The sequence below is a fragment of the Delphinus delphis genome, chromosome 1 (genome assembly GCF_949987515.2).
Source record: "Delphinus delphis chromosome 1, mDelDel1.2, whole genome shotgun sequence".
In the NCBI taxonomy this organism is placed as follows: domain Eukaryota; kingdom Metazoa; phylum Chordata; class Mammalia; order Artiodactyla; family Delphinidae; genus Delphinus; species Delphinus delphis.
In genome coordinates this window covers 161,113,700-161,257,126 of record NC_082683.1, presented here as the reverse complement: position 1 = coordinate 161,257,126, position 143,427 = coordinate 161,113,700, and the positions used below count along the sequence as shown (strand labels likewise).

The following is a 143,427-nucleotide window of genomic DNA, read 5'->3' as shown; positions in this document are numbered from 1 at the left end:
GGCAAGCGGTTATCATCATTCCTGGCCAAGATGGTGGTTTTGGTCAAAGGTTCCCTAACAACTTTGTGCTTTAAAGAAAGGTTGAAGCAGTCTTATCTGGGAAGGGTGAGGCAGGAATCGGGAGATGGAGAGGTGAGGCTCTGGGGGCCTTGGGGCTGTTTTTGGACAGCTTTTTAGAATGATGTTACTCTTACTTCCTCCCTCCCCTGTGCTCATCCCATCTCCCAGTGGGCAGCAGAATCCCAGCCCAGGCCTGGAGGACCTACCCACGCCACAGGCTCCCTGAACCTTTCATTTGATAAACCGTTCTATGTAAAACTCTCAGACCCTCTTCTGCCCCAGTCATATTACCTCACCTTTTCCTCCTTTCTCTTTCTCTTGGGTTTGGACAAGCTTTAAGAGTAGGACTAAATAAAGCATGTGAGTTAACTAATTAGGGATCTGGTGGGGGTGGGGGGGCGGGGTCATTGATCCACCTACACTGGTTCAGAGTCTAATCAAATAACTGTTAAAGGAAATGAGTTTACTGTGCTCTGCCCCAGGATACCAAACAAACATGCCTGTCTTTCCAGATAATCCTCAAATGAGAGAATGTTTCAGCTAGGTTGCCTATGGCCACAGGTAATAAAAGACAAAGCTCAACTCACTTCAACAATAAGGACAGCTATTGTCTTGCATACTCAAGCCCTAGTGCGGGGGGCCAATGTCAGGGTGGACACCTTCCAGAGCCTCTGGCTCTGTTTCTCTGTGAGCTTCTCACTCAGCCCTCCTCTGGGTGCTGGATTCTTCTTCAGGCTGGTGCAAGATGGCAGCCCAAATTCAGCCTCGTGGTCAAATAGGAGAATTTTCACAGGAGGAACGTGAGGCTAACTTCCCAGAAGCCGTCACCTCATTGGCTTAAATTAGGTCACATGCCCTTGCTGGACCCACTCACTTCAAGGGACATGTGAGTACCTGGAGACTCATCAGACCAGCTCCTAAAGCTAGTGATAGTTTAACTTCCCCTGAAGCTCGTGGGCTGCATGGGATGAGCATGATACTGGAATTCAGAACTCCGAACTTGGAGTTCTTTTAGGAGGGAGGGGTGGGCAACCAGAGATGGTTCTAGATCCTTCCCATTCTTGGTTACCTTCTTCTGAGTCTTTTGTTGAAATTGACCTTGAATGATGAGAACAACTTGAATACACAGAGAGGAAGGGGGAGAAGGGAACTGTTATGTGAACATGGAAGGATTTCTTAGGAAGTCAGTGGCTCTGTCCTTTGGAGGGGGTGGGCTGATTTGTGGAAATGACCCTCTGACAACTGGACAAGAATGAGTCATCTGGTTATTCCACTCTGAGAAACATAAACAACGTGACTATCCAAGACCATTAGTCTCATTTCATATTTACTCAATGGCCTCCTTAATTCAGTTTCTCAAGTAGATTTTCTTACCAAGAAGACAATGTTCACAGTGGACAGCGTAGTTTCTCCGATCTTGTCAATTAAATGTTAAATGTCATGTTCCTCATTCTAAATTAGTAAATAGTCATTCTGGTTCCTCAAGTCATTTCTTTGGAACTTCAGTTAAATCAATTTGCTAAGGCCTGATCACCCCTGGTGAATTGAGGACATTTGAGCCTCCTGAACTGAATAACCAGACCATATGTTAAAATACCTAGAAAAGTGTAGGTGTGTTAGGCTTCCCTGGTGGCATAGTGGTTGGGAGTCCGCCTGCTGATGCAGGGGACACGGGTTCGTGCCCCGGTCCGGGAGGATCCCACATGCCGCGGAGCGGCTGGACCCGTGAGCCATGGCCGCTGAGCCTGCGCGTCCGGAGCCTGTGCTCCGCAACGGGAGAGGCCTCGACAGTGGGGGGCCCGTGTACCGCAAAAAAAAAAAAAAAAAAAAGAAAAAGAAAAGAAAAGTGTAGGTGTGGAATATTATCATGATCGTGATTGTGTCTGCTGGTATTAGGTTCTGGGTGATCATAAAAGAGGGACAACGAGATGAGCGGACCCATCCTAATAATAATTTCCTGTTTTTAATCTGACTACACAGACCTGGTTGGCCAAGGTGGCAAACGATAAGTTTATAGGTAATAAGACTGTCCAGGAGACATTTGGACATTTTCTGTACACGTTTCAAAAGATCAGGATGGGAGCTTCGGTAACCTACAGTCAGTCCATGGAACTCTGTCCTGTGTCCTGGCCCCAGAGGGATTAGCTTAGCTGCCTTGGAGGGCAACCATGGTTGTAGAAAAACTTTAGTTATTGTATACACCCTTAATTAGTAAGTCAGTGAACACTTATAAATGTTATGTGGACACCATGAGGAGGTATGAAAATAATAGCATGAATAGACAACCATTCCATTATCAGAAATACTGGGTTTGACAGAAAAAACAAACTTTCTTGAAAATAGAAATTCTATTTGCTGATATAACAGGGTTGCTGTCACTTTAGGCACAAGTAGATCCAGTTGCTCTAACAAAGTTCTCGGGGACACTTTCTGTTTCCATCTGGCCTAGCTTACCCCTGCTTGTGCTACTTCATCGCAGGCACCATGACTGGTGGTTCCCCTGGACTCATGTCCTCCTGGCTTGGCGACTCCAGATGAAGGAGAGTCTCTCCCAGTGCTCATAAATTCATCTCAGGGAAGCCTATGTTTGGCTCTAATTAGGTCAGATGTCCCTTTCCAAACCAACTGCTATGGCAGGAGGATAAGGTACAATGATTGGCCCATTCTGGGTCGGCTCTACCAGTCCATACGGGCTTCTGGTAGGGGATGTGTTTTGCCATTACCATTCGAGATCCTTCTGCAGCCCTGTGCAGTTGTTTGCAGGGGATATCATGCTAGGGATGTAGGAAGCCTGACAGTGTAGGAGACTGCATTCCAGATATTTACAAGCTCTGTCCTTGGCTGGGGGGAGGGGAGAACTGATTAGCATCCGGTTTCATTTCCCACTCATTGAGGAACTTGCTGGGAAGGGGCAGCTTGAGAAGAACTAATGGGACTGACCTTAGCATTTTGGTTCTGTGCTAAGGGAGACTAAAGCCCATTTGTGTAGAGTGTATGAATTATGACTCAGTACCAGCTCATGAGGTCTGCCAGCATCCTAATATGCAGGCCATCTTATCCTATTTACATTAATATATTTGGTTGCCTAATTTGCAGGTACATAAAACCTACAACCAGCTTGGGGTAGGGGATGACCCGCCGTCCCGGACACCCACCTAGAAGTTAAGGTACGTGTGGCCTTTTACCCCAACTCCAAAGAAAGGTGTCTGTTTTACATAAAAAGAGTTTAGATAATTTTATACTGGGTAATCTTTGTTGAGTTGAATAATCCTGTAACAAATATAAGTAATTTGAAAAGCTGCCTCTGGTTGGTTTCCACTAATTACATCAAAGCTGGTGACTGTAACGGGGTTCCTATAGGCTGGCCTACGCCAGGCTCACCCCGTTTTGCCTCAGGTTGGGGCCCACATTACAACCACTTGGCCCCTTGAGGGAGTGCAGAGGAGGAGAAACGTCCCCTCAGCAGGGCTGGAGTTCATCCCCAGCACTGCTGGTGCCCACGCTCCCCTCCCAGGAGGCCCAGCTGCACAAAGGCCAGGATTGTCTCTCTGGTTTTCCTGGAGGCTGAGGGCAAAGCTCCTCCCACACCTGCTTCCATACAACTGGCTGAGGACAGTCTGTAATTCTAACAGTTTTTTATTTCTCTGCAGTTGTTGCTCAGAAGAGTGGGAGGCATTTAGAACACCTGCCCCGTTTGGCTTCAAGGCAGTCCTTAAAGGAGGGTGGAAGGGCTGTCATTTCAGATCTGAGACACTGAGGGCGGGGACAGAGCCACCGTCCCACAGGCAGGTCCGGGCTGCGGCTGCACTGGATTCCTGAGCCATCCCAGGCTCGTTACCGCCCAACCACCAGGGCGGAGAAGTCCCACCTGCAGCAGACAGCCTTTTGCAGAAGGATCTTAGCTGAGAGAAGTTTTTGAAAAGTAGAAAGTAGCCTCCGGGCCTTGGCTTTGGCGCGCGCACCGCTCAGCATAGGGGCCCAGGCAGGGGGTCTCCTTGAGATGACTAGGATCACTTCTGGCGCTGGACCCCATTAGCTCGTCCTAAAGAGTGCGAATAGCAGCTGGTGAATTGCAGAGGGCCAGAGACGTTTCAGCTCCGAGGATCCCTTTTTCTGTTTTCAGTACTGTTAGGACTTCCAGAAGAGGGCAGCACACTTTAGGGCTTATTGCATCAGCTATTTTTGCTTCTCCCTTGCTAGCTTTTAGGCCTGCAGAGCATTTACCTGAATAATAGTCATAATAATCCTAATACCAGCAGTTTGCCTGTGCGAGGGGCCTGGCTCACATCCATCATCTTGTTTGAACAATCCTGGTGATCCTCTCTGAAGGGTCTCCAGGGCATCTGGAGCCAGCACTTCTGAGACCCTTTGAGCCCCAGGAACCTGGGGGTGAGGTGGGGAGCGGGTGTGTAATTTGACGAGGGTAGAATCTTCCCTGGAACTCTCAACCCCAGTCCCCAGTGCAGGGCCTTCTGGCTGACTGATGGCAGCGTAACAGGCCAAGATGTATCTTTCTTCTTAGGCCCTGCAATCCTTCAGAGCAGGGGTTGTGCGGTTTCTGCTCCACATTTTGTTAGATGATGTATCTGCTCTGGGGGCTGGGTGCTATCAGCATGGAAGGCTGGCTGTGCAGCGCCTACTGGGACAGTGTCGGCAAGGACTCGGGGCTGGTGGGGAAGAGAAGGCAAGGGGTCAGGGCTGCCCACCCACCTGCCTACTGTCACTCTGCACTGCAGACTGGGCAACACTGGAGATGGGTGGAATACTCTTTTTTGGGGGCTGTGCCACGTGGCTTGTAGGATCTCAGTTCCCCAACCAGAGATTGAACCCAAGGCCAGGGCAGTGAAAGCCCGGAATCCTAACCACTAGGCCGCCATGGAGCTCCCAAATTGGAATACTGTTGAGCCAGGCCTGGGCCAGGCCCTGACTCTGGGGCCACCAGGCTCTTAAAGATAAGTCAAATAAACAAGTTCAATTAGAAGGAGTAGAGGAAATTGGTGGAAAAATTCTTTAAGTGCATTTTTAAAAAGCAGGTGAGTGTAGGTGGTTAGGCAGGCGAGTGAGCAGGAAACAGTGACATGTTCAAATAAGGTGGCACTCCCCCCAGTGACAGTTGGAATTCATGCTTAGGAATCACAAAAAGAGGCTGTCAGGCAGTGGGGACAAAGGCAGGCTTTTCCTGGGAGGGGAAGGGCAAGATTCCACGGTGGGTGGGGAAGAAATACAAGTGATTCTCAAAGCCTGTGCAGAGATACCCCCGTTGTATGCAACCAGTGCAAATGAACTTGAGACCTTGTTTCCCACCTGTCCTGGACCCTGTGGAAAGTCCTAGAGGTAATCAGGAGCTTCTTTGGAGCAGAGCATGGCTGGGAGGGGGAGTAACTTTTAAGGAGTGTGTGTGGGGGTAACCCTGTGTCTGTCCAGGGGCCAGTAGCAGCTCATGCAACCTGTCAGTGTAAACTGAGCAGTCAGCTGGGCTGAGAAGTTTTCCCACAAAATTTCTCTGCTGGGCCAGCCAGGGCCCCATCCAGGTTCTGTTCTGGTTTCCCATTTGACAGAACAGCCCCCGCAGGTGGAGAGGCAGATGACCATAGGCCTGGTTTACTAACAGTTACACCCCTGTATCTACAGCTCTGGTGCCCCCGTCATCAGCTCATCAGGCACAGCTGAATGGCGCCAGGAGCGCTCACTTAGGAGTCCAACCACGTGGGCTGAAGCCTCAACCCCACCACTCCCGAGGCTGGTCCCTCCTCTCTGGGCCTTGGCGGTTCAGGTAGAGCTAGAGAACAGTGAGTCATCCCTCCCTCTCTCTGCAGCACCTTTAAGGGAGATGGACTAAAATTGTCTCCCTGCCCAACTCCCTTTCCGGCATTAGAGCTTTGGGAAAGGCGTAAAATACTTGAAGTTTCTTGGACAAGCTGTTATTACCTTTCCTTCATCAAGTTCAGGCCTGTAAAGCATGTGAAATTAAAGACAGCAGTAACAACGTGCACTGAGAGAGGTTTTTTGCTTTCAGGGCACCCCTATTATTTCATGTGAAACAGTCACGTGATTCCACAGGTATTTATGGGGGAGGGAGTAGGCAGCTCTGGAGCTTTACTCGGTCCCAGGCAATTGTGCTGGTGCCTCACCTGTGTTCTCGTTGCATCTTTGCAGCCTCACACCTGGTCACCTGGACCCTAGCATCAGGAGCCCAATTTGTTAGATGAAGAAAATGAGATTCAGGGAGATTAAATGAACTTGCCTGCTTCACCTCTGGTCCTTTTTTCTGCTGCTTTTGTTGCAAAGAGGCAGATAGAAATGAATCAATGCTAAATTAAGGCCATCTGCCCATGGCAACCCTGTAGACTCCTTGACCCCTGCCATTCTGACCTGAAGCACGTGCGAAGAATCACAACAACAGGCTGTAAATAATGTAAGAGGATTGCACCCTGTACTCAAATCTCCTGAAGGGCGTTGAGGAGGGGCCAATTTGTAATTCCCAGCTGTACCTCTAGTGACTCCTTTCTTGGTTCCCTAATTCCATCCCAGGTTCTCCTGGGCTCCACCTTCAACACCCGCTCCCGGCCCTCTACTCTCACCCAGCCCAGCTGGCTTTTTCTCCCCTCTTCTCTTCTCTGTTTTGTACTCTTCTTATCACTTAGACTTTTAAATTTTATACTCGCTGAAAGAGGTCTTTCAGATTTAGATTTATGGCCTGTGTAACTGTGCATATATAAAAAGGAATGAAAAAAATGTATTAAGGTATGTTCCAGGCATTGGGACTCCCCTGGCGGTCTAGTGGTTAAGACTCTGTGCTTCCACTGCAAGGGGCACGGGTTCGATCCCTGGTTGGAGAACTGAGATCCCCATGCTTCACGGCACAGCTGAAAAATTAAAATTTGAAAAAGAAAAAAGATATGTTCCAGGCACTGACAACTATGTCATCATTGCCATCTGCTGACAGCAATTGTAAGACATTCTCATGTCAAAGTTACACCCCTGTGACCCACCACCTTGCTGAAGAAACAGAATCATTCCCAACACTATTGGAGGCCTCTGGGCCCACCTCCGTGACCACGCCTCTGTCCTTTCCACCCCAGAGGCAGCCATTCTCCTGGATTTTGTGTTTATCATCCCCTTGTTTTCCCTCCCTACAGTTTTACCAAATATGTAACCTACACAATACATTGTTTGGTCTTGTTTTTGATGTGCTTCATAAATGGAATCATATCATATATATTCTTCTGTGACTTGCTTTTTCATTTTATTTTATTTTTAAAATATTTGTTTGTTTTGGCTGCGCCGGGTCTTAGTTGCGTCACGCGGGATCTTCCTTGTGGCATCTTTAGTTGTGGCATGTGGAGGTCTTTTAGTTGCGGCATGTTGACTTCTTAGTTGCGGCATGCAGACTCTTAGTTGCAGCATGCATGTGGGATCTAGTTCCCTGACCAGGGATTGAACCCAGGCCCCCTGCATCGGGAGCGTGGAGTTTTACCCACTGGACCACCAGGGAAGTCCCTTCATTTTATTTTAAGACAGCCATATTGAGATATAATTCACATACCATATACACAATTCACCCATTTAAAGTATACATTTTAATGGTTTTAGTGTATTCACAGATATATGCATCCATCACCACAGTCAATTTTAGAGCATTTTCATCACCCCAAAAATAAACTCTAGTTATCACTCTCCTTTCTCCCCAGCCCCAGCCCCAGTCTCAGTTCTAAGCAACCACTAATCTACTTCCTGTCTCTAGGACAGAAAAAATAGGACTTGCCTATTCTGGCCTTTCATAATATGTGGTCTCTTGTGACTGGCTTCTTTTGCTTAGTGTGATGATTTCAAGGTTCAGCCATATCACAGCATGTATCAGTACTTCATTCCTTTTTATCACGAAATAATATTTCATGGTATGGATATGCCACATTTTGTTTATCTATTTGTCCGTTGATGGAGACTTGCTTTTTTTTTTTAATAAATTTATTTATTTTTACTTTCGGCTGTGTTGGGTCTTCATTGCTGCACACAGGCTTTCTCTAGTTGCGGTGAGCGGAGGCTTCTCTTCATTGCCGTGCGCGGGCTTCTCATTGTGGTGGCTTCTCTTGTTGCGGAGCATGGGCTCTAGGTGCGTGGGCTCAGTAGTTGTGGCGCACGGGCTTAGTTGCTCCGTGGCACGTGGGATCATCCTGGACCAGGGCTCGAACCCGTGTCCCCTGCATTGGCAGGCGGATTCTTAACCACTGCGCCACCAGGGAAGGCTGACTTGCTCTTTTATTTTATTATTTATTTATTTTATAAGTTTATTTATTTTTGGCTGCGTCGTTGGGTCTTTGTTCCCGCGCACAGGCTTTCTCTAGTTGCGGCGAGCGGGGGCTACTCTTCGTTGCGGTGCGCGGGCTTCTCATCGCGGTGGCTTTTCTTTTTTGCGGAGCACAGGCTCTAGGCACGCAGGCTTCAGGAGTTGTGGCTCACGGGGTCTAGAGCGCAGGCTCAGTAGTTGTGGCACACGGGCTTAGTCGTTCCATGGCATGTGGAATCCTCCCGGACCAGGAATCGAACCTGCGTGCCCTGCGTTGGCAGGTGGACTCTTAACCACTGCGCCACCAGGGAAATCCCTGACTTTCTTTTTTAAATTGAACATTATGTGAGATTTATCCACACAGATGTGTAAAGATGTTATTAATTTCCATTGTAGTCCATATAGTCTGTGCATAAGATGAACACTGAAGCTGTTTCTAGTGTTTTGCTGTTATAGATTATTTTGCTATAAAGATTCCTGTGGTTTCTCCTGGAACACATATGTGAAGGTTTCTCTAGGGTATAACCCTAGGAGTGGAATTGCTGGCTGATAGAACCTTCTATGATGATGGAAATGTTCAATTCTGTGTTCTGCACTGTCCAGCTCAGTGACTAGTAGCCACATGTGGCTCCTTGAACACTTGAAATGTGGCTCATGTAGCTGAGGGGTTGAATTTTAAACTTTTTAAACTCATTTAAATTTAAGTAGCCATTTATGGCTCGTTACTGCTGTATTGGAGGAGCAGCTGTCTAGATAGACTTTCTTATTCTATTGCCAGCAAAGGCTGCTGGTCTTTCCTTCCTACCCTGAATATACTGAGGGAATGAACATGAGTTTTGTTCTTGCTAATCTGTGGACTGGACTGAATATCTAGGTTCAGGGACATTCAAGGGGAAGGAAAGGAGGAGGAGGGAGGGGAGGGGTTGTGGTGGCAGTCCCTAACCTTCAGACTGCGACTTCAGCCCTAGCCCTGGGGAGCCAAAGCCAGAAAGCAGTTGAGGCCGGGGACACTCACGTGGTTCTGCCGAGCGGGGGTGTGAGGTGGGCTCCGCTTCACTGGACATTGGGGTCTCAGACACGGCTGACGTCACAGAATCCACTCCAAGGTCATACTAGGCTGTGGAGCATGGGATTTCAAACAGAAGACAGCATCCCACTCTGAGACTGCAGGCTTCTCTTGTTATTTAGTTAAGCTGGGATGACAGAGCTGGAAAGTGTTCTTTAGGGACAAATGCTTGAGACCTGATCCCCTTTGCAGCTTCCTGTTCTGGCATCAGAGGTCACTGTGTCCTTGGTCTCAGATGTCACAGTACCGAGATCTCCAGCCCTCGTCACTGTGTCTCCCTGACTGTATCTGGGTTGCTCTTTCCACCACCTTAGACATGATGTCACCTCTGTATCACGTGCTGGGGACACTGTTTGGCTTTGAAGTTCCTAAGAAAGAGCCAACCCTGATGGATCTCTCTTTTTAAAAAAATTTTTATTGGCGTATAGTTGATTTACAATGTTGTGTTAGTTTCTTCTGTACAGCAAAGTGAATCAATTATACATATACATATATCCACTCTTCTTTAGATTCTTTTCCCATACAGGTCATTACAGAGTATTGAGTAGACTTCCCTGTTGGTGGGAGTGTAAATTGGTGCAGCCACTATGGAGAACAGTAAGGAAATTCCTTAAAAAACTAAAAATAGAACTACCGTATGGTCCAGCAATCTCACTACTGGGCATATATCCTGAGAAAACCATAATTCGAAAGGGTACATGCACCCCAATGTTCATTGCAGCACTATCTACAATAGCCAGGACATGGAAGCAACCTGCTGGGTCTCCTTCTTGCAGAACTTGAGCGAACTGTAGACAGTCTCCTTGTGATTGTGTAACGTCCCAGATGCCTCTGGGGAGGGACCACGGTGGCTGCTTTCTTGAGGGGGTGGCTGTGTTCTCTGTCTCCTGGGCTGCTCCAGCCTTTTTTCTTTTTGTGACCTTGAGTGGGTCCACCCCACTGGCTAAGGGCTGGAGGGAAGATGATTTGGGGGTTGACTTGTCCCTCTCCTACTCCCTCTTTTATCTATCTACCTATTTATTTATATTGAAGTATAGTTGATTTACAATGTTGTGTTAGTTTCAGGTGTACAGAAAAGTGACTCAGTTACATATATATATATATATATTTTTTTCTTTTTTGTATTCTTTTCTATTATGGTTTATTACAGGATACCGAATATAGTTCCCTGTGCTGAACTCCCCTTCTCCCTTTCACATCACCTGCCCTGTCCTGGGGATGGCAGGTGCGCCTCCTCCTGGGGGTTCTGTCCTTCCCGCTTCTTTCCCTTCTTTCCTTCCAAGCCTGTGGCTGTGAGGAGTGGCCTGTGGTCGCCATACAGACACGGTTATCCACATGTCATATCAACTTAGAGTGGCCCTCAAACACAGGTGTCCTTGATAATCGCCCTCTGACATTGTGGTCGCTGCGTCTTCCTGGACATACTGGTCATGCCCACTACACGACCACGTTCATCCTCTGTGGCCCTCGGAGACCTGCTGTGATACACATTCCTTATCCCTCAGCCCCCAACAGCTGCTGTCCAGGGCAGGGCACGGATCCCCCCCACAAGGCCTCCACTGCAGGGAACAGGCCAACCCTTGGAGGGCAAATGGGTATTTTTCCTTCTCTTTCTGCAGGTTGACTTGATCTCTCTCTTCCCATCTGCCCCATCTCCCAGGGCCTCTCTGGGCTGTCTTTCTGGCCCCTTTTCAGATTCCTTCTACAGCGTAGAAAGCCTAGGAGTCAGTCTTGAGTCAGACCCTTCAGAGAGGATGATGATTTCAATTAGCAACCCCAAGGCTCTCTCTGGAGCTTGGGGAGGGTCTCTGTGAAGACTCCCATCAATTTCAGTGGAAATTTATTCACACCCAGGTGACTCTGACCTAAAACTGAAGGTCTCCTCATTGCCCTCACTGTCCCTGTACTTATGGAGCCCTGCAGTATGCTCAGGGCCAGGCTGAGAGGGAAGAAAGGGAGAGGGAGCTTGAGGGAAAAAAAGATCGTTTCTGATCTTGAGAACTTTCCATCCAGCTGGGGACCCTAGACTAACACACAGTAAAAGAATATGAATAAGAATAACCTCCTCTGTTTGCTAGCGCTTAGTGGTTTGCTGAGTGTATTCACATGATTCAGCTCGTCTCCGCCATTCCCCAGGACGTGCCCCTAATGGCCCAAGCGCAGGATGGCAGAGGGTGGGGGTTTGTTCTCAGGGGTCTGTGGTGTAGCCCCGTGTGGCTTGTGTGCAGCTTTAAAATCTGAAGTCTGGTGTCCTCTTAAATCATCATCAGGATTTCTCATTCTACTCCATACGAAGTCCGTGTTGACACAAATGTAAAAACAACACGCTAAGTGATTGTTCTCGGAGTAAAACAGAGGCATCTGTTGATGCTGCAGTCAGAGAGACAGGGACGCCTCCAACTAACCTCAGCCCAGCCCGGGAGGGATACTTACTACTGTTGAGATGCCAGGGAGATAGTGCAAGTGATCCCTAGGGGCTCCCTGGGTGGAGTACGATCCCTCTCCTGTGAACAGTGAGGAGGGACCAGCCTAGTTCCCTGGCTCCGGAGTGGTAGGGCTGCCGCTTCATTCCAGCTCTTTGGACTCTCCTGATCCAAGGCTTGTGCAACCGGCCTGACCAGCAGGGAGCCAGGGGTACAAAACAGGAACACTCTTCCTCTTTCTGCCCAGCCTTGGGAGTACCGCAGGGAGGTTTTTTTGCCGAGACATGGGCAGTAAGTGGCTTTTTCTTCCATGGTTAGAGCACGTTGCAAAGACAAAGAACAAACCCTCAGTAATTTAGTTTTGATCATCTTGGAAGTTGCCAGTGGACTTCTGGAGCCTGAGTGACAGCTGCAGAAGGGCACCCTGCCCCACTTCCCTCCCACCAGCTCTGGTCTCCTGATTTTATCCATTTTAGTTAACCCTCAGCCTCCGAAACACCTTGGGAGAGCTTTCCGTGGGGCCTGCAGGTCCTGATGCCCCAGCTACACCGGCTTGGACCCAGGACTTCTTCAAGTATGCTCTCAAGCCAAGGATCTGTAGAGGCCCTCTTACCATCCTCTGCTTAGCCCACTCACCTAACTTCACCTTCACTCCCCGTGCCCTCCATAAAACATTTTCGACCAGGGATCGAACCTGCACCCCCTGCAGTGGTCTTAACCACTGGCCCACCAGGGAAGCCTCATGCCCTCTGTAAAGTGTAACCATCCAGAACCCACCAGAACCCTGCACACTTTTGCCTCCATACCTGACATGTTTTTTTGTGTTTTAAAAAAACATTTATTTATTTATTTGGCTGCATCAGGTCTTAGCTGTGCACGCAGGATCTTCGTTGCGACATGCGGGATCTTTCGTTGTGGTGCGTGGGCTTCTCTCCAGCTGTGGCATGAGGGATCAGTAGTTGTGACACGTGGGCTCTAGAGCACGCGGGCTTAGCTGCCCCGCGGCATGTGGGATCTTAGTTCCCCGATCAGGGATCAAACCCTTGTCCCCTGCATTGGAAGGAGGATTCTTAACCACTGGACCACCAGGGAAGTCCCGACCTGTATTTTTTACCCAGAATCAGTTGTTCCCAACCCTGATTGTGATTTGTTATTGCACTTAACGTAATTTAATTAATATCATGTAAACTGGTAAAATCTGAGTGCAAAAGGTTTTTTTGGAAAATTAACCTAAATGCTTTGGAAAGATTTAATAAAGGCAAATCATACAAAAATATTTTTAGATGTAGATGAGAGGAAAAGATAGGGGGAAAGATACTGAAGAGCCAGGATTCTGAACTCAGATTGCCTCACAAGCGTCTTTACCACTTCCCCTCACTTTAAAGAAATGGAGACTGGAAATCCTCAGGGATAAATTATGGACACGCTTCCTGTGAGAAGAGGACTCGTAACTACCAATGGCAGATCTACAAGCACAGCCTTGACTCCACAGTAAAGGAATGGAGGAATATTTATGTGATTTACATAAAAAGAAAATGTTTAAGGGACACTTCATTTTAAGTGATTTCACTCTGTTTTGATTAACACAATGGCTTCCAGGTTTGAAAGTGTTGGATAAGAGGGCTCTGACACACTGCATTATGGGAGGATGGCGGGGTGCCGCCTTGCCAGACTGCTGGAATTCAGACAATGAGGCCCATGGGAGCCTGTGGAATCAGTGGTACTTGGACTAAGTCTTAAAGGAAGGTCAGCTCTGGGGCCACCATTTTCATAGAGCCACGTTCCTTTTCTTACTGGTCCTCATTGTGCAGGGTCTACTCCTCCCATTCAGGCATGAACAACATCAAAGCAGGGACTAGATGTGGTTTTGCCCCCCATTGTGTCTCCATAGCGCCTGGCACACAGGCTCTCAGCTAACATCGACCCATGAATGAATCAATGAAAGGGTCTCATGAACACCAGAGAGGTTCAGTGCCCGGCACACAGGCTCTCAGCTAACATCGGCCCATGAATGAATAAATGAAAGGGTCTCATGGACACCAGAGAGGTTCCTAGGTCACCTGTGTGTGTTTTAAGAGGGACTTAATTTTTTTTTTAGAGCAGTCAGGTTCACAGCAAAATTGAGAGGAAGGTACGGAGAGTTCCCACATACACCTGCCACCACACAGGCTTAGCTTCCCCATTACCTACATCCCCAGCAGAGTGATACATGTGTCACAACTGATGAACCTCTATCGACACATCATCATCACCCAAAGTCCATAGTTTGCATCAGGGTTCATTCCTGATGTTGTATATTCTATGGGTTTGGACAAATGTATAATGACGTGTATCCACCTGTATAGTATCACACAGAGTGTTTTCACTGCCTTAAACATTCTCTGTGCTCTGCCTATTTATCCCTCCTTCCCCCAACTCCTGACCACCAGTGATCTTTTTACTGTCTCCATAGTTTTGCCTTTCCCAGAATGTCATAGAGTTCGAATCACACAGTATGCAGCCTCTTCAGATTGTCTTTAAGTTAGTCATATACAGTTAAGATTCCTCCATGTCCTTTCATAGCTTGATAGCTCCTTTGTTTTTTTTAAGCGTTGAATAATATTCCATTGTCTAGATGTACTACAGTTTAGTTATCCATTCACCTACTGAAGTTTTGATGCTTCCAAGTTTTGACAATTATAAATAAACATCTTTACAGTGCTATCAACAGTGTACAGGTTTTTGTGTGGACGTAAGTTTTCAACTCATTTGTGTAAATACCAAGGAGCGCGATTGCTGGATCATATGGTAAGAGTATGTTTAGTTTTGTAAGAAACTACCAAGCTGTCTTCCAAAGTGGCTGTACCACTTTGCGTTCCCACCAGCAGTGAATGAGAGAGTTCCTGTTATTTTTACATTCTCGCCAGCATTTGATGTTGTCAGTGTTCCAGGTATTGGCCATTCTAATAGGTATGTAGTACTGTCTCATTATTGCTTTAATTTACACTTCCCCGATGGCATGTGATGTAGAGCATCTTTTCACATGCCTGTTTGCCATCTGTATATCTTCTTTGGTGAGGTGTGGTTACCTGTGTTTTAATGAGTCCAAATCTTAATCTTCTGAAGGTAGAACAAGAAGGAATGTTCTGAGAACTCTCCCTTGGAGCTACCTGGAAACTGCCTGATGAAGTGGCATCGTCACTGATGTTTACGTGTCCTGTTTCACTTGTCACATCGGGCACCCACACTGCCCCCGACTTAGCATGCAGAGCATAGGAGCTAATATAGACCAAAGTCCCTTGGTCAATATGAAGTGTTAAACAAAAAGGTAGAACAGATATTAGGTATTAGTATATTATAGTACCAGTGGAGTCCCTGACTTTAAAAAAACCTCATTAAAATGTCAGCGTCGGGCTTCCCTGGTGGCGCAGTGGTTGAGAGTCCACCTGCCGATGCAGGGGACACAGGTTCGTGCCCCGGTCCGGGAAGATCCCACATGCCACGGAGCGGCTGGGCCCGTGAGCCATGGCCGCTGAGCCTGCGCGTCCGGAGCCTGTGCTCCGCAACGGGAGGGGCCACAACAGTGAGAGGCCCGCGTACCGCAAAAAAAAAAAAAAAAAAAAAAAAAAGTCAGCGTTAAGGTACAGCTAGACTAGGGAGCAGTTATTTGCATTATAAGAACGTCTTCACTTTGCAGATAAAGCCTACAGAGGTGGGTTAAAAAGTAGTCTTCTCTAGCAACTTTAAAACCGCAGTGTAATTTACAGTTAGAAAAATATTTTCTGAATTTAGAAGTAATTATCGTAAGGCCAAATCTGTCGGATCAATCTACGTTTGTGTGTGCTTGTATGTGTGTGGTGAGTGTGGGGTTGTTCCTGAACAGGCTTTTGGTTCCTCTGATAGGGGTCATAGACTTGGCCATACACATCCAGAGCTCAGATCATGTCCCTCAGAGCCGGGTATATCTGTAAAATAGGCCTAATAAAACTGTGAGCAGCGTTGGGAAGATATATGTGAAGTGGGCTGAATAATGGCCTCCAAAGATATTAGACCATAATCCCTGGAACCTGTAAATTTAAAATTATTTGGAAAAAGGATCTTTGCAGTTATGATTAAGCGAAAGATCTTGGGCTGGGGAGACTATTTTGAATTACCTGAGAGAGCTCTAACTATGATCACATGTGTCCTTATTAGAGGGAGACAGAGGGAGATTTGACCACACACAAAGGAGAAGGTGATGTGAAGATGGAGGAAAGAGATTCGAAGATGCTGGCCTTGAAGATTGGAATGATGTGGCCACAAGCCAAGGAATGCTGACCTAGAGCCTCTGGAAGGAGTGTGGCCCTGCTGACACCTTGATTTTGGCCCAGGGACATTTCAGATGTCTGGTCTCCAGAACGCTGAGAGAATACATTTCTGTTGATTTAAGCCACCAAGTTTGTGTAGTTTTTGATAGTAGCCATAGGAAACTTTATACAATATATAAATCAAATAGCACAGTGCCTGGATGCAGAAAGTGTTTAGGAATCCAACAGACCTTGGTTTGAATTATCTCCTCATCCACTTGCTATGTAACTTTGGAGAAATTATTTAATCTCAGTCTAAACCTTAGTTTTTTCACCTGTAAAATGGGAATAACAGCAACTGTTTCACAGGATTATTATGATGATTAAAGCAAACAATGTACAGTGTTTAGGATAGAGCAGAATTTCCCAGCCTTGGCACTATTTTGGGCTGGATAATTCTGTGTTGTGCTGGGCATTGTAGGAAGTTTAGCAGCATCCCTCTCCTTTACACACTCAGTGCCACGGTACACCTCACCACAGTGGTGATACTCAAAACTGTTCCCAGACATCGCCACATATTCCCTGGGGGGCAAAATTGCCCTAGTTGAGAGCCGCTGGTGTGGAGCCTGACTCATAGAAAGTGCTCAACAGACAGTAAGTATTATTATTTGCTGAATGAGTGGGTCTTTTAGGAGGGAAGTGGAGCGTGGTGCTTAAGAGCATGGGCTCTGGTCTCAGACTGTCCGGGTTCTGATCCCAGCTGTACCACTTACCAGCTCTGTGACCTCGGGCACATTATTTAACATCTCTATGCCTCTGTTTCTCAACTGTAAAAAGGGAAAAGAATATCTACTTCATAGGGCTACTGGAAGGATTCGATGAGATGATCCAGATACAGCATTTAGAATGGAGTCTGTCATATTGTAAACGTCAATAATAATAATAATAATTGCTACCGTTATTTGCTATCTCTGAACAAGCAGTTGGGAATCAGAATGTGAGCACAGTTTGGGTTGGTCTTGCCCAAGAATGAGGCAGCCCTTCCTAACTTTACCCTCAATCCCAGCTCTGCAGTAAGTCTGTGCAGGTTGCCTCCTGTCCCAGCAGCTTCTTGGGGGCCTGGTCATAGCAATTAATTGATCACTGCATTTAGAAGGAGTCCGTGTCATGGGCAGAATTTGCCCATACTACTGTTTTCATACTGGCCTGGTCAGACCTCTGCAGAGGTAGTGCGTGGGCAGAGGGCAGTCCTGTCCTCCAGGCTTCTCATATAGAGGTGGCTCTGAGGATGCTTGAGGCCAGACACATGGCCAAGGGGGCCAGGATTCCATGTTTAATAGTAAAGATAGAGACACTAACGTACCTTGTGGGGTACTGACCCAGGCGCTATATGTGTGCTGGGAACTTAAATTCCTGCTGTCTGGTACCTCAGAGCCAAATAGGAATACAGACAAAAAAACATGGACAAGTGCTCGCAGGACCGTGATCTAAATACGCTGATGGCGGAGGCACAGGTGCCTGGCATGCATCTAGGGCAGTAGGTAACCCCATTCTGGGGTGCTGGATTAATCAGGGTCTGGCTCAGCTGCATAAAACAATAATATACAAAATAACAGAGGCTAAGAAAATTTATTTCTCTCTTACTGCAAAAGCAGTCTTGAGTTAGGCAGCCCAGGGTGATAGGATGCGCCATCAGCTGTTAAGCCCTAGTCCACACCTTAACCTTCCTTAACCCCAGGCATTGTTTAAAAACTAAACATTTTTTTATTGGTAACTATATTCTTTTTTTGTTGTTCTTTTCTTTTTTTTGAATTTTATTTATTTATTTATTTTATACAGCAGGTTCTTATTAGTTATCAATTTTATACATATTGGTGTATATATGTCCATCCCAATCTCCCAATTCATCCTAAAAACTAAACTTAATTTTAACTGACTTGATCCCTATCCTAAACTTAACCCTAACTCTAACCCTAACTTCAACCCAACCCTAATCCTAACCCTACTCTAACCTGATTCCTAACCTTACCCTTCATGCTAACCCTACCCCTACCTCAAACTCAACCTGAATGCCAACTCTAGCCCCGAACTCCCTCGAATCTTAACCTTAACTGTAACACTGCCCTAATGTTAACCTTAACTTTAACCCTAAATCCAGTCACAAGTCCAACCTTGTATTAGTCAGGTTCTCCAGAGAAACAGAACCAATTAGATGTGTATATATAAAGAAAGATGTATTTTCAGGAATTGGCTTACATGATTATGGAGGATGGCAAGTCCAACATCTGCAGGAAGAGCTGGTGTTGCAGGTCAAGTCCAAAGGTTGTCTGCTGGCAGAATTCCCTCTTGCTCAGGAAAGGTCAGTCTTATTCTATTCAGACTGTCAACTGATTGGATGAGGCCCACCCACAGTATGGAGGGCAATCTGTTTCACTCAAAGTCACTGCTTTAAACATTAATCTCATGCGAAAACACCCTCACTGGGACTTCCCTCGTGGCACAGTGGTTAAGAATCTGCCTGCCAATGCAGGGGGCACGGGTTGCATTCCTGGTCCAGGAAGATCCCACATGCCACGGAGCAACTAAGCCTGTGCGCCACGACTACTGAGTCTGTGCTCTAGAGCCCACGAGCCACAACAACTGAGCCTACATGCTGCAACTACTGAAGCCCACATGATCTAAGGCCCATGTGCTGCAACTATTGAAGCCTGCACTCCTAGAGCCTGTGCTCCACAACAAGAGAAACCACCACAATGAGAAGCCCATGCACCACAATGAAGAGTAGCCCCTGCTCGACGCAACTAGAGAAAGTCTGCACACAGCAACGAAGACCCAATGCAGTCAAAAATAAATAAATAAAACAAATAAAAAATTATATAAAAAAACAAAAACACCCTTACAGACACAGACACATTCAGAGTAATGTTTAATCACATATCTGGCCCACCATGGCCCAGCCAAGTTGACACATAAAATTAACCTTCACAAACCTCAACCCAAATCCCAGCCCTAATCCTAATCTTCTCCACAAAGAGTTCATTCTCCCTACCAAGCTGATACCTCTGCAGATAGGCTGGTTGACATGATGAAAGAGGTCCACTTGGTGGGTGAAGTGGGTGTGGACACAATGGGTCTCATGAAGCCAGCCTACCTTGGCACAGGGGGTTAACAGCCGGCGGGGAGGGGAGTGCAGAACCACAGCAGGAATGTTATGTTCTCAGACCCCGGCCCACCAGGCAGCATGAACACTGGTGGTATTGCTGTATAAAGTGGTGTAACTTCAGAATGCTATGTTACCATTTGGCCTTCATGTTGAGTTTAAGTACAATTGTAGCAAACTCTGCTGATTTTTATTTCACAGGCTTAGATTTAATGGCTTTTGAATTCCTCTTCTCAACCTATGTAAATTATCTACTGTGGCCTCAAATCCAGCAATTTTTATAAGAGGACTGTGGTGTTTTTTGTTTTTTTTTTCTTTTGAGGACTGTAATTTTTGTAGGAGGATTTTATACCAGCTTCTGTTAGCACTGGCTCACTGGGCATGGACCCAATAGAAGATTCAAATGAAGAATGAAAGAGCATTAGTGAAATTCATAGGAACAAGGAACACTTTTTAGAGAGCAGAAGAAAAGCAATAGATGGCCCTGTTTTGGTACAATTCAACAAATGTTTTTTTGGATACATGCAAAGAACTGAGATTGGCACTGCTAGAAATCAAATACAAGAGAAATGGTTACCAGGCATGGGGATGGGGAAACTGGAGAGGAGGTGGCAGGATCAACACACAAATCACTTCCCACACCCTCATTCTGTGCTTCAGTGTTACAGTATCAGAAAGGCCTTCCTGTGCACTCTACGGAAAAAGACAACCCTCCTGTATGAGTCCGGGTCCCACGGGAAACAGAAGGTACATTCCACAAGGATTTTGAAGAGCATTAATGAAGAGCTGGGAGTAGGGAAAGGAAACTAGGGATAGTGAGGCACCCAGGGACCAGCTTCACTGAGAGGCTCTTCCCAATCCCAGACCTGAAGAGGTAGGAGGAGGGAATGGGAGTCTCAGCATCTCGTTAGAGCTGGAGTGGCCTAAGAGGCACTGTTGTCTAGAGCTGCAGTCCTGAAGGGATGCAGCCCCTGCCGGGACCGAGGACAAGAGGAAGCTGAGAAGACATTCCCTCTCCTCCCACCAATGGTGTGTTGAAACTGGCTTATCCTGGTTCATCAGGGCCCACGGTAAGCATCTCTTTCCAACTCCGACATCAAGATGGCTGTTTGAAATCTCTCAAGGTGGAGTATTTACACCACAGAAATGGGCAAATGCTACAAATCAGGTTGCTTTTCCTTGGAGAGCTGGTTGATAAACACTTACTGCCACACCACTGCCCCCCATTCCCTCATCTCCTCTTTCTGCCTAAGCCAATAGGAAGGCAGAGGGTGAGGGAGCTTGGGTGAAAGAAGCCTTGTAGGCCAGTCCCTGGGGCATGGAACAGGGCTGAGAGGGAGGACGATGGGTGAATTGTATGGGAGGGAGGGACAGTAAGCAGAGAATAGCCAGCACAGCCCACTGTCACTTTTGATCCCTTTACCCTGTTCTAATTGTTTTAAGGAACTCATCACCACCAGCCATATTGCAGGTTCATGGTTGACCACCTGGCTCTCTCCCTAGAGGGGAAGCTCTTGGAGAAAAGGGACTTTGTTTTCTTTTCTAACATGTCTTTAGTACTTCCAACAGCAACAGATTCTCAGTAACTTTTTTTTTTTTTAAGTTTCAGATTATTTATTAATCAGTGTAAACCCCAACACAATACACCAACATGATCACGCATTGAGAGGGGAACTATTTCCTGGTCAAGTGCAAAATTGTGCAGATGGCTTCTGGAAGACCTTCATTCTAAGCAGCTTTATAGTGAAACGTTTCATTTAGAAGTCTGGACCTTCTTTCTTCACTTTGCTGTAATCTACATTCACTGGGTAGAACTTGTATTAATCATTGGGGCCCACTTTGTTCCAGGGTTCTGGGTTATTCTTTCTGTCCCAACTGACATCTGGGTTGAACAATGCCAGGCTCCAGACATACAGTGCTCCTCCAGTACCTCCTGCTCCAATAAATACGAAGAGGGGGATCAAGCTAGGATGATTTTTGGCCTGACCAATGATCTGGTGGAGCACGGTTGTGACACAGGCCTCGAGTAAATAATTTTGTTGAATGAAAGAGTATAAGGCAGAATTTAAGTGGCTTAAGAGGAGTGCTGGGTTATGCAGAGGAGAGATTCCATCTAGCATGGAGTGTGAGGCACCCGTGCAACACCCAGGGAGAAAGGTCTAGCAGGCAGGTGGAGAAACAGAGGTTAGGGTTGAAGATACAACCTGATTGAGGGTTGTGTCAGATTGAGGGCCTGATCATGGAGGATACCAGTCTGCTGGATATCACTGGAAGAACGTCAAAGGAGAGGACAAAGGCCAAAGACAAGCCAAAGGAGAGGGGAAGGGAGAACCAAGGAAGCAGACAGAGAAGGTCCAGACAGAGAAACAGGCAAATGAGCATGAGGTGTGGAATTTAAGGAAGGAGCATGTCAGAGAGAAGGAAGTGAGTGATGCCAGTAAAAATTGACATTTAGTGAACACTCAACCCGTATTTGTGCTGAATGAGGTTGAAATGAAGCCTGAGATATGGGAGTAGGGAAAGGAAAGCCTTACAGCCTTACAGTCTTACATTATACAGTCCACTAGACTGTATAATGAGGAAATTACTTGTGACCTACATGAGTCATTTTAATAAAGAGGTGGATTCAGAAGCCAGATTCCAGTGAGTAGAGAAGTGAATGGATCACTTTAAAAATTAAGTATAATGCTACAACACAGATGAAACTTGAAAACACGCTAAGTAAGAAAAGCCAGTCACAAAAGACCATGTATTGTGTGATTGCATAACTCTGTGAAGATACTAAAAACCATTGAATTGTATACTTTAAATGGGTGAATGTATTGTATGTGAATTATATGTCAATAGAACTGTTATTTAAAAATTTGTTATGCTTATACAACTCAATATCAAAAACCAGACAACCCAATCAAAAAATGGGCAGAAGACCTAAATAGACATTTCTCCAAAGAAGACATACAGTTGGTCAGTAGGCATATGAAAAGATGCTCAACATCACTATTAGAGAAATGCAAATCAAAACTACAATGATGCATCACTTCACACTGGTCAGAATGGCCATCATCAAAATGCCTACAAATAATAAATGCTGGAGAGGGTGTGGAGAAAAGGGAACCCTCCTACACTCTTGGTGGGAATGTAAATTGGTGCAGCCAGTATGGAAAACAGTATGGAGGTTCCTTAAAAAACTTAAAATAGAGTTACCATATGATCCAGCATTTTCACTTCTGGGCATATACCTGGAGAAAACTCTAATTCGAAAAGATCCATGCATCCCAATGTTCATAGCAGCACTATTTACAATAGCCAAGACGTGGAAGCAACCCAAGTGTCCATCAATAGATGAACGGATAAAGAAGATGTGATATAGCTATACACATCTATCTATCTACCTATCTATCTAAATCAGCCATAAAAAAGAATGAAATGGACTTCCCTGGTGGTCCAGTGGTTAAGAATCTGCTTGCCAATGCAGAGGACACGGGTTCAATCCCTGGTACGGGAAGACCCCACATGCCGTGGGGCAACTAAGCCAATGTGCCACAACTACTGAGTCTGTGTGCCACAACTACTGAGCCCGTGCTCTAGAGCCCATAAGCCGCAACTACTGAGCTCGCGTGCTGCAGCTACTGAAGCCCACGTGCCTAGAGCCTGTGCTCTGCAACAAGAGAAGCCACCGCAATGAGAAGCCCGCGCGCCGCAATAAAGAGTAGCCTCTGCTCGCCACAACTAGAGAAAGCCCACACACAGCAATGAAGACCCAGTGCAGCCAAAAAAAAAAAAAAAAGAAACAATGCCAAATGCAGCAACATGGATGGACCTAGAGATTATGATACTAAGTGAAGTCAGACAGAAAAACACAAATATCGTCTGATATCACTTACATGTAGAATTTAAAATATGATATAAATGATGAATCTATTTACAAAATAGAAACATACTCTCAGAGATTGACTTATGGTTACCAAATGGGAAAGGGGGCAGGGAGTGATAAATTAGGAGTTTGGGATTAGCAGATAAAAACTACTATATATAAAATAAACAACAAGGTCCTACTGTATAGTATACGGAACTATATTCAGTATCTTGTAATAAACTATAATGGAAAAGAATATGAAAAAGAATCACTGAATCACTTTGTTGTACACCTGAAACTAACACGACATTGTAAATCAACTATACTTCAATAAAAATAAATAAAAATTGATTATGAAATATTTTTACTTACAAATACATACCCTGTATTTCATCTGCTCTTAGACACCATCAATTGTCAGAAGCATCTTTTTTTTTTTTTTTGGCCATGCTGCTTGGCATGCAGGATCTTAGTTCCCTGACCAGGGATCGAACCCGCGCCCCCTGCAGTGGAAGCACGGAGTCTTAACCACTGGACACTTCCCTTAACTACAGGGAAGTCTCAGAAGCAGCATTGTTTTATGTACCACAGAGAAAGATAATAGCCTACCACCTAAACTATGGCACAAGGCCATTCTTACCACATTGGTTGTGAGATGCATCCCAATTTCAGAGAGATTACATTTTTAACATGTGAGCTTTAGAATCCATGAAATAAGGTGCATAGCATACCTGTGTGGTTGCAGAGGGGGCAGGTGTGGCTGGATATAGGCAATGTACTAAACAAGTATAAGAGTCTGAGTACCTGAGGACTCACCCTCGGTACAGTTGTAGCCCTTTCTTTTTCCCCCTCCCTCCCGCTGCAGTGACCACCATCTTGGTTTTTTGATTTTGTTTTTTTTAATGTGGTACAATATATATAACATAACACTTGCCATTCTAATAATTTTTAAGTGTACAGTTCAGTGGCATTAAGAACATTCACATTGTTGTGCAACTATTACCAGTATCCACCTCCAGAACTTTTTCATCATCCCAAACTAAAGTTAAATAAACTGAGTTAAACAAAACCTCCTCATTCCTCCCTTCCCCAGACCTCGTAACCACTGTTTTTACCTTCTTCCTCTATGAATTTGGCTACTCTAGGTACTTCATGTAAGTAGATAAGGGCAATATTCGTCCTTTGGTGATTGGCTTATTTTACTCACCATAATGTTTTCCAGGTCCATTCATGTTGTAGCCTGTGTCCGAATTTTCTTCCTTTTAAAGGCTGAATAATATTCTACTGTATGTATGTATATACCACATCTTACTTATCCATTCATCTGTTGATGGACATTTGGGTTGTTTCCACCTTTTGGCTATTGTGAATAGTGCTACTACGAACACTGGTGCACAGATAGCTGAGTCCCAGCTTTCTTTTGTGTATATACCCAGAAGTGGGAATTGCTGGGTCAAATGTAATTCTATGTTGAATATTTTGAGGAATTGCCAGATTGTTTTCCACAGTGGCTGCACCATTTTACATTTTCACCAGCAATGTACAAGGGTCTCAATTTCTCCACAGCCAGCATTTGTTTTTCTGTGTGTGTGTGTGTGTGTGTGTGTGTGTGTGTGTGTGTGTGTGTGTTTAAATAGCTATCCTAATGGGTATGACTTCATCCTTATCTTGAGCGTGTAATTCTTTTGCTTTTCTTTATAGTTTTACTAAATATATATACCTCTAAATAATGCATCGTTCACTCTTGCAAGTATTAAAACCTTATTTCAAGAAATCACGTACTCACTGAGCATTTGTTGGGTGCAGGCACTGTGCTGGGTGCTGCAGAAACCACAGTGATGGACTGGGGAGCTCCTGCCACGTGGCGCTGGCAGCCTAATGGGCATGATGCTTTTCCAACAGGGAATCACAGGTAGGATGCGCGTCCCCAAAGGCACTCATTGGAGAGGATTGTTAGGGAGGTCAACCTAGTTCCTTTGGAAGGCTGAATAATATTCTACTGTATGTATATACGTACAGTTCCAGGGGGTGGGGAGGTCTTCGGAGGAGATAATTTAGGAAGTTTGGTAACGTGAAGGGGAAGCAGAATCAAGAGAAGGATTTTGATTTGGGTAAAGGAAGTCTGCCCCAAAGAAGGTGCAAGGCGAGAGGGGCAGATTGAAGATGCCAGGCCCGGGCCATGCGAAGTCCCAGAAGAGGCAGGTGGGGTGGGATGTGAATCATTGAACACAGGCCCCAGCGACAGTGATTCCTGCCCTTCTGCAGGGCACTTGGAGACGTGGTGTCAGGAAACACGAGGGAGGAGCTTGCTCTCGGGATTCGCAGGTGCGGCCCTGAGGCCCTGGTGCTCATCCGCCCGGCGGCCTCGCTCCCAGAGGCCTTTGCAGGATCTCCGGGAACCCGGAAAAGGCGGATTGTGACGGAAGAAGCTCAGCTGCAGTGGGCTGAAGGGATGGAGGAGAAGGGAAGTGCCGGTGCCCGCAGTCGGGAATCTCTCACCACCGCCGAACACGACAGAGGAGCCGCTCCACCCACCCGTGCCATCTGCCGCGTGGTCACCCTTCTGCCTCGTTCTATTGATAGGCTCGGGGAGCGTGTTCCACCTCAGCTCAAAACAAGTTGACTCCAGTAAAAATCTTCTTCTGCAAACAGGTGGGGGGGTGCTGTGGGCAGAAGGGGTTCAAGCCTCCAGGTGCTCGGGCCCCTTTCTTCTGACCTCCTCCCCTCCACGGGCAATGTGCCCAGAGTGTCACGGTCGCGGGAGGAGGTGGGACCAAGGCGGCCAGGCCGGTCCGCTGTGCTCCCGGGCCCGTGGGGTGGAGCTAGGAGGGAAGGTCAAAGGCATCCCGCTGCTGAGCAGCCCGGGACACCCGGGATGGCCAGGTGCTCAGAGGGAACACTGCACACGCAGTATAGCTCAGTGCAGGGAGACAAGTTCATCTCCTGAATGTTACACTTCCCTGCTGTGTGACCTGTGGGAGGTTTTCTTAACGTTTCTGAGCCTTGCTTGTCTCAACTGTAAAGTGAAGATTACTGTTCTTATTTGCGGATCAGTTTGAGGACTGAAAAAGATAATGTATGTGAATTCACTAGTAGAGTTCCTGGCATATAGGAAGTACTTAATACAAAGTAATTATATATATATATATATATATAAAGTAATTATGTTCATATAATGGAATGCCACTCAGTAACAAAAAGGAATGAACTACTGATACAAGCAGCAATGCAGCAACGTGGATGGATCTCAGAACAGTTATGCTGAGTGAAAGAAGCCAGACAGAAAAAGAATACATACTGTAAGATTCCATTTATATAAAACTCCAGAAAACGCAAACTAATCTCTGGTGACAGAAAGATCAGTGGTTGCCTGTGGATGAAGGGAGGGGAGGGGAGGGATGACAAAGGACACCAAGGAAACTTCGGGGTATGTTCACTATCTTGATTGTGTTGAACGTTTCATGGGTGTGTACATGTGTCAAAACTTACCAAATTGAATACTTTAACTATGTATTGTATGTCAGTAATACCTCAATAAAGCTGTTAAAAGCAACAAAAATGTAACTATGATGATGATGGTATTGAGTTGTTTCCCATCCCCACCCTTCCCATTCCTAGATGATCACCTTTCTCAAAAACAGGAGAAATTCTGCAAAGAGGGGCTGACGGGATATCCCCTTACATGAAAGCATCAATAGAACTCCTCCAGGGTCTTGCAGAGAAGAGCTTTGGAGGGAAAGGACCCCAGAGAAGGTTCTAGAGGCTGCTCTGATGCACCCCCTCTTGCTGAGAACTATGGACAAAGGGAGCTGAGGGAAAGGACAACCACAGCTCCTGGGCGACGGTCCCCCCCAGCCCGCCCACAGTTCAGGGACAGGCTACCCGGCACCACGGGGCGTCACTCCACCCTTTTGGTTTGGCGGTTACGGGCAGACCACAGCTTTGGGAGTTCTCTGGTCTTCTTTACAGCCGTGCTTCGCTTTCTTTGTTTATGCTCTGACATATCTGTTGTGACAGCGGCCACCCCACATTCATAGTGGCAGCCACTGCAGTCACAACTCTAAGGCAGGAGGGCATCAGAGAAGGTGGGCAGCAGAAGGGACCTAATCCAACTCAAGCCCATTTTTGCTCAGGGGAGATGTTCTCAGCGCTCAGGAAGCGGGGAACCTCTCATGGTCTGTGGCTGGTTCCTTCTGCTCCCTCAGCCAAGCAGCGGCTGAGCTGCCCAGTGCTGTGGGCCGTGCGGGGACCCTGGGCTTCTTCCTTGAAGAGGGCTGCGTGAGCCCTTCTCTTCCCGGCTGGCCACCGTTCTCCCTTCGCCGCTCTCCTTGCCAGGCTGGAAGCGCAGCTGGCTCCTTGCCAGGCTCAAGGGCTCAGCTGGGGATGCAACGTCCCTGGAGTGCTTCTGGGGTGTGTGTGTGTGTGTGTGTGTGTGTGTGTGTGTGTGTGTGTGTGTGTGTGTGTGTGTGTGTGTGTGTAGGAGTGTGGGACACAAGGAGGCTTGGAAGACTGTCACAGCCACGTCCCTAATCCCCAGAGATTGTGGGATCCTGGGCACAGAGCTGCTGCCGCAGGCTCCAGGACTGAGCATACAGGCCTGAGGGTGGCCCACAGGCTGATTTCGTCTGGTCCACACAGGCACTGGTTTTTGTTCTAATTGCATTAGTCGCCAAATGGAAAAATGGAGAGATTTTAAACAAAAATCCAGATTCCCAGCTTCTTTGACGTATTGGGAAATCTGGCATCACTACATCCACCTTGCTGAAGGACAATAGTTGTGTCTGGGGTTGAGCCACAGCTGCTTCTCTAATAATAGTGATAATAATGATGATGATGATGATAATAGCAACTGATAATAACAATGAACACTTAGGGAGTTCTGACATGTGCCAGGCATACTTTACATGCAATTCATTTATCACTTCCCCCAGGACCAACTTCCCCTATTTAGGGGCTTGGCCTGGTGGCTGCAGGCTTCAGTTTGCAAGACCTGCTCCAGAAAAGAAGGAAGAGCCTGTAGGGAGGACCTTGGGCCCCAGCGCATCTTTCAGGCTGCTGCCCCACACTGATGGAAGGCCACATCTCCTCACCACTGCGCCAGCCACTTTTCGAATCCATTTTAATCTCACTTCTGCCACCTGGCAGCCGTTGTCACACTTCACCCTCTACCTCCTCCCACTGCCCGCTATCACTTCCAAACACCACCAGTCTTTTTGATCTTGCTTTCAGGAGGTCAGAGGAGCGCCTCGATCAGGGCCAGGCCAGATATAACAGCACAGGAAGACTTGGGGAGGGTTGGGGGAGCTTGTTGGGTGTTGGTTTATTACTTCAGGGAGCCTTGGGAGGTAAAGTCTTGATGAAATTTCATGTTGGAATGTAGACTTGACTTCAGCAAAACGTTTGATGAAATGCCTCAAGTCCTTGCAGCCAAGCTGAAGAAATGTGGGCCCGTTGATGGTGGAATAAGTGGATTTTTAAAAAAATTTTATTGGAGTATAGTTGATTTACACATTGTGTTAGTTTCAGGTGTACAGCAAAGTGAATCAGTTATGCATATACATATATCCACTCTTTTTAGATTCTTTTCCCATACAGGTCATTACAGAGTATTGAGTTCCCTTGTGCTATATGGTAGGTCCTTATTAGTTATCTATTTTATATATAGTGGTGTGTATATGTCAGTCCCAATCTCCCAATTTATCCCTTTCCCCCTGGTAACCATAAGTTTGTTTTCTGGATTAAGTGGATTTTTAACTGATGGAAAACTGCACCCACACAGTCATGATTATTGGGTTGATGTCAGTGTGGGTCATTGATGAAGCCAATGCTCACTAGAAAGGAAACAGAAAATATGTTTGCCACATGTGTAGAGGATGAAGCCCACAACACTGAGATTAAGAGCCTTGGTTCTGGAAACAAGCAGATACAGGTTTAGATACCAGCTCTGCCACTTTTAGCTGTGTGACCGCAGGCAGATTAGTTACATCTCCCAGAGATGTAACTAATTTTGTTCCCTCATTTATAAAGCAGGGATCATAGCAATACCGTCTTGTGCAGTTGCTGTGAGGATGAAATGGTCTGATGCCCAGGAGACTGCTCAGTAACTGTCACTCTGATGGAGATCAAGTTCATCACAGTGCATTGCTATGGGAAATGAGGCACGAAGGCCTAATTTTCTCCCCAGTTAAAACAGTGTGTACCCACCTCACTGGGCAAATGCTAGACTCCGTTGTCCACTGGGTCAAAGGGAGATGGCAGGGGTAGGGTCACAGGGTCTCGGCCCCCCTTGGACACTGAGGGACACAGCTGAAGCCAAGGATAATGAGTAGAGGAGGAGAAGAAAAGGAGAAGCACTTGTAAGGAAGGAAACCAAATTGGAGTTACAGGAGGAAGGGGGCAGAGAAAGATGAGGGGGAGGGAAGGAGGGAGACACAGAGGGAGGGTCTCTCTAGTCCTGCCCTTTTATGGGGGAGAGTCTTACAATGTGACAAATGGGGACCTCGAGGGGGCTGGCAGTGTTCCAGAAGCTACTGCTGGGGCTGCAGAGGAAGGAGTGGATGACTGCAGTAAGGGAAGCTGCCCCTCAGATCCACTGGAGAGCAGAACGTTAACACCAAACAATTCCCAAACTCCCCACCTTGGAGGTAGCCACTGCTTGTGCACTTCCTGCACCCTGGAGGGGGCTCTGGCTCCAGCTGGGGCCGCTGGAAGCCCATTTCTCTCCCGAGAGCCCAGGAGAGCTGTGTGCATGTTTGCTCTCGTATATTACAAGGGATATTACAAAGTAGAATCTTTGGCCTGAAGTGAGAAGTATAATTTTTCTCTGAAGCTCCAGTCTCCAAGTTCCTGACACACAGCAGATGCCCAATAAATGCTGAGAAAGGAAAAGAATAAAGCCTGAGTGGGAGTGGGCGGCTAGCAGCTCAGAGGAGCTTGGAAGTCTGTTCTGATGGTGGCGAGGATGAGAGAGGTTCCCCATGTAGCCAGCCTCACCCCCTGAACAGATCACACAGCCCTCTTACAATTATCAAAGTAATATGTGTGCATGGTTAAAAAAAACAATCAAGTGCACAAGGCTTATAATGAAAGCAGTAGATCCCTGCCCTTTCCTGTCCCACTCCCCAGAGGCAACACCATTAGTAAAATGATCTCCCCTCAGAGATACTTATTGAAGCGTTAGAAGTATCTAACTTCACAATAGAAAAGGGTTGGAAATGACCTAACTGTCCATCAAATGGTCAATGAATGCTAGACCACGGCAGAAAAACAGTGAAGAATCTCTTTATGTACCAATTTTAAATCATCTCAGGATATATGAAGTGCAAATAGTGAGATGCTTATGTGTTTACATAACATGGTACCAGTTATGCAAAAAAGGGGAAAAATATGTATGTAGCATCATGTTTATAGAGGGCTCAGTTAAGGCCTGGCACATTTGAGCAGAGAGCTAAGGGAGCGAGGAGTAACATGTGTATGTCCACATGTATTATATAGACAGAATCATTTGTTAAGTTACGAGAGAAACTGGTTATATTTGTTGCCTCCCAGGGAAGAGAACGTGTTGGCTAGGAAATGGGTGGGAGGGATCCATGAATACTCTTTTATGTATTTTGCATGACTTCTTTATGAAAAAACATTTAAGAACCTCTTTGTGGTGGATAGAATTTAGGGTGATCTCAGTGGTCCCAGCCTCTTGGCGTTCACATCTCCCATCTCCCCTCCCATGGCAAGGTGATGGGATATTACTGCTATGATTATGCTGTGTTATATAAGACTTTCTTCATAGCAAACTGGAGCCAGAGGCTCTCCCTGTGGGCTTGATAAAGTCAGTGGCCATGTTGGAGAAGCTTCCATGGCAAGGAACCGTGAGTGGCTTCTAGGGACTTCAGGAGGTCTATAGTCCTGAGGGTGGCCGCCAGCTAACAGCCAGTAAAAAGCTGGGGCTTTCAGTCATACAACCACAAGGAAATTAATCCTGCCAGTGACCTGAATGAGTTTGGAAGATGATTTTTCTCAGTTAAGCTTTCAGATGAGAACACAGTCCCAGCTGATGCCTTGATTTCAACCCTCTGTAGAAGATCCATGCCCAGACTCCCGACCCAGGGAAACCATGAGAAAATAAAGGTGTTGTTTTAAACTGTTAAGTTTATGGTGATGCGGCAATAGAAAACAAGCACATTCTTTGAGCTGTTTCTTCTAGTATTTATCTCTATATTTCTAAGTAATGTGCTTATATTTCTTTCCTTGATTTACCAAATTTATAATTCATCTGTTGAGGTCCTGATATGGCAGACAAGGATTTGTCCTCTCCCCATTCCCTTCCCTTCTCTTACCCTCCCAGGATAATGGCTCCGATACTTTTAGTTAATATAAGCAGTTGGTGTATAATTATTGTAACTGTGTGAATATTATTTATGGTAGAGCAAGTAATATGCAGTGATTATATTTCCTACCTTCCTTTGTTTATCCTGGGATTAATAATTATCTCATTTAAAAATTCACCTAGTGCTTTTTTTTGTTTTTTGTTTTTTTGCGGTACGTGGGCCTCTCACGGTTGTGGCCTCTCCCGTTGCGGAGCACAGTCTCTGGACGCGCAGGCTCAGCGGCCATGGCTCACGGGCCCAGCCGCTCCGTGGCACGTGGGATCCTCCCGGACCGGGGCACGAACCCGTGTCCCCTGCATCGGCAGGCGGACTCTCAACCACTGCACCACCAGGGAAGACCACACCTAGTGCTTTTTTGATGGTGTGCCTGCTCTGAGCACTACAGCCAGAAGTGTCTAGGCTCGGCTGCCTTAGGGGCCCAGGGCTGTGGCCCTGACTGCTCTGTGGGCTGCTTGGAGGCAAGAAACTACTTTTAATCAATGGTCATTCATCATGGCTTAGAAAGATGGGATGTTTTCAGGCCATTCTTATTGGAAAATGGCAGTGAACCTTTAGAGTCAAGAGAATAAGACAACAGTTTCAGGAGGTACTGCAGCTCTCTTTTTTTCCCAAATGTGATTTGACAAAGCAAGGTTGTTAAAGAAATTTAAAAGTATGTTTTTAAACAGAAGAACAGCAAAAATGTGTAACCCTAACTCAGGAAAACCCTGTTTCCTGTCACTGGCCTGCCCTGCTGCACTTGGCTATAGTTAGCCCCCGAATATAGCTGCATCCTGCCAGCCCAACTGCTGCCATTGGGATCAATTGAGATTTATCCCTGGGATGCTAGGAGCATTTAACATACATAAATTAACCAATGTGACACACCATGTTAACAAATTGAAGAATAAAAATCTTATGAACATATCAAGAGATGTATCATTAGCTTTTGATAAAATCAACATCTATTTATGATAAAAATTCTCAACAAAATGCATTAGATGGAACATACTTCAACATAATAAAGCCCATATAAGACAAGCCCACATCAACCATCATACTCAATGGTGAACAGCTGAAAGCATTTTCTCTAAGATCAGGAACAAGAAAGGCACAGATGCCTGGGCTCACCACTTTTATTTAACATAGTAGTGGAAGTCCTAGCCATAGCAATCAGACAAGAAAAAGAAATAAAAGGAATCCAAAGTGGAAGGGAAGAAGTAGAACTGTCACTGTTTGTAGGTGTCATGATACTATATAAAGAAAATCCTAAAGATACCACCAAAAAACTACTAGGACTCCTCAATGAATTTGGTAAAGTTGCAGGATACAAAATTAATATACAGAAATGTGTCATAGTTTTACACACTAACAATGAACTATCAGAAAGAGAAATTAAGAAAACAATCCCATTTATAATCATAAAGTACCATACTTTTAAAATTATTTTATTTTTATAATATATTTTGAAATCAAGGAGTGTGATGCCTCCTGCTATCTTCTTCTTTCTGAATATCACATTGTCTATTCTGGGTCTTTTGTGGTCTCAAATGAATTTTAGCATTCATTTTTAAATTTCTGTAAAAAATGCCAGTGGGATTTTGATGGAGATAGCGTTGAATCACTTTGAGGAGTATGGACATTTTAACAACATGGAGTTTTTCAATTCATGAACACAGAATGTCTTTCCATTTATTTCTGTCTCTTTACATTGCAGGGCAGGTTGAAGCTATAATTCTAAGGAAAAAAAATCTGGACGTTGAGGTGACATAAGTCTTACTTCAATCCCCACTCCACCAACTAGCATTTGTCAGAGCTTGGGCAATTACTTCTCCTCTTAGCCTCAATTCTCTATTTGTAAAATGAGGATAATGATAATAAGGATTTTGAGGAATAAATTGAGATAATGCATGCAAAACAGTGTAGTGCTTGGCATACAGCAGGCACTAGATAAATGGCAAATATTATTATCATAGCTCAACAGATGTTTTCATTGCCATTTATCTCTGTATAAATACTTGCTACTCAAAGTATGACGCACAGACCAGCAACATCCACCTGGAGACTTGTTTGTAATACAGTATCTCAGGTCCCACTCCAGAACTACTGAATCAGAGGCTACATCTTATGCTGTGTTTCATAGGCATATTAGACTTTGATAAGCACTAGTCTAAACGATCTTAGATTACAAACGGGGTTCATGTTTGTACGTTTATCTTTTACTTAAAAAAAATGTCCATTTACATTACTTCTTCCTCCCATTCTGGAAATGTAAATGGTTAGGACAATATTATTGGGTAAAAATGTTCATTTTGGTGAAGAAGCATTTGCCATGGCTATGAAGAAACTTGAACCAGTGGAATGAAATTGGATGGAAAATGTATAAATTGAGTGCAAATTAGCTGCCTGCCCCTATTAAAATATACCTGCTTTATTGCCAAAAAGAAAAAAAGAAAAAAAAAAGAACTCACCTAGTTTTCTATGTAACTTGCTCCTTCGGTTCTGGCAAAGGCCTAACAGTATAATTTCTGAATGGTGAGACCTATCATTTAATGTATCTATCCCATTTTCCCCCAGTGGTCTCCCTCCTGGAGCAGCTCTCCCTCCTTCTCCAAACCATAAGCTTGCTCTCTAGGCCTGCTGCACATCTGTTATCCAGGGACTTGCATTCACTGCTCTGTCCAATCCCAGCTCTGCTGTTTCCTCAGGCCCATATCTTCTTTCTTGATTTACAGCCTAGTTTTGGTGGAGCACATCCTTCAGCAGTTTTTTAAGACCGGGTACATGGTTGGTCAATTTGGTTGAGTCTGTTTACATGGAAAAACTGTCTTTTTCTACCCTCACGCTCACTGAGAGTGGCTGAATATAGAATCCAGTTTGAAAATAACATTTTCCCCCTGAGGATGCTGAAGGCATTGTTTCCTCATCTCCTGGCTTCCAGTGTTGCTGCTGAGAAATTGGTACCAGTTTGATTCCTGCTTCTCTTATTGTGCCCGGTTTCAGCTTTCAGACCCAAGCTTTTTGGATCTTCTCTTTATCTTTGGTGTTTTGACATTTCAAAATTGGTGTAGGTATTTTTTTTTCATCTGTAATGATAGACTCTCAATTGGCCCTTTCAATATGGAAATTCACACCCTTCTATTCCAGGAATATTTATCTAAATATTTAAAAATTATTTCCTCCCACCTGTTTTCTCTTTGATTCTTGAAATTTTTAAAAAATTTCATCTGTCCTGTTTTCCCTCTTTGTGTTTTAATTTTCTTTTCTGGCAGGTTTCCCTTTATTGAATTTTAATTTCAACTGTTATGTATATTTTTTATCTCCAAGAGTCCTTTCTTGTTTTCTGATTATTTCCTTTCCCATAAAGGGCAATGTCTGCTCTTGATTCTCAGAATTTTCACTAGAATTCGTTTTGAAACTGTCCTCTGCTCCTTGCCCTGTCTCTGGGATGCTAGGTGCTCTGACACCCACTCCAGAGCTGCCTTTTTTAGGTCTCTTTTTCACGTTGGAGTCTTTCCTCAAATATCTGTTAATCCTTGACTATCTGATCACATTTCCAAGAGGCTCTATAAAGCGATTGAAAGTTCTGAATGCTTGGGTGGAGCGTGAAGACAGGTGGGGCTTTTTACATTGGAAATTGTCAAATGCCAGTATTTAGAGATCTTTTTCTCTGGGGTAGTTCAGCTACTCAAGAGAAGAATCCTCTAATCTCTTGCTTGGGGGCAGGATGCCTGTAGCAGGACCAGAAAATGGGACTCAGAAACCCACTGTGCAGTTTTTTGTTTTATTTATTTATTTATTTTTAATTTTATTATTTATTTATTTATTTTTTGCGGTAAGCGGGCCTCTCACTGCTGTGGCCTCTCCCGTTGAGGAGCACAGGTTCCAGATGCGCAGGCTCAGCGGCCATGGCTCACAGGCCCACCCGCTCCGCGTCATGTGGGATCCTCCAGGACCGGGGCACGAACCCGCGTCCCCTGCATCGGCAGGCGGACTCTCAACCACTGCGCCACCAGGGAAGCCCCACTGTGCAGTTTTTAGAATGCAGTCCTGAGCCTTACCCCTCACTTTGCCTGGTATCCCCAAATTTGGAGCTTTCTCTCTGCTTCACCAGAGAACAAGCCTTGGGCATCTTGCCCAGGTGGGGGTGGAGGAAGCATGTGAGCGGCCCAGTTGTGCAGGGCAAAGGGGGAATCTGGGGGGTGGGGTGTCACTCAGTGTGGATGCCCACACAAACCTCCTTTTCCCAGCCCCACTCCTGCCCGCAACTTTCTGTACCTGTTGCTTCTATGTCCTGAGCATCCCAGGTTTTCTGCCGGGCAAATGGGTTCGCTTCTCATCTGGAACCTCCTTTGCAGGCATTTCAGCTTATATCTTCCTCTGCTAATTTTCCTCCTCCATCTGCTTTTCATCTTCTAAACTTTGTCAAAATCTCTTATCTATAATTGTCTCCTCTCCTAGAGGAGAAATTCTCCTAGTCTTTGGGCTTATACTTTCAAAAATGCCTTTGCTTTCATTTCAGTGAGGTTTTTGGAGAAACACAGGATAAAAACCTGTAGTAATGTTTGGGAAGGGAAGCGCATTTCTTGTCCTTCAGCCTGGGTACTAGGGTCTCTTCCCCATTTCCTGATGGCTCTGAGCAGCTGTCACAGGGAGGCGGAGGTCCCAGATAGCAGGCATTTGGCACTCAGAGTCAGGTACGTATGGTGGCAGGCGGAGCCAGTAGGCTGGGCTGACAGCCAGTTGTCCCCGGGGAGGTCCAGCCTCTGGGAGCTGGGTTTAGCTGGAGTACTGAGGTTAGATTTGGGGGAAGGTGGGATGCCTGCTCCCAGGGGATGGCTCAAGGCATGGATGTTGAGGCAGATAGTGGTAATACAGGGGACAGTTCTTGAGGCTGAAGTATAGGAGGGGGAGGGACAAGGGGAAAAGGCAAGTGTCCTGGAATCTGAGTCGAAATAACAGCAAATAAGTCCGGCCTCCCGTGACAGCCTTGGGACAGATCATTCCCAAGCACGGGTCAGCCATGACCCGGGGTGGGGGTGGGGGTGGGGGGATGACGTCAGGTGGGTACAAGGCGTGGAAGCCGGTAATTACAGAGGAGTCTTATACACCAGCAGGACCTGGGTGCAAGCGAATTTGCTCCTTGCAGAGGACCTTTCCCCAGGTGGGATCTGACTTTGACCTCTCACTAGCTCCGCAGCAGAGTGAACAGGAGGGAGATGCACCGTCCTCTGCTGGGATCTGATATATTTGCTGGCAACTCTCCCAGTCTTGATCTGGAATAAGGGGAGAGAATGAGCTTCTGTTGAAAAGGCACTTTACAGCCCTATTTAATCTTCTTATCAGCCCTTGGACATGGTCTTGTCACCCCATTATGCAGACGAGGAACCAAGGGTCAGAGAGGTCGAGCTGGCTGACTAGGGTCACACAGCTAGTGAGTGGCAGACCCAGGACTCAACTCGGGTCTGCATGAAGCCAAACACAACGTCCCCCGACTCCCTTTGCTGCCACCAGAGAGGTGATTCCTATTCCTTCAAGGCATGTGTGGAGTCGCAAGGTTTGATTTTAGGACGTCCTGTGGAAAGCCCCAAAGCTGCTGTTGAAATTGATCGAGGCCTGGAATCAGCTGATGGGGTTACTTCTCTGGTAATGCAGCAACCCTGAAACCCTGGTGTGCCCGAGCAGCTAAGCAGAAGCCCTGAGTCTGCCTCTCCCCGGCACACGTGTGTATGTGAAGGGAGCAGCTCCCTTTGGAGCCAATAACAGGATTTAATTTGCAAGCCTGTTCTGACCTCTCCTAAGCTGGCCAAGTTAATTAGGTTGGGGGCATCTGTGGGCTGTGATGAAGCATCTATGTAATCTAGGAAGGGCTGGTCCTGCCGGTCTCGTTAGTATTTGTCCAAATGTTCACAAACCCAAACCTCCTCCAGCTGCTGCTGGAGTGTCAGAGCTCAGAGCTCAGGCTCTGAGGGAGACCTAGAGAGAGGGAAACAATATGGAGGTAGAGACATTGGGATCTAGAGGTAGAAATAGAAATGGATGTAGTTATATAGCTGTAGGTAAGATAGATGGATGGATACATATAGATACATAGATATCACCAAAGACAGTCAGGGCAAAGGCACACATTTGGAAGAAAAAAGCTACCACTTCCTGAGTTCATTTAATCCTCATAGCAACCTGTGAGGCAGGAATTTTTATCCCCATTTTACGAATGAGAAACAAGGGCTCCTGGAGGTTGAGTGACTGCCTGGGTCTCAGTGATGGAGAACCGGACCACGTCTTGTTCCTGGGGCCTGAGTCCCATCACGGTGAGCGGCCCAGGCTGGGGGTCCCTGGATTTGGTCCTTCCTTGCTCCTGGCAGACTCCACACCCCTGGGACTGGAGTCCTGCTGGCCCCTGGAAGCCCTCCTTGCCCTGGCCTCCATCCCCTTACCTGCTCTGCCTTGTCTTGGAAACTTCCTAACACCTACAGGTAAGGTCTGACTCAAGTCCTTTATTTTTTAATGTTGTTGAGCCATTTCTACAGGCCGGACACTTCAACGGGCACTGGGGAGAAAGTGGAGAATAAAACGAGATGGCCCAGGCCCAGGGGGAGCTCATAGGCGGCAAGGCAGAAAGATACTGAACATAACATGGTAATGGTGGTCAGCGCCATGGAGACCCTAAGGGCTGTGGAGTGTTTCATAGGGGAGGCTGAGCTGGTCTGAAGGGGTCAGGGAGGGCTTCCCTGAGGAAGTGACGTGTGAAGGTTCTGAGGCAAGAAGATGCCTGGGGGAACCTCTGAGTGTTGAGCACAGCGGATGAGAGGGAGAAGGGGCACATAGAGGCTGGCAATGCGGGTAGGGGCTTTCTAAACCGGCGGTTGCCTGTCAGTCCCCTGAGCAGGCCTAATCAGGCCTCCCCCGGGGTGGGCCTGAGCCCTGCCCCTTCCCATTGCACCTTCCAGGGAGGTCCCATCCAGGTCCTGCCACCCGCCAGCTGCCCCAGTTACAGGGCCATGCCCAGCTGGGTTCCAAGATCTCACACGTCGTCTTCCCCTCCTCATATAACCTTTCCTGTTGCCATGTGAGTCCTGGAAACAGCCAAGACTACAGGACCCCAAGCCAGAATTTATGATCCCTTTCAGCAGGGTTTGCTGCCCATAGAACCTCAGAGCAAGAGAAAAGTGAAAGGATAATTCCCTTCAGCAATACTTTGATGCTGTCATGGAGGCCCTGGGTTTGATCTTTCCTGAGCTCGTGGTGGCCCTGAGAGCCTGGCCCTGGTCCCACCCACTGAGTCTCCTACCTGTAGGGGGTGGGTGACCTCTGAAGCCCCCTCATGGGCACAAGCTGGGGGAGGAAGCCTCAAAAGGAAAGTCTGAGAGAGGGACATCGTCACCAGGCCCTGCTGGGTGCTTCAGGACATCCTGCATTCCTAGAACCAGGCCGACTCTGTTATTTCCTTTGATTAAACTTCTGTTTTCCCTAAGCCCACTGGATCCATCTTTCAATTATTTAACTCCAGCTGTAATAAAAAAAATCTATTGAACTGCGCACAAACACAATATGAGGCTGTGAAGCAAACAGCAGGCCTGGGAGGGGGGAATTGAGCAGAGAGGAATCCACAGGGCTTTGTTGTTTTTATGTGCTCTGGTACATAAAGTCTGATCACATTTGGACTCAGAACGTGGGGATGGGAGACGCACTAAGTACAAGCTGGGGGCTTGGGGCAGGGGCAGGAGGAGGGACCTGTGCTGTCCTTGCTGATAGCAAAATGTTGTCCTTTTCCTCAGTCACAGCTCCCCTTCTTACAGCTTTTCATGCGTCCAGGTCCTGGGCCTCCACCCAGCCAGTCTTAAGAGACTGCAGGCCACGTACCAGCACCACGTGAAACAGGCCTCAAGCCGCCTTATGGTATTCGCATCTTTAGGCTGAAATCACATGCTCTGACCCACCTCCAAAGCCTCTAACCAAATTGTCCTTGCTCTTCCAGCTTCTGTCTTTGAGGCTCATTTCTTTCTCTGGCTTTGCCCCACCCCACAGATCCACACTAACAGTTGATTATCCAGCTTTGACTTCCTGAACATTTAGTCCCTTCTGGGCCACCGCAGACCCCCTCCCTGGACCATTCTTCCAGCCCTCCTGGCTCACCAGGGTCCCGCAATTGGTTCAGGCGTGCTTGGGAGTTGCCCATTCTGGTTATGGGGGGCTCTGAAGGAGAGATGGCTGCCCTGGCCAATTCCCTGCCTTGGGGACCACCCCTCTGTGCTGGCGGAGCCTGACCCCCCAGATGCAGCTTCCCTAGGGGGTCGGGTAAGGAGGACTATTTCATCCCTGGGCCCCAGGAGCTGCTGGAGATGCCCTTTCAGACCAGCAGTTCCCATGAGAGGGTGGGACCCGAAGGAGAATTTCAAAATTATGAAAAAGTGGTCTGCACAGGAACGGACCCAGCATTGACTAAGCCCCAGCCCTCCCCTGGAGCAGGGGCCTGGAGGTTCCATGCAGGGCCAGGCATTAACCCTTGAGGTATGGGATCAGGGGAAGCTCCAGGGTTCCTATGGGGGCTCCTGAGCCATCAGGGTGATGGGGTCCAGGAGGAAGACATTAGGACAGCAGCTGTTTGTCAATGTGCATGAATGTATTTCAAAGTTTTACCAACAGGTACAACTGTACCGGTGCACACCAACTGGTTAGCAGTCCTGGTGGCTCTGCTGAATGACAGTCGGGTGGAAAAACAAGCCTCAATTATAGGGTTCCTCTGTGGAGGCAGCTGCTTTGTCTGAAGGCTCCATTGAAGCCACATTCCCTCAAGGCTTCCCCAGGGGGTGGTCAGGTTACTGACCTCAGATTCCTGGTCCTGCCCTCATTTGCTTTTTCTGAGAGGAGGGGAGGGGAGGGAAGGGGAGAAGTACATAGTGGTCAAAAACACAGGCTCTGGGGCCAGACTATCCCGGGTTTGACAGCTATGTCATAAGCTGTGTGACCTTGGGAAAGTTGCTTAACCTCTCTGAGCCTCAGTTTTCTCATCTGAAACATGAGGCTCATAACATCTTGCTCCCTGGGAGGCCATAAATGTTCATTATGTTAAAAGTCAGTAGGGCTTCCCTGGTGGCACAGTGGTTGAGAGTCCGCCTGCCGATGCAGGGGACGCGGGTTCGTGCCCCGGTCCGGGAAGATCCCACGTGCCGCAGAGCGGCTGGGCCTATGAGCCATGGCCGCTGAGCCTGCGCGTCCGGAGCCTGTGCTCCGCAACGGGAGAAGCCACAACAGTGAGAGGCCCGCATACCGCAAAAAAAAAAAAAAAAAAAAAAAGTCAGTAAAGTACCTGGCATAGAGTAAGCTTAATAAATGGTAACTAATATTGTTGTAATTGATTTGACTCTGATGGATCAAGCTGACCATCTTCCCTTTGCCAACCTGACTATGCCTATATTCGGCCCCAGCAACTCCTGGGAGCTTGCCACGTGCCACACACTCTGCTAGACCTTGGGCTTCAGAGAAGAACACCACAAACTACATACTAAGTGCTATGTAGAGCTTAAGTAAATGAACGAGGTACTGGCCGTTCACCACTTCCCTCCCCTTACACCAACCCCTCCGCTATCTTGCGTGGAGACACCCCTACCTATAATGGTCTATGGTCCTGAGTTCCCACAGAGAGGTCAAGAGGGAGGAGGACCCATGTCACACAGGGCCAGTGCCTACACAAAGGCAAGGGGCTGTTGACACAGAGGGGCCTTTGACCCTCCTTGAAACTGATCAGTCCTCGGGGAAGAGAGCTCTTCATGGCTGATGCAGCAGGTGGTACAGCAGGGTCCTGAGCACAGGCCAAGGACAGGCCTCTAGTGTTCAGGGCAGGGTGGGGACCAGCCTGGGGAGGGGGGCGGGACAGGTTCTCTCCACCCTGAGGACAAGATGCTTGTGGTTCTTTCCGGGGGAGAGCCAGACATTCACTGCCTGGAACGAGGTCTGTTTCAAATGGGCACTTAACATTAGAGTTGATGTGTTTCTTTTAAGAGTTTTTCAAATGTGGGTACTTAAATAGGCTATCTAATCTGTCTTCTCATCTACCTACCTATCTAGGGTTCAATTAGGGATCACAGCTCAGATCTGATCTCCCTGCTAAAACTGAAAGGGTACAATCTGCCATGCCTGGAAGAATAGAAACCATATTCCTGGCAGATTGCAGATCTATTGGCAATATTTATTGCACTTATAAACTCGATGCTGCTGGTAATAATAGCTATGAGAAGAGTTCTCGTACCTTTGAAATGGAGATAATTGCTTGATTTTCTAATATGGATAATTTGAAAACAATATTTGTACCCATTGCCTGAGGCAGATGCCACCAGTCGACTGCATCCTTTTAAAGATACCCTCATCACGGCCTGCACATCCACCTGTGTCCTTGGCATGACGTACCTACAGGAAGGCAAGAAAGATGGCCCAGATGTACACAGAGCCCATGTGCTTCTCACACGAGGAACGTAGAGGTGAGGCTGCATTTCCTACTTGTCAAGCACTAAAGCTTAATTGGGCCAGAAATACTCCCTGGTTCCTGCTTCTGGAAGACAGATCTCAGCTGTCACTAAGCATCTGTGGTACCCAGAAGGGACGAGTGGAGTTCTGTGGGTTGGAGACTTTGAGAAGATTTTTTTTCCCTCTGTGCCAATTACGTGCATGGTATTTGGTTTTCTTTGTCTAAGCCATCACGTCGGAACCTCTGGCCCTGGGGCTGACATTCTGAGCCCGGCTTAGTCCCCAGCACTGCTTACTGCCGTGACCCTCAGGGAAGCCTGGTACTGTAGGCATTAGAGCAAAGGGGGCCTCAGACTGGAGAGGCTTTCAGAGGCAGGTGAGGGGAGACATGAGGTGGTGACGATCTTGGATCTTGGAGGGAGGTGGCGGGGAACAGCGGAGCTGTGGGCGCAAAGGCACGGAGTTATTTGTTGAGGACTCACCGTGTGTTGCAGCGATCACGGCGGACCCTGTTCCTGCCATCGAGGACGGGAGAAAGGCGACGAGCAAACTCATAGATTTGATGGTATCTGGTGGTGAAGTGGGCTTTGAAGAAAAATGAAACAAGGTAAAGGGAGAGAGAAGGAGTAGGGGGCTGGTTGGGAGGGGGCAGAAGGAGCAGAAGGTATGAAGGGGGCTGCCAGACCAGCAAGGTGTTTGGAGGACTGGGGAGGGGCGTGGCTAGGGTGGGTGGCACGCCACTGGGCATGTGATGTAGCCTGGAGAGTTTTGTTGGGCCTGACGGGCAGTGTGGGGTCCTTAGTGACGTTACCCACAGGGCCAGGGAGGGGGACTGCCAGGTGTTTGGGCTGAGCCCTCTACTCTGTGAAGGAAGTGTCACCTTATTCCACCCGAGCCCTCCAAGCCAGCCCAGAGGTGTCCGTATATGAGAGTATCCAATGAGCCCACCCCCATTAATGGAGGAGGGAACTGAGCCCAGAGAAGGGAAGTGACTCACCCAAGGCCACTGGCCCACACAGCTGCCTCGGAAAGGCTGTGTTGGCCCAGCTCATCTTCTGAGGAAGGTGGAGAGTAAGGGGAACAGCTATCCCGGGGCCTCGGGCCAGTTTTGGGGAAGTATGGCTAGGCATTGCTGCGGTGAGCTTCCCTCATTTGACCAGAGGACCTTCCCTGGTTCCCTACCCCCTGCCCTTTGCCTTCCTCAATTCTTGCCCTTTCCTCTTCTCTCTAAAGCTCCTTCCTGCATTTCCTACCCAGGGGCTGTGGTGTGGTGTGTCCAAGACCCGACTGGATTCCTTTAGCACCTCTGTGCAGAAACCCCCAGATGCTGTGACTTCCGAGGGAGAATCTGCCTGCAAACGCCAGCCTCACCCTGGGCCAAGGAGGAGCCTGTGCCTGGCCAGTCTGCAGACCCTGTGCGCGTGGTGCAGAGTTCCAGGGCTGTGTATATTCCAGATGGGTGTGGGATCTGACCTTTTCTGTTTATTAACTCCCATGGGGGCCACTGAGCAAAGGACCGCCTCTGGTAGAAATTGCCCGTGTCTTGAAGGGCCTATTAATGCTGTCACGGGCCAAAGGCAGGCCGTCACTGGCATTTTAGCTGCCACTGGACTGATCCTTCAATCCACATGAAGGTCTCAAAGCCTCTCCTTCGAGACATTCATTAGCCCCCAGTTAATGTAAGACAGAAGCTCACCCTGGAGAGAGAGCTGGATTCACTTCAGCTCCAGAGTCTGTCCCTCATTTGTCCGCAAATGGCCCAGCAAATCATGATGATTTAGTCCTTTCTTATCAAAACAGCTAAGTGAGAAAATTAAAGGGCCTTTGGAGGTTCATTTATTTCTTGGGCCTGTCATTGAAGAGTCCCCCAGTGCGGGCCCAGCCATGCCTCCAGCTTTTTTTTTTTTTTTTTTTTTTTGCAGTACGCGGCCTCTCACTGTTGTGGCCTCTTCCGTTGCGGAGCACAGGCTCCGGACATGCAGACTCAGCGGCCATGGCTCACAGGCCCAGCCGCTCCGTGGCATGTGGGATCTTCTTGGACTGGGGCACGAACCCGTGTCCCCTCCATCGGCAGGCGGACTCTCAATCACTGCGCCACCAGGGAAGCCCCATGCCTCTAGCTTTATCTCCCGCTTCTCACTGTGGCCTCAGCCCAGCGCACAGAGAACCCTTGTACGCAGCAGCTTGGGCCTTTAATTAGCAACTCTGGAACGAATTAGTATCTCCATGGAATGGAAATGCCAGGGTTTCTCTAAGAATTATCCTTAGCGGGTTGCATAGGGGTTTCTGAGGCGAGTGGCGCTGTCACGGTGACCCCTCTGTCCCCAAGAAGAGGACTTTGCTGTCCAGTGCAGGCAGCTGGGGTGTGAGTCGGGGGAGAGAAACCAGGATGTGGTTCCTAAGTGGGCTTTTGTTCACACTCCAGGCAGCTCTCGGGCACCCACACTACTGCCTGAGCGCTTAGGGGAAAAAGCAATGAATAAAGTCGCAGCTGAGGAGGGCAGTCAGCCCTGCTCACAAAAAAAAAAAAACGACATAAGGGAAGGCGGAGCCCGATGGCAGAGGCTCAGGCCACATCTGCTCTGGGAAGACAGTTTGAAGTCGGCCAGCTCACTCAGTCCTTCTTTATCTCCCAGGACTGTCTCTCACGACACCAGTCTCCCAGAGCGCAGGGAAGAGGGAGCGGGAGGCCGAGAGGCCGTCTTCATCGTGGGCGGAGGTGCAACTGACATTCTCTTTCCCACCCACTCCTGCCCAAGCAACCCAGACCCGGAAGAGGCTTTGGGGCGGGGACAGGGGCAGGGCCTCTTAATATATTGAAAGGCATGGAAGTGGGGATGGGAAAAAAGAAAAGGTCAGGACGTTGAAAAGACAGGGTGTGCGTGAGACCAACATCCTTTCTCTCCCGACTCTCACCAGCATTCCACCACGTGCACGCACACACCTGTGCATACACACGTGTGCACACACACACACTCAGATGCAAAGAGGGGGGAAGGGAGGAGTGTGAGAAAAGAGAGAGAGACAGGAGGAGGATGGAAGGCTATATGATGCGATAAACCCTCATTCCTTAACCATCCCTCAGGCTCTAATAACAAAGCAAATTGTGGCCCCTTTATCAGTGCCTTTGAAATATGACTGTAGTTGGCAAACATCAAGAGTAAGGCTGGCTGTTCTGCTAAGTGCTGGGCAAGAGAGAGCTGCCCGGAGGCTATTTGCAGTCTCTTTCCATGGAGAACTATATACAAGCCAGCCCATGGTGAACGCTGAACAAGTGAGGAGTTATACAACTAAGAACATGACTTGCATTGGGAAGTAGCTTGTCTATTTGTATTTTAATATTTTGGCATTTATTTTTGAAATAGAAGTTTATTTTCCAACGGAATTCTGAAGAAAGGTTTAGGTTTAGGTTTAGGTAGTTTTCTTGGGCTGGGAGGGCCTGGGTCATTTCCCTCATTATCATGACTCTACAGGTGCCCCAAGGCAAGGACCTGAGGGGGCTGGGCTGGGCATTCCCTGTCACCACCTTTAGGGTTCAGGTCATTGGCGGCCTCGGGATTTGAACAGGGAAGGGGAGCCACCTCATTTAAAATTACCTACACTTGCAGCCAGGCGATCTAATTCCCCCAATTATTTTCTCTCTCAGAATATTGTCAGCACGGGAGGCAAGTCCAAAATAGCTTCTCATCTTACAGATCCAGGTCCCCCAACACTTAGGCGACGAGCCTGATTGCTCAGATGAGGGGTGCTGAGCCTCTTTTACTGGCTGGCTGGAGGGCATTTCTACTGTTAAAAAACCTTACAGTATATAGTGATGCTACACGTGCGAGAAGCTATGCGAACAAATCGTAAGAGACAGCAGACTGCAAATGTAATAAAAACTGTGGAATTAATTAAAGAAATCTCAGCTAAAACTAGAGTCGAGACAGGCCTGTAGGAGAGGCTCTCACGCCCCACCAGGCATCCTCGGATACTCTAAACTCACATCTCAGACAGGAAGGTGTGGTCTACTTTACTTTCTAGCAGAAAGAAGAAAGCTTCCCTTCACTGGAGGACAGCCCAGCCAATCAAAGCAGCCCAACCAATGAGAAGCCTCTATACTTTGGACTCCTGGCTCTTCCAATGGATTCTTTGGTTATTACAAGCTCTTCTAACCCCCCACCCCCCCGCACTTTCCCTATAAAAGCAAGTTCCCCTTCCTTGTTCTGCGGATTTGTTTATGGATCGCCATAGTTTGTGTGTCGGAGTTGCGTTTCCTCTGGCTATTCCTGAGTAAACTCACTTTTCCTGGTAAAGTAACTGGCGATTGCATTATTAAAGGGGACAAAAGCAATACAACAAAATTATTCTAATATGTATTCAATCATATAAGCAATGCGTGTGTGTGTGTGTGTGTGTGTATAATAGAGAACTTAACGTGACTAGTTCAGTACTTGAACCCTCACCCTAAGGGTCAGTTAGTCTCCTTCACAGGCTCCTGCCATGCCCTGTCCTCTGGGGTTGGTCCATCTTGCCCTGGGTTGGGGGATATCCACAGCTTAGCCCATGTGCCACAACTACTGAAGCTTGTGCGCCTAGAGCCCGTGCTCTGCAACAAGAGAAGCCACCGCAAGGAGAAGCCCGTGCACCGCAATGAAGAGTAGGCCCTGCTCGCCACAACTAGAGAAAGCCCGTGCACAGCGTTGAAGACTCAACGCAGCCAAAAATAAATAAATTTAAAAAAAAGGATTATTAGCACCTGGAAGGCGGCTTTATGGCCCCTCCCACGCACTACCACTTCACAAAGAAAAGCACTCTCCTGATTTCTAACATCCTAAGTTTTGCTTGGTTTTGAAATTTGCATAATTGTGCTGTTTGTACTCTCATATTTTTTAAAGAGGAAACAATCCTGAGTTCATAGTAATATTTCCAATTCAAATGTAAGATTACAGAGTTTTCACTTAACTTGGTTGAATTTACACTTTCACTTTCTCTTTGCTGAAAAACTTGGTTTTTAACGACTTTAATAACACAATTGCTTGTTTGCCTGTTCCACGATACAAGTATAATAATTTCAAAATAGCTATATGCATATCGCTGCTGACAATGAGATGACTGAATGCAGTATAAGATGTCTTTGTTTTTGTCCTTAGAATATTTCCCACTAGGACTGTATAATCATTTCTATATTTTAAAATTATTTGAAGCAATTATTTTGTGTGTGTGTTGTTATGCCACCATCTTGATATGCGGTTAGGTGCATTTCTTTCCTTTTGTTTTCAATTTTTAAGACTTGCTTTTTGGATTTTTTAAAAAAAAATATGGATTCAAGTCAAAACTACATAACAAAATATATTCAGAGAAATCTAGCTTTCACCCCTATCTTCTCCATCCTGTTCTCTCTCTGCATGGGTAACTTTTATTAACATAAGTAATATATATTAGCATTTGGTTTATCCACTCATCAATTTAAAAAAATATAAACAAATACGTATGTATTCACACTATCCCCTCCCATTTTGTGGTGGATTAGTGAGGTAACCAATTCTTTGTTACTCTCCCCGCTGAGGGATGAAGTTTCTCCCCGCTTCCCTTGAACCTGGGTTGGTCCTGGGACTGCCTGAACCAATAGAATGCAGAGGAAGTGACCCTCTGCTAATTCTAGGCCTATGAGGATGGGCAGCTTTCATTTCCTTCTTGGTATATTCACCCTTGGGATTTAGGATTCAGCTGCCAACTATAAAAGCCCAAGCTAGCCATGGGGAGATAGAGACGTCCTAGCCGCTCATCCATCCCGCCAACACGCCAGACACGTGAGTGAGTCATCCTGGACCATCCAGCCCAGCAGCCATCTGACTGCAGCAGCATGAGAACCACCCCCCAAAAAAACCTACAGAAGAATCGTTCAGTGAACTTACAGATTCATGAGAGATAAGTTAATGTTTGTTGATGTGTTAAGCCATTAGGTTTTGGGATGGTTTTTTATGCAGTGGTAGATAACCAAAACATATATATATATATATATATACAGAAGGAAGCATTCTAGCTATGCCACTCTGCACCTTGATTTAACCACTTAATGAATGCTGGAGAGCACTATGTATCACATATGTTGATTCTTACCTTTGTGATGACCCAGGTTATATATGGAGATCTGAGGTTCAGAAAGGTTGAGTAACTTGTCCAAGGCTGCACAGCTATTTTATTAGTTTGCTAGGGCTGCCAAAACAAAATACCACAGACTGGGTAAGCTAAACAACAGCAATTTATTTTCTTACAGTTCCAGAGGCTGGAAGACCAAGACCGAGGTGTCAGAAAATTTGCTTTCTCCTGAGGACTCTCCCCTTGCCTTGCAGATGGCCACTTTCACCCATGGTCTTTCCTCTGTTTGGGCACATCCCTGGTGTCTCTGTGTGTGTCCAAATTTCCTCTCCTTATAAGGACGCCAGTCATATTGGATTAGGGCTCACCCTAATGACCTCATTTTACCTTAATCACCTCTTTAAAGCTCTGTCTTCAAAACAGTTACCTTCTAGGGAACTGGGGGTTAGGACTTCAACATGTGAATTTGGCGGGGTGGGGGGACACAAAAATTTGTCCAAGAATTTGTGGCCATCTTCAATCTGCCACATTGGGTTTAGACTTGTACATATGCATAAGATCTTCTCTTTCTGAGGCTGTTGGAGATATTGGAGAATAAATTTGTAATCTCTCAAAGTAACATGAATGTGATGGATAAGAATTCAAATAATAAATAAAGAACTGATTTGGAAAGCATGAGAAGAGAGAGTAAGAGACTCTCCCCACCACCACATTATAATAGTTCAGGAGAATGATTTTTAAAGAAAACTTAGCTAGGAAGTTAAGGAGGACAGTTCTTTTACTAAGAATATCTCTGTTGTGATAATTGTTATTTTGTTTAATACCTATTTACCTCTATCTCCTTAAATTGGAAAAAAATTAAAAGGTGTTACGTGGGGCATAAGTGTTCCCCAAAATATTAATGTCAGTTGTCTCTGAGTAGTGGAACTATGGGTAAATTCTTTCTTTTTAAAACTTTCCTGTACTTTTCCATACTTCCTCTGGCTACTTCTTTTATAATGGAAAAAATAAACATCACAGAAGTGTTTTGAGACAGACAGGGCCATTCTCTTTCTCATTCTTTTGTCCTGATGAAAGCTGGTTAGTGGTGAAGGTAAGGGTTGGCTGGGGTGATGGGGAAAGTATCCGTCAGGGGCTGGGCAGGAAACCAGGGCCATGACAGATACTTCCATGGAAGGAGCTAGTCCAGCTCATGGAGCACAGAGCAGCCTCGGGGCTGCAGGTTTAGCCATCCCAGGGAGGGTGTACAGGGCTCATCTCTTCGCGGCAGCTCAGTGCAGCCCCCTGCCAGGGCATGGCGTGTCCACTGAGCTGCCAAAGGTTACTGGCATCAACCCTCACGGCCAGCTTGCCCTCCCACCCTCAGAGCTGCCTCGGTTACCTCCCGCTACCCTGACTAATGAATCCACTTCCTGTGTTCATAGAAATTCAAGACATGGGGTTTTATTTGCCTGAAGTTTTCTCCCACTTTCCCTCCCTTTCCTCCTTCTTTCCTTCTTCTCTTCCTTCCTCTCTCCCTCCCTCGCTCCTCCTTTCCTTCCTTCCTCCCTGCTCCTACTTTCCTTTCTCCCTTTCTTCTTTCCTTCTAGAGGGGAAGGAGGGAAAGGGGATAAGAGAATGGGCAAGGGGACAAAGTACAAACCCTTTCTCTTTAGGGAACTGGCCACCTTATCTTATGATCTCAGTGCTCAGAAACCCCTTAGGTCTTGTGGAGAGCGATGCCCTGTCTTTAACCCAGAGCAGAGCCTGGCTTGGCCTGTCCAGCAGAAGGGACCTCCGTGATTTTCCATGCAGGAGCCAGGAGGGGCCCCACGTGGTGATGACGTGGCCTGTCTGCAGCCAGAACACGAAAGGAGCAAAGGCAGGGATGCTGTGCTGGGAGACGCCAGGTGCAGGTGTTTCCTTCCTTTGGAACTTCACAGCTGGACCTCGCTCCTCCCTGAGGGGTTCCTGGAGCCCAGCTGCTCGCTGTGGGGGGTGGAGAGGATGAGCAAAGCATGCTGATGCAGGCAAGGCCCTGCCGGAGCCGAAAGCTGGCCCCGAGATTCTCCTGCCGGCGATGACAGTGATGCCTTGCTCCTGAGTGGCACTGCCTGGCCACGGAGTGCTCTCACATTGGGCTGCCTGCCCAGAAGCAGATCTAGAAAGTTCTGTTTGAAGGATAACATTAGTGTACTCGCCAAGAGTCCACAACCTAATGATGTCTTTGATGTAAAGTTACTTCTTTTCTAAGAAACCTGGGGGACCTCCCGCGCTGGGCCCAAAGCACAGGTCACGTACCAGCTGGCTCTTGGGTTTCCCGAGAGCCACGTCCAGGTGGTGAGGCGCTCTCGGGGTCGCACAGGTGTGCTGGAGGCACAGTGGCCGGTCGACTCCGAGGAATGACAGCAACGGGGAGAGGTGCTGGGGGTTGGAGCCGGGAAAACCCACCCAGATCTTTTTAGAGGGAACAAGACAGATTTTAACATCTACGTGTTGGTGAATATGATGTCAATCCACAAGAAATTGCTACAGAAAATTGTTAAGTTCGTTGATTTTTTGAGTACTTAGGGGAAAAAACTAGTCCTTACTAGGTGCCATTGATCGCTAGTTGTTTTTTTTTAATAAATTAAAAAAAATTATTTTTTTTTTTGGCCGTGTTGTGTCTTTGTTGCTGCACACGGGTTTTCTCTAGTTGCAGCGAGCAGGGGCCACTCTTCGCTGCGGTGCGTGGGCCTCTCGTTGCGGTGGCTTCTCTTGTTGCGGAGTACGGGCTCTAGACGTGCGGGCTTTAGTAGTGTGGCACGCGGGCTCAGTAGTTGTGGCTCGCAGGCTCTAGAGCACAGGCTCAGCAGATATGGTGCACGGGCTTAGTTGCTCCACAGCATGTGGGATTTTCCTGGACCGGGGATCAAACCCATGTCCCCTGCATTGGTAGGTGGACTCTAAACCACTGTGCCACCAGGGAAGTCCCTGATTGTTTACTAAAAATGAGCTTTCAAAGATTTCTGTGTAAAGATATTAAAGCCAGATTACAGCATCTTCCTCTCCCTGTACTGACACCAAAACCACAGATTTTATCAGAAAGGAAAATCATGGTCCCATTTCACTCATGAATATAGATGCAAAAACACTAAACAAAATATTGGCAAATAAAATACCAACATGGCATTAAAAAAATATATACCACATTTAATTGGGTATATCCCAGCTGTCTGGGATGCCCTAGTAATAGAAAACTGCAAATATAACATCATATTAACAGATTAAAAGAGAAAAACCATCTAACCATTTCAAGGGGGGCAGTAGATTTAACTTTGATAAATTTGAACACTTTCATGCTAAAAACTGTTTCTAAATTAAAGATTATTTTGAAAACAAGTATCCATAAAAAACCAAAGAAATCAAATCCTAATAGGGGAAATATAAGAAGCATTTCCTTTAAAATCAAGGATGAGACAAGAATCCCTGCTACCATAAGTTCTACTGTATTGGAAGACCTGGGCAGTTCAGTAAGATAAGAAAAAGAAAAAGAGATCAGAGACATGAAACTGGAAAGCGGGTAATAAAATTCAGTATTTGCTGGTGACATGATTGCTACATAGGAAAGCCAGAAGAATTCATATGCTATTATTGACATGCATCATACCAGAGTTTAGCAAAATTGCTGGATATAAGATTCCGGTATATTTTTGTATACCAGCAGCAAATGATTAGGAATGTAATTACTATTGAAGACAGTGGAGAATATCAAGTGTCTAATAAAAGCATCAGAGAATATCAAGACTCTACCAAAATATGCGCAGGACCTCTATGGAGAATATTATAAAATTTTGTTCGCGATGCTAACGACCCAGATAAGTGGATACACCAAACTCCTGGACAGGAAGTTTCAAGATCGTGAAGATGCCAGTTCTGCCCAATTTGATCTATAGATTCAATGCAATTTCTATCAAAATCTGAACAATGTTTTTCATAGAACTTGATTAAATCATTTAAAAATTCATATGGAAGAAATAAAAGGCTAAGAATAGCAGAGCACTTCTGAAGAGGGATAGCAGGAAGGTGGGGAACGCCCGCCACACACCAGGACTTATGAACCTACAATAATTAAGGCAATGGGGGATTAGTGTAGGGACGGCAAATGGACCAATGCAGCAGAGCCAGAGAGCCTCCTAAAAGACCTTACGCGGATGATGTAGTCAGCTCAGGCTGCCAACAAACTACTGTTGGTTGCATGGCTTAGACAACATTTATTTCTCACAATCCTGAAGGCTGGGAAGTCCTAGGTCAAGGTGCAGATTCAGTTCCTGACATGCAGAGAGCTTCCTTCTTGCTGTGTCCTCACATAGCAGAGAGCGAGTGAGCTCTGGTCTCCCTGGCTGGCTGAGCTCGAGTTCTCTTCATTACACCATGCCGCCTTCTGCAATCATCTGTCATGTTCTTCTGAGTCCAATTCTTTTATATATAAAATATATATTTTATTGAAATGTAGTTGATTTACAGCGTTGTGTTAATTTCCGCTGTACAGCCAAGCCACTGAGTCTACTTCGTAAATATCTCTCAGGGCTGTCCTCCCCAGCTTCTCCTCATTGCCTCCTCCTTTTCAGGTCCTTATCATCTTTTCCCTGGATTGTTGCATGATCCCTCACCAGGCTTCCTGGTTTCTAGTTTTTACCTTTACAATCTATTCCCTGCGTTGCCATCTGAACTTTTTATTTTTTTATGTTTATTTATTTATTTGGCTGTGCCGGGTCTTAGTTGAGGCATGCGGGACCTTTAGCTGCAGCATGCGGGATCTAGTTCCCTGACCAGGGATCGAACGCAGGCCCCTTGCATTGGGAGTGCGGAGTCTTAACTGCTGGACCACCAGGGAACTCCCACCATCTGAACTTTGTAAAAACGTGCAACTGGTTAAGGACCAGCTGCGTCTACAGAGTGAGGATGCATTGTCCTCAAAGGGGACAGGAAAACACGCTGGGAGAACACTTCAGTTCACAGCAGAAGGAAAGAGTCCTCAGTGTATGGGAGAAGCCCCATACACATAAGTGTATAATACATATGACTGTAATATATAGAAGTATAATCAGGTAGCTGTTACTGGGATCACAGTTTAAGCGGTACATACATTAATTTTTTTTTAAAACCTACCATTTATTGATCACGTACTTTGTACCTGGTGTTTGGCCTATACTATTTTATTGCATTCTCCCAATAATTCTTTGAGGCAGGCGATTCTGGTTCCATTTTACAGATGAGCACACCAAGGCTCAGAGAGGTTAGGGAGGTGCTTGAAGTCACACAGCTAGTGAACAGTGGAGTTAGGATTCCCTACTCCCACCCCACCATTGATCCAAAGCCTCCTATTCACAAATAAGTGTATCCAGAAGAACATGTTCATGGCACATAAGGACACGTCGGAGGAAATGGGTCTTCTGGACCTGGAAAACAAAGACATGACACTATAGAGAACAGTATGGAGGTTCTTTAAAAAAATGAAAATTGAGTTACCATATGATTGTGCAATCCCACTCCTGGGCATATATCAGGAGAAAACTCTAATTTGAAAAGGTTCAAATGTTCATAGCAGCACTATTTACAATAGCCAAGACGTGGAAACAACCCAAGTGCCCAACAACAGACGATTGGCTTAAGAAGATACACACACACACACACACACACACACACACACACACACAATAGAATATTACTCATCCATAAAATAATGAAATAATACTATTTGCAACAACATGGATGGACCTAGAGATTATCATACTAAGTGAAGTCAGACAGAGAAAGACAAATGTCATATGATATCACTTATATGTGGAATCTAAAAAAATGATACAAATGAACTTATTTACAAAACAGAAATAGACTCACAGACATAGAAAACAAATTCATGGTAACCAAAGGGGAATGGTAGGGGGGAGGGATAAATTGGGAATATGGGGTTAGCGGACGTACACTGTTATATATAAAGCAGATAAAGAACAAGGACCTACTGTATAGCACATGCAGCTATACTCAGTATCTTGTAATAACCTATAATAAAAAAAAAAGACAGACAGAGACCGTCAATTGTGAGCTCCTGGACACTGGGAGACCCACGTGGAGGTGGGAAAGCCAAGGAGAAGGCTCCTGCCTTGCATGAGAAGTTTGGAGAATGACTTACGATTTCATAGCCCTTTCTTTTCCACCTCCCTCTTTGCTGTTTGTTTCTGAGTCAGTCAAATCTAGTTAGCCTTTCTGTTGAGTGGAGGGAGGGTAAGAAAAAGTTGGAAGAAAAAAATAGTTAACTTAATTAAGACCAGTTAACTAGGATAGCTGTCATTAGAGGGACAGAGTTGCTGAAGTGGCCATTGCTGGGCAAGGAGAGCTGGAGGGTTCCAGTCCCTGCTTTGCGGGGACTCTGTGGTCTTAGGACGGTGCCCATCACTCCCATGTCACCTGTGGGACGTGGGGTCCAGGTCAGATACTCGGCACTTCCCTGCATCATCAGTGAGTCTGTGAGAAATGAGCAGAAGAACATTCCTATGAGAATGTTCTTACAGGAAATGAACATCCTTCTCCTATAAAAATGTTTTCGGAGCTCTATTTTCAAAAGCAAAGCATTTGGGAAAAAAATTTGACTCATAAATTTTTTAGTAAAAATATTATAAAATGCCTGGGGCTGGGAATAGGATCAGAGAGCGACTGCAACCGCACATAGGGATCTTTCTGGGGTGATGAAAATGTTCTAAAATTCAACTGTAGTGATGGTTGCACAACTCTAAATTCACTCAAAACCACGGAACACTATGCAAATGATACTTCAATAAGGCAGTTAAAAATGATCACTGAATTCTGGGAAAATCGACACCAAATAACCCCAGTTGCCTTACAGATAGGTCACTCTGTGGCAGGCAGTGTGAGCAGGCTGTGCCGGGTATTTGACAGAGCCCGTAAGTTATCCTGGGGAGGAAAGGCGTATAAATACAAATTGCTCTGGCCCATGAAAGCACGTGGTTAAATGGTACCAAAGAGGCAGAAAACAGAATCAGGAGGAGAGCCTTTAGGAGGTTCTGATGGGATCCAAGCCAGATGAGAATCCCAGGCAGACTCTGTGAAGGGCAGAAAAAGGAAGACAGTGCAGGCCACACACAGTGCAGGCCACGGAGAATCAGGAAAGGCAGGACTGGGGGACACGTGTGGGTAAGATAGTCCCTCTTCCTAGGCCCCTAGGGACCCAGCTGGACCAGACATGCCCAGAGTGGCCATGGGAGGGTCACACGGTCATTTGACTGTGCGGAGTGCCTGCGAGGCTGGGCTTCAAAACTGGGGAGGATGAAGTCACCAGTTAGTAAATGGCAAAACCAGGATTTGGACTCTAGAAGTATGATTCTGACCCTTGGCCCTCAACGACAACCCCGTGTTGTTTGTCTTACTAGACAGGAAACCAAAGCTCAGAGAGGCTGATTGAGCTATCCAAGGTCACACAGCAGAAAGTGGTAGGGCTGGGATTCAAACGAAGGTCTTCTGGTGCCGAGGCTGAGGCCGATCCCACTAGTCTCCCCTTTCCAGTGCAAAGGAGGGCATGAGGACTCAGCTAGTCCTGCTTTTTTCCTTGTAGGACTCTGGTTCGTGGCACTGCGGGGTGGGTGGGGGGGCGGCTGCTTCCAGATGCAGTCAGGGGGCTGGGGAGGGGATGAGTATACTCTTATCAACCTCGCTCTCGATAAAGAGGGGACTGGATCTCCTTTAAACACTCCTTTTGGGGTGCTTGTTATTCACCCCAGCAGGAAATGGCTTGACAGGGGCCTGCTCAGCATCTGAAAAGGCTGCCAGCCCCCCATGGCCAAGGAGAGAGCGCCAGGCTATTTTAACCTGGGAAAAGCCTTCAACTTACCTCCTTCAGGCTGTCCTTTTCTCTCTTATTTGCTTGAAGAATTCTCATTCCTTTATTTAATGTGATAACACGCATTGAATGCAGTCTAGAACCAATGTTCAGTCGTGGCTCAATGTCCATACTTAGCCCGGAGCTGGCGAGGGTTCCGAGCCAGGTGTACCCGCGTGGCACAGGGCGCTCCACTCTCCCGAGTGATCTGGGGAAGTAAACGGGGCAGTGTGGGAAGAAGGAAGGGCACACTACGTGCCCAGCCTTGGACGCCCCAACAGGGATCCAGAGAGCAGTGTTATCACCCCTGCTTCACACGAGGGAACAGAGAGAGGGATCCAATTCCCTGAGCGGCTGGGCTGCGGCGTCCATCTTCTCCATCCCACTCCTGCCAGCATCCCTTCCATCCCAGGAGACGGCAGTGTCTGTGGACACAGCCTGTCCTCCAACAGGATGGAATGCCTGTACCTCTGCAACTCCCGTGGCTCTTCTCCACTCCTGGGTGCCATCCGCTGGCAGGACCCACCCTGGACCTGGCCTTTATGTCCACAGCTGCTCCTCTGCCTAAATCTTTGCTTCCAAACAATGTTTCATTCTCTGGCTGCAGCCTCTACAGCACACCTTCTTAGCTAAGCCCTGCTGGAGAAAAATCACATGGCCTGTACATTGGCCTGTGATCCAACCGTCCATCGCCACTTGACCTGGTCCCCTGATCTCCCTTAATGACTGTGCAAATCTTCACCACTTCCTTCCAGTCCTCCGTCCTCCCATTGTCCCTCTTTCACCTACTTTATTGAGCAAATCGCTCTGGGCTGCGTGCACGTGCCCCATGGGGTTGTAATGGCTTATTTATGTATTTGTTTCCCCAACTCAACTGTGCCCTTCCTTGGGTCAGGATTTGTCCCTTACTCATCTTCCTGTTCTCGGTACCTGACGCAGCACCTGGAACCTGTATGAGTAAAGCAGAGTGGCCAATGGCAGAGGATGGCTCAAGGAGATACCCTTGCTCCATACATACACCAGAGCAGCTCATCGGCTGCCTCCTGGGCTCCGTAATGCTGCTCAGCTGGCATTGAAACAAGAGAAAACCCATCCCTGTCTCTGCCTTCTGCGTTCTACTGATAAACTCCTATGTCGGGAGATGAAACTCAAAATGCAGGTCATTCAGTCCTTTACGGGGAGGTTTCCACGGTGACTGTAGTCCATGCCTGGTGGGGACAGCCTGCCTCGCTGGAGCAGGCCTGAGTCCCACCTGTGTGTGTATAACAAGGGCCACCTTGTCCTCTCTCCACCGGGCAGGTGTTCATATGTTTCCAAGTCTCTTGTCTCCTACTTCACACACTGAATAGCAGTTAAGCCCACGAACTTCCCTGCAGAGTTGAGAGCTTCAGGAAAGGGCGGCACTAACCCTGAAGGACGGGCCTGCACCCATGCACCCTAGACTCCTGGGCCCTCCCTCAAGCACCACCCTCCAGAGTCACCCGACTGGGGCGGAGCCAGGGATCTTTTGGCCTTTTTTTCCGTGATGGGGTCTCCGGGAGAGGTGTCGACCTAGTTTTCGCGTGTTTCTCACCTCTGTCCTTCCCCTTTGGGGTACAGATGAGCTTTGTGGTCAACAACTGGCCCTTTGGGGTCTCAATTGTCTCACCTGAACAATGAAAGTGTCAGATGCAATGGTAGCCACTTCCAATTATACTGCATTTCCGTGTCTGCCAGCTCCCTCTCTACCTCCCTTCCCAGCCCACCCTCCTCTTCACTCTCCCCACACTCACCAACATCCCTTCCTGCCCCCACCTTCCCTGTCCCATTGGCTCCAGGTGGCCTAGACCTTCCAGCACTGTCCACTGACCTCCCGGTCTCTCGGGAACGAGGGCCTTGGAATCTCTTCGTATTTCTCTTGGGTGTTTGGACCCCTGTCCATCCTCGAATGAAGAAGAGGTTAAGGGAGGAAAGTGAACAGACCAGGCTGGTACACGGCAAGGTTGCTCACCGAAACTAGAAAGAGATCTCTCAAGGTGTCCGTCTCCCAGCCCCAACTCAACCATGTCTCTTTCTCTCGCCTTTCCCTGTCATTTCCTGTCACTACCTGCCCTGCATGCAGGCTTTCACGCTGGTCACTAACTCCGCAGGAGTCAGCTCAGCACTGCTGTCTCAGAGATGTTTATCCTGTGAGTCTGGTTGTTTTCAGTTCCCGCCTCATGCGGGCTGAGAAGTTTAAATGAGATGATGCTTATCGCTGCCAGCTCAGGCCTAAGTGATTGAGCCTGGGGAAGACCAGGACAGTCACCAACCTGAAAATTCACGGCCTCCCTCTCATGTCATGACTGCTCCGCCGTCCTCTTGTTCGTGTCTTGTCCACTCTGTAATGCTTGGCTGCTCCAGCATCTCCCACTATTATAACCCATTTTACAGCTGAGGAAACTGAGGCACAGGGAAATGAAGTAACTTGCCCAAGGTCGCGGCTAGTAATTGGCAGAGCTGGGATTCAGCCGAGGTTGTCTGATTCTAGAATTGATGATCTTAATCACTACGGTATTTTGCCTCTGTTTTAAAAAAAATGGCTAAAAAGAAGTTCCCTTGTCCCTGCTTCATCCTCAAGTCAACTTTCCATCTCTGACTTTCCTGCTGGGCTGGCTGACCCTTCCCACTGTAGTCTGGGGACAACTCGTGACTCTCCTGAGTCATCTCCCTTGAAGGATATTCAGAGTCTGCAAACTGCCAAACTCGATGGCTTTGCTCGGTTCTCATCCTTCCCACAGAGGGGCCATCTTCTTTACATCACTCAGCATTGTGTAAAATAGCTTGTTTTGGACTCTGGGAAAATGCCCACATGCTTTCTGGAATAGTCTTGCTGCTCTCCCATCCCAAGAGCACCCCGCTGTCTTTGGCAGGACGTTTTCTCTGGGGGACCATATTCTAGGAGGCCCTGCCTGCTCCAGCCCACAGAGACCTCCCGCTGACCAGTGAGGTACAGAGAAATTGCGGTCCCCAGTTCCCCTGTGGAAAGCTGCTGCTTTTCCTGTTTCCATGACATCAGAGTCATTACAGGCTAAACTCCTTCCTCTTCTTCCTCCTCCTCCTTCTTCTTCTTTAGCATCTTGGGATATATTTACTCAGAACAGAGTGGTTTCTTTCTATCCTTGTCTCTTGCTTGAGTTTTTCCTTTTATTTGTCAGTTTGGAAGTAATGAAATAGTTTATTAGCGTCCTCAACTGATTATCAATTAGTTTCTGTTTTTCTTAAAACTATCATTACAGACTCACAGACTCAAATATATTTGACCTGTTTCAATCTCTTGAAGTTACTGTCCTCACTGATACATACTGTTGTCTCTCTTGCCAGGGAGAACCTCTTCAGCCTGGCTCCTGAGTCCTTCGGCCCTGGCCCTAGCCATCTTTATTTTTTGTTTTTTGTTTTTTTCGCTTCTCACTGCCGTGGCCTCTCCCGCCGCGGAGCACAGGCTCCGGACGCGCAGGCCCAGCGGCCATGGCTCACGGGCCCAGCCGCTCCGCGGCATGTGGGATCCTCCCGGACCGGGGCACGAACCCGCGTCCCCTGCATCGGCAGGCGGACTCCCAACCACTGCGCCACCAGGGAAGCCCCCTAGCTGTCTTCGATTGCTTCCTCGCTGTCTGGTGTGACAAGTTGCTCTCGGCCCGCATCATTTTCAGGGGCCTTTTCTGTCAGTGTTGGTGGGAGACGTCTAATTGAGTTTTCAAAAGAGCTCCTTATAGCATCCTTTTCCCCATGGCAGGGAGAAAGGATAGAAAGGTGGGAGGTAAATCTCTTTTGTGTTTGAGGCCTCAGGAGACTCAAGCTGAATTCCTTTGGGTTGGAGGAGGGGCCAGGGCTGGTGCTGGGAGGGGCTGATCCAGAAGCAGGTGAAGAAGTTTCCCCAAGGAAGGTGAGGGGCTGTGTTTGGGGGTTTCTGAGGGTGGCAGGGAGCAAGCCCTGCTTCTCTTGGAGCCTGGGAGCTGTCAGACCTCTGCAGGGGTGGCCCATGGATGCAGGAGGCCGTTTACAGTGAGCTGTGGACTTGGGCTCCTCCATGGGGATCCCTGTTCCCAGCCTTAGCTGGACAGAAACAAAGCTGCCCGTGGACCACGCCAGCCTGGCAGTGGGCATCTCAGATACGATCCCGTGATGGAAGGCTAGAATCCTTTCCTGGTTTCTGCAAGTTCTGCTCTCTAGTGTTGCGCCGCTCTCGGGAGGGGGAGGCTGAGCGGCACCACCCGGGAAAGGGGCTCAGAGCCTTGTTTAATTTAGTTTAGAAGTCATGAGGGCAGTCATCTGTGACCAGGTCTCCAGTTTTGAGACACACTCTTTGACTTAGACACTTTGTTTCCTAGTCCTAAGTCTCTGGGGGAACAGGAAGTCATCCTTTCTCCAGATGTGGAGAAGAGGAAGAGGAGAACCACTTCTTAAAAACCCTTCCTCAGGGCCGGCAATTACGATTTCCCTCTGTGCCGCATCATCCCAAGAACTCCAGCCTCACCCTGCCTCCCTTTCCAGGCCCTCCCACCACGCCTTCCCCCATCACACACCATGATTGACTTCCAGCCACTTGGAGCCACTTGCAGCGTGTGAAACATGCCATGTGCTCTCTTACCTCTGGACCTTGGTACGTGCAGTTGTATCTGTTAGGACCAGGCATGCTGCAACAACAACACAACTGATAAGTAGTTTGAGTATGGTGTTTATTTCTCTTGTGTGTGAAAGTAGCTAGGTGGGAGGCCCTCCAGGGCTGGCTCAGCTGCTTCATAGTTGTCAGGGACCCAGGGTCCTTTTGACTTTCTGCTCTACCATTCTTAGCAGTTGGTTTTTATCCTCAAATTTGCTTCATGGTACAAAATGGCTGCTGGAATTCCAGCCATCAGGTACAGAGTCTAGACAGGTCCTAGGTGAGACAGAATTCCTTCCAAAGAGTCTATATAAACTTCCATTTATATCTCATTATTCATTATTAGAAACAAGGGAGTGTTTTAGCTGGGTGCGTTGCACCCTGGGCTAAGAAGATATTCTAATCATAAGGAAGTGATGGATAGATATTGGGTAGGAACTAGTAATCTCTGCCTTTCAATGTCCGTTCCCTTTGTTCAGCTGTTCTATTGACCCTTTGTTCTCAGCTTAGATACAGCTTCTTTAGGAGTCAGCCTTCTTCTAGGTGCTTCTCTAACCCCAAACTTACCCATTATCACACCACATTGCACCTGCTGGTTCACCTGTCAGTCTTTCCCCTTGAACGGTGAGCTCCGGGAAGGCAGGGATTGTAGGCGCTCAAATAACGCGTATGGAGCGAATGCGTGGAGTCTGGGGCAGCGTTCATTCTAGAACATTTCACATTAATTCTCCCTATTCAGGATGTTGTTATAATCCCCAACGGATCTTGCTGTTTTTCCACTTGTAGTCATTACCACACGTGTACCCAAATTGCTTTTTTTTTTTTTTTGGAAAGAAAAGGCGTCTCTTCACAAACCACTGGGGATGACACATGATTTGCGCCTTCACAGCTTTGGAAAGCAACTGGCACATCCAAACCAGCCTCCAAGTCTGTCTGGATGGCAGTTTGGAGGGTAATAAAATAAAAAGTAATTTATAAGTGGCAAAAAATTTGAACCAAAGCATAATTCCATTTTGTGCAGAAAGCCAAGCTGTTCTGCATGATTTGTCATCCAGCCAGGGCTCTCCGACTCGCTCCAGCCAAAGGCTCCTACCTACCCCCCATCTCCTACTGGCTCCTTCTAATTTAATTCCAAGTGGCAGGGCTCCCAGTATCCCCAGTGAAGATGTTTGTTATCTCACAGCTGAGCCAGCTGGTCTATGCTCTTTGTAAATGTCTGACCTGGGATGAAAAGTCTTGGCTATACTAATCCCAGAAACTTGCTCCCAGGAAAATCCTATCAGTGGTTTTCGGTTATCTGTCACCGCATAACAACCACTGCAAGATGTAGTGGCTTAAAATAACCATTTATTATTTCTCACGATTCTGTGGGTTGGCTGAGCTCCCCCGGGCAGTGCCGTTCCATGTGAATCTTTTAGGTCACTCATGTGGTGGCACGCGGCTGGGCGCCCACCTGTGGCTGGAACATCTAAAACGGCCTGCCATCTTCCAGAGCTTCTCTTCATACGGCCTTGTAGCATTCAATAGCCTAACAGCGTGGTAGCTGTCTCCTAAGAGGGAACTCTGTAAGAGGGCAAGCCCCAATTTGCAAGTATTAATCCAGCCTCATGTGGCTAATATCTCAATTGGTCAAAGCAAGTCACATGGCCAATCCCAGAGTCAATGAGACAGGAGGATAGACAGGTATATCTCCACGGATACTGGGAGGCGTGGTTCCTTGGGCCACCAATGTACCAGTCTACATAAGAGGCCTCTGAGGAGAGTGGCATAGGGAAGGAGCAGACTGGCCTGGAGTGAGCCAGGTTCCTCTTTGTATAGGTTACATAACTTATTGTTTGAGCTCCAGAAGCAGGGCCAGTGGGGGAATGTTACAGGGAGACAGATTAGAGTTTTAATAGGGAGACACCTGCTTTGTGAGATAGTGAGTTCCCCGTCATGGAAGGCGTCCAAAGAGAGCCTGGTGGGGATGTATAGGGAATGCTTCCCTGCCTTAGGAGATGGATTCAGTAACCATAAGCTTCCTTTCAACTCTGAGTCTATTTAAAGCTCTCCTAGGCAGGCCAGGAAGAACATTTGTCTCACAGGTGGCAAGTTCACGTCAGGGCATTTGAGAGGTGGGTCGGGGGACAGGGATCGTAGTCTTCCAGGTGGAAAATATCTTAGTGGCTGTATATTTAGGGACTCAGTATAGATGGGGAACATTCTTTTTGCTCTCATTGATTGACAGCTGTGCTGGGGATGAGAGGGTGGGACTTCCTGCTCTGGCCAGCCCTGAGGGAGACAAACAGGAAGTCCTGACTGGGCCGTGGGCAGGAAGGTCTAAACAAACTTCCAAGAAGCACTTCCGCTGAAGTCGGGGAGGGGGCAGGCAGGGCTCTGCTGGGTAGAGGCCACTCACCTCCCTCCACTCAGTCAGAGCTGCTCCACTTTTGTGTCCTCGCAGACTGAGTTTTCTTGTATGATTTTTGTGCGAAGAAAGGGTTCTAAGAAAATAAAAGTTAAGAAGTCACTCAGAGAGATTTTATCCATAAGAAACATGAAGTCAGCTCAAGGGCTGTGCTGCAGGTGGAGATACGGGATGGGGGATGTCACACACAGGGTCAGAGATGGGAAGCAGGCCCACAGGCCTTTGCCATGGAGGGAGGGAGGGAAGCAGCTGAGGTGCGCAGGGTCCAGCATCGGCTCCAGGACCAACGCTGAGGCTACAGTCTCGGCACACTTGCCTACTTACCCAGGGGTGGCCCCATGTCTAACTAAAGGTGGTGTGAGGTCTCAGATGACAGAGCCAGCGCAAGGGATGCTCAGATGACCACGCCCTGGGAGCACAGAAAGAGAGGGAGTGCACTGGTCTTGGACCAGATCTGACTGGAGAACCTGGAGCTCCCCCTGAACTCCCAGCAGCCCCCTCCCTGGGTGAGCCTGGGAGCCAGGGACCTTTTGCAACAGAGCACTTGGCTTTCTCTCAGGGTGAGGGGTCTTGGCGATGTGACTCAAGGGTGCCACTCTCCTCATAGCAGCTTCAGGCAAGGGTTCTTCGGGAAGCAGGACCCACAGACATGGCCCCTCTCCACCTCAGGACAAAAATAGAGTGGGACCAGCAAGGTGATCAGGGTTGAATATTTTGGCCCGAGCAGGTGCTTCCCGGAGACAGAAGCAGGCTAACGCGTTACAGTTGGAGGCTGTCTTCAGCTCCAGGACGCTTCCCTCCATAATATTAGTTTTCTGTCACTGTCACAGATCACGCATGTTTAGCAACTTGAAGCAACATACTTCATTCTATCACAGTGTTTGTGGCTCAGGAGTCTAGGGGTGGCCTAACCGGGTCCTCTGCTCTGGGGCTCACTGGGCTGCAACCCAGGGGTCGGCTGGCCTCCTCCTGAGGAGGCTCGACTGGGGAAGAACCCACTTCCAAGTTCATTCGAGTTATTGGCAAGGTTTATTTCCTTGCACTGATATGACTGACACTTCTGGCTTTTTGCTATCTTTGGGCCGGAAGCTGCCTTCAGGTACTAGGCTGTCAGCTCCCGCCTTGTGGGCTTCCTCAGTATGGCTGCTGACTTCACCCAGGCTGCAAGGAGAGCTGCTTACCGCAAGGGGGAGCCAGTCCCATTTTAGGTGGTTTCACCTGATTAAGTCAGGCCCACCCAGAACAATTTCCTTTTAAATTAACTCAAAATCAACTGATTTGGGACCTTAGTTCCATCTGCAAAATCCCTTCACCTTTACGATATGCCATTGGCTAGAATAAGTCACAGTTCCCAGCCAGGCTCAAAGGGTGTGAACAGCAGGGGGTAGGAATCATGGAGGCCACCCTGGAGTATGTCCCACACACCCCCTTTTAGAAACCCCAGACTCCAGTGCCCTAACCCATGACCTTGCTTGCTGAGGCCCATACTCTCCCCACCCTCACTCCCCCCCCAACCTCATGCCCAACTCCAGACCGGCTCTTCTCAGCTGGTAATCAGAGACTCAGCCTTCCATCTTACCCCAACGCAACTTTTCTCCCTGCTGTCCAACAAGGCCGAAATGATCAGATCAAAGAAGCAAGTCTCCCAAGGAGGACTCAATGCATTTTCTTCGTCTGGGGCCTCTGCCTTATCCCAAATAAGTGACCAGAGGTGGACGTTTTAGGGATTCGGGACTCATTTGTGGTAAAGATGGTTTATTGAGATGCTGGGAAGGTCACTCTTAATTGCTCTGCTTAGATAACCACGTAGTTTGCTACTTTTTAGAGTCATCTCTTATAGGGTTCTAGGGTCAAGCCTCCCTCCTCCCACCACCCCAGAGGACAACTGGCCCAGTAAATCACCTGGACTTTGTGTGCTTGTGTCTGGCAAATGGGATGACTAGAGCTACCTGGTACCAAGGGAATTGTCTTGGTCTCCTCTAGGAAGTGTCAGTAATGATAATGGTAATGGAGCACTTGCCACGTGCCAGGCGTCGTGCTCAGCACTCTCTATGCAGCCCTCAGGGCAACGTTATGAGGTGGGCACTATTATTGGCCCCGTTTACAAGTGTGGGAACAGAGTCTCTGAGAGTCTGTCCCTTGCCCCAGCTTGCGCAGTTGGTGAGTGACAGAAGTAGGATGGTACCCCCTGGAATGTCTGACTCCAGAGCCCATGCAATGGCCTCTCGAGAGCCCGAGTGTATACCCTTGTGTCCTGGGTACTGAGCACGCATGTGCACACCTCCCAGGGCGCGGCCCCCCTGGGCTCTCTGAGGCTCCCCTGGGACCCTGGGCGAGTGGGGGTGGGGACAGGGTGCAGGCCTGAGAGGCCTCCTTCAGCCCCTCTGAAGCCCCTCTGACATCAGTGCTGGGTGGTTACCAGAGAGACAAACCAACCTACACCCAGGGACTAAGGGCCGACAGAACCCAGTCTGCGGTGTCTGCCAGAACGACAGAGCTTCGTGTCCTCATGCGTCATCACAGGAAGCAGGAGACAAGGCACCGGTGCAAAAGCAGCCTGGGACCCAGAGGGGGGGCCCCGGAAGGTGGAAGGAGGGGCCAGGAAGCAGGAGCCAGCCAGCCAGGCTGCTGGTGAGTGGCCGCAGGGCTAAGCCTCCCAGTTTAGGGCCAGAGGGAGTTCAGCTGACGGGTTAGGAACCAGGTCAGTAAGAAGACACTGGGTCTCAGCTCTGACCCCCCTTCAGTGATTTGAGGGTGTCCAGGGCTGACAGCGCCTGCCTGCTAGGTTAGATGGGCTTTGTGGTTGCCTTTCTCTGTTTTGTTTTCTAGTCTGTTACTCTCTTAGTTAAATGCCAGGGTTGTGAGTGCAATGGCACACGATCCACCCTTGTGCCCTGGTTCAGATCACCTTTAAGGTGAAAGGCAGGCTCCCTCTGTCTCTGTCTCGCCTTTCCTCTCCCATACCCTCCTCTCTCTCTCCTTCTCTCTCATCTTTGCTATTTCTCTTTTGATTCCTCCTGGTTTCTCTCATCCTCTAGCGAGTCATCAGTTCTAGGACTCCCACTGTTTCCGAAAAGACATCAGCGAATTGGGGGATGTCTGGGACAGCCGGTTAATAAAAATTGCATGTGGAGATATATGAATTGATTGGCACCTGAATGAGTAGGCGAACTCAATTCACATTGATCGAACACGCGGGATGTGGCAGCCGCTGTGCTCAGGCCGGCGTGGGAGGGTATTGCAGGGAAGAGGAGTTGCCGGTGTGGGCGTGAAGGCTACAGAATCCCAAGCCGGACGGTAGGGAATCTCCGTAGGAGGGCGGGAAGAAAGGTCAGCATCCCGGCCTGGACGAAGCACACTTGCTTCAACCCCACTTGGGTTCCTGGAGAGAAAGGAGAGGCAGGTTGATTTTCAGTTTCCAAGGCATCTTCCCCAGCTGTCCTTCTTAGCACCCCTGCCCCCATCTTTGGTCCCCACAGTTTTCAGGGCATCTTCACCCTCTGGCCTTAGCACCCCTCTCCATCTTTGGTCCCCACCAAAGGCTCACGGCTGCCGGCCGTCCCCTTCTGTTTCTGTCAGAAACAGCCAAAATCAAGTGCAGAGTTTCCAGACTACTTAGGGGACTGACACGTCTCAGAAGGTCCCACTCCCTCCCACTTCTGTACCCCAGTGGAGGGAGAGAAACCCCAGGAAACCAAAGGAGAAAGAAATTACCTAAGACCCAGAGGAGGAGGGGTATCTGTGAACGGGAGGTTGAGAGCTCTGGAAGATTCTTGCCTATCTTGGAGACCCCCTTTTTCTGTGACCTTCAGGATCTTGACCTCCAGCCTGAGGTCAGAGGTCTGGTCTGGTCCCCATACCCTCAGCTTTGGGGACAGGAGGGGAGGGGCACAGCAGCGAGCCAGGTCATCTGTGGTCAGGCCCTGGCCGGACAGGCCACAGGAGAGAAGACATAAGGTGTTTGAGGTCACCCCATTTTTTCTGTCAGTCAATTTGACTCATTGCTCAGCTCCTCAGCTGTAATTACAGGGAAACGCAAACCTAATCCCTACCAGGTTTTCTCAGGAGAGTTGATTTATAGGTTGATTACAACTTAATAAATTTATTAGAAGCTGAGTGGAAGCAGTGAGTAATCGGCTGAGTGAGGTCATGCTGGTACATTGGGAGACAGAAAAGAAGAATAAAAGCCAAAAAACTGGGGGAGGAAGGGAGAGGGTTAGGATGTGAGAAAAGAGACAGGCAGTGGAGAGAATCCAAGGAGAAGGAGAGATGGGCCTGGGCCGGGGAGAGAGGAAGAAACAGGTGGAATTTACTGAACGGGGGAGAAAGCTTTCGGGACCTATCTAGTCCAGCTCATCACGGAACTTTTCTGAGTCACACTGTCTTCATCTGTCAAATAGGCACAATTACTACCGCCCTCACTAGGTGGCTGTGATGGTAAAATGAGACTGTGTATGTGAAATTGGGGAGCATGGGGCCTGCTGCATAGAAGGGGGGTGCAGTGGGGAGTGGGGTAACAGGTAGAGGGAGGAAATAGGAAATTAGGAAGATAGAGAACAGAGAGAAAGGTTACAAGAAAGAAAACTCGGCAGAAATGGATTCCAGGGCTACCCACATAACTACCACGGAAGAGATTGCTACGTGCCCCCAACATCCATGCTCCCTTTCTCCCATAGGAATAAACTTTTTTTAAAAAATTAATTAATTATTTATTTTTGGCTGCATTGGGTCTTCGTTGCTGCACGTGGGCTTTCTCTAGTTGCGGCGAGCGGGGGCTACTCTTCATTGTGGTGCACCGACTTCTCATTGGGTGAATTCTCTTGTTGTGGAGCACAGGCTCTAGGCATGCAGGCTTCAGTAGTTGCAGCACATGGGCTCAGTAGTTGTGGCTCGTGGGCTCTAGAGCGCAGGCTCAGTAGTTGTGGCGCACGGGCTTAGTTGCTCCACTGCATGTGGGATCTTCCCGGACCAGGGATCGAACCCATGTCCCCTGCATTGGCAGGCAGCTTCTTAACCACTGCACCGCCAGGGAAATCCAGGAATAAAGTTTTAATTTTTCACCAGAATAAAGTTTCCCAGCTTCCCTTGTAGTTAGGTGAGGCCATGAGACAAAATGGGGCCAAGGGATGAAGTGGAAGGGATTGATGCAGGCCTAGGTGGTGCCTTTAAAAGGAGCTGCGATGCTTCCTCTTTCCCTCTTCCCTCGGTTGGGGCACCGTTCTCAACCATGTGGACCAGGAAACACCCTCGCAGTGGCAGAGCGTCAAGATGGAAGGAACCTGGGTCCCTGACTCTGTGGACACCACATGAGCATAACTGGTCTTGATGACTTTGGGGAATTGAGCAACTTTACTGACGTGGAATTTTATAAAAGAGGGAAATAAACTAATACCTTGGTTAAGCCACTCGGTGTTGCATCTTTTTAACATGCAGCTCAATCCTATTCTAATTCAGTGCTGTCCAATCAAATTTTCTGTGATGAGGAAAATGTTCTCTAATTGCACCATCCAATATGGTAGCCACGAGCCACAGGTGGACATTGAGCACTTGAAATGTGGCTGGTGCAGGTGAACTGAAGTTTAAGTTCTGCTGAATTTTTTTGTTTTTGTTTTTTTTTCTGCGGTACGCGGGCCTCTCACTGTTGTGGCCTCTCCCGTTACGGAGCACAGGCTCCGGACGTGCAGACTCAGTGGCCATGGCTCACGGGCGCAGCCGCTCCATGGCATGTGGGATCCTCCCGGAACGGGGCACGAACCCATGTCCCCTGCATCGGCAGGCGGACTCTCAACCACTGCGCCGCCACCAGGGAAGCCCCTGCCTGCTTTTAGATCAGAAAGGGCTGTGCTAGCTCTCCTGGTCTCCCTCTTAACAGCATTCCATATTTTTCTTAGTAATTGCAGCCTGACCAACTTTAGAAAACTGTCAAACTGTTTGCACAAGAAGTAGGACTTGGTCAGATAAAGCTCTGGCTGAGTGTCTGCTGAGGACTCTTAAAGAGATGGCAGTCTCCCCCCGAGGCCTTGCTCGTCACATTAACGTGTTTTTCTCAGGTCATCAAGACTCTAAATTCAGTGTGATAATAATTCTTCCCTTGATCCTTAAATACTGTGCAGGGCAAGGAGCAATATTGTTTAACAGTAACTCTGGGTCCCAGGTCCTTCTTCCCCTGGGGTGGAGATGCTATGTCCAAGCTCACCTTCCCACTTGGGGGATAGGTAACTTCTGCTAAGCTTCACCCTTCCCTGTGAGGGGTGACTTCCTATGAGCAGTAGGTTTCCAAATTCTGTAAACAGTTAGTGTCCAAATCTAGACAGCCTGGTCTGATTATGGCCAAGGTTCCTACCATGCTTACCTATTAAATATAAAAAAGAATACCCACAAAGGGGAGCGCCCCTCCACTAGAACAGGGACCCACACTGAGTCCAGTAGAACACTCTGGCTCCGGCATGGGAAGATGGGAGAGTGGGGGGCCCAGACCTCCACTTCTCTGTTTGATCTTGGCCTTATAAACATTCCTTTTCTCTCATTTTGTTCCTCTGCAAACCTCATACCATTATGGCTTTGGGGGAGGCGTAGGGAGGGCAAATGTCACTTTAGGAAGGAAGATGAGAAGTTCCATCCACAGAGGAAGCAGGGAAGTGATCCACCTGATCCCAAGACCTGAAATAATACTACTGTTCTAATTTATGATCTAAATCCACATCCCTGGTCTTTTAGTGTGAGAAGATTGGGCATGAAAATTCCTATTCAACAAATGGATAAATGGAGACACAGAGAGATGACTTGCTCTGACTGAGATCACACAGTTGGGTAGAAGTGCAGATGTGAAGAGAAGCCAGGTTGGGCTCTGTCTTTAAGACCACACTTCACATGAGTGTGTTGCGTCTGGGAAAGGCAACCAGAAGATGTGTCAGTGGAAGTCAGCATGTGGATGGAAGTCCGAACACGTGACTCGTGTAGATCAAGATCAGTGACTTAGAAGGCTCATCACCAAGAAGCCCACTAACAGTCTTTGCAGTAGACGGTGGTCACTACGCTATGTTTGTCTAGCATACATCCCCAGACACCTGTTCTGGTTACAGTAGCACCTCTTTTTTGGGGGGTGCTTCTATCCACTCCTTGAGGTTTGATGGGGGCTGTCAATCACAGAATCCCACTCATGACAAGCCTGGTCAAACTTAACATAGTATTCTGGCAAAAGTGATTGATCCAAAATGTGGACCAGTCAGAACCCCTTCTCTGTGGGAAAGAAAGAAGTCTCTTTCTGCTTGGTTTGATTGGGAAGATGTGAACCTAGTGTTCAGAGACCATCTCCCTCACCACATGGGGAGAACCAGTGTACAGAACGAAGCCACTACACAGAGAGGGAAGCAGGGCTGAGAGATGGAGAGAGAGAGAGAGAGAGAGAAGAAAAAAGAGAGAGAGAGAGAGAGAGGAATTGATTAGATGACTCATTGCTATAGTTTGAGCCCTTCTCTGGACTTCCCAGCCATGTGAGCCCATTGTATCAGTTGGGATTCAATCAGAGAAGTAGAGCCAGCAGAATCACAGATGACTGACAGATAGATAAGGATACAGATATGGATTTATTACAAGGGATTGGCTTGTATGCTGTGGGGGTTGGCTCAGCAAATCTGAGGTCCAGGCAGAGAGGGAGAGAAGATCACAAGCAAGTGGGAAGCCCCTGGTAAGAGTTGAAACTTGACGTTCACAGGTTTGGGTCACAAAGGAAGATCTAGAAGGAAGGGAAAGCAGCAGCTGACAGTCTCTTGGAGTTGCTCCCTCAGAGGAGGTCTAAGTCTGCTTTCAAAAGCACTTCTAACTGATTAAGTCAGGCCCAGCCAGGACACTCATAGATTAACTTAAGGTTGACTGATAAGGGACTCCAATCACATATGCAGAATTGCTTCTCCACAGCACCTAGATTGTATGTGATTAAATGCCTCAGAGAAGGTACTCGTACGGTATAAAGTGGCCACGCCTCCATCTGTCCTTCAGCTCTTGAGAGCCGTCATCATCTGTAGCCCACGCTAAATGGAAACAGATTAGAAAGGGAATTCTGGGAACTGTAATTCAGCTTTGCCACGCTCATACATCAAAAAGCCATCACATCCATAAATTCCTTTTTTCTCCTCTAAGCTAAATTGGAGTCGGGTTTTTCTATCACTTGGGGTGAAAAGGCTCCTGCCTCAGTTGCCATTTATTGAGTATCTTGCACATATTTTTCTCCCTTAATCCCGACACATACACAAATGAGATAAGTATTATTTACAGTTTTGGAAACTGAGGCTCAGAGAAGTTAAGAAATTGTTTAAATACAGGGAACTCCAAATAAAGTCTGTCTTTCTACTGCCAAGGCTACGATGTAGTCTTTTCCAAAAGGAGCCATCCTGGTTGATATATGAATTCCGTGTACAATTTGGAAGCTGACTTAAGCAAAAAAAAAAAATTTTCAGCTAAAAAGAGGTTCAAAGCTGAGGTACTTTATTCAGCTGAGGACAGAACAAAGCCAAACAACAGATTTTATCTTCATGACCCAATGCATGGCCTAGATGTATTTGGCTGATGTAATCAACTGTTTGCTCTGTTTCCTCTGCTGTATTTGTGTCTGATTTGGGGGCGGGGAGATTATTTTTTAAGGTTTCAACTTTTTTGGAGACCTCTTACTACCTGAAGTAGCTTAGATCTTAAACTCACCTTCAAACGTGTCATGGTCACCATGTCAAATAGATATAAACCCCTTGCAAGAGGGCTTAAGAAAAAAGAGAAAGCACAAATGACCAATATCAGGACTGAAAGAGGAGACATCATTACAGATTTCACGGACATTAAAAAGATAATAAAAGGATATTATGAATAATTTTATGCTAACACATTCAACAATTTAGGTGAAATGGGACAAATTCCTTGAAAATGGACACAGTAGGTGAGATTTTTGAGCTGGGATTCCAGTGAGCTGAACCTCCTAACAGCCAAATCTAATAGGCACTTTCGGGGTCTTACTCGATCGTTCTATGGCATTTGACACGGCTGACCGCTCCTCCTTAAAAATCTTCCTCTTTGGCTCCCATGAAACACTCTTAGTGTTTCTCCTTTAAAACCTCCTTCTCCCTCGTCTCTTTCTGCTTGGTTTCAGTAGCCTCTGGTGAGTTTCCTGGAAACTCTAGTCTTCTTATTCCACATTTGCGTTACTCCACAGGGCTTTAAGTATTATTTGTATGCTGAGGGCTCCAAAGTCTGCAGCCCAAATAGCTTTACTGAGACTCACACTGACTGACAGTCAAGACAGCTGGTTATATAATCAACAAGTGCCCACCACCCCTTGGCTGTCCTCAGCCCCTCAAACTCAACTTTCCGCTTTGTCTGCTAATAAAATCACTATTATTTGGGAACTATCCCTTCCCTATTCCCCATCCATGGAGGTCAGGAAGAGTCCTTCCTCTCATGAGCCCTAATTTTACACTGTCAACTGAGGAACAAAAACAAACCAAAAAAACCCATAAATAATGCACAACCTAAAATTTGTTGGTTATGTTGTATTAGGGGAACTTACTGATGACTATAGCCTGGGAAATAGCCTCTCAGATAGCTCTGAAGGACTCTTTTAAAGAGGTAAGGGAGGAGCTGGGATGTATAGGAATTTTCGTTGAAAAACAAACAAACATGGAGTCCAGCATCAAAAGATTACTGCCAGTCACAAAAAATAAACATCTCAAGTTAATAATTTTAGTGCTTTTCTATGTCTGGAAAGATGCAAGAGTCTGGGCTCATTGAAATTATACCTTTGATACGCATTTTAACTACCTAGGGCCAGTATCCCGTTTCCCTCCATCCTGAATTCCCCTCAGGGCGCACCGTCAGGGTGGCTACAGTAACGGATGGCTTGATGGAGGGCAACATTCGTTGTTTACTGATATAACGGAAACATTTTTTTTTTTTTGTCTACAACCCCCTCGAATCCATCCTCCACACTGTTGGCTGAGTGTTCCTTCCCCCAAACCGTATCTCATTAGGGTAGTTTTAGAACCAGGGCTCAAATTCTTTGACATTACTCCATTGAGAGGTATGGTGTCCTCCATTTGAATCTAAGCAGGTTTGCGACTGCTTCGATCAACAGAGCCCGCAGAACTGACACTGTGTGACTTCTGAGGTTAGGGCAGAAGGTCCACACAGCTTCCACTGGTCCTGCGATGCCCACTCTGGGGAAGTTTCTCCCAGAACCTAGCCACCACATTGTGAAAAGTCCACGTCACATGGAATGGCCATGTGTAGATGCTCTACGGAACAGTCCCAGCTGAGCCAGCTGTTAGGTTATCCCAGTCAAGGTATCAGAGTTGAGAATCCTTTTGGAAGTACACCCTCTAGCCACAGCTGTTCCAGCTGCCACCATTGGAGTCCTCTCAGCTCCAGACATAATAAAGCAAAGAAGACCTGTCTGAGCTGCACTCTGTCCAATTTCCTGATCCACAGAATTTGTGATCATAACAAAATAGCTGTGTCTGTGGGTAGTTTGTTACATAGTAACTAGAATATTCAAGTCATGCCACATGCCTGCTTAAAATGTTGCAGTGAAGGCTTCCCTGGTGGTGCAGTGGTTAAGAATCCGCCTGCCAATGCAGGGGATACGGGTTCGAGCCCTGGTCTGGGAAGATCCCACATGCCACGGAGCAACTAAGCCTGTGTGCCACAACTACTGAGCCTGCGTGCCACAACTACTGAGCCCGTGAGCCACAACTACTGAAGCCCGCCTGCCTAGAGCCCATGCTCCGCAACAAGAGAAGCCGCTGCAATGAGAAGCCCATGCACCGCAATAAAGAGTAGCCCCCGCTTGCCACAACTAGAGAAAACCCATGCAGCAACGAAGACCCAACGCAGCCAAAAATAAATAAAATTATATAAAAAAAATGTTGCAGTGATTCCATATAATCCAAATTCCTTTGCCAGTCATTACTTGGTTCCTGCCCACTCCACCAGAGCCATCTTTAGCCCCTGCCCATACCAGCCTTAGTTCTGCCACACTCGAATTCCTGAAATGTTCCTACTTTTCTAGGTTTCCGTGCCTTCATATATGCTGTTGGTCTGCCTAGATGTATTTCTGACGTCCATTCTAGACATTAAGAAAATCATCTAGAAAACTGGAGGATGTAAATCCGTTTCCTTCCCTGAAACCGTTTTAGTGGCCCTATAACCATTCAGGTGCTTTGCAAAAGAATGTTCAAAGAATGTTGACTTAACCTCTCTGTGCTCCAATTTTCCCATTGGTAAAATGGGGTAATAAATAATACTTACTTCACAGAGTGTGGTAAGGATTAACTGAGTTAAAATATGTAAAGTGCTTAGTGCCGGGCAGACTGCTTGGATAAATAAATGTTTGTTTAAAATAAAATAAATCTCCTGCAAGTAGTTAACTGTAGTCTTTGCTCAAATCTCATCTACTATCACCTTCTTTGGGAAACCTCCTGACGCCTCCCCTCTGTAGCTGTTTTCACAGATGGTTCCATGTTTTCCCAGCACCTTCAGCTTACCCGGCTACAGCATTCATCACTGTCTGTAATTCTGTCCCTTGTAGTTGTTAGTATCTATCAGTTCCTCTATTAGACTCCTGAAGTCAGGGGCTGGGTTTTACTCCTTTCCCTCTCTGCAGAATCCAAGTCATATTAGGTCTTCAATAAGTAAGTATTAAACTGAATATTGCTTTGATTTTACAGTCACAGTAACTCAAGCCCATAAGAGGTTAAATGAGTTCCTTTAAGTCATACAGGTAATTAGCGGCCGAACAGAGACGAATATTTCGGTCCTGTTCACTTCTGACTGCCAGGCCTAACTAGTTACTGTGTGTGTGTGTGTGTGTGTGTGCACCAGTATCACCACTACCCTCTGCTGACCATCTGCTTTTAAAATTATTTTATTCAGATACCCATAAAGTAATACCGATGGTTCTTTTTAGCATCCTTCCTCGGAGTCCCTGGGTTGGATTATTCAATCACCATTTTTCCTGGAGAAAGAGGGTTACTGAAAAGGAAGGGGATTTATGCAGAAAATTTGCTGAACATCTGGATAATTCTGATGCCTTGAATCCCTCCCTAACATAAGAGGCGGTTGCTTTCGTTCACTTTTTCCAGGTGTGGAGGTGAAGGTGGCGTTATTCAGGAAATCTGATCAAACATGGGGCCATCTGGTGCCGGCTTAGACACGGCCCGGCCACATCCTTCTGCTTCTACCAATTGCTGCATTATCAACACCAGACGGCGCTGTGCCTTCGCTGGCTTTTTAAACACCAAGTCCAGCTCACAAAAGCCCCAGGTTTCTCCCAGAACTGTTCAGGGGATGGTCCCCAACACCCCCCCCACAACCCCAGTTCCGAGCAACAGGCTCATTTCTTTTAGCTTTTCGCATCTGTGTGTGTGTGTGTGTGTGTGTGTGTGTGTGTGTGTGTGTGTGTGTGTATGTAGGGAAGGGTCCCATTTAAACTAGTCTCATGGACCTGTTTGAAAAGCTGCGTCTCCTGCTTTCAGCTCGATTATCGATCCTAAAATCGCTTTTGCTCTGACTCAAGTCCATTTAAATCAGAACGAATTTAAAGCGTACTAGATACCAGGCGCGGCGCGTTCCTTGCCTCCATCTCCCTAGCGTTAAATGCATCCTCCGGAGTAAAGGACTCAACCTCGAAGCCTTTCCCCGCCGTGCCAGCCGAGCGCACACGCCCAATTCGCGGTGTCCTTGGCTGCGGTTCCCTCCTGGTTCACCTGTCTGGGGAGCGAGACGTGTGTCCATTCCTCCCAATACCTGGACACCAGCTCCCTCTGCGTTCCTCTTCTACTTTCTTCCCTCCTCCCTGATTTGTAAGTGGTATTTTGGGGGGTGGGGGCAGCGGAGGGGAGGGCGGGGAAGGGGCCCCGCGGGGAGGGGCGTCGGAGCGCTGTCACCGAGTGTCACGCCGCCCTCCCCGCCCCTCCGCCGGGGCTGTGGGAGCGCAGCGGAGCGCGCGGCAGAGGGCCGGGCTCTTGGGGACGCGGGAGTGCGGGGTTCTGGGCGAGCCGCGCGGCACACCGAGCACGCTGGACGCCTGAGCTCGGCGCGGAGCCCGGAGTCCGGAGCCCGGAGCCGGCCGCCACCCGCCTCCTGTGCACTGGGCGGCAGTCCCGGCCGCGGCAGCCCGGCTCCCGGGGAGCGCGCCCCGCCATGGAGCCTTCGCACAAAGACGCCGAGACGGCGGCAGCGGCGGCGGCGGTGGCTGCGGTGGCGGCGGCGGACCGGGGGACGTCCTCGTCCAGCGGGGTGGTGGTGCAGGTCCGCGAGAAGAAGGGCCCCCTGCGCGCCGCCATCCCCTACATGCCCTTCCCCGTGGCCGTCATCTGTCTCTTCCTCAACACTTTCGTGCCCGGACTGGGTAAGACGCGGCGGCCGCGACCCCTGCGCCCCGGGCACCGGCGCGGGAGGGCGGCAGGGGAGGCGCCGGGGAGGGACCCTCGGACGGCAACCACGGGCGGCATGTGCTGTGCCGGCGCTCCCAGCGCCCTCTGGCAGGTGGCAGAAGCGCCAGGAGTGGGCGCCCGGAGGGAGGCGCGGCGAAGGGCTCCTGACACACCTTTCACCTTCTCCGACCTGGGAGCCAGGTGATCCGGGCCCAAAGAGCCAGAAACTTTGCCGGGAATGTTGGATCACGCGGGCGGCGGCCCGGGCGGCTCTCTCGGCCCTGGCTAGGTTCCCCTCCAAGCGCCCCCAAATCCTGTCTTTTCCCTCCGCCGCGCTCGCCCCCCTACGAGCTCCTGTCTCGGAGGGGCGCGGGCCCCCAGCCGGAAGAGCGTTGGGGCCGTGGGTGGGGGTGACCAAGGTCTCGGGCATTCGAGAAGTCGGCCGAGCTATGGAAAAGCGGGGCGAGCCCGGATAGAAGGCTCCTCTCAGCCCCGCCTGCGTTCGCACGGTGCTGGGCGTGTGTGGGCGAGAGCTCTTTAGCCAGAGTCTCCCCCACCTCCTTCCCGAGTGCCCGCGATTCCGCCGGCAGCCCCGCAGGACGCCGAGGGGAAGGGGGATGATTTTGTTAGTTTAGATGCCTGTGGGTTTGAACCGCACTTGGCCAGAGGTGACCCCATAACTCCATCCCATCACTTCCGTTCCTGAGAAAGTGGAGAGAGCGCGGTTGTAATTCGGTGTCGGACTTTGGCTGCCTGCAGGGTCCTTGATAGCACCAGTGTCCCAAATTTTAACACAGAGGCCCATCACAGAGATGGGAGTGCCGAAGAGGGCATAAAGGGAGGAAATGCTAGGTTTCCTTGACCCTCCCTCTCCTAACCCCACGCCCAAATCTGTCTGCGCGCCCTCCCCGGCACTCCCAGCTTGCCAGCTTGGCACCGTCTGTTCTTCCGTGCTAAGAGCACCCCCCCCCCCAATTCCATGCGGGACTGGGGAGGCAGGCACCTCTGTGCCCAGGAGAAAGCTTGCCGCTTGTAAGGCTCCAAGTTCCCAAGAACAGAGGTCAGCTAGGAGTGGTTTTCTGTTTTGCTTTGGCCTTTCTCACGGCCCCGCTCTCAGCCAGCTCTGCAGGGTCCTCTGCAGCGCTGATAGCGAAGATCACACCCACCCACGCAGGTCGCGTTCACTTTCCCCTTCGTGCTCACCTTTCTGCCCCCTGGGGGGAGGTGGGGGGCTGTGGCCAGAGCAGCGTATCTGTCTGAGCAGGAAGTTAGGTGGTCTTTAGTTGGGCGTCCGCCTTGTTGGTGCCTTCATCAGCCTGGTTGGTGTCATCAGGGCGGCTCTCTTAGTACATTTAGACACGGTGGGGACGCAAGCGATGTTAATTTAAGTTGTCAGAAATCCCCACCTGCTGGAGTAAAAACACACTGCCTGTCCATCTCTCCGGGGATGTGAAGATCACGAGCAGGGATGTGTCTCGATTCCACTTTTCTTAAAGTGGTGAAGCAAATGCCATCTTATGGTCTTTGAGGAAAGAAGCACATTGGGGCCTGGTGGGAGGAGCTACGTCAAGTCTCTGCTGGCTGAGGCCACAGCGCCTGTGCACCTGCGCCCGCCCTCCTGGGTCTGCCTCACTAGGTCCCTTTCCCACCCTTAGCCCTGCTGCCACGCCCCCTGCCCTTCTGCCCCCCTGCCCTGGGCATCCAGCTCTTCTCTCTTTACACTTCCCTTTGTTAGATCAGAATCCTATGGGATTTTTGTAAGAAACCTTTCTAAGAAGCCAGAAGAAAATAAAGAGGAAATAAAGCAAACTACAAAAGTAATAAAACAGGCTGAGATGAGCCATGGGTGTACAGACTTAGGAATTTTCAATGACGAAATCCAGGCCTTTTATCATTTTGTTTTGACTATCATTGTACAGTGGACTGAGTGCACAGGCCCTTGCCCCTCTCCACCCTGAAGGGGTTCCAGATCTTTGTTGGTGTTTCATATCTGTGAGTCAGGGATGCGTGTCTCTCCAGGTTGCTGGGAGGATGAAATGAGATTACGTAAAGCTCAGGGTCTGGCCGTTAGAGAGTGTTCCGGAGACCGTGGGTCCCTGTGGCTCTTTGCCCTTCTACAGAGCTGAGCGCTACTCCCATCTCTGGTATGTGGGGCCGCCCCCGGGACCTTTCTTCTGAGTACTTATTGATCTCTCTGTTCCCCTCGACCTGCAGTAGAGTCCTGGACGGCAAAGCAGCCCAGGCAAAACTTGCAGGCTTTTTTTTTTTTTTTTTTGCACTGCCCCCTCCCCAGTGGTTTGAATGGTCCCAGCTCTCAGAAATTTTTCCCTCAACCCAGATCTACCTCTCCAGGTCCTCCTGGCTCATCTGATGCTCCTGCAAAAACTGAGTATTCGTGTCTGGCTCTGCCCTTTGAAGAAGCGAAGCTTCTTTTAATGCATTCACTCATTCATTCGACAAACACAGAGCACCCACCACATGCCCGGCACTGGGGATGTGATGATGAATAAATCAGTCAAGATGTCATAGATAGTTGAGGGAAATTGGTGCAAACTTTGTTTACATTTGAAAGTGCCATGATGGCAGCAGGAAGAGTATTTGAGCAGTAATTGATTCTTCCAGGGTTGGGGTGGGTGTTCAGAGAAAGCCTCCCAGAGGGAGTAGTATTGGGTTAGGCTTTGCTGAGCGTATCCATCACGAGGCCCCAAGCACTTGCCAGCCTCACTTCACTCCCACTCTCTGGAAACTGGTCACAGCATTGGCCCAAAGAGCTCTTCTTTTTTCTGGAAGCTTCCTTACCTGCAAGTCCTCTCCTCATTTGCAAATTGGATGAGAGTGCCAGTGTTAGGCTGAATGCAGGCACTGTTTTTCTCTGGTAGAGTGTCTCAGGTCCACCCAGTCTGCAGGACCTGCCATGGAGAAGCCCAGTCCTTACAGTTCCCTGGTGCTTTCTCCACCCAAGCAACAGTGCTGTTGGGATAACATACATAAGAGGGATGTTTCCTTTCCTGGGGAGTGGATGGGAAGGAGAAGTCATTTATGATCGCTCTGACACCTCATTGGAACAATGCAAAATAAATTTGAAAAATGGATGATGGTAATTTCCTATTCAGTGAAAGTCTACTAATAAAGACCATGGACCTTCATAGTCCAACTGGTAGGGCATTTATAAGTACACACAATTACTCACACATGTCATGGAAGTTCACCGTTATGCCCCCAAATGGCCAGAGGGTTTATCTATTGGTTAGGATCCAAATGATACTTTCATATTTGAAAACTGTTATTTATCTTTATTGACTTGGTGAAATGAAAATGTTGATAACTCAGATAGTGGCAGGGAAAGTTGGACAGAGAAGAACTTCCAGTGACTGTTAACCATTCCATCAGATTAATGTTGGATATTAATCTACTGTTGAATATTCATAAATATTTAATCTGTCCCTAATATATTGCCTACTTTTTGACACTCAGCTAAGGTCTTGCTTCCCTGGTCAGAGCACCACAGGTTGGCTCAGCTTCTCTCTCTCTTTCCTTTAAGCCTGAGCCTCTAGTTGATGATGAACCATGCCCTACCCTGTGGCATCTTTTGTATTGTTGCCTTTTTATTATTGCTTCAAGAGTTTATTATTTGTCTATCTAGATAGATTGTAAGTTCCTTGAGAGCAGGAACCATTTAAAATTTCTCCTTGATATACTATCAACATGCTATTTATGGAATGCACACTGACCAGAATTTTACTCCTTGAATAGGCATTAGAGATCATCTCACCCAATGCCTTTATTTTATATAGAAGTGAGTCAGGCCGGAGGATCAAAAGACCAAGGAAGTTTACATCCTACTCAACCTTTTTAAGGAAATCATTTGAGGGTGTATTTCAGCAAAACAAGGGAGTAAACCAAGAAAGAAGATATGAGATCCAGGGAATAATGTATCCAATTCAGGGTAGACATGAAAAGCCATGCAGGATAAAATTGTTCAGCAAGCCTGGAGAGCAGTCAGTCTTCATTAGAATGGGAGGGTAGAAGGCTCCAGGAAGCAGGTTTCTGAGGATGATGTGAGGAGGGGACATTCCACAGAGTAGAGAATATTATTGGTGTACTGCAAGAGATTAAAGTTGTGATACAAAACAGAAAGCAAGCAAGAAAAACAGAAGGCAATTAGTAACTGCAGTAAAGACAAAAAGCTATGCAAAAGCATTAATAGGCTCAAATGAAGCAACCTACCCAATTATATCAGGAGGCCAGTAGGCTTCAAAAAGAATAGAAGATTCCAAACAATCAATGAGAAAGAATTTGAGGATACTAGGCATATGATGTAGAAAGCACATGTTTCTTCTACCAACAATAAAAAAGAGAGGTAATAACAACTTCAGGAAAAGCAACAACAAAAAATTATTAAAGATATAGCTCAAATAGGAAGCAAATCAAAATGTGGCCTGATTTTAAGCAAGTGGTGGAACGTAAGGAAAGCTCTTTTAAGTGCATAGAATCTGTCATTGGAACAGTGGTGCACTGTATGGGCTCTTAGCTTCCCTTTGATTCTGTAGTGAAGAATATTTGCTTAGTCATAATGATATAAATGCTCCTCAGTTTTGTGGGTTTTCCCCCACATCTTTATTGGAGTATAAATGCTTTACAATGTTGTGTTAGTTTCTGCTGTACAACAAAGTGAATCAGCTATATGTATACATATATCCCCATAACCCCTCCCTCTTGAGCCTCCCTCCCACCTTCCCTACCCCATCCCTCTAGGTGGTCACAAAGCACTGAGCTGATCTCCCTGTGCCATGCAGCAGCTTCCCACTAGCCATCCATTTCACATTTGGTAATGTTTATACGTCAATGGTACTCTTTCACTTTATCTCAGTTTCCCCTTCCCCCTTGTGCCTTCAAGTCTGCTCTCTACATCTGCGTCTTTATTCCTGCCCTGCCACTAGGTTCATCAGTACTGCTTTTTAAAATTTCATATAAATGCGTTAGCATACGGTATTTGTTTTTCTCTTTCTGACTTACTTCACTCTGTATGACAGATGCTAGGTCCATCACTACAAATAACTCAATTTCATTCCTTTTTATGGCTGAGTAATATTCCATTGTATATATGTGCCACACTTCTTTATCCAATCATCTGTTGATGGACATTTAGGTTGCTTCCATGTCTTGGCTATTGTAAATAGTGCTGCAGTGAACATTGGGGTGCATGTCTCTTTATTTTTTTTATTTATTTTTTTTGCGGTATGCGGGCCTCTCACTGCTGTGGCCTCTCCTGCTGCGGAGCACAGGCTCTGGATGCGCAGGCTCAGCGGCCATGGCTCACGGGCCTAGCTGCTCCACGGCATGTGGGATCTTCCCAAACCGGGGCATGAACCCGTGCCCCCTGCATCGGTGGGCAGACTCTCAACCACTGTGCCACCAGGGAAGCCCCTGTTCATAGATGTTTTGATGATGGCCATTCTGACTGGTGTGAGGTGATACCTAATTGTGGTGTTGATTTGCATTTCTCTAATAATTAGTGATGCTGAGCATCTTTTCATGCATTTGTTGGCCATCTGTAGGTCTTCTTTGGAGAAATGTCTATTTAGGTCTTTTGCCCATTTTTGGACTGGGCTGTTTGTTTTTGTGATATTGAGCTGCATGAGCTGCTTGTATAGTTTAGAGATTAATCATTTGTCAGCTGCTTCATTTGCAAATATTTTCTCCCATTCTGAGTGTTGTCTTTTCATCTTGTTTATGGTTTCCCTTGCTGTGCAAAAGCTTTTAAGTTTCATTAGGTCCCATTTGTTTATTTTTGTTTTTATTTCCCTTATTCTAGGAGGTGGGTCAAAAAGGATCTTACTGTGACTTATGTCATAGAGTGTTCTGCCTATGGTTTCCTTTAAGAGTTTTATAGTGTCTAGCCTTACACTTAGGTCTTTAATCCATTTTGAGTTTATTTTTGTGTATGGTGTTAGGGTGTGTTCTAATTTCATTCTTTTATATGTAGCTGTCCATTTTTCCCAGCACCACCTTATTGAAGAGGCTGTCTTTTCTCCATTGTATATTCTTGCCTCCTTTATCAAAGATAAGGTGACCATATGTGTGTGGGTTTGTCTCTAGGCTTTCTATCTTGTTCCATTGATCTACATTTCTGTTTTTGTGCCAGTACCATACTGTCTTGATTACTGTAGTTTTGCAGTATAGTCTGAAGTCAGGGAGCCTGATTCCTCCAGCTTTGTTTTTCTTTCTCAAGATTGCCTTGGCTATTCAGGGTCTTTTGTGCTTTCATACAAATTGTAAAATTTCTTTTTTTTTTAATTAATTAATTTTTATTTTTATTTATTTTTGGCTGTGTTGGGTCTTCATCGCCGTGCGCGGGCTTTCTCTACATGCAGCGAGTGGGGACTACTCTTCATTGTGGTGCGTGGGCTTCTCATCATGGTGGCTTCTCTTGTTGTGGAGCATAGGCTCTAGGCATGCAGGCTTCAGTAGTTGTAGCACGTGGGCTCAGTAGTTGTGGCTCGCAGGCTCTAGAGCACAGGCTCAGTAGTTGTGGTGCATGGGCTTAGTTGCTCCACGACATGTGGGATCTTCCCGGACCAGGGCTCGAACACATGTCCCCTGTATTGAGGCGGATTCTTAATCACTGTGCCACATGGGAAGCCCACAAATTGTAAAATTTCTTGTTCTAGTTCTGTGAAAAATGGTTTCGGTAATTTGATGGGGATTGCATTGAACCTGTAGATTGCTTTGGGTAGTATAGTCATTTTCACAATATTGATTCTTCCAATCCAGGAGCATGGTCTGTCTCTCCCTCTGTTTATATTACCTTTGAGTTCTTTCATCAGTGTTTTATAGTTTTCTATGTACAGGTCTTTTGCCTCCTTGAGTACGTTTATTCCTGGGTATTTTATTCTTTTTGTTGTGATGGTAAATGGGATTGTTTCCTTAATTTCTCTTTCTGACCTTTCATTGTTAGTGTATAGGAATGCAAGAGATTTCTGTTCATTAATTTTGTATCCTGCAACCTTACCAAATTCATTGATTAGTTCTAGTAGTTTTCTGGTGGCATCTTTAGGATTTTCTGTGTATAGTATCATGTCATTGGCAAACAGTGACAATTTTACTTCTTCTTTTCCCATTTGTATTCCTTTTATTTCTTTTTCTTCTCTGATTGCCATGGCTAGGACTTCCAATACTATGTTGAATAACAGGGCAAGAGTGGACATCCTTGTCTTGTTCCTGATCTTAGAGGAAATGCTTTCAGTTTTTCACCATTGAGAATGATGTTTGGTGTGGGTTTGTTGTATGTGGCTTTTATTATGTTGAGGTAGGTTCCCTCTATGCCCACTTTCTGGAGAGTTTTTATCATAAATTGGTGTTGAATTTTGTCAAAAGCTTTTTCTGCATCTGTTGCAGAGATGAAGAGATGACATATAGTTTTTATTCTTTAATTTGTTAATATGGTGTATCACATTGTTTTGCGTATATTGAAGAATCCTTGCATCCCTGGGATAAATCTCACTTGGTCATGGTGTATCATTCTTTTAATGTGTTGTTGGATTCTGTTTGCTAGTATTTTGTTGAGGATTTTTGCGTCTGTGTTCATCGGTGATATTGGTCTATAATTTTTTTTGTGTGTGTGTGATATCTTTGTCTGGTTTTGGTATCAGGGTGATGGTAGCCTCGTAGAACGACTTTGGGAGTGTTCTTCCCTCCACAATGTTTTGGAAGAGTTTGAGAAGGATAAGTGTCACTCTTCTCTAAAAGTTTGATAGGATTCACCTGTGAAGCCATCTGGTCCTGGACTTTTGTTTGTTGGAAGATTTTTAATTACAGTTTCAATTTAATTACCTGTGATTGGTCTGTTTATATTTTCTAATTCTTCCTGGTTCAATTTTGGAAGGTTGTACTTTTCCACGAATTTGTCCATTTTATTGGCGTATAGTTGCTTGTAGTAGTCTCTTATGATCTTTTGTATTCTGTGGTGTCAGTTGTAATCTCTCCTTTTTCATTTCTAATTTTATTGATTTGTGTCCTCTCCCTCTTTGTTTTTGATTATTCTGGATAAAGGTTTATCAATTCTGTTTATCTTCTCAAAGAACCAGCTTTTAGTTTTATTGATCTTTGCTATTTTCTTTGTTTCTATTTCATTTATTTCTACTCTGATCTTTATGTTTTCTTTCCTTCCACTAATTTTGGATTTTGTTTGTTCTTCTTTTTCTAGTTGCTTTAGGTGTAAGGTTAGATTGTTTATTTGAGATTTTTCTGGTTTCTTGAGGTGAGCTTGAATTGCTATGAACTTCCCTCTTAGAACTGCTTTTGCTGCGTCCCATAGGTTTTGGATCATCGTGTTTTTGTTATCATTTGTTTCTAGGTATTTTTTGATTTCCTTTTTGATTTCCTCAGTGATCTCTTGGTTATTTAGCAGTGCACTGATTAGCCTCCATGTATTTGTGTTTTTTCCTGTTTTTTTCCTGTAACTGATTTCTAATCTCATAGTGTTATGGTCGGAAAAGATGCCTGATACAATTTCAATTTTCTTAAATTTTCCAAGGTTTGATTGTGACCCAAAATGTGATCTATTCTGGAGAACTTTCTGTGTGCATTTGAGAAGAAAGTGTATTTTTCCACTTTCAGGTGGAATGTCCTAAAAATATCAATTAAGTCTATCTGGTCTATTGTGTCATTTAAAGCTTGTGTTTCTTTATTTATTTTTTGTCTAGATGACCTGTCTGTTGGTGTAAGTGGGGTGTTAAAGTCCCCCACTATTATTGTCTTACTGTCAATTTCTCCTTTTATGGCTGTTAGCATTTGCCTTATGTATTGAGGTGGTCCTATGTTGGGTGCATAAAAATTTATAATTGTTACGTTTTCTTCTTGGATAGATCCCTTGATCAAATGTAGTAAAAAGACTCTTGTAACAGTCTTTATTTTAAAGTCTATTTTATCTGATATGAGTATTGCTACTCCAGCTTTCTTGTGATTTTGATTTGCATGGATATCTTTTTCCATCCCCTCACTTTCAGTCTGTATGCATCCATAGGTCTGAAGTGCATCTCTTGTAGATAGCATATATAAGGGTCTTGTTTTTGTATCCATTCAGCCAGTCTATGTCTTTTGGTTGGAGCATTTAATCCATTGACATTCAAGGTGATTATCAAGATGTATGTTCCTATTACCATTTTCTTAATTGATTTGGGTTTGTTTTTGTGGGTCCTTTTCTTCTCTGGTGTTTCTCGCTTAGAGAAGTTCCTTTAGCATTTGCTGTAAAGCTGGTTTGGTGGTGCCGAATTCTCATAGATTTTGCTTGTCTGTAAAGCTTTTGATTTCTCCAATGAATCTGAATGAGATCCTTGCTGGGTAGAGTGATCTTGGTTGTAGGTTTTTGCCTTTCATCACTTTAAATATGTCCTGCCACTCCCTTCTGGCTTGCAGAGTTTCTGCTGAAAGATCAGCTGTTAACCTTATGGGGATTCCCTTGTGTGTTGTTTGTTACTTTTCCCTTGCTACTTTTAATATTTTTTCTTTGTATTTAATTTTTGATAGTTTGATTAATATGTGTCTCAGCATGTTTCTCGTTGGGTTTATCCTGTATGGGACTCTTTGAGCTTCCTGGATTTGATTGACTATTTCCTTTCCCATGTTAGGGAAGTTTTTGACTATAATCTCTTCAAATATTTTCTCAGTCCCTTTCTTTTTCTCTTCTTCTTCTGGGACCCCTATAATTCGAATGTTGGTGCGTTTAATGTTGTCCCAGAGGTCTCTGAGACTGTCCTCAATTCTTTTCATTCTTTTTTCTTTATTCTGCTTACTGGCAGTTATTTCCACCATTTTATCTTCCAGGTCAGTTATCCTTTCTTCTGCCTCAGTTATTCTGTTATTGATTCCTTCTAGAGTATTTTTAATTTCAGTAATTGTGTTGTTCATCACTGTTTGTTTGCTCTTTAGTTCTTCTAGATCAGTGTTGAATGTTTCTGTTGTATTTTCTCCATTCTGTTTCTGAGATTTTGGATCATCTTTACCATCATTACTCTGAATTCTTTTTCAGGTAGGTTGTCTATTTCATCTTCATTTATTTGGTCTTGTAGGTTTTTACCTTACTTCTTCATCTGTAACATTTTCTTGTCGTTTCTATTTTTTTTTTTTGATGGGTGTGGCTGTATTCCTGTTTTACTGGTTGTTTGACCTGAGGTGTCCAGCACTGGAGTTTGCAGGCAGTTGGATAGCGCTGGGTCTTGGTGCTGAGATGAGGACCTCCAGGAGGCCTCACTCTGATTAATATTCCCTGTGGTCCGAGGTTCTCTGTTAGTCCAGTGGTTTGGACTCAGAGCTCCCACCACAGGAGTTCAGGCCTGACCTCCGGCCTGGGAACCAAGATCCCGCAAGTTGTGTGGCGTTGCAAAAAGCAAAACAAAAAAAAAGGAGCAATACAATAATAAAGAATAATAAACAAAATAAAATTAGAAAGATAAAAAATATATTAGGAAAAATAAAAATATAATTGAAACAACTGCAACAAGGTAAAATAAAACCACAACAGAAAAAAAAAAATCCTTGGCTGTGGAGGCGGAGTTTAGGTGGGGGTGGAACTTAGGCAGGGGCAGGGTTTATGGTGGGGCGGGACCTAGGCAGAGGGGCGGGTGATGTTTGAGTGTGGGGCGGGGCATCTGCTTAGGACCTGCCCAGAAGGGCAGAGGCAGCACGTGGAAAGGAGGGCCTCTGGAGTGTGGAGTTTCGGAGTTTGGAGGTAAGGCCCTGGGTGGGGTTTAGGCCCAGCGTGATGGAGGGGGTCTCCGAGTGTAGAGGTGGGGCCCTGGGTGGGGGTGCAAGGGCGGGGCTTGGGCCCTGCACGGGAGGAGGGAGGCTCCGAGAGCAGAGGATTGGCCTGGGAACCCAACAGGCTCCCTGGTGCCCAAGTGGACAGGGAAAGCACTGGCCGCTTTCCCTTCTGTTCCTCCATGCCACCCCACCCATGGTCTCCCCCAGGGTCTCCTCTGTTCCTGCTGGACCTCTAATGGTGGGTGGGTCCTGCTGGGTGTAGGAACTCCTCCCCTCCCCCAGCCACCCCTCAGGGGTGCCAGTCCTGTAGTTCCGGCCTGTACTTTTGCTCCCCCTTCCCTCCTTCCCACTCCCTCAGGACCCACATAGCTGGAGGGGGCCTAGGTGGGCAGAGGATCAGGCCCGGGATCTCAGCAGGTTCCTGGGGGTCCAAGTGGGCAGGGGAAACCTGGCCACCCTCCCTTTTGATCCTTCACCCTCCCAATCGTCCCCCAATGTTCCCTTCGGATGTGGGATCCCTTCTCCCCCAGCCATCCCTCAGGGGCGCCAGTTCCGTCTGGCCTCCACTACTCCTCCCCCTTCACTCCCGCCATGCCCCACGGCCTACCCGGTCACTGGAGGTTCCTCCCGTCCCCTTAGGTGTAAGTGGTCCCCCACAGGTGCCTGGTATGTGCCCTAGTTGTGCAGAGACGCGAATTCCACGTTCTCCTAGTCCGCCATCTTGACTCCGCCCTCTTCAGTGGTTTTCAACTTTTAAAACCAACCACAGGCAAAGCACTGAAGAGTACTTAACAATAGCTATAAAGGAGTGTGAAAGATTTTTTTTACCTTGGCAATATAAAATTTAAAAAAAAAAACAGCTTGTAGAAGTTGGCAGGTAGATTGTGATAGATTAAATTATTGTTCCCACTTAGCCACTGAAAGATGACGGCACATCTCCACTTAATGCCCTGTGGCTCGCCACGATTCCTGTGGGAGGGGACTACTTCGTTTCCTGCGCGTCGATATCAGGCTTGGCCATGTGACTTGCTTTGGCCAGTTGAGTGAGTGGAAGTGACATAGGCCATGCCTGAGCAGACATCTTCAGAGGTATTGGGGTTCTGCCACTGTTCTTTTCCCTCTCTCACGAGAATGGCAGGTCTCAGATGGGGGCTGCTCTTTAACCTGGCTCCCAGAATAAAGAGGGTATCAGAAGCAGAGCATGACATGTCACATGAGTGAGTAATAAGCCTGAGTTACTGAGATTTTTCTGTTGTTGTGTTAGTGTTGTTATTGTCCCAGCACAGCCTACCAAAGCTGACTAATGTGTGGAGGGTGGGGTAGAGATGTGAATACCCTCCTCATGTGGAGTGAGTGATCAAGACATACTGTCTGTAGTTGCTAGACCAAGAAATAGACTACCAAGGAAATCAACAGATGCACTGAAATACAGTAGCGATGTCTTGGGACAATGGGATAATGTGGGAACAAGAGTAGAAGGGAGATGAGGAATGGTTAAGTAAGCTAACTCTTATGTATCATAGCAGAAAGTCAATAAATGATGTCTGAAGTTGATAAGACAGAAAAAGCAACATAAGCCTACTCTGGAGATTAGGAAAACACCAGAAGAATTCCCACTCTTTCAGACATCATCAATTTTCCTTTGTCTAGTGACTCATTATTAGCACATATACATACTGAAATTGTCTCCCATCATTTTGAAATAGGATCTCTTGATCCCACACCCACCTCTGCCCATTGCCCATCTCTCTGTTCCCCTTTGTGGCTCAGTCCCCTGAAAGAGTTGTCTAGATTTGTTGTCATCAATCCCTCTTCCCTCATTTTCTCTGGAACCCACTCTAAGCATGTTTTTACCTCCATCAGTCACCTAAATTGCACTTATCAGCATCACCAGTCTCCTCCAGATTTTCTGAATCCAGTGGTCAATTCGGCCGTCAACTTCCCAGACCTCTCAGTCGCATTGGACACAATTGCTCACTCCCTCCTCCAAACACTGTCTTCACTCAGCTTCTGGAACATCACCCTCTCCTAGTTTTCTTTATACCTTGTGACTCCTTCTCTGTTCCCTTTGCTCATCTCATCAGCGTCTAAACTTGGGAGTTCCCCAGGGCACTTGATCTTCTTGCTCTCGATCTTCTCTTTGACCTTGATCTCTTTTCTGCCTACACCACCTCCCTCCCCCGATGTTCATGCTGAGTCTCCTGGCTTTACATTGCATCCTTGTGATGATGACTCCCAGATCCAGATCTCCAGCTCAGACCTCTCCCTTGACCTCCGGAGTTTTATACCCAACTGACTTCTCAATATCTCCCCTTGGAAAGCAAAAGGCATCATAGACTTAACTTATCCAAAACCAAACTTCTGATTTTCTTCCCCAAACTTACTTCTCCCTCGTCTTTCCCCATCGCAGCAAATGGCATCCTTCCAGTAGCTCAGGCCAAAAGCTGGGATTCATCCTTGACTCCTCTTTTTCTCACACCCCACGCCCAGTCTGTCAGGAAACACTTGGCTCTGCTTTCGTAATGTAGTCAGTATCTGACCACTTCTCACCATCTTGTGTCTACTTCACTGGTCCAAGCCTCCATCTTCTCCAGAGTGCAGTGGCCTCTTAACGGGCTGCTTGCCCATACTGACCTCCCTTATAGTCTGTCCTCAACGTGGCAATAAGAGGGATCCTTTTAAAACACAAGTGAATCAGATAATGTTACCTTTGGGCTGGAAACCCTCCAATGGCTCTCACGTCACTCAAGTAAAATCTCAGGTCCTCATGGTGACCCACGTGGCCCTAGGCCAGAACTGTTAAAAAGAAATATAACATGAGCCACAGGTGTAATCTTAAAATTTCTGGTACCTATATTATAAAAAAAGTAAAAAGGAACAGGTGAAATTAACTTTATCAGTATATTGTACTTAACCCAGTATATCCAAAATTTCATCATTCAATGCATTTTTTTTTTTTTTTTTTTTTTTTGCTGCATTGTGTCCTCGTTGCTGCACGCGGGCTTTCTCTAGTTGCGGCGAGCGGAGGCTACTCTTGGTTGCGGTGTGTGGGCTTCTCATTGCAGTGGCTTCTCTTGTTACACAGCATAGGTTCTAGGCGCACAGGCTTCAGTAGTTGTGGTATGTGGGCTCAGTAGTTGTGGCTTGCGGGCTTAGTTGCTCCGCGGCATGTAGGATCTTCCCGGACCAGGGCTCGAACCCGTGTCTCCTGCATTGGCAGGTGGATGCTTAACCACTGCGCCACCAGGAAAGCCCTCAATGCATTTCAATATGAGAAATTTATTTTCTCACAGTTCTGGAAGCTGGAAGCCCAAGGTCAAGGTATTAGCAAGGTTGGTTTCTCCTGAGTTCTGTCTCCTTGGCTTGTAGACAACCACTTTCCCCCATGTGTCTTTACATGGTCTTCTGTCTGTGTGTCTCTGTGTCCAGATCTCCTCTTCTTATAAGGACACCAGTCATATGGGGTTAGGGCCCATCCTCAAGACCTCATTTTAAGTTATTTACCCCCTTAAAGACCTTATCTCCAAACACAGTCTCATTCTGAGGCACTGGGAGTTAGGACTTCAACATAGGAGTTTTGAGGGGACACAGCTCAGCCCATAACACCTTCCAGACGATCTTACTTAAAATTGTGGCTCTCCTCCTCCTCCCCAGACTCCCTATCTTTCCCTAGTTCATTTTCCTTAAGGGCGCTCTCACTCTCAAACATACGGTCTACTGCAGGGACCCTGTCCCCTTTGACCTTGCATCTCAGCAGGAGCGCAGTGCACATCTGGGGAGTGATGCGCTCTGTAGTAGGCACCGAGTCAACTGTCCTCTGATCAGCACGCCCCTGGGTCTACACCTGATTGCAGCACAGACTTCCTTAGTATCACCTGCTGACTGACCACGTCCACTCCCCACAGCAGCTCCGTTTCTTGCAACATCTGGGAAGAAATGTGGATGCTATTTACATTCTTGAACCGGACCTGGTCACCCCTCAAAGTATCGCTGCCCAGGCTGTGACCCAGCTCACTACGGGATACGTCCCATGGGAGACTCACTGAGCGAGTGTCGCTTGGCACAGTGACATTTATACATTGGCTTTTAAGTGATGCTGCAATATATAGGCAGGCAGGTAGGGTAAATACAGTGGGGCGACCTGGAGGGCACTGAACTAAATCACATCTCCAGTTGCGCATCAGATTCATGAAGCCACGAGGTGTTGTGGAAAGGGGGTGAACTAGAAGTTAGGAGGCCCCAGAGCTAGTTCTGATTTTTCAGATCCGTGCAGCCCTGAGCCCCTTCACCTCTCTGAGCCCATTTCCCCATCCGTGAAATGGAAATAGTCCCCGCTCTGCCACCTCGCAGGGTCGTTTATGTTCTGTTTAACCACGAAGCACTCCATGGTCAGAAAGGGGGTTATCACTACCAGTTAACATGAACAAAATGTCCTTTGTTCCCAAGCTCATCCTGGGCTTTTCCTCACAGTGGCACAAGGGCGAGCGGGAGAGCTGTAAGCAGGGCAGCTTTTTCAGCATCTGGTCCCATGTGGCTCAGAGCTGAGACCTGGGACCTCCTGCTGGGCACTGCTGGGACCTCCCATACCCAACACGCTGGGGGCAAGGGGGCAACAGCACACATTCTCTAGGGCTTGGTTTACCATTTACCAGAAGGTTCTGCCATTATAACCCCCAAACCCTGGGTCTCTGAGAGGGACGTGTCTCTGAGGCCGACTCTGCCGTTTGGTAAAAGGCTGTGGGAGCATCAAACTGGAGAATGAATGTGTGCCTGTGTATCTGGACACGCAGACACATGCACAAATGCCCTGCAAGCTTTACCTGTAGTTATCTTACTGTAAAAGTTAGGTCCTAGGTTGTGTTTGAACTTCCCAGCTCATGATTCCAGGGAAACCGTTTATTCATCCTGGAGGCCATGTAGGTGGTTTGTAGCCCTGAAGCCCTATCACCTGGGCAACGGGCAGAGGTCGGCCTTGGGAGGATGTATTTTTATTGAAGTTTAGTAGATTTACAACATTACATTAGTTTCAGGTGTACAACATAGTGATTCAGTGTTTTTATAGATTTAAAGTTATTACAAAGTTTTGGCTATAGTCCCTGTGCTGTATAATATATCCTTGTTGCTTATTGATTCTGTACATAGTAGTTTGTATCTCTAACAGACTTGCCCCTAACTTGCCCCTCCGCCTTTGCCTCTCTCCAGTGGTAACCACTAGTTTGTTCTCTCTGTGTTTCTTCTTTGTTATATTCATTCATTTGTTTTATTTTTTTAGATTCCACACATAAGTGATATCATACAGTATTTGTCTTTGTCTGACGTATTTCACTAAGCATAATACCCTCCAGGTCCACCCACATTGTTGCAAATAGCAGAATTTCATTTTTTAAAATTTAGTTTACGGAAGTATAGTTGATTTACAGTGTTGTGTTAATTTCTGCTGTACGGCGAAGTGATTCAGTTATGCATAAATATATATTCTTCTCCATTATGGTTTATCACAGGATATTGAATGTAGCTCCCTGTGCTATACAGTTAAGACCTTGTTGTTTATCCATCCTATATATAGTAGTTTGCCTTTGCTAATCCCAAACTCGCAATCCTTCCCTCTCCCCCCTTCCCCCTCCTTGGCAACCACAATGCTGTTCTCTGTTTCTGTGAGCCTATTTTTGTTCTGTAGATAGGTTCATTTGTGTCGTATTTTAGATTCATATAAGTGATATCATGTGGTATTAGCCTTTCTCTTTCTGACTTACTTCACTTAGTATGATAATCTCTAGGTCCACCCGTGTTGTTGCAAATGGCATTATTTCATTCTTTCTTATGGCTGAGTAATATTCCATTGTGTATATATACCACATCATCCATTTGTCTATTGGTGGATACTTATAAGCGTTTATTTTATGAAAGGTCTTAAATTCATTGAAGAAATCATTTTTCTTGAAAAGAAAAAAATGACATGAGACCAGGGCTGTCCTGGAACCTGGACTGTGTAGGGGCCATGGCCAGGTCTTCTGTAGGCTTTGGTCTTCACTGACTGAGAAGTTTGACCCCAAAGCCAAGAATAATTTGGTGTTTGTGGACAAGAGCCTGTCAGCTGTCCTAAAATCTCAACAAAGAAAATGGTCCCCTTTTCCCAGGTCCAGGCAGCTTTAGGGCTGTCCAACCCCTTCACTTTACAGAGAAGAGGTCTCCTCCTGGACCGAAGGCTCTTACCCACAATCTCACGTCACTTACCCCAGCCCAAGGTCTTCCTGCCCACTCCAGTGCCTGGCTTGTACTGGAGGGTTAATTACTATTTGTCGAATTAAATGAGTGTGTGGCTATTATAAAGACCTGATGAGGGCTGCAGGAGACAATACATGACTTGTCAGTGATCACATCCGATCCCACCACCTGAACCTTCTTTTTCTCACTGCCCCAGCCTTTTTCCCTTCATAACAGCTTTATTGAGATATAGCTACATAAAATAAACATCTTTCAATGTGTACAACTCAGTGGTTTGTAGTCTATTCAGAGCCTTTTGTTCCTTCCCCTGCCCTGCTTTCCAATTCCACAATTTGGCCCGTCTCCTTTGAGAACCTCGGAAGCTTCATGTGACAAGAACACCTTCAGGCAGGTGGTTTTGAGGAAGAGTGATTGTCTGGGTACCTTTTTCTCAGAGTTCTGCTAGTCAGCAATCCGCATCTCAGAAGGCGAGGCCCAGATGGGCGAGACGCGAGCCGCTTGGAGGCTTTCGGAAGAAACATTTTTTGGGAGGTTGTCATGTTTTATTTTCTGTTTTGTTTTAAAAAGAAGCGTCTCACCAAGAGGGAAAACTTTCTCAATGAAAAACGTAAAAGCATGGCACCAGTGGCATAAGTTGAAACTTATTTCCGAGGTGGAGTGAGCCCCTCCCTCTGGAGACAGATGGGCTCTGGCCCTGGTTGTGGGTGTTGCATTGGCCCGAGAAGAGTCCCCCTTAGTCCAGGCGGCAGAAGGGAGTGCCCACAGCACCTCAGGTGGACGTGGGTCTTCCTGGGCAACAGCTCAGTGCACCTATGGTTTTAGTAGAATTTCTATGCTAGCAGATTAAGCCCGTGTCTGCCCATGGCTCAGCTCTGCCCATTTCATTCTGCTCTGAAACCTTCAATAGCTCCCTCTTGTCCACAGACTAAGTTCACATTCCACGTTAGACCCACCAGGATTCAATGAACTTCACCTATTCTTTCCCTCCCTTTTACTGAATCAAACCGGACGACTTGCTTTTATGGTTCTGCCCACGCCTTTTTGCTCCTCTGTACCCCCGCCTGGAACACCCTTCTCCACCATCGTGTCCAAATCCTGCCCAGCTTCCAGGCCCACCTCCAGCGCCCTGCCGCTCCAAGCTTTTCTTGACCGTTTCCATGTGGGGAGCTCCTCCTTCCTGGGGCTGTCAGGCCACTTAGGACATTTCTCTTGCTCCCCTTAAATTCTGTTCTGCTGTTAGTGTCTTAATCTTCTCGTATGAATCATCTCCTTGAGGGGAGGGGCCGTGCTTTATCACTTCAACCTCCCACAGCACCTAGCACGGCCCAGTAGGCATTTGTTGAAGGAAAGATGTGTGTGCAGACTGACTTCTGGTTGTGAAGGTGGAGTCAAGAGCGTGTCCTGGCCCCGTTAACCTAGTGAGTGTGTCTCTTACCCAAGGGACGTAGGCTCTCGTGTCACTTCTCAGCCTTCCCGGCTCAGAGGGAAGGATGGGATCCAGTTCTCAGGGCTGAGGCAGGACTGGAGGAGTGTGGTACACGCTGTACCACAACATGTGTGTCTCTGGTGGGTCCTTGGTGTTCCAGCCACTCAGGGGAGGGACGTGGCGCAGGGGAGGGATGTTGGCCGCCCCCGTCGCTGGACCAGAGGGCTTGCTCTGTGGGGAATTCACTGAGGACGGTCACCATGTGACTGGGAAGAGCTGGGTCAGAACCCATCCTTTCAAGTTGCTCAGCCAACAACTGAGAAGCGTGGGCGGGGAGGGGGAGGGGGAGGGCGGAGCAGCGGAGGCGATCAAGCTTCGTAAACCATTTTAATAAAGATTGCTTTGGGCAATAGCCATCAAATTAAACCTAAGGGGACATTTTGATGAGAAGCAGGATATCTGCGTGATCTTCAAGTGTCTCTCCACAGAATGCTCATTGCTTGCGAGGGGAAAAAATCATAGAGCAGAGAAAGCAGACTGCATCTTGACTGGGTGAACAAAATGACATTACCTGGACCTTGAGAACGTCATGCTAGGTGAAAGAAGCCAGTCACAAAGGACCCTATGTTGTACGATTCCATTTATGTGAAATGTCCAGAATGGGCCAATCTGCAGAGACAGAAAATAGCTGTCGGGGGAGGAGTGGCACGGCTGGGAGGACGTGGGGAATGATTGCTAATGCGCACGGGGTTTCTCTTTCAGGTGATAAAAAATGTTCTGAAATTGATTGTGGTGATAGTGGCACAACCTGAATATACTAAAAGCCACTGAATGATTCAATGGGTGAATGCTATGGTATATGAATCATAGCTCAATAAAGCTGTTAAAAAAATTAGCATCACTAAGGAGGATCGCATGCCTCCTGATGTGACATCCTGAGAGGGACACATCACTACTTTTGTGGTATTCTAGCCAGGGGTGCATAATCTGAATCTATTCATGAGGAAATATCAGAAAAGCCCCAAATCAAGGGGCATTCAAAATACCTGGGCTGTATTCTTCAAAAACATCATCCTTATGAAAGATTAAAGGAGACAGAAAACCATGACCACTAAATAGAAAGCATAATCTTCGGGGTATTGGATTCTGTACTGGAGGGAAAAAGAACACCAATAAGGACATTATTGAGACAGTTGATAAAATCGAAATATGGACTGTAGATTAGAAAGAATATTGTATCCATGTTATGTTTCCTAAAATCAGTAACTGTGCTGGGGATACATAAGAGAATACCTTTGTCTTTGGAAACACGCTGAAGTATTAAGGGATAAAAAGCCGAGATGTATGCAGCCTTGTTTACAAATAGTTCAGAAAAAAAGATAACACTATGTAAAGAGAAAGGGAGAGAAAAACAAAACAAATATAGTCAAGTGTTAAAATCTGGTAATCTGGGCAAACGGTAGACACGATTTTTCTATATTATTCTTGAAACTTTTCCGTAAGTTTGAAAGTATTTTCTAATAGGTTAAAAATTATATGGTTAAAAGCCGAACGTTCTGAACTCACATAGTTCAGATATAGCAATTGCACCTAAATTTAAACTACTGTACCCTATGTAAGTGCTTTCCTATCACTTCAAGTCTACCAGCTCTAATTCACTCAGGGGCTGCCTGGGGCCATGGGAACAAAGTTATGGTACAAGGTGGCATTGGCTTTCAGGGTCCAGACGCCCAAAAGAGAGTCTCTCAGGGATGCCAACCATTAAAATCCCAAGGAGACACAGAAGCTTCTTGCAGACATTTGGGAGCGTGAACCGTTCCTCTGTTCCATCGGCACATCAATCAAGTACAACAGGCTTGATCATAACTAAAGTGAGTTTCCGGGGAGGCTGGGGCCCGTGGGCAGTGCACACAGCTAGCCCGCCTTGCAGTGGCTGGTTGGGACTGACCCGGCTGCATTCCCAGCCTTCCTTTGGGGCCGGTCAGGCATCTGAATGCTTCAGCCAGAGCTGGAGCAGGTCCCGATGCTGCAGAGCTATTTTGGAGAAGTCTTTCTTGTCTTGTTAATTCCTCTTTTTGACATCTCAGTGTGGAGTCCAAGAATCATTTGTGGACCTCAAAGAAACCAGCCTCAAGCCGACAACCAATGACCACACCATGCCGGGAGGGCACGGGAGAGCCTACCCTTGGCCTCGGCCACTCTGAGGGGTCATGTGGATAGAATACACAAGTGGAATCTTTTCAGGGATCATCCTGTGGCCTGACTCAGGAAGGAGAAAAATAAACATAACCATCTTAGGCCCTAAAGCTGGGGTTCTGAGGCCTAAGGCAGAAGGGGGGCGGGTAGTGGCTGATACACCAAAGCTCACAAGCTGGGCGTGGCCAGGTTTCCGAAGTCTAGGACCTCAGTGTCTGTGGCTGGACTCTGAGTCCATCCTGAGGAGAGGGGCCTCACTCTGGGGCTTGGAAATTGATTTGGGCTAAAGGAAAGCAGAGAAAGCAATGGCCTGGCCAAGATCCCCAACTGCTTGGGCCCACAGTTGTGTAGGATGGCTGTGTGTCTTGTTTTTGGTTTTCTTGTACACTTTTTTTTTGGCCACGCAGCTTGTGGGAACTTAGTTTGCCGACCAGGGCTGGAACCCGTGCCCCCTGCATTGGAAGCATGAAGTCTTAACCACTGGACCACCAGGGAAGTCCCATGGCTGTGTGTTTTATTTTCCCTGCCGGCGTCTCTGAGCCCAATGTAAACCTGCCACAGGGTGCCGTCAATGATCCTGTGGGGGTTCCCCTGAGGACAAGAGCTGGTCTACCCCATGTCAGGATGTAGGTACTTGGAGATGGACCCACGCACTCCTTAAAGGTAGACCTAGGAAGGAAGGAGTGAGCAGTTATGTCTCCCCTGTGCTGTGTGCGTCCCATCATTTCATATTCTGCATGGGGTTCCTCACCCACCACCCCCAGGCATCAGGGGATCGGCCATGGGAGAAATGCACGTGGTTCTTAGCATAAGTCTGAAGACAATGAAAACTGACTGGTGGTAGGGGATAGGGTGATGGGTAGAATATGCCTTAAAACTGAGCATTTATTTACTCTTTTGGATTATCTGGCCTACCTGCTGCTCTAACTTTGGGTTTTCTAATCTATCACATGGGTTCGACTTGTCTCTTCAACTACACCTCTTTTGTGTCATCCCCTAGAGTGTGGTCCAGCGCAGAGCACAGAGCAGGATCCCAGCCACACTTGCTGACTGATAATAAGCTGGGAAGGAGCGTGGCCCCCGCTGGGCTGAGATCTGGGATCCCAGCTTCTCATTCCAGATCTGTCGCTAACCATACCCTCAGCCCGTTGGCGCTCACCTCCCTGATGGGCCCTGCTCTGTACTTCTCCGAAGATTATTATTCTTGCCTCCTTGTTTGCGCTGAGATAGTTAACGACATAAGATCAAGGTCACATGCACCCTGTCCCTTTAAGTCAGGAAGTGAATGGGGGCTCTGCTCCAGCAGCTTGTCTGGGTCGTCCCACCCACGCAGTCCGGCTGATCTGCTTTCATGCTCTGAGGGCACGAGGCTTGCCCTTGCCGAGGTGGGCAGGAGCGGAGGCTTCCACAGCCTTCCTCCTGTCCCCCAACCATTCTCAATTCATCCCTGGCCTTGAGGCTGACCTATCCGTGACCTCACCTGCTCCAGGCGCGTTGTCCAATGGGAGGCACCGGCAGGGGATGGAGCAAAGGAACAGAGAGGTGGAATGTTGCCCCTCGGGCTCCCTTCGGCTTGTGTATTGACCATGGTTTCTATCCTGCACCCCCCCTTCCTCCACCCAGCCCTCTGGAGACTCAGACAGCACCCCGTTCCCGCCCCTTCTGCTGCTAAACATCAGCATTTCACTGGTTGGTTCTCCTGGTCCTGCCCAGACCTCCGTCAACAGTCACTGCCTTAAGACCCTGACCCCCACTGGCAGAGAGACCTGTGTTTCTAGCGCCCCCAGCTGGGCTGTGGGATCCTGAACCACCAGCTTGGCACCATTACCGCCGCCCGGCCGCCAACCCGGCAGTCACGCCCCTCCCCGACCCAGCCCGGTTTTCCTAAAGAAGTTGGTTTCCAACAGTCTTCCTCCTGGAAGCTCTGGAACAGCCAGTACACAGAGCCAGAAAAGCGTGGGCGTCCAGCTTCCAAATGGCTCTCGTGCTCGTGAGATGCCACATTCCCAAGAGTGCCCGGGGGAGGGGGCGGCGCAGGGAGGGGGGGCCTGACACGGTGCTGAGCGGCGCCCCCGGGCCCCAGGGATCTTCTTCCTGTGTTTTCCTTTATGGTTTTTCACGTTCTTGTTTAACGGCAGGCGCCAGCCCCAGCTCCTCCCTGGGCAGTTCTGGCCCCTGGCGCCTGGCTCAGAGATCTGTGCGCCGCCCCTCTTTCCCCAGCGGCCGAAGCCAGGTTCTGCGCTCCCACCCCGTCCTTTCTGCAGATGTGGGTCGCCGGAAGCATGGCTGCCCCAGGAGGCGCTGCTCTCTCATCCTGGACCCCTCGTCTTTACTTGCCCATTGGCCGCTCGGCCCCCTCTTCCCCTCTTCCCCTGACATGAATCCGAACACCGTCCACCTTTTCAGAACTAACTCACCATTCACAAGCAACTTTTCGCTTGTGATCTCTATGATCATTTTGCAAGATGCAGCATCAGCCCAGGCTGTTGTACTTGTAACAGCTATTCCTCTTCACGCTTCCTGCTATAAATGGAAGACACTGAAAGCAAATCACCACCTCCGTCCAGCGTGTGTTCCTCTCTGGAGGACCCATCATTTTGCATTTTGCCCCCCATTTCCTTTGGTTGTACCCACCACCAGCCCTCCCCGTTGTGGAGACTGAGACCAGTTAGAGAACGAAGTCGTCAGGTGCATGGCTTGATTTTTCTCCCTCCACTCTCAAAAAGAACCCCCACCGTTTGAGTTGTTAAAACCCTCAAAGGTTCCTTGTTATGAGAAGAGTCATCAAAATACGCCTATTACGTTTAAAGTCTTTACAAAAGACACCAAAAATGAGTGCATCAGTTACTCAAAAGGATCCCCTTTGATAGCCATACCAATTAACATTTTTAAAAAGCAAAAAGATTCCGGTTGGGTACCTCTGATCTGTTTTTTTCCTCCTCCTGTGTGATTTGTGTGCAGACTTCTGAGAAGCAGATTTTATAATAGAGATTCAGCCAGGCTAAATCACAGCGGCAGAAGCTTATGCAACTGTTAAAAACCTATGAGTTAAAAATGGAATAGTCTTACAGAGTGGGGAAGGTAATAATATCAGTGATGTGAAAATAGAAAGTAAGAAATTAGTATTTCAGCAATTCAGGTCTCTTATCCACATTTTTCTGCACTAGGAGATCTTGGTGTCATTTTCCAGAAGAAATCCAAGGTGCAACCTTTTATTAGAAAAAGGAAACTGTTTTCACAAATTCAGCCCTCTGTCCCCAGTTAATCTAGGGTCAGGAGCCCTTTTTACTGACTTTTGGGCATCATGTCATGAAACGTATTTTGTATTTGTTCGAATCTGTGTGTTCACTAATGTCCATAAAGGAACAGATTTTAGATTTTTATAAGTGGGTTTTGTTAATTTGCTATTTTAAAAATACTTGTGAGACCTTTACAGTTGCCATGGTGATAATTTCCATAAACATGATTTTTGTCGAGATTTTTGCACATTGAAGGCTGAGGTTGATATGGTTGGGGGAAAGTAGGTGGTAAATTTGTCAGCCACCAATTGCTGCTCCCTCAAGTGCTAGAAATCTGATTCCAAGAATCCATGTTATGACAGAGACCTGGATCTCTAAAGAATGCAATCGACACGAGAGGCTTCTGGGAAGTGGACTTGGTCAGGGGAGAAGGAGTCCAGCCTGCTCTCCGGATGAAACCAATGGGGTGGTGGACTGTGGGCGTGGTCTCAGCTAATCAATGATCCTCTCCAGGTTTCAGTGACCTGCAGTCTCTTTAAACCTGGCTTTCAGAAAACCTTTGAGGACCAGACACCCTGGAGCTACCCAAGGTGTGGTGAAGAGCCTGAGGGCTCTTTTATTCCTTTTAACCAGATTTTTCAAAAATAAAAAAATCCCATTTAATGCACAATACTGCTAAAATGCTGAAATCTATAATGGAAAATAACAGGAAATCAAAATGTAACAATATTAACTGCTAAACAAAACAAGAAGACATTGAATCAGAAAGAGTTTTGTAGTCATCTTGAATGCCAGCAGTTAAGGAAAAGCAGATTTAATTAGAAGAAGAGGTAGATGGTCCCAGTGGCACCAGACTTTTTATCAATGATGCTAGATATTTCTTTGGCTCCTAAACAGAGGGGCTTCACAGTGAAACTTCATTTCCCAGAAAATGGAATATACAAAGCCATCGAGGGAGAAGCAGAACGCATGAGAGAGAGGATTTTCTAGTAACTAAAAATGTTTTGGAAAAGAAATGACCAGTAAAAGGAGTTAAAAGAGGAAGTGTGTCAGCATGAGATAAATTCCACCGAGGGCTCTCCAGTGAGCAGGGCAGGCATTCAGTGCCAGGAGTTGCTAATTGAGCACCTGGGCCCAGCCGAGGGGTTTGAATCGTACAGAATTATGAATCATAAGGCATTATGAATTACTAGAAAGCCATTGTGTTGACTGTTATTATTTATGTAGTGCTGGAAATTTGAACAGGACCGCCCAGAGGATGTGCGAGACTCCCCGTCTGGCGGAGTGCTGATCTCTGTTCCTTGAAAGCCAAACTGCGATGCCCGGGAGACACTGTATGTGCACACCCGGTGTGTGCACGTGTGAGCCTGCACACTGGTGCCCCCGGTGTGCACAGGACAAGGGCATGTTCAGAGTTTGCACAAGTTAGAAAGGTGCAGAGCCCCAGCCCTACTACCCACAGTCTCACCCTCACACAGTGGGCTATCCAGTCTACAGACTCTGGAGACAGCAGCTGCTGCTGACTTGTTATTTGTTAAGTGAGTTTATTGAAAAAGAAAAAGAGTGTGAAAGAGAGGCGTGAGGCTCCCTTCTAGAGTAGGTGGAGCTTGGGGCAAGGCTCATGGTGGGGGTGACCTGGGCTGGGTCCCACTGTGGATGCCCGGTGGAGAGCTGGCACCTTTGCTGCTGGGGCTTCCCTGCCTGGGGCATGGGATGTTCCTGGCTGTCAAGCCTGGGTGGAGTGACTTGATTATGACCTGGTGACTAGTTTGTAGTGGTGCCTTCCAGGGCTGCTCAGAGGGCTTCCCAGGCATTTTTATTTGCCCTGAAATGGCCCAGAGGAATTTGGCATAGAGGGCTGCCAGAAAGTGGCTCACTGCCCCGTCCAGAGTGGGAATCAGAACCAGAACAGTGCCTGGAGCACTGCTCCAGCCTCTTCCCTGAATACATATTTAATTTAGAGGTTTTTTTAAAATAATGCACCAGTAGCAGGCAGCACGGCTGTGGCCGTTGGGCAGCTGGGAGAGGGAAGGAGCCTGGAGCGTTTTTTCCTGTTGCCCACTCTGGCAGCCGCTGTCCTGCTGCAGGGTGGAGGCCCAGGTGTGCACTGCAGTGGAGAGCTTTGCCCTGGGGCATCGCCTTCTGAGATGCTCCTCAATGCTCAGGGTGCAGGAAGGCCAGGCTGGCCCTTGCTCCCCCTGCCAGGAATGGGAAGCTTTCATTCTCAGGATGGGAAAAATAAGTAGAAGCAGAACCACCTGCTACACTGCCCAGAGATGGGGGCGTGGGAGGGAGAGGTCCTCTGTGGGCTCGGGAGCAAAAGGGCATTTGATGTGGGGAGTCGGGGATCCCCAATTTTCTGTGTGTGCTTCAATGAATCCTGGTGATCCTTTTCTGGGTATAACTTCTTTATTTTGCTGAGGGCCTGGATTCTACTCTACCATGTGATAGCTGTGTGACTTGGGCAAGTTACTTAACCTCTTGTGCCTCAGTTTCTTCATCTGCAAAATGGGGATAATAATAGTACCCACTTCATAGGACTCTTTTGAAGACGAAATGAGCTATTACACATAAAGTGTTAAATTGTGCTTGGAACACAGTGAAGACTACATTTTTACCAAGCTCTAAAGGAATTTATTTTTTTACCTCTTCTTTTCCCTTACACCCCAGCCTTTGCTAACCACCATTCTACTCTCTGTTACTAGGAATTTGGCTTTTTTTTTTTTTTAAAGATTCCACTCGTAAGTGAGATCATGCAATATTTACCATTCTGTGTCTGGCTTATTTCATTTAGTATAATGCCTTTAAGTCCCATCCATGTTGTCACAAATGGCAGGATTTCCTTCTTTTTTAAAGGCTGAATAACATTTATGTGTGTGTGTGTGTGTGTATATATATATATATATATATATATATATATATATATATATGTATATATATATATACATATATACATATATATATATATATATATATATATACACACACACACACGGCAGTTTTTTCGTCTATTCATCCATTGACAGACATTTAGGCTGCTTCCATATCTTGAGGATAATGCTGTGATGAATATGAAAGTGCAAATATCAAGATAATGATTTTATTTCCTTCAGATAAATACCCAGAAGTGGAATTGCTGGGTCATATGGTAGTTCTATTTTTAATGTTTTGAGGACCCTCCATACCGTCTTCCACAGTGGCTGCACCAATGTACATTCCCACCAAGAGTTCTCGAAGGTTGCCTTTTCTCCACACCCTCTCCAACACTAGTTAGCTCTTGTCGTTTTGGTAATAGACCTTCTGACAGGTGTGAGGTGATAGCTCATTGATTTGCATTTTCCTGATGATTAAGGATGTTGAGCATTTTTTCCTGTACCTGTTGGCCATTTGTCTTCTTTGGAAAAATGTCTATTCAGGTTTTTTGTCTATCTTTAAACTGCTTTTTTGAAAAATTAAATATTATTCTTATCATCCTTGGAATTTGTATTGGGGTGAAGCTAGCCCTCCCATTCCAGCGCTGAGAGCACGGATGCTGTATAAACCAGCAGGGCCTCTAGACTATGGGCCTGTTGAGCACAGGACCGGTCCTCACACTCAGCTCTGCCCCTCCGAGGCTGGTACAATGCCTGGCTCATAGCAGATCCTCAGTAATTTGGGATCACAATAGCCAGTTGGGGACATGGCTGACGTGTGGTCCTACACCGTGGTTCTTCGACCTCAGGGTGTATTAGAATCCCCTGGGAAGCTTGTTAAATGTCAAATCCCAGCTTTCATCCTCTGAGAGTTTGGTTTAGGATTAGTAGGAGTGGGGTGGGGCACAACCTCAGCCCGTGGCACTCTGTGGTGTTCTTAGAGCCAGGCCTGGAGGAGAAGGGAACCAGGGGTGACTGCTACCAGCAGGGCCTGCCCCAGGAGTTTCTCAAATGGGGTTCTTTTTTAAAAATGCAAGTTCCTCAGCCCCACCTCACTCCTACGAATAGGAGTAAGCGTGGGGTAGGGCTGCAAGGGGAAGGTGGTGTCCCTCACAGGAGCCCTTGCTCTGTGCTGTCTGGTGGACACACCAAGGAAGGCTGGAGCCTTCCAGGGAGAGAAGTTGTGGTTGAATTTGGTCTAAAGCATGATTAACTTGGAACCGCTCTACAGGGAATGGTGAGGTCAGTGGTTCCTAGAAACCCTCAAAGGAGCCCCCAGGATGGGGTGGGGGGGGTCCCTCGAGGCATCTCTGCACATCAGGGCCCTGCTCGTCCCCTCAGCCTGCGCTGGTCCCTCCTAGGAGGCCCTCCTTCACCAGCCACCTGCTCAGAGCCTGCAGGCAACTTTGGCCAGGGTGGTGCCCTTCTTTCTGTCCAAGGCCACCACCCCAAGCTCTGCAAGTAGCTCTCCTGTTTGCATCATTGGAGCAGTTCATTGGATTTTCCTCCAGGCTCAGACTGAGGCCTTTGCAAAACAGCTATTAGTTTAACCTAAGCAGCCAGAGAAAAGACACGCTGGAGTCGAGTGAGGAGGAATGTGCTTTTATGGAGCTGTGTGTTTAAAGATACCTCTGGGATTTGTTTCTTAGCAACAGGGCTCATCCAGAGCACGCTGGCAGTGTCGGAACATCCAATGATGCCCGCAGGCACCCTCGCAAATACAATAAAGATCTGTAGAGTACGAGAGAAAAGTCTGAGCATAGTGCCTCCAACAGGCAGAAAAACTCAGAACCCCGAACAGATGCAGCAGCTGTTGGTTTAGATTAGAGAGCTCCGCGGGAGAAAAATTCCTACCCAGGGACGCCAAGCCACTTCCCTCCACGAGGCTTCCTTCTGGCCAGTGGAAAAAGCATCACTTGGAGGGCTTTCCTCTCCTCATGGCTCCCTCCTTCCCCGGCACCTGGAGACCCAGCATCCAATCAAATGGCCTTCCATGGTCTGTAATTGAAGAGTGGCAGGTTTGAGCCCTCGAGGAGATATTAGACCCAAATCCAGGGGTTCTGAAACTTGTTTGGTGCCATTGGACTCTTTAACAGTCTAGTAAAGCCTTGGATCCCCTTTCAAAATAATTTTAATGCATTTTTAATGTATTTACTACATAGACTTATAAAGAAAATGAATGATTTTAAAAAACAGTTATCAAAGGGGCTTCCCTGGTGGTGCAGTGGTTGAGAGTCCGCCTGCCGATGCAGGGGACGCGGGTTCTTGCCCCGGTCTGGGAAGATCCCACATGCCGCGGAGTGGCTGGGCCCGTGAGCCATGGCCGCTGAGCCTGCGCGTCCGGAGCCTGTGCTCCGCAACGGGAGAGGCCACAGCGGTGAGAGGCCCGTGTACCGCAAAAAAACCCCCCCAAAACAAAAAAAAAACAGTTATCAAAATATTAAAAACAAATTTGTATATAGAAACACCAGGCTCCTGTATTAATATACTAAATAAGAAGATCCAGCCGTGAGTCTAATTACCATAACTTTGAAATAGTAATAAGTGTCGGTGATATTTTGCGAAATCTACTTCTCAGCTTCGTTGTGGTATGGAAATGTCTTATTGGTGATGAAGACCAGGTTCTGCTAATATTATGGTGGCTGTTGCCTACATCTATAATGAAAGGAAATGCTGAAATTGAGTTAAAGGTTAGTGAAAATAAAGAAGTAAATTTTTTCCAGTCCTAGTTCGTGGATCCCCAGGGGGGTTGTGGCCCCCTGTTTACCCCTTAGAACCTCTTCCCTTCCTAATCCTCCTACTTTGCACTTCTGTGTACCCAGCCCTGTTAACCAAAGTTGCTTAAAAACCTACATTGTCAGAGCTGCTCCACGGGCATGGACAGACAGACAGACAGAGAGGCAGCAAGACACTGTTGAACAAACATAGCGAATACGTGTTGATGGGCGTGGCGGCGCTGGGGCTGCCATGAGAACCTGTGACCTGTGTCGTCAAGGAGGCCTCTGCCCTCACCCTCCTCCACAGAGAGGGGCATTCTCAACACAGGTGTCCCGGGCCAAGGTCACTGAGATGTGATTTGACCTCGGAAACCTCGGAAACATGAGAGCTTCTGACTATGAGGGACAGCTATGGGGCTTGTTTTCAGTCTGTTTCTCTCATATTTACTACATCCATGTAACAGCTCTCAACAGCCTAAAATTTAGTCACTCGACTAGATCCTGGGTCTGCAGTGCTGTTCTCATGAAGCCGGGCTTCAGTGGAAACCAGGAAAACCCAGGTGGGGAGGTTGACAGCCCTGCGCGGCCAGGTGCCCACGGGAGACAGAAAGCGAAGCTGATCAGGTGGCACCGGGAGCGGCCCCTGCCTCACTGCAGAGCACCCGAGACCTCTGGGTCAGAGGAGGGGATGCCCTGCACGAGCTGCACCCACCGGGCAGGCCTGCAGGCGGGTTAGGTGGGCAGGGAAACCTCCACGTGTTCCCGGAGTCCCGGAGTCAGCCACTGGGCAGGGTTCCTGGGGCCCAGGCGCTCTCTGCCTGCCACAGGGCAAGCCTACGTGTAGGGGGCCCCCCCAGCCTCTGAGCAAAGGCTCAAATCCTCCCTCCCCCGCCCACCACTGATTCTGCTCCATCACCGAGCAGGAAGGTTGTGGGCCCCATGGTGCTGGTTCTACCAGAATGTCTTTCTTCTGTTTCCCAGGACCAGGGCCACAAAAAGTGAGACCTGGAAGGGTCCTGGGGGAACATGCCATCCAAGCGTCTCAATTTACAGACTTGGACACCAGGGGGCCAGAGTGAGAGGGACTCTCCCAGGTCGTGGGGCAGTGGCAAGAGGCAGGGAGAGAGCCCTGGTCCCCTGACCACGAGTCCTGAACAGTGTGCTGTGACCACACCTTCCTCCTCTCGCCCCAGGCAGGACGGAGGTCGCTCCTGAGTCCTGGGCCTGTTGCAGTGTACGGAGTTTGGCTCGTTGTTTTAATACAACTATCCGAGAGTCAGTTCAGCACGCACAGCGTGTTACCTGGGCAATTCTGATGAGGCGATGTGGATCCCCACCTTGGTTAGTTACCGCATACTAAGGTTTTCCAAAGTGGTACCTCAGCCCTGCCATCCCTGGCTCTTCTTTGTCTAACCTTGGGCAGGTCAATGAAGCTCTTTGTGCCTGTGTTCAAACAACCTGATGTTACCAGTACCTACTTCACAGGCTTGTTGTCATGTGAGTTCATACACATAGAGCTCCTGGAACACATGGTGATGGGTTACTGCCTTTAAGTTAGAAGTGTCAGGAAACCAATTCAACTGGCTTAAACAAAAGAGAGAAGTATTGCCTTACAGAACTGTGGAATCTAGTGGCACGGTGGATTTCAGGTTTTGCTGGATCCAGGTGCTCAAAGATGTCTCAGGACTCAGTTTCTCTTCCCAGCTCTTGGCCCTAATTCCTTTCCTCTATGTTTGATTTTTAGATGGGCTCTTTCTACACAATAGCTCCCAGGTGCTTCATGTTGACAATGTCTTTTAAACGAGCAATTCCAGTGTAAAGAGGGCTTTTTCTCCCAATTGGTCCAGCAAACTCCTGGAACTGAATCTCAAGGGCCTGCCTTGAGTCATGTGCCCATCTCTGAGCCAGTCACTGTGGCCTGGGGAGTGGAATGTCTGGATCGTCCAGGTCTGTGTCATTCATCTGCCTTGGGAGTTGGGGGCCAAGGTCACTCCCATCCAAACTTCATGGCCTGAGCATGGGAGAGAGGGAGGCCCCAAAGGAAGCTATGGGCACTGTTTCCAGAAGAAGGGGAACTGATATGAAATAGGTAAAAATTACAGCTGAGCAGACAGGTGAGGGATGTGGTGACCTCACAGAAACCTGTGCATCTAGGGGAGCTGACGGTGGGGATGTTACCACTGCCAACTCTCAGAATGGAGAGAGCTGAGTGGAGGAAGGGGCCATGGTGGCTACAACTGGTTTGCAGCACGAGCAAATGGACAAAGTATTAGAGAAATTGTCCCTGATATAAACCCGAGGCAGGATTGAGGGTGTTACTCATATTGGTTAATAGATTTGGGTGATAAGTCTGGTTCCTGTCTACCAGTCTTTGCCCTGTGTGGACAGGAAGCACCTTTCTGAAGGAGCTATGGGGCGGGCTTCAGAAATCTGTTCGAGTCCAGAATCTAAACGTCTCCAGGAGTCCACCTGAGCTGGGGCTGTGAGAGGACTCCTGAAGCCCAGAAGAGGATAGGAGTCAGGTTCTGTCAGTGAATGAACCGGAGAGATGGAAGGGGGCACCAGGCTGGGTGTCAGGGGACCCCAGGGATGCAGACCTCATAACCCTCCAGGGAAAGGCCTGCCTAGCACTCACAGGGGACAAGCAACCAGAGCAGGTATAGATTGTCACCCCCATCCCGTGTTATGAGCAGGGTGGAGAGCGTCACAGAGTCAGGGTGAAGAGTACAAGTCTGGGTCACGCACCTAGACTCTCCCTGTAGGTGTGACCGTGTGCCTGGCTGTGTTGCAGGAGCTCTGTGTGTACTCTCTCACTTATTCATCACACCAGGCCTGTTGCTGTGGACTGAACTGTGTCTGCCCCCAGCCACTCCATTCCTACACTGAAGCTCTAATCCTCAGTGTGTCTGTATTGGGGAGGGCTTTTAGGAGGTAACTGAGGTTAAATAAGGTCATAAGGGTGGGGCCTTCTTGGTGGGATTAGTGTCCTTATAAGCGGAGACCCCAGAGGCCAACTCTCTCTCGCTCCCTCTGCCACCTGAGAGCACAGTGAGACGGCAGCCACCTGAAGAGCCGGAAGAGAGCTCTCACCAGAAACTGAAGTCCGTCGGTACCTTAATCTCAGACTTCCCAGCCTCCAGAGCTGTGAGAAATAAATTTCTGTTAAGCCACCCAGACTGTGGCACTTCGTTATGGCGGCCCAAGCTGCCTGAAACACCTGTGCAGCAGGTACAGTTAACATCAGCCCTGTGGGGCAGAAGGAGGCCGGACGCACAGAGGGCCTAGCTGACCTGCCCAAGGTTGGAAGGGGGCAGAGCCAGGTTGGCGTGGGCACCCTGGCACCATCAGCAGCCCGTGACCAATGTCCCACCCCCTCCCTTGCCAGGAGCGCCCACCTCAGGGCTTTTGTGGGGACGGAAGGAGTCTTTGCAGGCGGAGCACTTGAACAGGCCTGGCACAGAGCGAGCCCCAGGTGAGGCTGAGCGCTGTCACCCTGCCCCATTGCACACATAGGACGGGGAGCAGAAAGTTAGGAAGCACCCCAGCTGGGAGCTGAAGGTTCCCAGAGAGATGGGTTGGCCTGGCCTAGTTCTCCGGCAGGCCACCCTCTGGCTCCCACCCCAGCAGAGCACCCAGGGTGGGTAGCCGGGGAGAGAGGCCGGACAGAAGCAGCTGGTCGCTGAACTGGGCAGCCAGGCCTGGCTGGCCCCTGGGTCGCGGGGAACAGCAGAGTGGGGGATGGCTAAGTGGCAACAGGGAAGTCTGGGGCAGGGGCAATGGGCCAGTCTCCACCTACACTGTCCCTGCTGGGGAGATCGGGGCGGGGATTTCTGGGAGTCCATCAGAGGGCAAGATTTTCCAAAGTACCATTTCCGAGAGGAAAGAAACAACCAACTGTTTCTACAGAAAGGCATGCCTTACTCACTTGCCCAGTTTCCAGCCCCCTTTTAGGCAATTGGGACCTATAGTGACGAGTCTGAACTTCTAAAATATTGAAGGGAACTACACTCTGATCACAAATTCTGCTTTTCACATCTGCAGAGCCTTCTTGCAATGTCTGGTGGTGAGCTGCTCCCCAGAGCCTGCCTGGGCATCTGGACTGGGGCCGAGTCCCACCTCCCAGCTCCCGGGCTGCCACCTTCGTTATTTTCCTGCTTGTTCAGATCTCTGGAAAGAGAATATCCTACCGAGGTTGCAAAGCCCCCAGATAAGTCTCCTTCCACCTAATGAGTTCTGCTCCAAGAAATCTATCAGCTGCGGAAGCGGCTCTCTCTGACTCTGTGCTTCTCCCCTTCGCTCGGTAGTCAGATCACAGGAAGGAACACGACTCGTCTCCCGGCCGCTCCCTGGCAGGTGGATTGATGGTCTGTCCTTACTCCAGGTCTCAGAAGCTCCTCATTAAAGTGAGTGACACACAGTCTCCTGGAGCTGCTGACCAGGGTGGCTGCAGGAGCAGAGTTAGTGGGACTGAGCTGTACTAGGGGCAGGGGATGGGGTGGCAGGCTGTGTTCTGGGGTCCCCAGCTGTGAGTGCCCCTGGGGGGGGTCAGTGGCCCTGATTTTGGCGTTCACACACTGCCTCCCTATAGGTTGGACCTCTTTAATCAAAATGGCATTCAAGGGGGCTTCCCTGGTGGTGCAGTGGTTGGGAGTCCGTCTGCTGATGCAGGGGACACGGGTTCGTGCCCCGGTCCAGGAAGATCCCACGTGCCGCGGAGCGGCTAGGCCCGTGAGCCATGGCCGCTGAGCCTGCGCGTCCGGAGCCTGTGCTCCGCAACGAGAGAGGCCACAACAGTGAGAGGCCCGCGTACCGCAAAAAAAAAAAAAAAAAAAAAAAAAAAAGGCATTCAAGTCAGAGAAGAAAAAAAAATTCTTTCCATATGCCAGAAGCCATGATGAAATTAAATTGAGACATGGCGAGATTACACAGGATCAAGGCTCCCGAGTGGCTGCCGTGCGGGGTGTGCACGTCCCCGGTAAAGGCTCACCTCTCACTGAGGCTGCCGACTAGTAGAGATCCAAAAGTGACTTTTGTTATTGTGGTAAAATATACATCACATAGAATTGACCATATCAACTATTTTTAAGCATACAACTCCGTGGCATTAAGTATGTTCACATTGTTGTGAATGTGAATATACCCATCACCACTCTCCAGAACTTTATCATCTGAAATGGAAACTCTGTATCCATTAAACGGTAACTCCTCACTGCCCCTCCCTTAGCCGCTGGTAACCTCAATTCTTTCTGTCTCTATGTGGAATCAGACCGTATTTGTCCTTTTGTGACTGGCTTATTCAACTTAGCATAATGTCTTCAAGTTTTATCCATGTCGTATCACTTGTCAGAATTTCCTTCCTTGTTAAGACTGGATAATATTCCATTGTATATATTCCACATTTTGTGTATGCATTCATCAGTGATGCACACTTGGGTAGGGCATTTCTGAAATGCAGTGATTGTTCTGAGGGTCTCTCTAGATGTCTAGCTGTGACATCTCACCGTAGTAGTCTCTGGGATTGATTTGTTTGCCTGGGAAGAGGTGTGCCCAGGAGGAGAAAGGAGAGAGGCCCACTGCTCCCAGGTAAAGGCTGTGTGTGGTGGGCAGGGAGGTTGACTCCCAGCATCCTTTCCACCAAGATGACTAGTCCAAGCCAGTCTTATAATTCCAACTCTCTTATGGGTGACCGGCTCAGGAACTGACAGGCGACTCAATGATCATTAATTAGGGAAATGTTTCCTCGAGTGTGAAAGAGGGCCACAGGAAGAGGTTATCTTTATTCTTGCAGACAGTGTCATGTCTGGATTGAGATCTCTGGAACTGCCGCAGCCATCTGTGTACAGCCTGAGGTTGAAGCCAGCTCTCAGAGTGGCCGTGCAGGTACGGAAAGAGCCTGGGCCCTCGGGGACACAATCGAGCTCCTTTAGACTTCCTATCATCTGAGATGATACACACTTCACATCACTCAAGCTCGTCTGAGTTGGCTTTGTGTCACATTCAGCCCAAAGCATACCAAGAGATACCATCTCCAAGCAGCTATGTTCCTCGATTAGGCCCTCGAAGTGCTTTGGAAGAAAAGCCTAACAACAGGGCAATTTATCAGCCTCAAGAATGACATGAGCCTGCCATTAACTGTAAATATAGATATAATGTAACAAATCCAGTTGCACTATCCATGCACCCTGACCAGCCCCAGGACCTTGGCTGGTGTACCTGCCATTCCACCAGGGTGTCTGCATAAGTGCCGATGCCTCTCTCCATCTGCACCTACTTCTTCCAGCCCCGTGGAGGTGGCGTGCAACACTGCAGCAGATGACGTGCTGAGTCTAGGAGTGCAGGGTAGGCCTGACTCTGCTCTAATCTCACCTCTAGAGATGAGGTTGGTGATGCTGAAGGTGGCCACTGCCCTCCAGCATCCAAACCTGCCGTTGCCCGTCCCCACTGGTGAAGCACCGGAAAGGGACACAAGGGAACGGGCTTTTGTGTTTACCCAACGCTTGTGTGCTCTGCCTTTGGACGCCATCGCCTTTGAGGGGGTGACTGGGACATGAAATAACTCCTCACCTACAAGACGCACATTTATGGGCGATCCTCTTGTCCTGCGTGTCACCGGTCTTAGCAGGGCTGCTGCTGCTCAGAAAAAGCTCATGCCCTGGGGATCTGCTCTCAAGGTCGGCAGCACATTTTTTGGAAAATTCTAGATCATTCCCAGAAAGCACACCCAAGGAGGGTGAAATTAATTTCTGGAAAGAGCCAGTTTGCAGCCAAGCGAGGTGAACAAAGTGAGCGATTGAGCCAAGTATTCTGACTTCCATCAGGGTGAACGGTGCCCAAGACCCATGAGTCTGAATCCTGGTGTGGGTTCTGAGGGTCTGCTGCAGTGTTCCTGTCCTGACGGTGTGGGTGCAAAACAGTCACAGCATCTCAGGGAATGAAGCGTGTACTTTGGGGCAACTATCTGTGTGGAATAATGGTTCACATATCTTGAAATGTTCCTGCCATTTCATTGCGGGGGAGGGGGCTATGGTCTCCCAAACTCTTTAAGGACATGTTCCTTGATGTGCGCTTGGGTCTGTTTGTGTCCACTTTTAGGGTGTGGGACGCTCTGGGACATAAAGTCCTTATGCTGTTCACGTAGCTCCTTCTCAACAGGGCTTTGGTCTCTTGTTGTTAGGCTGTCCCCCGAGGGCTTCTGTCCCTTTCCTGTCTCCTTCTCGGACCCTGCCAGGCCTGCAGGGAGAGTGGGGAGCTACTTCCTGGACTGCACAGCCCCCAAGAAGCTACGTCATTTCCATTTCAGAAGGCAAAGTGGTGCCCCGATCGAACATCCTGGGGACTGAATACTGCTGGGTGCCGATAATAACATCAGTAGGGCTTCCCTGGTGGCGCAGTGGTTGAGAGTCCGCCTGCCGATGCAGGGGGCGCGGGTTCGTGCCCCGGTCCGGGAAGATCCCACATGCCGTGGAGCGGCTGGGCCCGTGAGCCATGGCCGCTGAGCCTGCGTGTCCGGAGCCTGTGCTCTGCAACGGGAGAGGCCACAACAGTGAGAGGCCCGTGTACCGCAAAAAAAACATAATAATAATAACATCAGTAATAATAACCATCCCAGGAGTAGGAGGATGCTTAGAGAGGGGAAGTGATGGCCGAGGTCCTGCAGTGAGCGATGAGTGTCCAAGTAGGGCTGGAGGCCACGATGTGACTCTGCTCTCCGTTACCATGCGGCCTTTCCTAAACAGCCCAAGGGTTTGGAGCACGTGCAGGCAGTCAGTTCGTCTTCCCAGGACCTCAGGCCATCTCTCATCTGTAGGGACCAGAAAGAGTGGATCCAGCTCCTTGGCTTGCGTAACCTTGAGCTTCTCGGGGCAGATGGTCCCGCGAGGGCACTGCTCTAATGTGAGCTGTGTGCCGACCACAGAAGCGGGTCAGGGTGTGGGATGGGAACCCAGTGGAGATGTAGAAACTCACAAACACATCTTGCCCAGTTCTGTAGACACACAGATCTTCAGGCCTTAGCTGACGCCTCTGTGGAGATCTATTCATTTAATAAACCCTTACTAAAGGTCTGCCACGTGCCAGGCATTGCACCAGTGCCTGGAAGATAAAGGGGAGTAAAATGCACACCCTATTTCTAGTGTCCTAATAGTTAAAGCACACACTTCCATCACACTTACTGGGTGCCCTGTACTGGTCTAGGCACCAAACACCTCCTACAATGTTGATGACAGCACAGAGCAGTAGAGATGATTGCTCTCATCCTCAGATGAGGAAACTGAGGCCCAGAGAGGTTAAGTGACTTGTCCAAGGTCACCCAGGTGGTAAGGGGCAGAGCCAGGGCTCAGACCCAAGTAGGCTGGGTTCAGAGTCAGCGTCCTTACCTTTTGGCTGCACCCCTCGAAGGGCTCGTAGCTTGTGTGGGGGGCAGAGTGTCACTTCTTGGGACCACTCTCCAGCCAGGGGTTGTCCTCACTGTGCTCCATTCAGATTCCTTAGACACTTGAGTACCTTCTATGTGCCAATTATGCTTCTAGGCAACGTAGGGGCCTCAAAGGTGGACCAGACAAGGCCAGGGCCCTCGAAAGCCTTGCACCGTGGTGAGCGATCTACCTGCAAATAGTACAAAGCGGTGATCGGAGGTCCGTGGTGCCCGGGTGGAGCGTGGGCTGCTCGCGGCACCACCCGGGCTCCGAGCTGGAGCGTTCAGGTGGGTTGTACAGCGGGAGGGAGTGTAAGCGGAGACGATGGTGGGGGCGGGCGGACGGACGGACGGACAGCCAGCTTGTGGGCGGGGAGAAGAATAGGAAACTAGCAAAATCGGCTGAGAAGAGTTGGCTGGTGGGTAGGAGGCCGGGCTGGGAGACTTACCACCCGTTAGCGAGTTCCCTCCTGAGCCTAGCCTGGCGCCTTCGGGTCACGGAGAAGCTGCAACGGCTCGGGCAGAGCCATTCTCTGGACTGACCGTGGCCAGTCACCTTGGGTAGTAATGTAGATGTCCCCTTCGCAACTGGGATTCCACTGAAATCTTATTTCTTTCCATTTCCAACTGCAGACCGCCCAGCTTCTGCCCTCCCCTCCCTCCCCACTCATGTATCTGCCCCGTTGAGCATCACAGCTTCCGCGTCCCGGCCACGTGGGCCCCTCGGCTGAGTCACCCTGCAGCCACGGTGGACGTTCCCAGCCTCCTTTGGAAGCTCTCGTCCCAGGGGTGCTGCCCCAGCTCCACCAATACTGAGGCTGGAGCTGGGACAGCTGTGTGACCCCTGTCCTATAGAGATCAAGTCCCAGCCTCCCGGACCTGGGGGAAGGCCTCCATCAGGACAGCTGGCTTAATTCTTGGTCCTTTCCTGAAATAAGTAGGTTTATCAAATCCATTCTCCTCTTGGCCCCTGTAAGAAATCAGCAAGTACATGCTGCCTCAGAGGTGGTCCCTCTGGAGGGCAATCCCTGGGGAGCCAGACCAATTTTGTTTGGCTATTTTCTGAAAAGACTTTCTCGGGTCCCAGGATAGGTTCTGCAGCCAAAGCCTGAGTCCTCCCCTCCCTCCTGTTCTCTTGATGGAGCTGAGGGCCTCCAGTCTTCTGGCCTCTCGTTCCCCTTTCCTGGCGTCCACTGGGTTCTGAAAACAGGCACAGTTGGTGTTTAGTTAGCTTTTGCTGCAGAGCAAACCTCCCCAAGATGTAGTGGCTTAAAACAGCGGCCATTTACTTAGTCCGTGGGTTGCGCTGTGGGCTTGGCTCAGGGGGGCTAGGCGTGGTTGTTCTCAGCCACGATGGCCGGGTGGCTGGAGTCTCCTCCACGTGGCCTCATCCCCCAGCGGACAGGCTGGACTTGTTCACATGGCGGCTGGCCGGAGCTCCACGAGAGCGGGTGAAGGAACGCGTTGCCCTGTGGCCTCGGCCCAGAACTGGCACGGTGCCACTTCTAGCACACGTATCGGCCCATGAAAGTCACAAGGCCGGTCTGGAGCCAAAGGGTGGGGAAACAGATTCTTTTCATGGGCGGAGGTGCAGAGTCACATGGCGAAGGACATGGGTACAGGGAGTAGAGAATTGGGGCCACTTCTGCAATCGACTACAGTGGGTTAATGCACCTTGTATTCCAGGTCTTGTCCGTTAAATGAGGATAAAGACGTGGCTTGCTGTGGGAACCGGGTGAGGTAATATAGTAAAATGTTAACCTCTAACGAATGCTCGATACATTATAGATCCATAATCAGAATCATAATAACGGTTATACACGTGGCCGTTGGAAGGTCGGGAAAGGACCTTTCTGTACACATCAAGCACACGTATCTGGCAGAAAGGACAGTAGAAGCAGTTCTCTCTTCTTCCTTCTCAGTGAATCATTAGTCTGTCCCTGTCCACCTGGCACGGTCCTCAGGGACCCCCTCCTCACTGGCCCCTTCCTCTCTCTTTCCCCATAGCCCCGGGGTCCACTGTACTGCTCCTCGATGGAGTGGGGGTTTGGAGGGGGAGGCGAGGGCATCAGTTCACTGTCCAGGAGACACAGAAGTCACAGTGGCCCAGCTACAGGGCAAATGAGCCTCTCTTGTCCCCGGCTGCCACCTCCAGTTGTGTGGGTCAAAGGTCACACCATACGTGGCCGGCAGCCCTATGTTTTGACAGTATTGAGTACTTCTAGTAACATTGCTCCAGTGTGGTGTTGTCCTAACTGAATCCCTGACTGTCGGCGGCTGTCCTAGCTCGGTGTGGAGGATGGGACTAGGCACCCAGTGCCCAGGGGGCAAGCAGAACTGGCCCTCTAGGATTGGAGTCAGGTGGTAAATGAGCACTGTAAGAACCAAACAGCCTGGCCCACTTCCTGCTACCCTTCCTTCCCCGCCACTGACATGTTGCTCAGTGACACCCCTGTTCCAATGATCTATTGCTGTCCAGCAAAACCTCCCAAAATTTAGTGGTGTGAGAAAAGCCTTGTGGCAGGCTCATCAATTCTGTGGGTCAGGAATTTGGACAGGACACACGGGATATTTCATCTTTGCTCCATGATGTCTGGAGCTTCAGCTGCGAAGATTCAAAGACCAAGGTGACTCAATGGCTGGCGACTGGACTTATCTGGAAGCATCTTCACTCACATTTCTGGTGGCAGATACTGGCCATCAGCTGAGATCTCACCTGGGCTATTGGCTGGACACCTACACACCTCTCCACGTGGCTTCTTGAGGAGGCTAGTTTGGGCTTCCTTACAGCATGCCCGCTGGGTTTAAGAGTGTGCAGGTAGAGATTCAGGAAGTGGAAGTACCAATTGGTTACGGCCTGACCTGGGAAACTAGCACAGTGTTACTTCTCTTATATCCTGTTGGCCAGCCACAGAGCACAGTTTAAGAGGAAGGAATTTAGACCCCACCTCTTGATGGAAGAGTGTCAAAGAATTTGGGGCTATCTTTTAAAATCACCACACCTCCATTTAAAAAATGATGGTCCAATGTGTCATTTCTCTGCTGGAATTTGTAACACATTTCTGTTAGCAAACATCAAAGACCACTTACCAGCCTCATTTTACCCTCTTCTCACTTCCCCCCCAAACTAAGATTTTCACTCAGAAATCGACACCTCCTTCACGCAATCTGGGCGTTGTAGGGAAATCTGACCCTATTTCTAGCTCCAAGGGTGGGCCCAATTGCTTAAGCTAGTAAGTACCTTCCACTTTCTTTGCCAAATCGTTGGTTCAAGGGTGGGTATGTGACCTACACGGTCCGATCTAGGTAGATCTCAGGACTCCTGCTTGGAACACTGGGACAGAAATGTTCTGTCTTCTCTGGACAAGTGGTATGTAGATGTGAAAACTGGAGTTGCTGCAATCATTTTGTCACCATGAGGGAAGTTGGTCTTGCGACACAGCTGATACCATGGAAGACACAGCAGAGATGGAAGATGTTGGGTCCCTGCTGAATCACCGAGTCATGGAATTAAGCCAATCCTGAATTCTTATTAATAATCAGACAGCATACAGCGGTTAAGGACTTAGTATGTTCCAAGCACTTTAAATGTGTAATCTCTTTTAAGCCTTACAGAGAGCCCTGGATAAGGGTATTATTATAACTCCTACTTTACAGATGAGGCAATAGGTGTACAAATGTTTGATGAGGGGACAGGCCTCCAGAGGCAGAGTCATTTGCCCACGTTCCCACAGCCAGTAAATGATAGTCAGAAATCACACTCAGCAGTCTGACTCTCGAGCCTAAATGCCTAACCACTGCCCCACACCGCCTTCCTGGACTTTCCCAATTATGTGAACCAACAAATCCCTGTGTCGTTTGAGCCTGTTTGAGTTGCTTCCTTCCAAAATAAAGACCACAACTGACAACCCCTCTCTGCCAACGTGGCACGCTCCTGTGCCGTGAGCTGCAACGTCAGCCCTGGTTGGAGAGAGCCAACAGGAGCCTAGTCCCAGGAGCCCCGGCAGGAAGTTGTCCCTGTCACGGAAGCACACACACACGGGCCACCCTGCAGGGCACGGCTCCAGGAAGGAGCAGGTGTGCCTGCTGGGCCAGCAGGGAGTCCCCAGCCAGACAGGGAGCATCTGAGCACGAGCCCCACACAGGCCTCCTGCCGCCCTCCCTCCTTCCTCCCCAGTCCTCCGGGAGGCTGGGGTACCCGCTCAGCCCAGCCCCCTCCTTTCCTGCTCTTGCTGTCGTGTGGCCTCCTAAATGAACCCACCGTGGCTCCTCCAGGTCTCTTGGGACTGGAGTCCTTTCCTGGCTTCCAGACAGGAACCTGGAGCATCCTCCTCATCCCACTTCCAGCAGGTGAGCCCAAGCCTCCCATTTAGCTTGGTAGCCTAGCTTTCCCTGCTTAAGTGGGAAAGACGCCGTAGGATTGGGGGCTGCCTTCCAGAGGTGTTCCTGGAAGTTCCGGGGATTTTGTCACAGCCCTTACGTGGTCACATGGCATCATTTATTTTCTGTGTCAGGTGTCTGCGTGCCACCTGTCCCCTAGTTGGCTCGACTGCCACATGGTTTTCTCTGTCAGCAGTAAGATGTTGTTTGGCGGACAGCAGAGTTGGATCTTGACAGGTGCCTGAAACTTTTTTTAACTGGAAAGAGAATTTGTTTCTGAAAAAAGAGAAGAAGCTACCTCTAATTCTGCCATGGCAAAACAATTCTCATTTTGCTTTAATGCACTCCAATCCTTGTCCACAGCGTAAATATTTTTTAAATAGTCCTCTGCACAGTATACATACTATTTTTGTAATTTCACTTAAAGCACTGGCCTGGCTTGCTGCGTAGTTGTCATAACTATAACGTTTACTGGGTGCATGGTACCGTGGCAGATGGATGCGTGCCGAGTCTCTGGCTCCGTGAGGCTGACATAGTGAACTCGGCAATTGTAGTAAACTTTGTTTTAAGGTAGAGTGAAGAGTAGTACCATTGGCTACAAGCCACTAGGAGAGCAGGATTCATGGAGATCTTCAGTTTCACCAATGTTCACTGAGAATAACTCCTTTTTCTTCAGGGTTCTGCTCCAGCATTGCCTCCTGGGGAAGACTCTGGGTCTCCCTGGTCGGGGTGAGGGCCCTCCCCTTGCTCCCATGAGGGAGTTCCAAGTACGTTACATGCATGAATTCAGTCCTCACATCCCTATGAGGCAGGCTACTATCATTACCTTAACTTCATAGATGGGGAAACTGAGGTCTAGAGACGTTAGGTCACTTGTCTAGGCTTCTGGGGGATCAGCCGGAATTCTGACGCCAGAGCCCCCCTTTGTAACGTGGGGCCACCCCGCCTCTGCGCTGTCCCCCAGGACTGACCACACAGGTTGTGTTCCGTGGTTTCTTCTCTCTCACCATCCTGTGAGATTCTTGAGGGCCGGGACACTCCTAGCCCTGGTCATTACATAGCCGCCCTCCTGGTCCTATCCCCACTTCCTCAGTTTACCCTCTGCCGTTTAAGCCAGAATCTGTCCTGACAAGGCTCAGAACTGGGGAACTGAGAAATTCCACGTGGTTGCATTTCTGCTCAGGCTTAAGATCCCGGGGAGATCTTGGGGCCTCTCTGGGGCCCCCGAGAGACCTAAGGTGTCCAGTTCTGTCCTGCAACTCGTCTAGGGCTGGGAGCACATCTTGGAGCCCATCAAAGATGTGGCAGGGGAGGCTGAGGGCAGAGGAGATGTGCTAACAGCCACAGGGAGGCTGATGCAATGCCCAGTGCCATTAAAATTAATTATCTGCTCCAGTCAACCTGCTCTTCCGCGGGACCATCAGCCTGATGTCACAGTGGAGGCAGTAAGAGGGACGGAGGAGGGAGCTGGTCTCATTTTCTCTGCCCTCCATGGAAGGATGACAGGTTTATTAGTGGCAGCCGGAGGGGCTCCTGTCCTCCTTCCTTTAAGCCACGGAGGCTTTTCAGTTGGAAAATCTAAGGCCCCTCCACGGCTGTGGTGTCGACCCAGGACTGTTACCTGCCGAGGTCTCCCTTGCAAGCCCCCTTATCCATCTGATGGCTTCTCCCTGGCTGCCTTTCTCCAAGCTCCTCAAGCCTCGGGTCCCCATGTGACTCCTCAGCATTTGCCTGAGGGCCAGGGAGGAATACAGAGAGGGTACCCTGAGCTGGTACTTTCTGACTAAGGAGAGTGGAGAGGAGAGGGGGCACCGGGTGTGGGGTAGCAGCTGAGGCTAATGGTGAAGTGGTCCTGGGTACCATATACCTTCTCTTTACTGGGAGCACAGAAGGCCCATCTGTCCACCCTTCGTTATTTTTCTTCCATGAAATTGATGCTTGGAAATGTTTAAGTCATAATAAATTCACTTTCTTGTCTCTAATTGATCAGAGGTGGATAGAACAGCCCCTAGGAGATGCTAACAGCAGGAGGGAACCCCAGTTACTGCACTAAAATGATGAGCTTCCAACCACACACTTCTAAGCCGCCTTCTGATGGGCTGCTGCGACCTCATTAGGGATCTTTGTGCTGTTTGGAATGGAGAGAACAGTTCACAAACCCTTTTGCCACTGGTCCAGGATCTATGGGGCAAAGACACTAGCAGATTTTTTTAATATATTTTTATTCCAGTTCTACTGAGATATAATTGGCATACAGTACTATATCAGTTTAAGGTATACAGCATAATGGTTTGACTTATACACATCGTAAAATGATCGCCTTGGTAGGTTTGGTGAACATCCGTCATCTCATGTAGGTACAAAATTAAAGAAATAGAAGAAAATGTTTCCCTTGTGATGCGAACTCTTAGGATTTACTCTCTCAACAGCTTTCATATATAACATAGAGCAGTGTTTACATATTTATCATGTTGTACATTACATTACATAAGTAGTACTTATTTATCTTACAACGAACCTCAAGTTGGTACATTTTGACCCCCTTCATCCAGTTGCCCTTCCCCGTAGCCCCTGACTCTGGTAACCGCAAATCTGATCTCTTTTTCTGCAACCGTGTGTGTTTGTGTTTGAAGTGTAATAGTCCTATGACACTATTTTAGTTACTGTTACACCAGTAGTGATTCGATATTTCTGTACCTTTCAAAATGATCATCCTGATAAGTCTAGTTACCATCTGTCACCATACAAAGATATTACGTAATTATCGACTGGATTACCCACACTGTACATTTCATACCCATGACTCATGTATTTTGTACCTGGAAGTTTGTCACTCTTAATCTCCCTCACCTATTTCTTTCCTCTCCCACCCCTTCCCCTCTGGCAAACGACCAGACTCTGTTTTATGTGTTTATGCCTCTGTTTCTGTTTTGTTTGTTCATTTGTTTTGGGTTTTTTTTAGATTCTACATATTACTGAAATCGTACGGTATTTGTCTTTCTCTGTCTGACTTATTTCACTTAGCGTAATTCCCTCTAGGTTTATCCATGTTGTTGCAAATGGCATACTTCATTCTTTTTTTATAGCTGAGTACTATTCCACTGTGCGTGTGTGTGTGTATATATATATATACACACACACACACATACCACATCTTCTTTATCCTTTTATCTATTGATGGACACAGGTTGCTTCTCTACCTTGGCTTCTGCAAATAATGCTGCAATGAACATAGCATATACCTTTTCAAGTTACTGTTTTCATTTTCTTCAGATAAATACCCAGAAGTGGGATTGCTGGATCGTATGGTAGTTCTGTTTGTAATTTTTTGAGGAACCTCCATACCGTTTTACACAGTAGCTGCATTTACATTGCCATCAATAGCGCAGGAGGGTTTCCTTTTCTCCACATCCTCGCCCACACTTGTTATTTGTTGCCTTTTACTGCCGGCCATTCTGCCAGGTGTGAGGTGATACCTCATTGTGGTTTTGATTTGCGTTTCCCTGAGGACTATTGATGTTGAGCATCTTTGCGTGTGTCGTCTGTATGTCTTCTTTGGAAAATTGTCATCTGTGTATCTTCTTTGGAAAAATGTCTATTCAGCTCCTCTGTGCAATTTTAAATCGGGTCGTTTGTGTTCTTGTTTTGATGTAGAATTGTATGAGTTCTTTGTATATTTGGATATTGACCCCTTGTTGGATGTATCATTTGCAAATATCTTCTCCCATTAAGTATGTGACCTTTTTGTTTTGTTCTTGAGGGATGCAGTTAGCTTTGTTTCGAAGAAACAAGGCAGATTTGTTTTGAAGACGTTGAGGGTGGTCAGGATGACAAAAATACTAGAACTGTCCGTGTTTTGCCTGCACTGTTCTCTCTTGGTTTTATAATTGGTCTCCTCTTTGCAAGTTCCTTGCTGGCCAGGACATGAGAAGCATGGTGTTGGGTCTACGAAACACTTTCTGGAGGAGGACACAGTCGTCCTCACAGACCTCCACAGCCTTGGACCTTGGGCTGACTGTCCTTCGGCTCACAGCGATACCCTTCATTCTCTGAGACGCACGAGGTCCAGCTTGTACTGGTCTGGCGTGCATTCCTTGCCCGCCTAGCACAGCCTTCTCAGACTCTGTTCAACTTATCAGGCTGAAAAAACAGACCGTGCCTTCCCACAAACACATGTGAACACACAATGTCCAAAAGCCTCTCCCCTTTCTGCCCCGTCTGTTAAGAAATCAGAACCACAGGAGCTGGGATGACAGAAGGAACATGCAGGACCCCATCCAGGACCAAGGCCTTATCTTCTGCAGACCGACCCTGGCTTACTTAGGCCACAGGCACTTTTATTTTATTTTTAATTAATTTTTACTGGAGTATAAAAATTTTTCCTGGAGTATAATTTTTATTGGAGTATTGCTTTGCAATGGTGTGTTAGTTTCCACTGTACAGCAAAGTGCATCAGCTATAGGTATACATATATCCCCTATCTTTTGGATTTCCTTCCCATTTAGGTACCACAGAGCACTGAGTAGAGTTCCCCAAGCTATACAGTAGGTTCTCATTGGTTATCTATTTTATACGTAGTGTCAGTAGTGTATATATGTCAATCCCAATTCATCCCACCCCCTCCCCTTTCCCCCGTTGGTGTCCATACATTTGTTCTCTACGTCTGTGTCTCTATTTCTGCTTTGCAAATGAGATCATCTATACCATTTATTCTAGATTCCACATATATGTGTTAATATACAACATCTGTTTTTCTCTTTCTGACTTACTTCACTCTGTATGACAGTCTCTAGGTCCATCCACGTCTCTAAAAATGACCCAATTTCGTTCCTTTTTATGGCTGAGTAATATTGCATTGTATATATGTACCACATCTTCTTTATCCATTCCTCTGTTGATGGACATTTAGGTTGCCTCCATGTCTTGGCCATTGTAAATAGTGCTGCAATGAACATTGGGGTGCATGTGTCTTTTTGAATTATGGTTTTCTCTGGGTATGTGCCCAGTAGTGGGATTGCTGGGTCATAGGTTAGTTCTATTTTTATTTTTTTAAGTAACTTCCATACTGTTCTCCATAGTGGCTGTCACAGGCACTTTTAAACCCTCCTGATTCTATCTTCCTAGGGCTTTTGTCCAGAATCATTTGTGAACTTGTAGTCATTTCTTTTTCCTTTCCTTTTCCATTTCCCGTTGAAATGATTGCACAATGATGAAAAGATGATGACCAGACACACTGAATTACAATCTTAGGCTCGTGTAGCCCAGGAAGGTGTATTTTTAGCACAATCTCCATTGCTTCTTATGCCCCCACCTCCAGGTTTGAGAATTGAAATCTCAGGGCTGAGTTTGACCCTGAACGTGGTCTGCCGTTTATCTTATTCTGGCTGTGAACTGGAACACACAGTCAGCAGTGGGACGTGTTTTGTACGGTGTGGCTTGCCCTTCCAAACCAGCTGTGAAGTCCGGGCCAAGCCTTCCCTTACATTTCCTTCCCGTCCCCCGAAGCTCACGTTCAAGGTTGTGCTGGTAAGAGAGCCGTGCTCAACCAGCCCTCCCTGGAGGAATGATGGAGGGGGTCCAGGTGTAAGTCTCGGCCACTGACGAGTAGCACATCTTAATGATCGCAGAGCCAGCTGCAGGTGATGGCTGGGATCCAGCTGGACTTACTGGTCTCCATCCCAGGGGAGCGCATTTTCTGGGGAGCAGCTTCTTCAGAGGACAGCTCTGCCCTTCTCCCCCTGAGTTCAAGAGGCCTTGAGAGCCCCCCTTGAGCCCAGAACCTTCTACTTCTCTCACGTGAGTCATGTGACAAGCTGAACCTGACGGGGCTCATGAAGGACGATTTCAGCCCCCAGGCTCAATCTTATAGAGCAGAGCCAGCCCCTCTGCTGATGGGAAACCGTCAGCCCACTTCTGGCACCTGACAGAAGAGTGGCGGGGGAGCGGGGGAACCAGGAGCCCTCCCCCAGGACGCTTTGGGATATCCAGGATGGAAGTGGAGGGATGCTTTCCCCTCCCCACTGCCTGCGCCTGGGGCCTGAGCCCTGAGCTCCTTGGGGAAGCCAGTGACCTCGGCAGATCCATGGTGGCCAGAGAGGGCTATGGCTGCAAAGTTCTTGGGGGTCTTTGCCGTAAATCTCTGTGCGGTGAGGGTGGAGTCCTCCTCAGGCTTCTCCCACCCTCCTCTCTCCCTCAGGATCCTGTAGGACATGCAAAGCACATGTCCATGCCTAAGTTGCAGGTGTCTTAGAGCACACTGATTTTGGGGTTTGACAGTTCAGTTCATTACCATCCTTTTCCTTTGTGCCAATTAGTGTTGGCCGGGCCTTGACACCCCCAGAAACATTATGGCCGGGCCCCTGCCTCTGCTGCAGAGGGTAACCTCCACTGACTCAGCGCCGGGTCACGTGGCGGATGCTGTGGGACAGAGTGAAAGGTCGGAATCACGGACTAATTTCCTACAAGGTTCTGTGGTTTTCCGGCTCTGTAACCAGGAAGCCAGTCTCTCCGCCCCTCGGAGAAGGATTCTCAAACCTGATTGTGAGTTAGAATCAGCTGGGGGACTGTTTCTTTCGTCCCTTCAAACAAGCAATCCCTGGACCCATCCTGGACACGTCACTGTGCCCTTGGTGGTCTGGAGGTGCAGCTCTGCGACCTGCATTTGCATGGACCTCAGTTGGAGAATTCTAATGCGCAAACCGGTTTGGGAAATCTGCTGTAGACCCCCCCCCTCACCCCTCACCTTCTCACCTTATCGAGAACCTCGCCACCCACTTACCCTCTATCTGGTTATGTCCTCATCCTCTCCCCTCTCTGGCGGCTTCTCAGCAGACAGACAAGCTGAAGTTTCTCCCAAGTACTTCTGAGACAGTGGTCCTCGCCTGTGTTCTGAAACCCTCACCTCATTCTCCCCTCAAACCTCTGACATTCTCTTCTCTCCTCATCATCCTCTCAGCACCCCCCTCTGAGGCTGCTCGTGACCTAATCAGACCCGGGACCCTGCTGTCCCTTCTCCATCTCTGCGGTAAGTGACCCTGTCCACCAGCTTCTCTTCCCTGAGACTCTGTTTCTGGGACACTCTCCCTCACCTCTCGGATCGGCCCCGCTTAATGTCCCCCTGGGTCTTTTCATGACCCCCCGACATCATTCGCTTTGGTGACTTGTGCTACCCTCAGCCTCTGTCTCCAGCTCGGCTCTGCTCAGCCCGTGGGCACAACCCTCGCTGGGCTCCATACCTGGTTCGTGGTTCAACCCTCATCACATAGTGTGCGAAACCAGACACCCGGACCCACCTGTGCCCCCTTCTCCCTTCCCCGACATGGAGCAGGTCCCCCAATCCCCGGGACACCATCCCCTCCTGGGGGTCCTTCTCCGCCTCCCCTCCCCACTGCCATGCCTCCCTGCCCACCTCACCTCATCTCATCTCCTAGCCTCTGCCTCACCCCTTCTGCCCCATCCTCCCCTTGGGAGTCAAAACCCTGGTCTGTGATTCCCCATTGAAACCCTTCCCGGGGCCGCGTGTTGCCTAGAAGAGGAAGTCGGGCCCCACAGCAAGTCCCTCGGGGCCCTCTGCAGTCTTACCCCTGCCCGCCTCCAGCCCTGTTTTTCATCCCTGCCCCGAACGCTGCACCCTATGCTCAGCTCCCTGTGCCCTCAAAGTCCCCTGCCACCCTCTGAGCTTCCAGACGGACACACTGGGTCATCTCTGGGATGCACTTCCCCTCTTCCTCCCCTTGAACGTTTCCCGTCAGCTTTCCAGACCTCTCCCCACTTCATGTTCTCTTCTGTGAAGCCTTTTCTGATAAACCAAACAAGATTCGTCACTGTTCCTTTTGTGACCCAGTGTCCCCACCAGAATGTGAGCTCCCGGAGTGGGACCCGGCCGAGCCCCATCTCCTGCTGCACTCTGTATTCCCAGGGCCCAGCACGGGCTCGTGGTTGGTGCTCATGCAATAAGTTAGAACTAACCCGTCGCTGTTGGAGAGGGTCCGTTCTTTAGCGGGTAAGACTCATTTAAAGTAATTAACACCTCTTCATAGGAAAGGGTGCTAAAATCATTTTAAAAAACTTCTGGTTGAATAGATTAAAATGATGTTTTTATATTATAAATCCATTCACGGGACTTCCACAGGGCACAGTGGTTAAGAATCCGCCTGTCAATGCAGGGGACACGGGTTCGAGCCCTGGTCCGGGAAGATCCCACATGCCGCGGAGCAACTAAACCCATGCGCCACAACTGCTGAGCCTGTGCTCTAGAGCCTGCGAGCCACAACTACTGAGCCTGCACACCTAGAGCCCGAGCTCTGCAACAAGAGAAGCCCCCACACCGCAGTGAAGAGTAGCCCCCGCTCTCCGCAACTAGAGAAAGCCTGTGCGCAGCAACAAAGACCCAACACAGCCAAAAATAAATAAATAAAATACATAAATTTTAAAAAACAAAACAAAAAAAGTGTACAGTTCAGTGGCATTAAGCAAATTCACATTGTGGTACAACCATCACTACCATCCGTCTCCAGAACTCTTTCATCTTGCAAAACTGAAACTCTGTGCCCATTAAATAATAACTCCTCATTTCTTCCTTCCCCAGCCCCTGGCAACCACCATTCTATTTTCTCTTCCTATGATCTGACTACTCTAGGTACCTCAGACAAGTGAAATCAGACAACATTTGTCTTTTTGTGACTCGCTTATTTCACTTAGCATAATATCTTCAAAGTTCATCCATGTTGTAGCCTGTGTCAGAACTTCCTTCCTTTTTAAAGATGAATAATATTACAGTGCATGTATAGATCACATTTTGCTTGTCTGTTCATCCATCATTTCAGCTATTGTGACTAATGCTGCACTGAACATGGGTGTACAAATATCTCTTTGAGACTCTGCTTTCAGTTCTTTTGGGTATATACCCAGGAGTGGAATTGCTGGGTTATATGGTGACTCTATTTTTAATTTTTTTGTGAAGGGCCATACTGTTTTCCATAATTTTCCTTAATTTTTAATGTAAGGATGCAACCTCCTAGACTGAAAAGAACTCAGCCTTCCACACTAGACAGATGTGGGTTTAAATCTGCACTCTGCTATGTGGGCAAGTCACTTAGCCTTTCTGAGCTTTGGTTTCCCCTTCTATAAGGTGGGAACCGCTATCCAACTGTCGTAAGGATTAGAGATAGTGTGGTTAGGAGAAGGTAACATGCTGCAGCACACTGTGGGTGTGCAGTAGATGATATCTGTGTTAATTTTACTGAATATTTCCCCCACGTGCTCGTGTTCACCTTCTACCATCTTTCTACTTCAGTGGCGTTCTCTTTTTTAATGGTGTCAGCTTGTGTTCATCTCATATCCCACAGCATAATACACGAGCAGAGGCGAAGGATGGTGGCGCACACTTTCTCATGGTCCCTATGTCCTGTTTCCTCCCGTGCCCACTACCAAGCCCTGAATTCGTGTCCCCATCATTTTTCAGCTCTGCTTTCTTCGTTTGTCTTAGTCATCTCAGACACTTTCAGTCTACTCAACACCCTGCTGACAAAACGGACTGTCCGTCTTCCCTGGTGGTGTAGTGGTTGGGAGTCTGCCTGCTGATGCAGGGGACAGGGGTTCGATCCCTGGTCCGGGAAGATGCCACATGCCGTGGAGCAACTAAGCCCGCGTTCCACAGCTACTGAAGCCCGCGCGCCTAGACCCCGTGCTCCGCAACAAGAGAAGCCACCCAATGAGAAGCCTGAGCACCGCAATGAAGAGTACCCCCCCGCTCGCTGCAGGTAGAGAAAGCCCGTGCACAGCAACGAAGACCCAACACAGCCAAAAATAAATAAATAAATAAAATTTTAGAAACCAAAAAAAACCGGACTGTCCATTTGGTGAGAGTGGGAGAACAGCATTTGCCTCCCCAAATCTCCCAGAGGGCCACCCCTGGCGCTGCGTCAGGAACACAGAGGGGCTCTTTAGACTTGAATCTTGATCTTGAATCTGTTTGGTTGATCTTGAACCCTTGGTAATTACACTTTAGTGAGCATTATCATTATTTGAGTGGAAGGAGAAACTTGCTTAGAAATGCAGATTCCTGGGCCACCCCTTAGACATCCAGCTCTCAGACGGACACCCAGCCATCTGCATTTTAAACAAATACTGCAGGCGATGATGCAGGTGGTCTGAGGATGAACTTCACACGGGTTGCATTTCTTTGGGTCCCCGTATCCCACCTGCTGTTCACCAGGCGCTGTGCTGGGCTGGGGGCAGAAAGGTGGATGGAATGCCACCTGGGACCTCAGAGGAGTTCTCAGTAGCTCAGGAGGCAGAAACACTCACAAGCAGTGGCAGTTGTTCGGATGAAGAGGAGGACGGGGCAGGGTTGGGATCAGAAATCAGCCTGGTGGACTCAGGGGTCGGCCTTGGATCTGAGGCACGAGTGTGTGGGCTGAGGGAAAGGCCACATTAGGAAGCCAGTAGGAGCCACCAAGTTTGGGGAAAGAAGGACCAGCAACCAGGGTGCAGAGAGGGAGGGGAATCAAAGCTCCCCCCACTCCGTCCACCCCAATCCCCGCCTGCCGAGCAGCTTCCTCAAGGAGCAGGAAGTATGAGAAGTAGGAACGTGAGAATCATGGGCTGATTTCCCAAGTGGCTTGCGTTCTCATCTGGACCCGCTCTCCCAGGTCACTTCACCTGTGACGTCAGGATGACAGAGCATGGCCATCCGCGTCAGACAGCGGTGGGGTCAATGCCCACCTGTGAGTGTGACCTTGGATAAGATACTTAACTCTTGATTGTGTGTGTGTGCGTGCTTTAAAATGTAGGTTTTATTATTAGTTAGGTATGGTGAGGCCAACAGATCAGGAAATCATGGCCACTGAAAAGATAGTTTTTTTTCTCTTTAACATTCCTCTTTTAAAAAAAGTTTTATTGAAGTATAGTTGATTTACCATGTTGTATTAATTTCTGGTGTGCAGCAAAGTGATTCAGTTATACATATATATATTCTTTTTCATAGTCTTTTCCATTATAGTTTATCACAGGATACTGAATACAGTTTTCTGTGCTATACAGTAGGACCTTGTTGTTTATCCATTCTATATATAATAGTTTTCAGGAAAGATAGTTTGTTACTCACAGTTCCTAAGAGGAGGGGGCACACCGCACTTTGGGGGTGGCAAATAAGAAAGCACAGTTAGGAGGCAGAGGGAGTGAGGGGAAAACGTGGGGAGGAGCCTTTACTGTGGTTTCCACGGGAAGGAACGGCAACACAGGGTAAGCAGGTTTAGGATTGGCTAGTTTGAATCATTTCAGTGGTCTCTGGGGTGTAGGGGCTGCCCTAGTGGTCTGGTACCTGGCTCTGGGTGATTAGGGTAGGGGGGAGTGACCCAGAGTGTGAGAGTCCATAAAGGAGGAGTTTGGGTGTGGGCTGTGGATTGGTTGGCTTGTGTAAGAAAGTCATTTAGTATCTCTAGGACTTGGCTAGCTCTGGGAGGGGTTCTCTCCAGGGTCAGCAAGGCCCCAGATATCAAAGCATCAGAAACACCTGGTTAATACAATATGTAAGCTAGTGTGGTGGGCAGAAGGATGCCACCCCCCGCCAAAGATGTCCATACCCTGGTCCCCAGAACCTGCAAATATGGTACCTTACCTGGTAAAAAGGACTTTGCAGATGTAACTAAGTTAAGGGTCTTAAAATGTGGGAATTACCCTGGATTATCCGGTGGGCCCAATGGAATCACAAGGGTCCTTATAAGAGGGAGACAGGAGGATCAGAGTCAGAGAGAGAAGATGTAAGGATGGAAGCTGAGGTCAGAGAGGAGAGAAGTGCAGCTCCTGGCTTTGACGACACAGCCACGAGCCAAGGAGTGCAGGCAGCCTCAAGAAGCTGGAAAAGGCCAGGGAACCTCCGGTCCCCCAGAGCCTCCAGAAAGGACCCAGCCCTGAGGACCCGTTTCAGACTTCTCATCTCCAGAATTGCGTTGTTTTAAGCCACTAAGTTTGTGGTAACTTGTTACAACAGCCATAGGAAACTCATACAAATAAAAGGAAGGCCAGCTGCCTTGCAGGGTCATTGAGGGGCTCCGAGCCTGTGTAGATAAAAGCCTGGCTGGAGAGAAATGTCAGGAAATGCAGCAATAGTACCCGCAGGGCTCTGGGAAGTTTGGGACGAGGTAAAGACCGTGGACACACCCACCACGTTGCTCTGTGCTTTGTGGCTGCCCAGTAAATCTCGGGCTCTCTGTCCTTCCCCTTTCAGGTCTGGGGTGCTTGGGGGAGCCCCCTCAGGATATGCCCTGGCCTGTGCTCTCTCCCCTCTGCTGGCACCCGCCATCAGCGTGTGTGCCGGGGGTCATTTCCTGAATTTACCCTGTGGGTGGCTTCTGTGTCACCTCAGCGGCAGCAGCTCCTACCTCTGAACTGCTAGGCCCTAAGGATCTTTGCCGCACGAGGTCGGTGCCCTTTCCACCCGCTGTCTGTTGTCCTTGCAAGTGGCTGCACCATCGTTCCTTAATGGCAGGGACCAATTGTCCTGTGGCCTCTGTGTTCCCCCAGAGGCCTCAGGACTGTGCTGGGTCCTTGGCATCCCCCGGCCATGCCTCCTCCAGGCTGGGACATTGGCATCTCTAGTATGGGCAGCAGAGGTGGCCTGAGCCGGAAGGTGCCACCCAGGTCGCTCTCTCGGAGCTCCCGGAGGGTGAACCGCTAGTTCATGTGATGAGCGCACGTGCCGCTGTGATGTGCGCTAGTGATGAGCGCACGTGCCGCTGTGTCTCCCAGCGCCCTCAGGAGGCTGTCCCCTCCGGCCTCTCACAGGGACGTTCGTCTCGGCCTTCACCGTGCTGTGTGGCGCCCGCACTGACCTCCCGGACAGGCACGTGTGCTGCGTCTTCTGGCTGAACATCGCTGCGGCCCTCATCCAGATGCTCACGGCCATCGTCATGGTGGGCTGGATTATGAGCATCTTCTGGGGCATGGACATGGTCATCCTCGCCAGTGAGTAACCGCTGGAGCGGGCCGGCATGCGGGGAGCAGAGCGGGGGGAGGGGCAGGGGCCAGGGTGGTCTGGGTGTTTGTGATGCTTCGGGGCATGGGGGCTTCGCAGGGCGATCTGCCTCCGGGACCCACCCCGCACGCCCAGCCCCGAGGCCTGCAGGGAATCTGAGGGGCCTGAGCCGGAGGGGAAGGGCGTGAATAAGGGAGGGAGGGAGCCCCCGTTCAGCTCAGAAACAGTCCTGCTGACAACCGCGGTAGCAGGGGTGTGGCCCGCGTCAGCTCAGGTCCCCTGTGCCCCCAGCATGCCGTTTCCAGACAGAAGGAAAAGCCCACTGGGTATGTTTGCCCTCAGGAAACACTGTAACTTTTTCTACAACTAGAACAGCCTAATTTCAACTTCTTTTAAACTAAGCTCTTTGTTCCTTGATGCTAAAGCCTTACTCTTCCTAATTTGTATGCAGTGGACCTTCACCAGTCACTTAACACAAACTTGATCCCGACACAAAACTACCAGAGAAGACTTGATTAACATTTTAAAAATAACCTAGTGAGATCTTAAAACAGACACATATTTTAAGCAGCCGTACTCGTCACCCTGTGCCCCTGTGCATGTCCCTGTATTGTCACACGTCCCGTCTACCTCACTAGGCCTCAGGTCCTAACAAGGACCACGTCTCCTCAGGCACTTTGCCCTTCTCCCCACACCCCACCCTCCTACTGTGTCCTACACCTGACAAAACCATTGACAGGTGGAATGTCAATGCCAGAGGTGAGCTGTGCCAGGTAAGGACAGCAGAAGCAGGAGGGGAAGCCCAGGGGCCAGGGGCTCTAGAACGATCTAGAATGATTCCTAGTTGACCCAGTCTGAGTTCAAGATCCTGTGAGGACCCAAGATTCAGGGCACACACAGATGCCAGGGCCCAGCAAGGCTCGGGTCAGTGACCAAGTAAGCCACCAGGCCGGAGAAAATGCAGGTCCCTGAGCATGAGCAAGCTCGGCAGAGCCCGTAGATTGGTCAGACAGGCTGCTTGGAAGCAGCTCCTCCCCTGCCTGGGACGCTGGACTGCCAGGGCATCCCAAAGTTAGAGCTGGGAGACAGGGGCAGCCAGAGAAGAGGGAGGGGGACACTGAGGAGTCGTCCTTCCTTGCTGTGGAGAGCTGCTCTCAGGGCAGGGGCTGCTGTCAGGGAGGATGTCGGAAAGTGGGCAGAGCAGGCAGAGACCAAGGCAGGCCCCTCATGGGAGCCCCGCCCCATGGGCCTGTCCACGGACCACTTGCATTTGTGGGGAGGGGTGCAGAACATCGCTAATTGGACAGAAGTGCTGCCTGTCATCCTGTGAGTCCTGAGAAGCCAAGTCTGACAATTTCCCAGGGGGAGTTGGGTGCTTCCCGAGAGGCCTGTTGTAAGCTCCTGACCTTGGTCCCACTTGGAAACTGGAAGGGGCCTCTGCTCTCAGAGGCTTCCTCAGCGGCAGATGGAAAGCCTGTGATGGCTGCCCCATCTCCACCCAATAGGAGCCCCGACCCCTCTTACTACATCATCTCCTCATCACACAACTGTCTGGCCAGGCACTGGGGCATGTTAGTAAGGAAATTTCCTGTTACAGCGGCACAAGCCTGTGTCACAGGGTGGGTCTCAATAAATGTGCTGATGCCTAATCTGATCCCGAGAGCTTTCTGGTTTTCTTGTTTTGGTCATGCTTGATACCGGGACCCACAGGGGTCTGGATCTTAGAGACAGCTTCAAGAACTCCCCTTATCACCTCCTGAAGGAGGAAACAGAGACCCGAGAAGGGCAGATGGGGGTCTGTCGCTTCCTCATCTTCCACCACCCTAGCTGTTGACTCAGCAGAAATTCCTCTTCTGTGGCTGGTGTCGGGGGCCGTATTTGGCGCCAGGCTAATCAAGTGCTGGAACCCACCTCCCCACCCTTCCTACCCTCTCCCCCCCCGCCCTGATCCAAGCTTTCACTGTGGGTCACCTCCTTGGTTCCAGGGATGCTGTCTTTGTGTCAGACTTTTTAGAACACTGTTTGGGGGATGGACTTGAGGGCTGCACCAGAAAACCCAACACACCTCACCGCTACCCACTTACCCCACCTGGCCACCAGACTTGCTCACCCATCTCAGCAAGGGGTGCCCTTGCCCTTTCTCCAAAAAGTTAGCCCACCCTCAAAGGATGAGTAATTGCCACTGTTGAGATTGTGCTGTGGGCTGGAACTGCCCCGAGCAACAGTGCAGTGTGTGTATCCCAGGATGACTACGTCGAAGAGAATAGCCACAATTGACTTATTTGTCCTGGTAGATAGTTGGATAAGGGGCTGTTCTTTCCGGTGTCACTCCAGCCCCGTCCTGTGAAAATGAAGGGAACTTTTCAATTATAACAATACAGGGTGATTTTTTTTTTACCTGGCATTGCCTGGGGTGTCATCAAGAAATGTACCATCAAGAAAAACCTCCTAAGAGGGGAATCAGAGAAATATAGATCAAAGTAGAAGTTAAAATCAGGAACTTACACGGCCGCTGCTCTATTTATATGAATAATAACAAATAACAGTCAACAACAGCCTGTATTGGTTGTGGGTCAATAAATATTTGGTAGTTGTACGAGAGCCTCTCTCTACTGCCATACCCATGACAGACATTGCTAATCAATCATGACACTTTCTGCTGAATAGTCTTACATGTTCTTAACACAGAGCTTCAGGCAGTCACTATCAATGGATCCAAGATGTCTGCAAGATAAATCTGTTTACCATCCCCCACCTGGATCTTTCCCAAAGCAATAGGTTTTATATATGTGGCTCCTGTCCACATAAAAGGCGAACCCCGTGGCTCAGACAGAGCTGGGCTGGGGCCAGGATGGGTCACTTCAACATCTTCAGGTTGTCACAGTTAAACCTGTCCTGTACCCATCCCTCTTGGGGTCCATCCAGAATTCCATCTCAAGACAAACATGGGTTGGGCGTGGGAGAAGAGTGAGGGGCAGGAGATGAGCAGAAGAGCGGCCTTGGCTGAGATACGGAGGGAAGGGGAGAGAGCTTCTTGGCAGTGTCTCACCGAGTGTGACCCCCAGGGAGGGGAGGATGCTCTCTATGCGCTCCTGCAGCCAAGTCCACATGCCTGCTGGGGCTGGCCACTGGCCGCAGGGGCTGGTCCCTGTGAATACTGGCCACAGCCCGCTTCCATCTCCTGGGCCGCACTGTGCATCCTCCCTCTTTTTATATCTCAGGCAGTCCCTCTGGCCTCTGTTTTCAGACTGTTTTCTCTTTCTCTTTTTCTCCTCTTCCTCATGCTGCCTCATAACCCTGTGTTGCTCCAAAGTTTCCCAAGGTGAGTCTGTTGGGGGATGACAGGCCACATGCCTGGGCTGCCTTGGGCCTCCCCTTCACTGTCCTGCCCTGCACCCCCAATGCACACAAACACCCCCTCTCCCAATTGGTCAACAAGCTTCTATTTTCAGAAGCTTCTTTTTTTTTTTTTTATTTTGGAAAATGTTTAAACATAGACACAAGTAGAAGGCCTAGTACAATGAGTCCCTAAACACACATATTGGCTTTAACCATCATCCACTCATGGCCACTCTGGTTTCATCGATTACTCCCTACATCTTCCTCTACCCCGAACAACTAAATTTGATGAATATCTGGTAAATAAAGAGAAAAACTACATGTGAGTCCACTGATGCTCCTCTGTGGGCTGAGTTACCAGCTAATAGGGGTAACCACTCAGCAAATTCCAGACTTATAATTTCACCCTTAAATATTTCAGTAGATGTCTTTTTTTTTTTTATTTGTGGTACGCGGGCCTCTCACCGTTGTGGCCTCTCCCGTTGCGGAGCACAGGCTCCGGACGCTCAGGCTCAGCGGCCATGGCTCACGGGCCCAGCCGCTCCGCGGCATGTGGGATCCTCCCGGACCAGGGCACGAACCCGTGTCCCCTGCATCGGCAGGCGGACTCTCAATCACTGTGCCGCCAGGGAAGCCCAGTAGATGTCTTTAAAAAAAAAAACCCACAATACCCTTTCATGCTCAAATAAACTAGCATCAGATCCTTAATAGCAACAGTGGTCAATTTTTTCCCATGTCCTCATAATCATCACCAAGGTTTTAAAGGCTCAAAGCCATCCGTCGCCTTGGCCAGTGTCAGAGGCGTCCAGCTGATGGAGCACGCACACTCGGCTCCTGCCTTGTGTACGCTGTCTTCCTTTTTAATTCTTTCCTCATCTCGGTCCACATGCACCAGATGCCCATCACTTGGGGAAGCCTGCCTGGTACCTTCTCCCAAGGCTCCGCGTTGGGAAATCACAGCAGGCCAGTCTGCTGGGGCCACTTTTGTGCAGTAGCTTCAGGGGTGTGGATTCAGGAGCACAGTGATAACCTTCCAAGCCCCACCAGATCTGCAGCAGACACCCTCCTCTCATATATCCCCCACTAAACCCAAAGATCCACTGTTCTCCATTCATCCCTTTGTTTCCCGTTAAAAGCCAATGACCTTGGCAGTCATTTACACCTCTGTGTGAATAAGTTCTAGCATATTCTAGTCTGGGGGCACCGCCTGGAGAAGTGCTGAGGGAACCGGGTGTCTGACCATCTCTCCTCTGCTTCTTCCTTACAGGCTACAAGGAGCAGGGCATCCCACAGCAGCTGTGAGCCCGGGCGAGCAACTGAGAAGCCCGGTGTCCCGGAGGGCCACGTCAGGCAGAGGCGGGCACGGGGTCTTCACATGTTCTCTTCTGCTGCTTCCCGGGTTTGGAGTGGAAAGAGGGGACTTAAAAATATTATTTATTTTGAAAACGCATCTGCTTCTCTCAGCAGGCTGTAAGGGCTACCAGCTCCTCCCGCTGCTCCAGAAAGCCCTATAGTGCAGACACACAGAGCATCTGGGTTGGGTGGGGAGTGGGATGGAGATGGGAATGCCTAGAGAGAGGCAGGAGCGCCCCGGCTCGGCCCGCTTCGCGTCACCCGCCGCCCACTGCGAGGGCGCGAGGGGCCGCCAGTCCAGGCAGCAGTGGCCCTGTCCAGACGAGCAGGGCTCGTCAAGGGGCAGGACTGCAGTGGACACCTCCTTCGGGTCCCCAGCCCCTGCCAGATTGGTCTCCTGGGGGCAGCGGGAGTGAGGATGGACAGACTCCAGCCCAGTGTGGAAAGGCCTGCTGTGCCCTCAGCTGTCAGGGGGACAGATCTCCGCAGGTGTCTGCTGACCCTAATCGCAGCCCTCACCTCCTTGCCCCTGAAATCTCCAGGCCTGGGTGCGTTTGACCTTTGTTTCCCTGGGAAGGAGGGCAGTGGCTCCATTCCCGGGGTGAAACTGCTGGAATTGCCCGATGTTCATACGCAAATTTACCAACCCAGGTTTGCATGGGCAGCCTTTCCCGTCATACTTAACACCATTTGGGGTCCACACCCCTTTTTCTGAAATCCTTGGGGCCGAATGGGTCTCTGACATGACAAATTTTGGATCTGAGGAGGAGAATAAGAGATGTTTGCCATACATTTCCTTACAGCCCGGCAGAGTCTGGAACAGCTCACCACCATCAAACACGTGACCATTTCTGCAAAGAAACATGTGAATAGTCAGACTAATTAGGATCAATAAAACTGTAAATAGCCTTACCTCAGTACAGGTCAGATTTTGCCACTAAATAAGCTATGGGAGAAAAGTCACCATCTGAGAGCTTTGGCGGTTTTAGGATTGCAAAAAATAGAAAGAAAAAACAAAATTGTATGGGGTGCTGGCCCTCTCTCTGAAAATCCTTCTTGCAAACAGATGCATTCAGGTGATACTGTTGGTGTTACACAGGAGGTGATACTGTTGGTGTTACACAGGGATTTCTCCTGTTGCAAAGGGACGGTCAGGCCCTTTAAGACATCTCTGTAAGTGACTGTTACAGAGCCGGGAGCCAACAGAAGCTGTCTGATTCAAGATCCATCAGAAATTAAGAGAACGGAGACCTACGTGACAGGGACAAGATGGACATTTACATGTCTGTTTTCTTTTCCTTTTCATTCTAATGTAGGAATCGCTAAAATCTGGGACTGGCCCAAAGCCAGGTTTTTGGCCTGACTGGACTTTGTGCCATTGGGTGTGTTTCTCTCCAAGGGGCATTTCCTATCCATCAGGGGCTCTGTCAGAATTTGGCCAGGGCGGGAGGAGTGGCCTGTCTGGCCTTTTTCCCCAAAGGCTTGGGGAGTCGGCCGCAGGACAGGTCCCTCGCTCCACCGTGAGCCCCTTTGCGAGCCGCTGCTTGCATAGTCTCTGTTCCTACAACCCTCCACCTGGGGCAGTGGCCCACCTACCCCATCCGCTGGGCTTTCTAATTACAGTCCTGCTGGGAAGTGGGCCTCAGGGTCCCTGTGGCCCGGAGAGCAAACCGGCATCCTCGGAGAGACAGAATTCCTTCCAGCCACTTGCTCCCCTAGCCCACCCTGGCCCTGACTCAGGGGTGGGTTCTCTCCTTGGCCTGATCCTACCCCGCTGTCCACTCCTTAGCTCTGATGAGCTGCCTGGGGCGGGGTTGCACTTTCTGGACACCTGGCAGTGTCTATCTCTTCCCCCTCCTTTCTTCCTGGCCCCAACCTGGGCCTTTGCTGCTCCTTTCACGTTTGGCAGCCTCTGTGTTTTCAAGGTGTGGGCTCAGATCTGGTTTTATCCAGAAAGTCAGAACCTTCTGCTGTGTGAAGACAGCATCCTCCAGCCCAAGAGGAGAGCAGGCTGGCGGCTGGCTGCTCTCGAGGAAGCGGCATCAGAGCACAGAGCCTCCCCTAGAATCAGATAAAAACAGCTCCAGCTGAGGGAAGTAACTCCAGCCCACGGCCCGTCACCCCAAACATCTCCCCCGAGTTTGCTTGACTCCCCGGAGAGATGACAGGTATCAGGAGGGGACTGCCCCCACAGGGAGAGGGGGGATCTTATTTTCCTGGCGTGGCCGGGGGTGGCTGCTAAGGAGGTAGAGAAGAGAGAGCAATTTCTGTCTCGTGTTTAGTGACACATTCAGACACGGGTGGAGTTTTCTTGAGTGACAAGTGTCACCATGTGTCCCAGTGTGGGATGGTTTCATGCCAGGGTTTGTGTGCTTGGAAGGACATCTCCCCTCCTACCCCCCGGTCCCCGGACCCTCCCCTCACCTGCGGCTGCTTCTCCAAACTTGAGAAGACACCAGCCTCAAGAGGCAGCCCCTTTCCAGGTAACTGACGTGCAGAAGAAACCAAGAGGACCCCAGCCCGTCTTCTGAACAATGAGTCTATGAGGATTGCCAGGCGGGTGGAACGGCTCAAAATAGCTTCTCTCTGAGTGAGACCATGGTCTCAGAATCATCATCATCATTAGATAAGGAACAGTGGCTGGTGTCCTGTTAGTCCCCTGAGCTGGCCGCTCAGGCTTTTAGATGGCCAAAGTTAATTTCTGAAACACCAGCCGGCTGAAAAGCATGGTTCTCTGGCCAGCAAGAGCTTGGTTGACACACAGCCCTTTGCTGACAGATCTGGGCTTACCTCAGTGGTACAGCACAAGGGTGATGGTCCAGAAACTCCAGGGTGCATTTCAGGTCCAGCCATTTATCAGTCAGAATTCCGTAGGACAGTCCTAGGCCACGGGTGTTCAGGGCAGGGATCACAGGCACACAGAGAACTTCACAGTGAATGAGATACTCCCAGAACCTCATTATGACACTTGGAACACAGTGGCCATTCCCTTGGGCCAGAGCAGGATCCCGGAGCAAGAATCAGCCACCTGGCCGCCTGGGAGTGTCTTGCGGACAGTGGACACAGCTGACCTGGATCTTAAGATCTGAGCCCAAGCCAGGACTTCGGGCCGGGAAGGCCGGGTTCCCCGTGGGGAGCAAAGGGGCGGATGGCTCCCGGCTCCGGTCCGGCACCCCTCCCGCCTGCCGTGGCGCTGAGGCTGCAAGCAGGAGCCCTCCCGCGGCCCCTGCCTGACGAGCAGCAGGCCTGGCCTTGGAGCCAGCCTCGGGCTGCACTTGAGGGAATGTAAGGAAGGGACACGAGGCCCTCTCTCTGCTGCCTCGGACCCACGTGTCAGCCCCCACGACAAGGGCAGCCTCTAGATGCTGAGCCCTTGCCAGACACTGTGGGGTGCATTTCATCTCCTGTGACCCTTACCGATAGCCTGCCGGGGAATCGGAGGAGGGGGATATCAGTGTGCAAGGATGGGAGGGGGTGGGGTGTTTTTCAGATGTCAGAACTGAGGTGACAAGAGAGGGTCCTCTCGGGGGGCAGTGCCCGGCCCACTCAGAAGTAATAGGGTGCCACCCTGCTGCCACCATCCTGGGCGGCCCTCAAACCTGCGCTCCCTTGATGAAGGAAGGCAAACCTGCCTGGTCCCAACACGCAGGACCCCGCCCAGGGGCTCCAGTCCCTGACCCACCGTGTCTCAGAGGCACAGCAGTGATTTCAGCCTCGTCTGGGCGCCACCAGGGCTGAGGAGCTGTAGGGGGCACGCAAATGGGAAGGACAGAAAGAAAGAAAGCCACACGGCAACGTTTCCCCCTGGAGGAACAGGGACCCAGATCTGAGAAAGAAAAACCAAACACCAAGCCCTGAGGCCAGTGAAAGGAGGGACCGAATCCACGGGACCAGGAGGATGGCTTCCAAAGGCCTGGGGCTCCTGAGGAGGGAAGCAAGGGGCTGGCTGACAGCGGTCTTTCTGGGCCATCTTGGCTCTCTAAAATTAAAAAAAACAAAGACCTGACGTGTTTTCTTTAGTGAGCCCCCATCCCTGCCCAGACAGGTGAGTTTGTGAGGGTCACTTCAGTTCCGCCTGGATCCACCTCCCTCTGGGCCGCTGGGCCCCAGCCAGGGCGGATCCTACCCTGGGAGAAGCTGGCCATGGGCTCCAGGCCCACCTCAGGATTTAATGACACCGGCTGTTTTTATCCTGTTAGTGGTGTTGACAGAGAAAGTCTCCTCCATTGTGTAAACGGCCTGGGGATATGCAATTGAGATGTAAGTCCTCCAGTTGTTGGCTGCAGGGGCTGTTCACTGTTACTGCTACTCCCTCTGGCCGGCTTGCTTAGAGGGCTTTCAACAGGGGCATCCGAGGTGGATGAACACTTTTAAATCACCAGCCGCCACTTCGGCCACACTGACCCTCCCCAGAGACCATGACCTTGGCTGTGGGACGAGCAGTCTGAGGCAGTTGCTGACCCTCCGCGGACACACACTCCCCCGTGGAACCTGGCCTTTGTCTCTATGGGCTCCCTGTGCTGGCCTCTAGCAGGCCCGCCAGGGGAGGCTCCCTGTTTTGCTTTTATGCATTCAGCAAGCGCTCAGTGGGCACTGAGTGGGCCAGGCAGGTCCTGGGCGTGGCCTCGGAGGAGCAGCTCAAAGATACCACTTACCTGGTGAGCTAGGATCCCCACCTCCACAGGTGGAATAGCAAGGTGAGTGGAGGTCCAAGAGAGGAGATGCTCTCCAGGGCCTGGGGCTGGAGCCTCTCCCCCGCAGAAGGTTCTGTGTGTATTGGAGGAGACAGGAGGCCAGGCTGTCAGGGGAAGGGAGGCTGAGGTCAGCCTGAGCAGGTGGCGATGCCCGGGGTCCTGTATTTTTCATCACTTTTCTTCCCGTTGGATTCTTAGAACCTCAGAACGCTCTTGGGCTCAACAGAGGTGTGGAGGCTTACGCTCAGATTCTCATGGATCCACCCCAGATCCCACATGGAGACAGGATGAGCCGCTCTGCTGACGGATGGGGGAAACCCCAACCAGAGTGACCCCGAATGTCCCCTGAAACCCTGGGGGTGAGTTCCAGCCTCAGCGCTATTCATCTCTCCCAGTGTCTTGTGCCTCAGTTTAAAATCTGTAGCTTGGGTACAAGGAGGGGCTTGGGCAACCGTCATCCTTCCCACTTCTCTCAGAGCAAAGGGCTTGGAGGACGAGCCTTGTCAGGCGAGGGCCAGGGCCAGGCCAGGGAGTAGCCGGCCCCATGGACTTAGAGGCCAGGACTCTTCCTAGTAAAACAGAAACACTGGCCCCCCAATTCTGCTCTCCCTTCCTGATTCTGCCCCAGAGAGGGGAGGTTGACCACAGGGTCCCACTTGTGTGTCCTAATTTCTGGTACAAGTTGTCTCTCGCTTTTGATTTAGCTGTGGAATCTCTGTTCCTAACCCCTCTTCCTCCCTGTCTGGATTTGCCAAAATGCCAACCACCCAGGCTGGTCCGGACTCCACGGTCATCCCCGACCCCGCACCTTCACCCTGGAGTGAGCAGAAGCACAGACACATGCACACCCCTGCCTGTGCACACACACAGCGCGCACGTGCACACTCACAGCCCCTTTGATGCTGGGAGAAGTCAGGCCAGGGTCTGTCTGGAGACTCAGGATTGGTACTTACCGTCTCCAGAGGAGCCCCGAGCCCCATCCAGGAGCCACCTCCCTTCAGCAGGGCCTCTGGCCGGTGGTACTTTTGCCGTCGTCACCCCCATCCCAGGCCCAGATGCCCACACTGTTTCCTCTCCCTCCAGGGCCCCTGGTCTTGGAACTCTTCCTCCCAGGGTCCACGGGCTTAGCACCCACACCTCACCAAACCTGGCTGTGCTCAGCCCCACGCCCCAGCTTGGCCTTCTGTGGGAGGGGCAAGAAGAGTCTGCCCAGAGAAGAGGGGACAGTGGTCTCCTTCTGGGCTCTTGTAGGACTGCAGACAACCCTGTCCTCTGAGGTCCTTTTCTGTTCCTACAACCCTCCCACCAGCCCCGGTATAGGAACCAGTGAGGAGAGAAGGGGGACAGAGGTCACGTCCACCCGACTTTCTGGCCCATGTTCCAAGCAGGGAGAGGGTGACGGTGGCTCTAAGTGGCCTGGGCGCCCTGAGGGAGCCCTTGGCCGGCCCCCTTCACAGGCTAAGCTCCATGCTGTTGTACGTGATGCCATTTTTTAAGAAAACAACATACGTAGAAAGAGGACTGGTTCTGTTGCTTATCAATTGAATTTATATATGGATGACTTGTGATTTACAGTTTTTGATTCCGTGATTGGCTTTGTTTGGGTCGCTCTTCTTTATGTTAAATTAATCGCCGTACGGTTCTATTGTTCTCTGGCAAGATCTACTCCCCGATCTCCAGGGCATTCTTGTCTCACTTCTACCCTGACCATTGGGAGCCCACCCTACCTCCACAAGCTTCCCCTGGGATCCAATCCAGCCAAGGGGCTTTTCCAGCCCATGGCAATGACTGGAGCCTTCCTCGGTTCCAAGAGAGGAAGAAACTTCTAATGCCACAGACTAGGGAAGCTTCCAGACTTGCCCTGGCCCAAACCTTGCAGCCTGGGGCCCAGGCCTGCCTGCAGCTTAGCTCCCACAGACCCTCAAAACCCAGCCCCCACTGGCGGACCTGCCCACTGCTGCTGGGTCTCTACAGCGCCCTCTAGGCACTGAGCGGGGTTCCAGTTTCTCCAGCCTTCTGCCAGCTTTCAGATGCATAATTCGAGCACCTTTACTGTACATGTAATGAAAAATACCATGTATGACAATGAAAACTTGTGTACATATCTCCATGTACATATTTATATATTCCTATTATAAATGTAGAAAGCATGGCATCTCTCTGACATTCCAAGTTTGTGTTTTTTTAAATCCCGGAACTATGGCTTTGGAAACCTTTTCTTCCTTTCCCTCTTTTCTATGTAATAAACACCCATGTGACCTTTCTGGTGGCTTCTCGAGTCCCTGTGTCCTCTCGTTTCTCAGAATCGGGCAGATCTCTGACTGGTCCTCGATGCCTCCCTCCTTCTCCCTCAGCAGCATTTGCTGTCGGTGTCCTTCCTGTTACGAAGGTTGCCCTTCTCTGAGGCGGGCCTTGCCTTCCTTCACACTGCTTCCTCGCATCCCCCTTCTCCTGGGAGGCTTGTACAAGTTAC

At 48.6% G+C, this 143,427-nt stretch overlaps 1 protein-coding gene across 2 annotated transcripts; it reads left to right on the top strand.

Annotated features, from left to right (window-relative positions):
• Positions 1-75,879: 75,879 nt before the first annotated feature.
• Positions 75,880-143,225, top strand: STUM (stum, mechanosensory transduction mediator homolog). Of its 2 annotated transcripts, XM_059997388.1 has the most exons (3): positions 75,880-76,298; positions 131,379-131,558; positions 141,153-143,225. In XM_059997388.1, the coding sequence occupies exons 1-3, from the start codon at positions 76,091-76,093 to the stop codon at positions 141,284-141,286; spliced, it is 522 nt and encodes a 173-aa protein (XP_059853371.1). In that variant the 5' UTR covers positions 75,880-76,090; the 3' UTR covers positions 141,287-143,225. The 2 variants fall into 2 exon arrangements, 1 of the variants encoding a protein (XP_059853371.1); XR_009516994.1 differs by lacking the exons at positions 75,880-76,298; positions 131,379-131,558 and adding an exon at positions 137,691-138,428 and having other exon boundaries at positions 141,153-141,267.
• Positions 143,226-143,427: the final 202 nt, after the last annotated feature.

What these genes read in the sequence shown, in the direction of transcription:
- STUM (XM_059997388.1), top strand. Translation starts at nt 76,091, where the DNA reads ATGGAGCCTTCGCACAAAGACGCCGAGACGGCGGCAGCGGCGGCGGCG. An exon ending in CACTTTCGTGCCCGGACTGG is followed by an intron (nt 76,299 to 131,378) that starts GTAAGACGCGGC and finishes GGCCTCTCACAG; the next exon opens with GGACGTTCGTCTCGGCCTTC. An exon ending in GGACATGGTCATCCTCGCCA is followed by an intron (nt 131,559 to 141,152) that starts GTGAGTAACCGC and finishes TTGGATTCTTAG; the next exon opens with AACCTCAGAACGCTCTTGGG.